At 35.0% G+C, this 144,179-nt stretch overlaps 4 protein-coding genes across 22 annotated transcripts in view; all 4 read right to left on the bottom strand.

Annotated features, from left to right (window-relative positions):
* Nucleotides 1-5,942, bottom strand: part of LOC18442136 (phosphoenolpyruvate carboxylase 2) — an 8,058-nt gene extending 2,116 nt beyond the window's left edge. Inside the window, exons 1-9 of the mRNA XM_006852360.4 lie at nt 5,877-5,942; nt 5,137-5,395; nt 4,344-4,735; nt 3,731-3,815; nt 2,867-3,089; nt 2,367-2,470; nt 2,121-2,208; nt 1,674-1,828; nt 382-1,380 (exon numbers count right to left, since the gene is read on the bottom strand). Coding sequence (XP_006852422.1) covers nt 382-1,380; nt 1,674-1,828; nt 2,121-2,208; nt 2,367-2,470; nt 2,867-3,089; nt 3,731-3,815; nt 4,344-4,735; nt 5,137-5,304 — 2,214 coding nt within the window. The 5' untranslated portion in view covers nt 5,305-5,395; nt 5,877-5,942. The remainder of the gene's footprint in view (nt 1-381; nt 1,381-1,673; nt 1,829-2,120; nt 2,209-2,366; nt 2,471-2,866; nt 3,090-3,730; nt 3,816-4,343; nt 4,736-5,136; nt 5,396-5,876) is intronic.
* Nucleotides 5,943-21,997: 16,055 nt separating this feature from the next.
* Nucleotides 21,998-34,792, bottom strand: WAVE2 (SCAR family protein). Of its 12 annotated transcripts, none has more exons than XM_088866507.1 (10): nt 34,394-34,758; nt 34,093-34,285; nt 31,960-32,123; nt 28,006-28,129; nt 27,789-27,921; nt 26,502-26,566; nt 23,342-25,808; nt 23,132-23,218; nt 22,651-22,758; nt 21,998-22,414 (listed from the first exon to the last, which is right to left on the bottom strand). In XM_088866507.1, exons 2-10 carry the CDS (start codon nt 34,143-34,145, stop codon nt 22,361-22,363), a joined length of 3,255 nt encoding a protein of 1,084 aa, XP_088722633.1. In that variant the 5' UTR covers nt 34,146-34,285; nt 34,394-34,758; the 3' UTR covers nt 21,998-22,360. The 12 variants fall into 12 exon arrangements, with proteins under 12 accessions (XP_088722633.1, XP_020527891.1, XP_088722639.1 ...); XM_020672232.2 differs by having other exon boundaries at nt 26,502-26,569; XM_088866513.1 differs by having other exon boundaries at nt 26,502-26,569; nt 28,006-28,140.
* A 12,056-nt stretch (nt 34,793-46,848) lies between these two features.
* LOC18442138 (trihelix transcription factor ENAP2) lies at nt 46,849-75,310 on the bottom strand. The gene is made up of 2 exons (XM_006852362.4): nt 74,185-75,310; nt 46,849-47,094 (listed from the first exon to the last, which is right to left on the bottom strand). Exons 1-2 carry the CDS (start codon nt 74,966-74,968, stop codon nt 47,081-47,083), a joined length of 798 nt encoding a protein of 265 aa, XP_006852424.2. The 5' UTR covers nt 74,969-75,310; the 3' UTR covers nt 46,849-47,080.
* Nucleotides 75,311-86,306: 10,996 nt separating this feature from the next.
* On the bottom strand, nt 86,307-98,626 carry LOC18442139 (Hydrolase-like protein family). 8 transcript variants are annotated; one of them, XM_088866549.1, is made up of 11 exons: nt 98,408-98,626; nt 95,392-95,536; nt 91,849-91,916; nt 90,511-90,581; nt 90,105-90,374; nt 89,221-89,384; nt 89,074-89,129; nt 88,900-88,952; nt 87,088-87,256; nt 86,913-87,010; nt 86,307-86,603 (listed from the first exon to the last, which is right to left on the bottom strand). In XM_088866549.1, the coding sequence occupies exons 1-11, from the start codon at nt 98,472-98,474 to the stop codon at nt 86,499-86,501; spliced, it is 1,266 nt and encodes a 421-aa protein (XP_088722675.1). In that variant the 5' UTR covers nt 98,475-98,626; the 3' UTR covers nt 86,307-86,498. The 8 variants fall into 8 exon arrangements, with proteins under 8 accessions (XP_088722675.1, XP_020527948.1, XP_011626262.1 ...); XM_020672289.2 differs by lacking the exon at nt 98,408-98,626 and adding an exon at nt 96,926-97,464 and having other exon boundaries at nt 86,985-87,010; XM_011627960.3 differs by lacking the exon at nt 98,408-98,626 and adding an exon at nt 96,926-97,464.
* Between the last annotated feature and the right edge of the window lie 45,553 nt (nt 98,627-144,179).

Here is a 144,179-nt window from a genome sequence, read left to right on the forward strand (position 1 = left end):
CTCTCTGAAGGTAACCTGAATTTAAACCTATAGTGATTCATTTACAATACTTCAACCATCCAAATAGAAACTAAATCACTGAAAATTAGGAAAATATAATATAATACAATGGACTATGACGTACTAATAATTCATTCTGGTCATCGCCATCCGATGAAATGATGGATACTGATGGAGAGGTAGTGGGACTCACCAGAATGGTACACAAACCCAATCATGGGTTTCACTCCCCTTCCATTACTGTTCATCATTTTAATAAGAAGTTGATGACCACATGGACCAACAGTTTTCCGTAGTCCACTGAATAATAGTACACTTTCCCTAGAATCTAAAACTATTTAAAATATAGCCTTCAGATGATCAGTGATGGGGGCAACTTACAAGTCGGAAATATTCGACAAACCGAGGCTCCTTAAAAACAATGGACCGATACTCTTCTGTGGCCACAACAGCCATCTCGTCCATCAAGGCTCGCCACTCTGGCTTCGGTGAGATTGGAGGGCGCATACCATGCTCAAGCGTGGCCGCGGTGAACCTCTGCAAGGTCCTAAAGCATAGATGCTCCTCACCGAATGACTGCTCTATAACCTCTCCTTGCACCGTCACCCTTAGTGACCCATGAATTGTATCAGGTGGCTGAGACAATATAGCAAGATGAGTTGGGCCACCACCCCTTCCCACTGTGCCCCCTCGCCCATGAAACATAGTAAGCTTCACTCCATATTGCTTTGCTACATTTATAAGCTCAACCTGAGCCTTATAAAGCGCCCACGCAGCAGAGAGACGACCAGCATCCTTGCCTGAATCTGAATACCCAATCATAACCTCTTGCTTCCCATTTATTCGGTTAAGATACCAATCAATTGAGAAGAGCCTTGCAAGTGCAGCAGGGGCAGCCTCTAGATCATCTAGCTTCTCGAAAAGAGGCACAACTCTCAAAGGATTCTTTACTCGACACTCTCGTTGCAAGAGCTCAACTGCAAGCACATCTGATGGTGAAGTAGCCATTGAGATGATGTAGGCCCCAAAACTATCAGATGGGAGCTCAGATATGACATGGAATGTGTCCAAGACGTCGGTGATCTCCTCGGTCTTGGGGAGATCAGGACCGAATAGTGGGCGTTTTCCCCTCAGCTCCAACAAAAGCCACTCTTGGCGCTGTTCCTCGGACCATTCTCGGTATGACCCAATGCCGAGGTGCTGAGTGATCGCATCCATGACATCGGTGTGGCGATCCGACTCTTGCCTTATGTCGAGTCTCACAAGGGAGAGGCCAAACGTGGATACCTGGCGCATGAAGTCGAGGAGGCTTCCATCTGCAATGGGTCGGTCACCCACTGAACATAAAGATCGGTAACAGAGCTCAAGGGGTTCTAGGAACTGTGGATAAAACATCCATTAGTAATTTTCTTAACATTTAGCACATGAACAACACTAGGATTAAGGCATAGTTGATGTAAGCTATTCATTTGACAAGTAGCCTCCGATTCTTATTTATATTATGCAGAAATCATGAAGTGCACTTAATGGAAAAATCAAATAATAAGTAGTGGTTGTATTGGTTTGCACGTTGCAGAAAGACAAGGAGGATTTTTTATGGAATTCTAGTCTCTGCTATGAACTGCCTAGTGAAAAATTAAATAGACAAATAGATATGCAAGACAGAGAGTGACCTGTTCCAGGTTGGTATATGTTGCTTCCTCAGGAATATCGGATGTTCCACTTGCTAACAAGTGGCGTGAACGCTCACGAGTGTTATAGAGTTTGTCCCTTACATCTCCGAGTATAACACGGTAGGGCTCGTTAGGAGGAATTTGTTTCCAGAACTCTGCACTCAAAACATTTGCCAAATTGCATATCAGAGAAAACATTACCAGATGGCAAGTGACAGCTTAATTAGAACAAAAAGCCTCATAACATTCAAGGAACATTATACAAGCTTAGACAGACTACCAATGCCCACCCTCCCTCCCTCAAAGATGTGAGTTGGAATTGGAACCCCAGTGGCCTAAGAAAGGCAGGGATCTACTCCACAAGGCCACTTATTAGGTACTGGGTTAATGCCCATGCCCAAGAACACTATAGACCTTTACTATAATGGATGAATTCTCATGACTTACCGATATAATGCTTCGCATCTTTCCTCGAAGAACTATGCAGCTCATGAGCACGAACACGAAGCTCATCAGTGGAACGCCACATGGACAACTACAAGAGAGTAAGCATACATCATGTAACCATATGATCTCATCCAGCCATTTAAAATGTCCATTTTATCACTATCTTGTTATATACTATCAGATGCAGCAAAAATTTCAACATAATATTGAAGCAAAGAGACAGAAAACTTATGACGCTCTCAATACCTCGAACATAAGATCCTCAATTTGAGAAAAGTACAGATTAGCAGCCATCATTCGTGCCAGCAAGCACACATCCCTTGTAACCTCAGGAGTTACTCTGGGGTTTCCTGAAACGGAAAATACCTAAATGTCACAAAAATACCATGACAAAAATTGCCAGCTATTGTATCAAAGAAGCCTCAGTAGTGATCTGTTTATAACTCAGGAGGTGAACTTCTGAGCTCGTAGGAGATGGATTTTCAAGAACATAACGAAGCATGCCTTGAAATGAATAAAAACAACCACTCAAGGAAATTTCTATACCATAAATATATAATTTGCAGAAAATTGGAACAAAAAAATCCCCTTAAACTTAATTAAAGTCAAAGGACTTCAAGGAAAGATACATGATTCCTTCTCTTTGCATCATTTTCAAATAACTGGTCACTAAATAGTCAAATATGTTACATAAATATGTAAAGAGAGGACCAATTCATCAAGTATGCTGCCAAATAGTATATTACCATCACGGTCACCTCCCATCCAAGATGAAAATTGAATGAGAGGGGCATTATATGGCACGCGTTCATTAATCCCTATATTCTTCAAAGCAGTGTCAACCCGACGCAAAAACTTGGGGACACCTTTCCATATTGTTTCATGGAAATAACTCATCCCAGCACGCATTTCGTCTTGTGGAGTTGGAGGAGTTCGGCGGATTTCATCAGTTCGAAATGCAGCTTGAATCTAAAAACATGGAAAGAAATTTCACTCGAAGAATTCATCAAAAACCTTACAGACAATGTCATAGATGGGAACAGTAACATACAATATAAAAGAAGGAAATCCTCGGGGCCAATAGATGCAGGTTTTACCAATAAACATGCCAGCATGACAACATGGGGATTAGATATTATTTATTTATCTATTTATTTATTTGTTATTACTTCCCATATTATAGATCGGATCTAACAAGTCAGACAGGTTTGGACTGGAGCAAACTGGACTGGACTGGACGAAACTGGACTCCATTGTGGTTTGCCAACTGACCCAGTCCCAAAATACCATTGGTTCAAGCAACACCTACTACAGAGTTGAAATTTAACAACTAAAAGACCAGTAAGAAATCTAAATTGGAGATTCCATAAGGTATAATTAATCCTTGAGAAACTAACTGTAAGACAATTTGCATGACAAAAAGCTAGCACGACCAGATCCTTCTTTGTACACAGTAGCTGCAGAATCTAAGCACTGCAACTATGTAATGGATAGCAAAAACCACACGGAAAGACCTTAAACTTGATATAAAAATCACTGAAACTCGGTCAAATATCAGCTGCATGAGTAATATGATAGTTTGTGTATCTCGACCGTGAAGCTAAACATACCTCTCTCTGTAGAGCTTCATCAAGCTCCTGCTTCTCATCAGGAGTGATGTCCTTGGCATACAACTGGGTCAAACAATTCCGTATCCTGCAGATTAGTAAAGTCAGTCACTTCATTAGTTCATTTAACAATATGAATTAAAACAGGTTAGAAAGAATGGCAGAACACAACCAGAATATCATTTCTATCTAACCATTTTTTGAGATTATAATTCCAATACATGGAGCAAAGCATTTCCAACAGATTATAACCAGGACAGGTTGTAAACACAACCTGGCACACCAAACATAAAGAAAGAATACAAGACACAAACTATGAAGTGTGGATATCAGAAATCTTCATAAATATCAATTAAAACTTACAAGTAAAAGATTATAACATTTGACCCTCACTTTCCGATGGGTTCAATGCGATAAGAACTATTAATTATTTCAAAACCATATGAGAAAGGTCATATAAATTGTAGAGAAACATTACAATAAAAGTGAACAGAAAGCAAGAAAGAAAATCCGTTTGTTCAGCTCTTTCAATATAAAAAAGGATGACAAAGGTAGTTGACTTCCATAGCAAACTTACAGATAGGGTTCCAATAAGAAAAGACAGTATGAAACAAACCTCGCATGCTTCTGAAGCAGTGACCTTCGGATCGACTGAGTGGGGTGGGCTGTGAAGACCAGATCAACAGTCTGGTTCTTCAGCGCATCAAAAACTTCTTCAGGGGACTTCTTCAGCTGAACCACCAACCTCTTCAGAGTCTCCTCAATGTCAGATTCGGTTGTTGCAGAGTTCTCATCAGCAAAGTCTCCCTTCTTAAGCTTGATCCTCCTCCTATAAGCAATCTGAACCTCTTCGGCCAAGTTGGCCAAGTTAAGCATGTGTGAGAAGGAGCTAGCAACAACAATGGAATCCCCAGGATCCAAACTAGTCAACACACTCCCCAGCTCTTCCAACTTTCGAGGGTCATGCTTCCCCTCATACTCAGCAGAATGCTCATAGCACTCTTGAACCTAGAGAAACAAAAAAAACAAAAACATAAAAGATTAACTAACTCAACTGATCCATAATGGATAAATCGCATAGTTTCACATCCCAACTGATGAGGTTACCACCAAATAAAACACTCGACGTACAGTCTCTTTCATCGATTCGAAAATTATCTTTCCATAAAGAACATAGCTTCAATGTCTCAACCTACGGACCACTAACATAAGAGAAAAGAGACAACTGAGGGCAATTGCTGCCCAAAAATCAGAACAAGGCCAGTTCCATCAATAAAGAAGAATTATTCATTGCGGAAAGATGCCATATATATGCATTAATCAGCAAAGCATATGGGTTTCAGCCTCACTGAAAATAACAATTCAATCAGAATAATATGAAGAAGAAAACATGGGTTTCAAGAGCATACCGTCTCCCTTAGATCTTCTCCATGTAGATCCTGAAGGACGTCGAGAAATCGATCCAAGAGGAGAGCATCATATTCAACTAATTTGTCATCCTCAGAGACCTTTGCAGGTACAAGGAGCCTCAACTGCGCATCAATTGATGCAAGCTTTACTAACGAGTTCTTCGACATCTCCCTTCCAATCAACAAGGTGCAGACGCAAATTTGGATGCAATATATCCACACTCCCCCAAAGATTGACTATATATATATAAATAAAACCCTGCAAAAAATAAAAACAGAGTTTTTTTAAAAGAAAAAACAAACGAAAATAACAAAGAAAAGCTAACACACTAAAGGTTAGGTATCACGGACAGAGCTAAACATCCCCAATCATTACCACCCACCGATAAAGAAGCCACCGGTAAACACCCAAATATAGAGAATGGTAACCACAAGAAGGTCTATATATAATTAAAAATGCAATTTTAAAATAAATTAATTAATTAATTAAAAAAACCAGACCCACAAATTAAAAAAAAAAAAAAAGCCAGAGGAAAAATTAAAGAGGATCCATAACATGAACGCCATGTGAAATTTAATATGATATAAAGAAAAGAGAAAGAGACTAGAAATTTAAGTTGTGATACAGTCGATTCATAAGGAATCCGAGAATTATCAGAACTTTAGTACTGTCACGAGTGTAGTGGATGCCTAAAGAGATTGAAAAACCATTTGAAGATCACATTAACGGGGTTTTTTACCTGATGAAAAAGCTTTATAAAATACCACAATGCCGTTTCTCTTTATGATTCTTCACGCTGCAACCCAAGAGCTTTGAGCAGAGGGCAGACGTTAAATAGAGACTGTAAAGTCAGCAGCTATAGAGAATATCCCAAAACTTATACCATGTCCCTGTTGGCTTCTCGTAATTTTCCACCGCCCAAATTTTATAAGTTTAGTAAGGTAAATGTAATATAAATAAATAAATAAATAAATAAAACAAAAAAAATTTTATATAACGTTACAACTTTAAAATGTAGAATTATCGATGGGTTAAAAAATCCATAAGTTGTTTTAATATTGAAAAGTTGATCATCTCGACATTGAGATGTAGAAATAAAACTAAAAATAAAAAAAAATAAAAAGATTTTGAATCTTAAAAATAGTGCATCTTGCAACACATTATCTAAACGGTTCATTTTCAAGGTTTCAAAATATTTATATATCTACATGATTTTAACTATTTTTGAGATTTAAAATTTTATAATTAAATATAAAAATAGATTTTCAGATAATCTTAATAATTTTTTATATCAAAATTTTAGACGTGCACTTTAATTGGATTGTTTAAAATTACTACCTTATAAAACCCACATCCAAGAAACAATAATCCAATTCCTTAATATTATGCAAGTATGCAAGAGAGAACTTTACATGCTCCATCACCGACATATAAAATACATAGAACACATGTGAGCCCTGCTTTGAGCCATCTAATCTAAATAGATTATCAGGATAGCTTCAATGACAATATAATGTTTGCCCCCTTTGCATAGATGAATTTTGTATGAAATTTGGGTATGCCGTCACCTTATTGTGATATACCAAAAAAATATAATTAAAAATGACAAAAAATAATATTGTAAATTAATTTAAGGAAATTTGTTTCATGCATGTTGGACCGCATTTCTTTATATGCAGTCCAAATAGTATAAAACATCCATTTTAAAGATGGATGAAAGTAGGCGTTCCATCTAAAAACATTGGAAACTATCGGTTCAAATGTTTTTTTTATTAGAATTATTATTTTTAGTTCTTAAAATTTATTTATTTATTCATATTCATAATATCCATGCTAGAGATTACATGTCCTTAATAATCAAGTCTTAAAAACCATCTCAAAAATAAGTTTATTTTGAGGCCCGCATTACTACATATGCGGGCTTGGCTACATAAAAACCAAGTACTTATATTTGGGAATCAAAACAAGTTATTCTAATGAAATTTTTTAGTTGCACCCTAATTCGATTGTTTAGAGCCTCGCATTTTTATAAAAAAAAAATTATAAATTTATAGCTTATTACGATGAAAGTAAAAAAAAAAAATCTTTTTTTTTCTCTCATTTTTGTGATCTAATAAAAGGGTACATGATAAAATCAAATTTTCCTTCTGCTCAAACCACCCAAGCTCTCCTCTCACCACACACGTAAAGGTCCATCTCTCTCTCTCTCTCTCTCTCTCTCTGCATCTGATAACTGGGATATCTAGTGCTTGAACCTTCCATGCAATTTTGTGTCTAAAGTTCTGTACTTTTGATCTCCATTAATGGGAGGCCTGAGCTCTTTTTTTTTTTTTTTAGACAAACTTAAGAAATTAACCCTACTCAAGAACCTCTAAATAAACTTAAGAATTTTTCATTGGAAAATTGTTTCAGGCGGGCTGGACTGCATTCCTACTTATGTGGTCCAGAAATATAAAACATCCATCTTAAAGATGGATGCAAATATGTAGTCCATCTAAAAAAATTGAAATTAACTCTCTAAATGTTTTTTTAATAGAACTATTATTTCTAATTTAAAAATTTATTTATCTATTCATATTCATGATCTCCATGTTAGAGGTCACATATCCTTCAAAATTACGTCCAAAAATCCACCTCAAGAATAGAATTATTAAGCGGCCCGTATTTCCACATCCTGCATGCTAACCGCATCCTTTTTCATTTATTTTACTCAACAATTCTATTAAAAAATAAATAAATAAATGAGAACCACCTTTCAGGGAAGAAATTGAAAATAAACATAGTCTCAAATTCCAACAATTTTTCCCCAAAAAAGAATTAATAGAAACAACACATACCATAACAATTTCTATATTAAATGGTTTTTCACCATTAAAGAACAGAAACTTCAAGTCAGAGAGGTTGTTTTCAAAGATTCAACTTATCAAACTAAACCCTTAATTATCAAGTCGCTTCACAATGCCATCACCTCAATAATAACAATTTATAAAAGGATCAAGCACTGTTTTGTCTCCCATGAAGGTATTCAACCAATAGAGTTAGATGAGACGTACCTTTCTCTCTCTCTATCTCTCTCTCTCTCTCTCTCTTGATTTCCGTTGGAAATTGACGGTTTTTTAAAAGGCAGCCTCGATTTCGCTGCGCGTGCAGGATTTTTCAAACCCTGAGGGCTTATTATATAGGTGGTTCTGCAATTATTGGATCTTATCGTATTAGCTTATCGGAAACGCTGGAAACGTGGGACGGCATATCTAATGCTTTTTTGGTTTCGATCCAGAAAATGATGATAAGCTCCTTGACGTCTCAAATTGGGAACGTTATTTTTATTATTTAAGTAATAAAATTAGAGGAGAAACCGAGAAACGAAAGAAGAGTCAGTATTTGTGAGACAAACTATTATCCTCATTATTTGGATAAATGACTATGTGATCCTTGATATCTAACAGAGACCGGTTCTGACATGTGTCGCGATGGGTTTGGCCAGCCATGGATCCTAGTCCCTATACAGCGCCAGCCCGACTCTAGATTTACGCGGGCCGAAGACACCATAGCGTAGGACCCAACCATAGCTTTGTAGGGCTGGGCAATGCGAGGTTCAACCAGATACAACAAAAAGTAAACAAAATAAGAAATTAAGAAGAAAAAACTGAACCAAGTTGGTCGGGTTGTGAACCTACCGAGGCATGGCCAGCCCGATCCTTGGGCTTTGGTGGCCTAACCTTGACCTACCAGTCCATTAACCATGAAAAATGAGTAAGGGCCCACTAAATTACCCCAAAATAGATTTAATTAAACTAACTCAAGATCGTTCACTGGCCAATCCCGATCATGCCCGATTCCAGGGGTGGCCGATATGTGTATTGTCACAATGCAGAGTCTGCAAAACTATCTTTATAATATTTTTTTATATATTTCTTCTTCTTCTTTTATGTTCTTCTATGGATACGGTTTCCATGCTGTCAGCCCGCATATTATAGAAATGCGGGCTTGGGGTTATGAAGAACATGAATAGAACTCGGGGTTATGAAGAACATGAATATGAAAAATAATAATAATTTGAACACTAAAATGAAAATAATTATATTAAAAAAATATTTGGATAGTTAGTTACATTAGTTTTTTGATGGACTCCCTATTTGCATCCATCTTTCATATCGATGTTTTATACCTCTGGACCACCGTATTTGTAGAAATGTCATCCACCCATATGAGATAATTTTCCTTTTCCTATTTTTCTACTTAAAACTTTATATATTATTACAAATTTTTTATTTGCTAATTGCATGGTTTGCCACTTTCGGCAAGTAGACTCACACACCAGAGTTGGTCAGGCACAACCATAGGTAGCAAGTCACCTATTTAATAGTGACTTTTTCAAAAAATTAGCTTTTTTTGAAAAATGATTTAATTGGCAGCTTTTTCAATAGATCGGTAAAAATACGCGATCTTTTCAAGAAGAAGTTTAAAACGCGATTTCTTCAAAATTTGAAAAAATTGTTTCTATTAATATACTCTGTTTTTTTTTTTTTTGGAAAGTTCAATATCTTTTTCATGTTTTATAAAATTTCTATTTCTATTTTTATTTCTATTCTCCCAAAACTTTCTTTGGTTCTCTGCTATGGATATGTTATGTATTTTTTTGGGTGGTTATGGGTAGACCATAGTTAGCAAGTATGGGGTTAGACTATTTCTTTCTAAAAAGATGAAAATTCAATTCACCTAGCCCATACTTAACTTGATGAATAGAATATATAGCGATTTAGATATATATCACATTGAATATTTGAAATTTATATTTATAGGGAGGTCATTTTTATACAGAGTGATATATATATAGAGTGAAAGCATTACTCCTTACTACTATTAATTTTTTCTATACTGAGTGATATATATATATTTAGAGTTTCAAAATTTCTAATATTTTAAATATATCCAACTTTTTGACTCCGGTTTGAGCCTAGTCCGATATATTCGCAATCTCTATACATGGAGTATTTTTGCCAATCCATATTTTTTACACGATTTTTTTATCTGACTTTTTAAAATAAAAACAATTAGTTTCTGATTTCATGGTAAGCCAATTTATTGATAATCCTTGACTTGCTAACTATAAGCACAACAGAGTGCCAAGCCCGTAAGTTCCTCAAATCAGGGGTATAAAATTTATTTGGTGTTCATCTAATTTGATCTTAAATCTAATCTTACACCACCAACCCCCAAGAGGCACATAGACATACACATAGACACAAACATGAGAGAGAGAGATAGATGGAAATTTATCACAAAAAAAAAACAAATTTATATTTTACCTACATTTTTAATTGAATTCCAAAATACCCAGAAAAATAAATATGGTATTGAAATGAAATATTATAATATTTTATAATATTATATTATATCATATTATATTATATTATATATTATATATTATATATTTATTTTATTAATATAATTTATATTATATAGTACATATTGATTACATATTATATAATATATTGATCACTGGAAAAGTATTGTTTCAAGTGCCTAATCATTTTCTCTAAAACCCAATTATGCTTATAATATTTTTTTATTTTATTGTTTATGTTACAATATAAAAAAACAATACATGTAAATTTTAAACATTTTTTACAATTTTTATGAGATTTTTTGAGTTTTTTGGGATTTGTTTTTACCAAAATTACATTTTTCATAAAAAAAATCAGGGCACTAATCTCTCGATCTAGTCGGAATCAGTCGGACTAACCAGATCAGGGCAGGATCAACTAGAGTAAACCTTCCGAATACCGGCCGCTATAATGAATAGTAACATAGGTGAAATCTCAACCGTCAGATCATTATTGAGTGGTTCAAAATATATATCACCATATTAATTTTAATTTTTTTCTGTAAATTTAATTAAGATGAAATTTGGGTGTATATAACTAACACTATTGCACACCATATAAAAATATAAAAACTTACTTTTAATAATTTAAAATAACCAAATTACCCCTGTCATTTTTCAGTGGGTATTTCGATCATTTTATATTTTAAGAAATATTTTTTTATGTATTTTTAATTGTGCGTCCTATTTTTTAATATACACGTCAAAAATTTTATTATGATCAGATTTCTAGAAAAAAAATATTAAAATTCATATAGCGATATGCATTCTGAAACACATGATGAAGATCCGACGACTCCCATTCCACCTATATTACTATTCAGTATAGTTGCCAAACTATTGAAAAAATTGCTCTCTCTCTTTCTCTTTCTCTCTCTCATGTGCATTTCACTAAGGCGTAAACACCTACAAAATTTCAGATCACTATGATTTGTAAAAAAAATGTTAAAATTCAAACACTATCAAACATCGGTGACTGTGTGATAAACTTTGAACGGTGATAAAACCGTACGTGAAGTAGTGTAAAACTTCACCTATCGGCATTTGATAGTGTTTTCCACACACACACTCACACACACACACACACATATATATATATATATATATATATATATATATATATATATATATAAAATCTTAACAATAATATTTACCACTAAAGATTTTTTGTTATTACCACTCTACATGTTTTATATCCGCTATTACAATATTTTGTTGGTATTTATAAAAAAAAAAGATGGAATTGTCCATTTCGGTTTTCCAAGATCCGAAATTTACGCCAACTGATGGCAATTGAACATTCTCGTCTCTAAATATCCAAAAATCTAATAATTTTGAATTTTCAAATCGCTTTAAAACTCTTAGAAGTTTGGCATCCGAAAAAGTTCGTTTTAGAGTCTCTCAACATTTTTGGATTTTGAAAATTCAAAATTTGTTTGAGAAATAAAATTTTTGGATTTTGAAAATCCAAAAATTTAAACTTTTCTGAATTTTCAAAATCTGAAAATTGCAAAATCCAAAAATTACAATTTTGTATTTTCAAAATCCAAAAACTGTAATTTTCGGATTTTCAAAATCCAAAATTTACTTTAAATTTTCAGATTTTTAGAATCTGAAAATTGCATTGAAGGTTCAAAATTCTTTTCTTTCGGATCCTAAAGATCCGAAATAAGGGCAACTTTGGAAATGTTTTTGGGCCTCCTAAGGATGGCTATACATGTAATATAAAAAAATGAATGTAACGAGTGAACTTTGGGTGATATTGTACTAACGGTAAAAATCACACATATATGCGTAATTTTCTCATAAAATTACAGTGCGAGCTTTGGTTTAATGCTACTATGAACCACATTAGTTAAAAAGAAAATTTATCAAACCACACATAAAATGTCAGCTATTTAATGTTTCATAATGTTTCACCTGTTCATCCAAATATATCTAAAATATCATCTATTTTTAATAGATGATATTTTGCGATATATCAAAATAGATGATATTTTTTAAAAAAGTTATAAGTTATTTTTATCTAATGACTCTCCGTTTTTATGCGCATTTTTAAAATTAAATAAAAAAGTGAAATGTTAAATAGTTTACCCTCGAGTGTTTTTTATAAGGACTCGGTTTCTATGAGGCCAACACATACATTGTAGAAATGAGGGCTTGGCAATAAATATAATTTGACCCTAATTTTTAGAGAATATATTGTTTTTAATATGGAGATCATGAATATGAAAAAAAAAAATTAAAAACTAGAAATAATAATTATATTTAAAAAAACGCTTGGACTGTTAGTTACACTTGTTTTTAGATGGACTCCTTATTTGCAACCATCTTTAAGATGGATGCCTTATACCTCTAGACCACATATTGTAAAGATGTGGTCCAGCCCGCATGAAACTATTTTCCTTTTGATAAAACTAAAATTGATCAACTACTTTAGTCCAAAAGCATATGAAAAAGGATATAGATAAATTGATATTAAACTAACCAAGAAAGCAGTATTAAAAGTTGGGTGCGGTTTGTATGGAGCCAAGGCTCTAAACAATCAAAGTAAAGCGCACCTTCAAATAATATCGAAAAATGTGGTTTCAATACTGAAAATCTTTGTGATAGTCTTAAAAAATATTTTTATTTTTAACTATAAAATATAACACTTAAAAAATAGTGTAGATCGAGCAGATTTATAAAAACTTGAAAATCTTGAAAATTGACAGTCCAAAAATACGTTACAAGATGCACTATTTTCAAAACTTAAAATCCATTTTTTTTCTTATGTTCATGCATCTTGATGGGTGTCGAGATGCTCAATTTGAGTATATTTGAGCACAAACAACACATTCTAAACTTTTGATGGCTTTATATAAACCTTTTCCTTAAAAGTTTAGTATTTAAGGAAGCAGTTCAGAATCTTGTCATAAAAAATGTATAAAAAAAACAGAGCATAGATAACCCAATTTGTACTTTCTAAAAATACCTCTCACTGATGCCAAAATATTAATCCAACATTATTATTATTATTATAAATTAACAACCCCCAAATACAAAAGTTGACTTTGCTTTAAGCCGGTCCGACTTGAATTGAGCCAAACTAACACAATTTGTATACAACCAGTCCGGTATATTTTTTTTTTTGTATCAGAGCGGCTCTGTATTCAACTTACATAGGTTTTAGCACATTTTTTACTCTAGACCGACACAATATAGTGCCGCACATATTTGTACCCTACAAATATTTGGTGCCTTGGTATTAGAAGTGATAGGGAGAGGATGCCTATAAAGATTGGGGGTATCTATGCTTTCCAAAACAAACAAAAAGCAACGAAAAGGTCCCACTGAAAGGCGTCCAGGTACATCAAGGGCCTGATGTGCACATGTGTCCACCTGCGATATAGGAGACTTTCGTATAGGCCGGTTAGAAAATGCTAAAATTTTATATAATATAAATAAATATGGACTCCTCCTTTTGACCTTTGAATCGTGTAGGACCCCTATGCTCCCTGTACCCTATCGGAGGACAAACCAAGCTCTAACCCTTTACACGCTGAGATGGGTGCTTAACCACGGTTAGACTTTAACTAGGGTTATTACTTTGTGGACGGCTAAGATTAGGCCGTCGTTTTTTTTATGGAAAAGCTTTATATAAGGGTGAGGCCCTAAAAAATCAAATTAAGGCGTAGCTCAAAAATTCATTAAAAGAGAATTTTTTTTTTTAATATTAAAAAATCTTCAAATCGATCATTTCGGCCTTAAGATGTATGTACGTAAGAAAAAATAGATTTTAAGTATTGAAAATAGTGAATCTTGTAATGTATTTTTTGGACTACCAAATTTCAAGATTATCAGGCGTTATATATTTGAAAATAATTTTTGAGGCCATCACTAAGATTTTAAATAAGGAGATAACATCTTTAGATACTATTTCAAGGTGCGCCATATTTTGATATTATTTGAAAAATACGAACTACACCCTTTTTTATTTTTTTGGAAAAGGAAAAAGTTTATATAGAGTCGAGGCTCTAAACAATCAAATTAGAGCCCACCTCACAACTCTCATTAGAAGAGATTGTTTTGATGCCCAAATATTCTCAAATTGATCATCTTGACATCAAGGTGCATGGACATGAGAAAAAAATAAATTTCAAGTTTTGAAAATAGTGCATCTTGTAGAGCATTCTTGGACCGCCGATTTTCAAGTTTCATAGATCTGCTCAATTCATACTATTTTTTAAGCTTTAAATTTTATATTTAAAGATGAAAATATATTTTAAGGCGATCATAATGATTTTCAATATTGAAACCACATTTCTTGATACTATTTGAAAGTATGCTTTACTTTGATTGTTTAGAGCCTCGGCTCTTTACAAACTACGCCCTTTGGAAAATTTACATTCCATAAAGGTGATGATTATATAAGGGATGCTCTTTGTACTGTCCAAATAAGGCATACCTCTAAGTTTTACTTAGAGATATAGTCTTGATATTAAAATTTTACGATGGCTTGAAAATTTACTTTCATCTCTAGTTGTAAAATTTAAAATTTCAAAAATAATAAAGCGGAGCAGATATGTCAATACTTAAACATTTTGAAAACAGATGATTTACATAACTTGTTACAAAATGCATTATTTTTAAGAATAGAATTTCTTTTTTCTATACGCCCATGCATCTTGAGCTTTGAGATAACCAATTAGATGGATTTTCCAGTGTCAGAACACTATTGTCTAGAGGATATTTTAGGTGCACCTTACTGCAATAGTATAAGGTTGACACCTTACATAAACTTTTTCCATTCCATAATTATAGGCTGCCTTTCATGGAAAAACTCACTATTTGCGCTATTTATAAGAAGAAAAATATTTTAAGGACATAGATTTCCCTTAAAAAAAATAACAAAATATTTCCAGAGATATAAGACTTTCCTTAAAAAAGGTAACACATTTTTCTTCTCGTTTTAAAACATTTCTAAATTTCTCTTGAAATATTTGTGGCATGTTTTCACAACGTTGAAAACATGTCTTATTCTTTTTTTCCGCTTAAAAAAAGAAAAAAAAAAAACAAAACAAAACAAGAGAGAGAGAGTGTCTTGATGTTCTTTCCATCTAATTTATGAGAAAGATATTTTGGAAAAAACACTTCACAAATTTTGAGGTAAAATTTTGTGTACGCCTTTGAGTATCCCGTTGAAACATGCGTATTTGTGCCAAAGAAGTTCTGGAAAATCAAACTGTTACACATTTGTTTTAGATTTGTGTTGCAGCAAAATAATACCAAAAACTGTGCAGCCTCAATCAATATGGGGTTTATGGAACTTCAAGTTGATGCAATATAATAAACACATTGGGTAATATATTATCATCATCATCAAAGTTTTTTTTTAATTATTTAGAGTCGATTAAAAGATGATACATCATGCTATCATAAGACTTTGTACAATCCCATTTTCAAGCTAACTCCGTCTTCAAAAAGAAGGATTACATCATGTTATTGTGAATATGAGATTGTACAATCCTATTTTAACCAATCTCCTTTTAGCCTGTCTGGAATCCTTGAATAACAAAACATACAGCAAACAATCAAACTAAAATGGTTAAAGGGTGTGGTTAGGTTGCAACTATAAACAATCCAATTAAAACGCACCTCTAAATTTTATCATAAATGTAATTTTGATATTAAAAATTCTTAGGATGGTTTGAGAATTTATTTTCATATATAATTATAAAAGTTTAAATTCTAAAAATGGTTCAAATCAAATACATCTATAAACACAGAAAATCTTGAAAATATACGGTCCAAATAAAGTGTTGCAAGATATACTATTTTGCGGACTCAAAATCTTTTTCTCTTTTCATATTCATACATCTTGATGTCGATATGATCAATTAGAGGGCTTTCCAACATCCAAATGATGGATTTTTGAGGTGCACATTTAATTCTACATTTTAAGTTTGCAATTTTATATAAATTTTTTTCATGGAAAAATATCCTAAAAGTGTCCTTCAGAAATAGAAGACCCCAAAAATAAATAAATCAGGTAATCAATAAAAGTCCATTTTGATGTGGAGTTCCAACTGCCGGGTCATGACATTTACCGGAAAAAAGAAAAAGAAAGAAAGGAAGAAACTACGTTCACATTATTAAGGTTAATTTAAATGAAAAACACACACTAGGCCCCTTTTTTCTTAACTAAAGAAATTATTATAAGGAAAGAAAGAAACTACATTCACATTATTAATGTTAATTTAAATGAAAAACACACTGCCCCTTTTTTCTTAAATAAAGAAATTATTATATGGTTCCTTTTTCCCTTACATACATTTTCTCCTTAGGTCCAAAAATCACTTCGTGTCAAGGTCATGTCCTCTTGTCACTAGAATATACTAAAATTATATTTCTAGAAATCCATATTTGTAGTAGTCATATGATTTCACATGCACTCCTCTGAACCCAACAATCAAACCCTCAAAAAATAAAATTAATTTACTACCCTAGATACAATCAAAACGGGTTTCTCTCCAAAAATGAATTCAAATTGTCTATTTGCTGAACTTTGAGATCTAGACATTTATGAATTCAAGATCATATTTTTTTTCCAGCAGTATTCATCTAAAGACAATAAGGTCATCTTTGAAATTGGGAAAAGATAAAAAACAGTCAATCCTTCTAAAGCTTAGATCTAAGTGCCTCGTTAAATGAACGGCCTATGTTAGTTAGGTTAAAAAGATATTTTTTGAAGTACATTATCAAATTTTGTCTTTTTGCAATTGTTCATTAGAATAAAAATAGTGTTTATATAAAAATTATGATCAAAGGATGATCCTAGCACAATATTTTTTTATTATTTCATTACTTTACAATAAATCGTTGTATGAAATCGATCCCCAAATTAAATATATAAAACTAACAATGAGACTTAATTAAAAAAAATATAGAAATAAAATCAATAGCTAACAACCTCAGACCCGAATGTATTCGGGTCTAGGTTTTAGACCCCGACTCGACCTGTTTGGTCCAAAAGTCGGACCCCATACCCGTACTTGTCGGGTTCAAAAGTTGGACCCCATACCCGTGCTTGCCGGGTCTCGGGTCTGGTCACGTCTATTGCCACCCTCACTATAAAGTTCTTTTTTTTTGCTCTTTCTTTACCATCATATGCCCAAATTATTGGCAACAAGATTACGACCCGCCATTAGATTTCAAGCCGTCTTATATGTCGTTTAATAGGTAAAGATGATTATGAATTCTTATGTACACGATCCTTAATACACACAAACGAATAGGGCTTGAAGTATTTTATCTCCAACAATTTAAAGGTGGTCAGGTACGGGTCGCGTTCAACCGAACCCAGACCCGACCCACCGGGTCCCGGGTCCCGGATCGGGTTCAGGGATACCCGGTGGGTCCCTGGTCGGGTCCAGGTCCGGGTCCATTGCCAACCCTATACATGTGTACTTTTTAAAACTATAAGTATGGGCCTTTCTCATGATCCTACAAGACAATAGAAATAAAAAATAAAAAGAAAATTGACTAAAGAAGCATGAGACATGAGCCGTGTCAATTTCTAACTACAAAAAGTTAAATATCCTTTCTATGATGGAAAAACGAAAAAGTCGTGCTAGAATCACACAATGCACGCTCAACGCTTGATCCTCTTCAAATTTGGTGGGACCCAACTCTTAATTTCTTTATTGTTTCTACTGGATTTTTATTGCCTTTGGTCCATGCTACATTTTCATGCCTAGATTAATAAAATGTAGGAGCGTTCTCATGTATATGACATACATCATCATCATCCAAGTTTCATCTCACATATGTGGGGTCGGCTTCCTGTCATTTATAAGTTCAAGATTCATAAAAAGATGCAGTAAAATTTTGTGCTGGCATGGGACTGGCATGAGATCCGCCACGGGAGAGTTTGTATAAAGTGAAGCACAAATTAGGAAAGTCACGGTTAATTTTTTTTTTTTTTACTTTTTTCTCTTAGCATGGAGGAACTTTGTCCAAATTCCACAGGTGAAATTAATTAAAATTATTCAATATATGGAAATCCTCAAAGATTTTTGCTTTTTTCATTGGCTCTTTTTGAAGCTTTACACTTAAAATTGGTCTTAGTTATTGACTTTCCATTTCTAAAATAAAATATGGTTCAAAGAAAGAACAAATGACATGGTCAACTCCAACTTACTTAGGATGTGTTTGTTTGTTGGAAGATAAACGTTCTTTGAAAAGGGCAAGTTTTTCTTTGTTGAGAAGTGGAATATTATCCTTCTAGAAATTAAGGAAGATCCGATGCAAATTTTGTAGGCAAGTGATTTTTTCAAGTCACATTTCCATTTTGTGTTCCAGATGAACACCACCATTTTGTTATTTTACTGAAGTAAGAAACATGCTCATTACATTCTCTTTCCTTTTATCCATATTCTGCATTTATATTTTGAGTAATATTTGTACATAAACTGAGTGTAAACATTGATTGTACATTGCTAGCTTGTGAAAGGCCTAAAACAGAACCTAGTTTGTGATGTGCAGAGTGTCAGCTAGTGTTGAAAATAGCTTGATGTGTTCTTTTTTTTTGGGGGGAAGAATAGTTGCTTGAAATGTTAATCTTGACAATATAATGTTCATTTGGATTTGATAGCTTTTATGTAACCAAAACTTTATTATTCATGCTAGTCAGTATTTGTTTTTTTGCTGAAGAAAAAGAATCAAATGAAAATATGCCTTCTGAGAATCAGTCTATGAGAAGGCCCTCTTTTTGTTTTGGATGAAAATTTGCTCCTCTTTTTTGGATACTTGTTGATGGACCCCTTATATATTTGACTGCAGGTTAGACCGTCAATATTGATCCATCAAAATTATATGACATCTATGGTAGGATATTAGGTTGCATATGTAAACGTCTTGTGTTGTGTCTGATACTACTATACATACTTGATACCAACGAATCTAGTTCACGCTAGTTACTTTACCGGTACTACATTTGTTTCATATTTATTGGAGTCCCATCAAAATAATTATTTCAATTTATTGCGTATAGAAACGGTTGCCTTTTTAGGCTTGTGGGGAATTTTAAAATAACACTGACTAATTCATAATTCTCGATACATGTTGGTAGAACAACAAGTTGTTGTATTTCTAACACAATTGCACATAATAAGCATAATAGGATGATGTAGATTCAATTTCAGCATTTTTGAGCAAACTATTAGCTATTACTTTAATAAAGTCATAAATGCATTATTGCGACTAGCCCATATTTTATCATCTTTCCCTCAAGGAAACACAACACAATTAGAAAAAAGAAGATATTGTTCCTATTTGTCAAGGTGAACATTGTGTATATCATTCTTTTAATAACATGATAATAAAATTGTTCATAATTGCTTAGTGCGAATGTCTTTTTAGAATTGTGTTGGATTGTTGGACAGGACCCACATTCCTACTTGGGTTCCCAAATCCTTACAAAAAGAAATACCATAACTGAAAGAGGGAGCTATTTCAGAATCTTTTGGTTGCAGTTAACTTAGAAATGTGCTTCACATATATGCTAACGAGTTGGGAAGATTCTTCAGTAAACCCTAGAATTCTATATGATGCAATCGAGAAGGACATGCATCCATTAACAGTGCCTCAAGGAAAAAATGATTGAGCTATTATTCATTACAAGTAGCGTATGATAGATATTGATATGTCTATAGCATTACCTTGTGGATGCAGACTACCCCACTATACATGGATTTATTATCTCACATCATGGTCCAAGGAAAAATCTGAAGATGCCATTACGAAATGTCGTGGAGTGGATCTTAAGAATTTGGAAAGCATGGTTTCCCATCTTGAGCTCTCAAGTTCAATACCCAATTTCAACAGAGGTCAAGATTGTAAATGCCACTTATATTTTGCACAACTACATCCGATTGAGAACATTCCGGAGCTCTGTTGATGTGATATCTCTCCAATGTTGAGTTCTTAGACAAGTGAGCAGAGATATCGAGATGCATGCAAGAGATGAAGAAGACGACAATGAAAGGAACTTGAGCAGCTAATTATCAAAATAGAGCTGACCTTAATTTTGGGGTTATTTTAGCACAAATGTGGGTAGAATGCGGAAGACATTGCAATCATTTGTGTATTTATATATGCAGGTGTGCTATAAGTTTGTCTTCTCTCCATTCATCTGTATTTCATAAGACATTCGTGGTGAACTTTAGATATGGATATGTGTTTATCTTTTCCTGTGTACTCGTGTGGTTGAAATTTGATTTGTTGTTTAATGCCATCATATCTTATGTTACATAGATATAAAAACAAATTTCAACCTTAACCATACAATTTAAAAAATGCATTAGATGGGTTGTAGCAAAAAAATCTAATTCAAAATATGCATTTTGAGCATCAAATTAACGAAATACATAATAAATCAAGCAGTTTCCAACTTTCCCCTTATCAAATAGGTGAAAATAGCTGCACTACAATTTATCAAATAAGGTTCCCAATTTTCATGCATTCAATTTTCACTTTACTCTTAGATTGACTCCTAAATTCTAGAGAAGTCAGTTGGGACTTTCTCAACAAAACTGTAAAGAAAGTTATCAAACGCACCCCCACAATGTGAAGAGTGGGGGCCCCACATGTGGCATTTGGCCATGGGCCCCATGTGGACCCATACATCGCAAGTGTATTGACTCCCCTTTTTCTCTAATTAACCTTTGTCACAATATTTTTGCAAAAATATTTCTTAAAATAAATTATTTTTTACAATAATATTTTTTATAAAATAAAAAAATTTATTTAATCAAAAACAAATTTCTAAATTTAAAAATAAAAACAATCACGAGATAGGTATTACGGGCCTGGCTCCCTGCCAAGGTTTTTTATGACCTACGCCCATCAGTTTAGGTCTGGTTCACAACCGGTACTGTTATAATTCACCGTGCCTTTTGATCGTTTTTGGTGCATCCTGTTCTTGTACAATATTGTGGTTATGTTGATATCTCGTCTAGAAGCTGCAAGGAAGGATGGCCATTGGCCATTGATTACTATTTTGAGTAGGAGCCATCAATGGGCCGCCGTGCTAGCTTGCATCCATTTTATTGTTTACATTCGTTGGTTTGCTTTTTTACCCTGCAGTTTTTTCTCACTCACATGCATCGCATCATCCTGTTATCCTCGCTTGCCTTGCGAAAAATTGGTGCCACATTATATTATTTTTTCTGATCCGTTTGGGCCACTTCACATCTCCTTTCAGCCACAAAACAATGCTTACCGCTTCGTGAGTCGCATGAAAACTGAAAATACTTGATCAGTTTCTTCATCAAACTTTGACCGCGGCCCAGCCCGATCCCCATGTGGACATCCAACCTCGTGGTAATTTGTTAACCAGATTGTAACAATTGAAAACCACTAATGCAAAAATCAAGATCAAAGGAAGATCAACCATCTCAAAGATAAATGAAACTCAAAGCCTATTGGAACTCTTTTGTCGGCAACAAAAATTATGGCGATACAAATTGTGGAAGCCAAAATCCATACATATTTTCTTACAGACCTCTTTTAAAGAACTGTGAACCAAACCTTTCTTAAATACAAGTGGGTTGGACATGTCAATCTTCACAGGAGGTGGAACCAGCCCAATTGGCACCATCAATAACTCAATTGAAAACCTATGAAAATACAACGCATCTTGAAAAGCACGGACTGTACATGATTAACTCATTTTTCTCTTAATTCACATGGTAAAACAGAATAATCCTGAGCTGATCCTTCCCCATGGCCATCTTGCATGGATACAAGTTGTTGGTCATGTCCCGAATGAATGTCACATGCTCACAATAGCACATTCAAGCATCACTCCAATTGTCATCATCGCCTCCATCATCACTTCCAGCAAAGGCCTGTGTTATTCTTTGTATTAAATGAAATGCACTCATGAAACTATGGAATCACAAACTAAAATAAACAAAAGGGAAGGGAATAATGAGTTTCAAGTATATTGTATAGGACAGGTCCACAATGGTTGGATCCCATCCAATCTGGAGATGAGGGTACTTTGATATTTGTCACTTGATGCCCTATACATCGCAAGGTCGGAGAGGGATCCAACTGTAGGAAAGCAAAAGACGGCACCCACCTGGCGGATTGCATTAGCCTTCTCCAAAATAGCGGCTACATTGATGTTGGTTGTGGGGCCAGGTGACAGGTTGGGCCTTGCAGTGGTCGTGCGTCTTAAGCTGAATGACTGTCCATTTCAATTGCAGTTAAATAAGGGAATCAGCATTGCAAACAATCAATATTGGATGATATTGGATGGAATAATTAAAAACATAGACTCCAACTCAGCTAGCAAGCACTTTGTGACCAAGCTGATCCAAACATGGACAATTAAGCTTTCATGGTCATAGTAATAATCATAATATAACAAAAAGACAAAAGGGGAACAAAATTGAAAGAGAAATTATGCTTGTTTGGGAGAGCGCCCTATTAAGGACGTACTCTTCCCTTTCTCTTTTTGGCCTGGTTTTGCTCAACTTAACACAGAAACCAGTTCATTACAAAAGGAATCCTCAGCATTGACATGGAACGTGCTCAATGAAAAAGAAAATAAACCCAACCTTTGTTCTGATTTGCTCTAGCAACATAGTCCTTTCATCCAGTGGCTCACTCCTTGGAGGCTGAACTGAAGCCTCGTGCTTTTTCAGCTGTTGTGATACAAAACATGTGGAAACAGGAAGCACACAATTACCGATCCAAAATCTTTCCAATTCTATTGACTTCACATCAAAAAGAAAAGAAATGTGAAATACATAAACAGAGAGACTTACCGTGCTCTTTCCATTTGAATTTAAGGCAGCCATCAGGGCTCCTTTGGCTATGCCTTCCTCAGATTGTGGAACAGTTTTAATATCTGGAGTGTGCATACTTGCGATTGTGGAAGCATGAATAGCAGTTTCTTGTTTGTTTTCCAGCCCTGGAAGAGGCGTTTTCATAGTCCTCCATTCAACAGGAGGAAGGGGGGGAGGTGGTGGCATCTCATATGTCTCAGTTTCATAACCAATACTTTCTGGGGCAGCCAAGTTTAGTGATATTTCTTGTAGAGATGCTAAATTTACTGATGATTCTGGTTCTGAGTATCTCAGATCCTTACTTTCAGGAACCAATGTAGAATTTACAGTACCCAAATTTGCAAGAAGTTCCACTGATGATGATGACATTGAGAATGGAGACCTATTTCCATTCCCTCCATATGGACCACCAAATTCACAGTCTTCAGGGAAAGGAAGACTACTAGTACCATCTAGCCCTAGAGAACTAGATATCGATGTGTCTGATGAAACTCTACACAATCCATCATACCTCTCATCCTTACTCCCATTTGTGTCATCGCAAATCCAGCTCTCAGATTCAGACTCTTGACTAATAAGATTTACTGAGAATCCAGGGGATCGCTTGTGGAATTCCTCGGTGCTGTAGTCTTCAGAATCATATTCACTGTCTGCATGTTTTAGCACCTCTGAATCTCCATGGAAAATCTTGGATTGGGTTTCCTGATCCTTCAAAGAGAGAACCCCAAGGTCTAGGGCAGACTCTGTTTCACTAGCATCATGCAGAGGAACTGCTGGGTCAGAGAGAGAAAGGGAAGGGCATAGAGAGAGGTCTTTGATCCTCCCACCAAAACGATGCCCATCAGGAAATGACAGTTTGAATTGAGAAGTGGAAGAGCCATTCATGGGATGGAAAGAGATCTTCATGTGTTCTAATGGGGGTGAAGGCGGCCCATTATAACCAGCCTTGGATGAGAATGAATGCTGCAGTGACCAAAATTTGTCATTAGCAAGAACTTTTGAATTTGTATTTCCAGAGGAAGTCGCTGGATCAATTCGAAGAGATCCCCCCTGAAACTTCACAAGGTTGGTTTTTACATGGGCTTTAGAGACCAAATCATCAGATTGTTCGGTATGGTCAGCTGATGATTTACCTTCGAAACTGCTAGAATTTTGTAATTCAGCTTTAGAAGATACAACTGAAGCATCTACAAAATTCTCTTCACTACCATTGCTTAGTTGATTGTTAGATGGTTTGAAGCTTTTACCTTGTTTAAGCTCTAACTGCAATGCCAAATCTTCCTGACACTTTTGTTTAATTACAAAATCCTCACGGTTACCTCGGTTCTCCATGTTGGGTCTAAAGTTATAAGGGCATTCGATGAGTCGACCAGGGTTCCTTGTTTGCTCTTCCAAAGGTGCTCGTGTTGAATGTGCCATAGAGGTTGAATCTGTGTCTTGACTGCTGCATTCTGCATTATTTGTTGTTACCATGGCAGAAGCATTCGGCGCCTGATTGCCTGCATTCCCAATATTCATAGGTTTTGCAGGTTCAAGACCTAAAAGACCACCATTTGTCCATAACCTCACCGAAACAATATCAGAAAAAGATTCAGAAATACAGTTCTCTGAAAAACCAGATGCGGAAGTTTGAGTGGGCCCTTCACATGCCAAATACTGCGAGTTGCTAGTATCATGATTAGAGGGGGTATGACTACATGCCGAACCAGTCCCTAAGGGAACTTCATGGTCATCAGGTGGAGTTCTCATGGGCGATCCTAGGCTTCTAAAACTATCACCATTAGGAGAAAACCCCTGAATCAGAGATGACAGGAGCTTCATCTCCCCTTCCTTTTTGCAAGGAGGATCCATCTCGGTATCAGAATCCATAGTAGCACGTGCATCCATGTAAGTATCTGTCTCGCAGGCAGTGCCATCAGATTGGCCTTGACTTCCACTCCCTTCTTCATGTCCAGATGGTGACATAACCTGATCAACTCCATTCCCATAATTTGAAGGCCTTTCTTCCAATCCAGATAATAATAATGACTCTGAAGCATCAATCGAACTAATAGCTAGCTCAACTTCAGGTATTAAAACTTCAGTTTTCTCCTCCCACATTACAGAATCGTGGATGCTTTCCTGGTGCACTGATTCATGTGATGATCTGTTATCCTCTGCAACCATTTGGTTCAGTTCAAGAGAGAGAGTTGATGGAGTTGATGTGCTTATACGACCAAAAGACCTAATCTTTAAGGAAGGAGTAGCAGACAAGTTGGTTTCCGGTTCTTCAAGTCCAGGAGGTGAATTTGCACCAAAAATAGGTCTCACTGAGCCTGTGCCCTTAATCAGTTCAACGGACCGTGACCCATTCACCTGTTGAGGTTTCAACTTCATATCAGGAGTGGACATCCTCTCAGTCCTCGCGATCTTCTCATTGGTCTCCAAAGATGAGAAGCATCTACTGCTGCAATAGTCAAACAACAAATCATTTTGGTATCAGAGGTTAAAGCTTCATTTCCAGTATGAGATATCAACTCAATTAATGCAAATATTTTTCCAGTTGTGACTGTTGCAGTAGAACAGAATGAAATGTAGTAGGATTCAAAATTCAGAAAGCTACATTGGAAAAACAAAAATGATCGAGGCAGCTGGTTCCTGCAAATTCCTAGCTACTTGGCCCAAGGCAGGGAAGAGCTGTATTAGCTTCAGCTCACAGGGGTGTCTCATTATCTCTGACAGCAAACAGAGTGCTAGAAATCTAAAGCCTATGCGAGAGAGGGGGGTGGAAGAGGGGTACGGGGGGGGGGGGGAGGGAGGGGAGAGAGAGAGAGAGAGAGAGAGAGAGAGAGAGAGAGAGAGAGAGAGAGAGGAAGAAGGGAGAGGGAGGGGCCGCTGCCCATTGCCCTACAAGGACAGTGGATTCATTAATTGTAAAGTGGAAAAAAGAAAAAATATGAGGTTCAGAGGTGTTTATGAGTACATATAGAGATTTGCTCTAATTTATGTCAAAAGTAATTGGGGAACATTCAACATTTTGCTTAAACTGGATGTCATTTTTGCATTTTTTTTCATAAAACAGTGCTTTCCCGAAATTAGTTTTTGAACTCCGAGACATCCTTGCACTTTCCTGTTAGTAGTGTCATATGCTCAGACATACCTGGCATTGTGCTGAGAAATCGAGCCAACATCTCGGTCTTCTCCATTCCTTTCATGTTGTGCCTTCTTCTATTCACAGAGGGCAAGCAGATAAAATGCTAAAGAGCTCAATTCTCTCACACCATGAACAAATGTTGAGACCAATCAGAAAAAGAGAGAAGCAGAAGATTTTAGAAGCACTGTTTTATAACTTATAAATTGGTGAAGAAATGTTCTAATCTCTACGACTATCATTTGGTTGACTTTAATATCAGAAACTAAACTAAATAATTCAGACAATCATCACATCAAGACTTGGGTGGAAGTAGTGAAAAAGTATATGGGGACTTGTAGCCTCATTGAGGGTATGACCCTTAATAGAGCAGAATGGCAGACCAGGATTCATGTAGCCGCCCCCAAATAGTTGGGAAAAGGCTCTGATGATTATGATGATGCTTGGGTTGAAGATACAGAGAATGCTTCAACAAAGAAAACCATTAAATTGATATATAACCACTGGAAAAGTTAAACAATTATACTTCCAATATTAAATGCTAACACACTTAAGGAGTATCAAGGGTTGACCATTATATATCAAAAAAAATTAAACTTTAAAAATCTACAATAGATCATTTTTCACAAAGGTCAAAATTCAGGAAAAAACATTTGACAAGATCTTTGTGCATTTTGTGTGAGTGAAAGCCGAGGGACTTAGGAAAAGAGCCCGGGCTTAATTGGTTAGTGCTTGATGATTTGCAATGCTACGTCCTAAACTCAATTCCTACCAGGGTAGGGGCCCTCTCCCCATTGACCCACCCAAAAGAAAAAAAGCCGAGGGACTTCTAAGAAAATTTCCCATCACTTAGGCAGGAAGCCCAACTGCCAAACAAATCATCTTTTTGCCTTTATTCGCTTTCTTGGGCCTCTTTATTGCTCTAAAAGCATTCTTTATTGTATATATTCTTTGTGCAAATCTTATGTAAAACAAACTTCACTGAGCATCTTGTGCAAGTTCATTTCTATGAGAGCATTTGGACTTCAGATATTCTTTCGCTAGGATGCAGGATGAGATTAGTTAGATATTATCAGAAACTTAGATAAGCAATTTGCTCATAGATCCAAATTTATGAAACCAGAGAATCCTCAAACAGATAATCCCTTAAGTTCACATGAGAATTTCAAGTAGCCCTAGATTTGCTATCGTTCTAACCATCCCAGAACATTAAACATACGATATCCTATCCACTTATATCTGCAGATAATAATATTCAATACTAGGTTGTACCTGATCAACTGCATTTTATTTTACCTTGTTCCTATGGGCTTTCTTTTCCTTTTGGAATTTCTCTGCTTTCATAAGTTCCGAACCCACCCATTTCTTCTTAAAAAAAGATGGATCTGAATATCGCTTCAAACATGCACCAGAACCACCCGTATCAAACCTGAAACAACGACCATAATTCAGTACATATATAGAATACAACTAGCTATAATATAATGGGAAACGTAAACACAAAATACATTACCTATCTAGCAAGTATAATCTGGGAGGACCACGACACTCTTCATAGGCATCCATAATGAATCGAGGTAAGTCACCTCGAGTGAGGTGATTTTGGTCTATTTGAATTTGAGTATGCCATTCAGAACCTGCAAAAAACCTGTGTTCCGTCAAGATGATGAAACACTAAAGCACAACAAACAAAGAAAATTTCTTCCAGCAAAGCTCCGACAATGGGCATTTTTAGTCAAATTAAAGGTCATAATTTTTGTTTCTGTAACATCATTTGAACAAGAGAAGTTCTCTCACAATGTAACAATGTAAATATGAAGTAATAACTAAAACCCCAGTAACCCAAAGCATTGAAGATTGTAACAGTCAAGGTAAAGACCACGACAAGCACAAGAATCTAGAGTTCCAGATTACTTGTTGGTCTTTCATTTCAGTAATTTACAGAGAACATGAAAACTACTCTTGAAATAGAATATTTAAAGTATTTTTTTCTGGCATATCATTCATGAAACATCAAAAACACAGAGACCTTAGTCTAGAATAACACGTTATAGAGAGTTAAAAGTATCCCAGGACAGAGTCTCCATCTATGGCTTCATACTTCATAGATGCCATTGCTTATTTCTCTGAAAGGTCCATAGATACCATGGATGATGACTTCTGACAGTATCATTCTGTTTGAAGTTTAAACGAAAAACTTTCACCACAACAAAAGCAGTGAGCTTCTAAATCTAGACAGGCAAAATCTGCCCCGGAATTTGATGATTTTAATACCACCCTTCATGGCACCACAGCTTGCAGTGGCTCCAGATTTCCAAAGCCCCATCCTCCACATCAATGTATCAAACTCAGTGACTTGGGTTGGACTCGCCTGAGTCACTTGGACATGGCAGGATGCCAGCTCTGGTTGCAAAACTAGAGTCTGACGGCGTCATGGACCTTCCATATCAAATCGGCTGGTTGAGCCTCTGACCAGGCCGAGTCAGATTGCTGACTTGGGCTTGGGGACCCTGGGGAGCCCAAGCTTGAGTACATGTTTTTTATCACTGCTCTGTGTCAATTGACCAAACCACCAAGTCAAACATAAGGAGACGATGCAGGGCACAATCAGATTGGCCTACCAATATTGACAGCTAACAATAATCACTACATGCCTAAGTGATCCAGATCAGTTGAAATAACTAGGTGTATGAATGATAAATAGAATCACTAAAACTAACAGCTAAGTTCTTGCATTTTTTTGTAATCCAGTCTATTTTACCCACATGTACATTTTAGTCAATTTTTATCATAAACACCACATTTCAGATATTCACATTCTCCATTTCGACAATGGAAAGTTATTAGCATTGCTGGCTCAGATCCCCCTAAAGGATCCCAGATATTCATATTCTCCATTTCCAAACATGCTGAAATTGTACCAAATGTTATCCATATGGTTTTCCAGACATCCCAGAAAACAGAAGTCAACTTCATGGTTTTCCTAAGTAGCTTTACAAGACAATAATAACTCAAATGAATAGATATGAGCAACACATAGTTCCCAATATTGATCATACAAAGAGACCTTGGCATTCTGAATGAATTACAGCTACAAAGTAATTCCAACTAAACTATGACCAACCCACATCCAGCTGCCTGACAGAAGCAGAAAGTTATAAGATAATAAACAAAACCTAAAAGTCTTGGTAGGTTAGGCAGGTCATGGCTTTCCAAGTCCCCAACAATATATGATTATTGCAAAATCTCAGTTTAACTTCCGAAACACTTCTTTCATATCCAGGTTGCATGGTAATGAATTAATGATAACAGTGTCCATGGCAGAAGGTAAATGAACGACTAACTACCATTACACTTAGGGATGTCTTTTAGGGCATGTTTGACAACAGGAACTTCCTGCTCAAAAGCTGGCAGTTTCAGTTCACTGTAGCACTTCCTTGTTTGATAACAGGAAGTGCTACAGAAAACTTACTTTATGAAGTGTTGGGTTCTCAAAAAATCTGAATATAAGGCTTCCATCCCCCATAAGTCTACTCCTGCTATTTTTTAGTAAGCATGGCTCTCGCCTTCTTTTTCCCTTCCCATGTACTTTATCTAACTCCCCTTACTCCTTCTCTCTAACTATGCCCTTTTTTCAAATCCTCTCTCTAACCATGCCATTCCTCTCTCCAACTTTTTCTCTAACCGTTCCCTTTATCTAAGATTCTAACTCCTTTCTCTCTCTAAGTGTATCCTTTCTCTCCAATACATTTTTCTCTCTAACTCCTCCCTCTTAAACCATGCATGGCTCTCCCTAATTTACACCAACCATGCCTTATTTTTTCTAGCCGTTCTCTTTCTCTCTCTGAATCCTTTTTCTAGTCATGCCTCTTCTCTAACACTCCAACTCCTTTATTTCTCTAATCATGCCATTTCTCTAACTCTCCTTTAACTCTTATTCTCTCTCTAACCCTGTCCCTTCTCTCTCTAAGCTCTCTCTCTCTAATCATGTCCTTTTTCTCTCTAACTCCATTTTCTCTCTTAATTTTCTAACTCTCTCTAACTCCATTTTCTCTCTTAATTTTCCAACTCTCTCTAACTCCTGCCATTTTCTAACCATGTCCTTTTTCACTAAGTCCTCTGGCCCTTTGTTTCCCCTTTCACTCTCTAAATGTGCCATTTCTCTCTCTAACTGTGTCTCTATCTAAATGTGCCATTTCTCTCTCAAACTGTGTCTCTCTCTAAATGCTATTTCTCTAACTGTGCCCTTTCTCTTCTATAGTATCTCTTTCTGAAGCCTAATCGCTGTTGAACTTTGTTTGATCACTATGAGGTCTGATTTCTATATTTGAGAACTTCCAAACAAGTTATCCAACAAGTATTCCAGAAATTCCAGATATCAGCAGTTCCAACTTCCATGAAACTAGAACTTCCCGGTTCAGCTACACAACACGCACTTAGGATACCAGTTTTTCCAATCACGACACCCAATCCTCTACCATCATAAGTTAAACCAGTGCAATAAGGCCCTAATGCCGCACACAATCAATACTATACATCAGTTAAAAAGCACCAGTGGAGCAAATCCCACAAAATTCCAAAGTTACATGCCCAAGTGCAAGAACAATATTGGGATGCGAGGCCACTAGGAAGGGCTTGTGCTTGACCCACACTTACCAATCCAGAACAAAGAAAAAGATAAAATAACAAAAAAGGAAATCCTATATCTAGGTTGCAAACACATGAAGAACAATGAAAACAATTGATGACATGAAACGCCTATTGTATATTTGGCGACAATGAATGTCTCTAATATAAGATTTAGGACTTGGGACTCACTAAGTCATCTTGGTTCAGGCATCCCTGACTCATAAAACATGAAGACTCCCCAGTAGCTAGAAACAGGTCAGTCTTATAAAACTTGTCGAGATTTTCACCAAACACGAGAGTCCCAACTCATATCCAATTTTTTAAAAAATATCAACTATGTTAAGAATAATGAAATTTTAACTAGATAACACTTACCTTGTCAATCCAGATTGTGACTAAGCTGAGTCCCAAGAGTCAGCCCAAGTTTTTCAACATTGACAATTCATATAAGACAAGCATGCTAAGTCTCTAATTAACCATAGTTCACAGTCAATACGGAATGATAAAGTTCAGAATTTGCAGCATTTCCCACATAAGAAAAATCTCACTACGTAAAGAAACAGAACTCTGCTCATATTGCATCGCTTATCACAATGGCAAGGAATTAAATTGGGGCCTAATGTGACATGAAAAAATGGAAAGGCTAAATAACCAGAAAATGTCCAATTTATTAGCTGCCAAAAAAGAAAAAACAAATCCACACACCAAATCAGTTGAAACAAAACTTCCAAATTAAAAAAGAAAAGAAAAGAAAAGTTCTTGTGCAAAAGATATAAGGAGTCATGCAAGAAATGGAAATCTCTAAAAATTGGCCTTTTTCCCATCCCAAGAGAGTTACCTTTTGAATAAGCACACTGTATATGGGTTTTTTTACTCAAAATGGATTTCTCAACAGATGGAATCTCCGCCTCTAAGTATTCTAAACGAATCATCATGTTATGGCCCCTTGCAGCTACAGCCATCACTTGCTCATGTAAGTCATGGAAAATCTCTACAGCAAACCTAAAGCAAGGCAAATTATCAGTTCCAGGGTAGATTTATGCATGATATCATGAAAGAAAAAAATAGAAAACTATGCTAAAATTGCATAGGAATGGCTATTATTCAGGGGATTGTATACTATAAGACCATTATCTTTCTTACAACGAGGTCACAATTACTCCCAACCATTAGATGTCAAATTTAATGGCTTGGGATGTGTCACGATGTTCAAATTTTTTTTTTGAACTTTGATTCTAGTCCATGACATTTTTACGTTCACCAGATTTAAAATCTGACAGACAAGAGTGACTGTCAAAAAAGAAGTATATGGTCTCTTTGTATACTTTTCCATTTTTAATAATTAAAATCGCTAGAAACAATAAGCAATGAAGCATCAGCAGAGATAGAGTTGCTCCTGCCATTATAGGTTTTGTATTCGAGGATGAGAAAAAATACAGATTGATCATGGCAGGTGAAAAATGTGAAGAACTAGTATTTTTTATTATTTATTCTGATTTATTTATCTCTTTCGAGGTAGCTTAGCCACGATGAATGTTTTGAAGAGGCATTCAATGCCCTAGTCACCAAGTCAGCAGTCCAAAAGCTAAAATGAGATTGTGTTTACTCATTAGTAGTTTAAAGTAGAAAAATGTGGGAAATGAAATGAGTGCCTAAATATTTTCCCATAATTTGAATGAGAATATAATAAAAGCACCTACAAAACACCATATCTAAGAAATTCAAATAAAAAATTCACTGTTCTTCACACTATTGAGATCTTGGATCCTAATCAAAGGAGAGGCCTCACTAAGAAGGATCAGACTACATGCAGGAATAAGACCCAGATAGTGATAACCCATAGTCATATAAACAATCATAACAATGCAAATACAACTATAACATCATGTAAGCCAACTTAATAATGTAAATACAACCATAACTATGGCGATCAAATTGATGTTGTGGACCCTATTATATAAATTATCATATTTTTCTCCTCAATTGATTTCAAGGACATTCACATTGTCCTTGGGAATGGGCTTGGGGCATCCGAGGTTTGGGGGGCAGCTGCCTCAATCTAACGTCCCAAGTTCCATTTCCATGGTTAATAATTCAAAAAAGAAAAAGAAAAAAGGGAACGATAGATTCACATTGTCCTCAAGCCCCTATAATTGCCTGGCTCATGGGAATATTTAGGCTGTCCTATTAGTAAAAACTTTCTTGACGAGTAAAATTGTAAAGAAACATATTTTAACATTATGTTCCATTGATAAAGCATGCAATCATTAGGCCCTTGTACATACTTAGCAAGGGGGGTTTGGGGTTGGTGGTGGTTGGTTTAAGGAGGAGGGGAGATGGGTGTGTGAAGGAGAGGAATGCTTCACGAATGATACTTTAGACAATTAGACAACATTACATTCCCATCTATTGTATTACTTGCAAGCCCAAGATTTAAGTCTAGTGAGAGGTCATTGTTGGCCAATGTGACAATCAGGAGGCTACTTTTGGCTTCTTTTCGGAGTGAGTTTTTCGAATTTTCTTCAACAACTAGCCCTCAACACAAAAGGATAAGTGGTTTGGTGCAACTTTTCCTTTGGTCACCATCCTACAAGTTACAGCCATCTTTCTCAGGTTCGAAAACATCACTAAAATGGAACCATAGCCCATTTACGACCAACAAATTTAACATAACGCTTCTCAAACATAAAATATCATGCAAACTACAATCGCCAAAAAAAAAAGAACTGCATCTTTTTACTAAGTTGCAATATCCATATGATCGATTTCTATAATGGAATTTCACAAAAGTGTGCTAACAATTACCAAAATTGAAAATGTCAATCAAATCTGCTAAACTCTTATTAAACCAACACATTTGTTGTTTTTAGAATCATACATCAAAACCAAAATTCTTAGCACGGGAGAAAAAGCTCAAGTAATACGACATGAAAAAGGGCAATTCCAAGCCATTATTCAACCTTAGATTTACCGTTTCATTTGTGACCACCATTTGTAAACTAATCCAAAAGGAAAATTCTTCATAAACGAGCCAAAATAGGGATATCATCCTGATTTGGAGCTTGCAGACTCCATCAAACCAACAGGAAAGTAAAATTCTAACCGTAAATTCTATGAAGTTCTCAAATCTCACAAATCGAACTGAGATTTCCACATGGGTCATCCTACATTGGAGTTGACAGACCAAATTAAGAAAAACCGAAAACGAAATCAACCAAGTTCGCCAATAATAACAACACAAAGAACAAAAAGGGTGAAAACAGCGAACTCACTCGGCAAGATCACCGAGCTGGCGCAATATACCAACCAGACCTGCAACCGCAACGCCTTCGAGCAGAGCAGGGGAATCATCTTTCTTTGCAGACCTGTAAATTTCTGGATCCCCCAATCCATACTCGTTTCTCACTTGATACCTAACTAAAGGCATTTCTTCTTCTTCTAATTCCTCCTTTATGGCAAGAAGAGAATGGAAATTACAAGCTCTCTAAGCATTCGCATATTACATGAACTGAAGCATGAAAATTGAAGCTCCAAACCAGTAACACAGATAGAGAGAGAGAGAGAGAGATTTGTTGAAGAAGAGATAAGGTTGATGAGAGAGAGTGTGTGTGTGGGCTTTGAACTGCCTGAGTGCACAAGGCTAGACATTGCCAACTCTGCAAGAAATACTCAGAGATATCATAATGAAAGGCAAAACTTAGTGTAAAATTCCAATTTTAGCCTCAACCAACTGCCGTAAGGACAGTATGGCTGGGCATCTTTCCTCCCTCATTCCAGACGTAAAATTAATTCACAATATAATAATAAAGCAAGGTTAGTTGTATTTTGCAGACGTAAAATTAATTCCCAAAATAATAATAAAGCAAGGTTAGTTGTATTTTGTAGATTATTTTTAAGGAAGCAGTTTCTATGCGGCCAAGCCCGTATTTGTAGAAATGCTGGCCACCTAATACATCTATTTTTCATATGGATTTTAAGACTTAATTTTTAAAGACACGTAATCTCTAACATGGAGATCATAAATACAAAAAAAAATAAATGAAAAAACTAAAAATAATAATTTTTAATAATAAAACATTTGGACCGTTAATTTCCATTGTTTTTAAATGGAACACCTACTTGCATCCATCTTTAAGATAGATGCTTTATACTTGTTAGACCGATGCGGTCCAGCCCGCATGAAATAATTTTTTTTATTTTAATTCATCATATACCTTGGAGATAAACATTTGATGCGGCTTTTGACAAAAAGTGCAGTTTGTATAGAGTCAAGGCTCTAAACAATCAAAGTAAATCTCACATTCAAATGCTGTCGAGAAATGTAGTTTAAATATTGAAAATCTTTGTGATGGCCCTAAAATATATTTTCATCTTCTAATTATAAAATTTAAAACTTCAAAAAAGTGTAGATCAAGCATATCTATGAAAACTTTAAAATTGACGGTCCAAAAATACGTTACAAGATGCACTATTTCCAAAACTTGAAATCCATGTTTTTCTCATGTCCATGCATCTTGATGTCGAGATAATCAACTTGAGGATATTTGGGTATCAAAAGAACCTCTTCTAGTTAAATTTTTTAGGTGGGTTCTAATTTGATTGTTTAGAGCCTCGGCTCTATATAAATGTTTTCTTTTGACAAAATGTACCAAACCGACATCTATATTCAAGTTATGCCAGTCCGACACATTTTGTGTCAGGCTGACTTAGAGAAAGAAAGTGGAACCGTGATAAAAAAAGATAAAGGTAAATTAAAAAATGGGTATTTTGATAAAAAAAAATCACTTTTTTTTAATTTGGAAGTAGATAAAAAATAAACAATAATAGGGTTAATAGTGTGGTGTAAACAATATTGAGAAAAACAATACCTAAAAGGTACAGGGGTGTCCATAATTTTTTTCTATTTTAGACCCTCTATGCCCTTAAACTTTTTTTTTTCAAAAAGAGCAAACCCATCATTTGGTTACTATTATTTTAATAACTACACCTTTCCTAACATTTATTTTAACATGAAAGGGGTAGTCGTGGAAGAAAGTAAAAGAAAAGACATTAGAAAAATAAGGTGGTTGTTACTTTAAATAAATAAATAAAATAAGATGATATGTCAAGTTGAAAGAGTTACATATTGCAAAAATAAAATACTCCAATAAATTTCATTTTTGTGAATAAATTTCATGTGTTCTTGTTTTTTAGCTGGACTTTTGAGAGGGTGGGTACTCTACTAGAGAAAAGGTCGACATCATAGACAATGTGTTTGGTATGTAGATAAAGACCCTAAGTCAAATGCATTTCTAATCCCCCTCAAAAAGCTCTTGTGAGAGCAATAGGAGTCCTTTTAGGGCATCATTTTTTAGGTCATAATATCGTCAATCTAGCCACTAACTCGAGGGAAAAAAATTTAATCACATTTTACTTTATGTTGAAAAAATAACATTTTTCAGGTTTCAAGAAAGAAAAAGTTTATATAAGGTCTGAACCTTATTCATGTAAGGTGCACTTGAAAAATCTTCTAGAAAACATATTTGGACATTAGAAAAACTTTCCAATTAATCTTCTGGATCTCATGATGTATGGCTATGAAGAAAATAAAAAATTTAAATATTAAAATAATGTATTTTGTAACAAGTTATATAGATCGTCTATTTTTAATATTATCTAGTATTTGTGGATTTTCTGGATTTATACTATTTTTGAAAGTTTAAATTTCATAACTAGTGATGAAAATAAATTTTCAAGCTATAATAAGGTTTCCAACGCCAAAGCTAAATCTCGAGACGAATTTTCGAGGTGCACCTTACATCTATAGACTATAGCATAACGACGGCACCTTATATAAACCTCATACTTTATTTAAAATCTCAAAATTAGTTTTTTCTAAATAACAATCCAACTTTATTAAATACACCCCAAATTTTAAGACCAAAATTCTCCTAAATAGCTCTTTTGCTCTCCCCCCCCCCCCCCCCCCCCCTCCCCCTCTTGTTGTGCTCTAATACTACTTGTTGTGCGCAGAAGCTCTTTAAACTGATGGGTTAATATTTGACAAATAAAGTATGAGAAATAAAACATGAAACGCATACAACACGAACACAAATATTTATGTGGTTCACCCCAAAAGGGCTACATCCACGGGCACGACAAACTGAAATCTACTATTTTAATGAAAGTTAGATCAAATATTTTGGAACAAACCTCGATAAAATATCCAAGTCGAGCAAACCCTTTTCATCCACTCTTTCCCCTTCAGACAACCATTACCAACAATACCAGATAGAGACGTGATAGCAATGAGAGACTTACTTTTTTTGTAACTAAAAGAGGAACAACCCTAAATCTCTATGGGAACCACTTCTCTAAAATAAACAAATAAACATCTCAATCTTCGGGGGGTCAAAAAGAGATGCCATCACAAGGCTCTACCTCCCTCCCTCTCTCTCTTTAGAGGAACCACCATTCCCATATGGTGATTCAAATTGGGCACACAAAATCTCTACACTTTCATCCCATATATAATATTAAGAGTCCACACAAAATAAGAAATTTCCTATTGATATAACATATATCTCAAAAGACCAACACATATCCATCATAGTGTTTTAATTTTATCACATTTCTATTTCTTTTAGGAAACTTATCAATATCAATCCCACAAATTATGAAAATATCGCAATTCCACATAATATGGATCAATCTTAATCGATCTCACAAAATATAGGATTTCTTTATGTGGGTCATTTTGGATAGCACCAAATCAAACACTCCCAAAAAAAACCAAAAAAAAATATGTTATTTTTGGATTTTAATATGTTTCCAAATCGTAGATTCAACCAATCTGGATTGACGATCCAACATGGATCTGTCAAATGAATGATCCATCCCCCCATTCCATGTTTCGAACCAGTGCTTTTGAGTGATAACTATGATCTAATTAAATTGATGTACAACCACAAAGATGTACAATGAACAACGAAATTGCAAAATGAAGCATATCTAGCCATGTCATTTAAAAGTTGCAAACTCCACATCAACGAATTGTACGCAATTCTATTCATCACTTGATAAAATTGGCTGAATCCCCCTCTCTATGATCACTCTATTGTGAGATTGAGCAAGCACAATGCACCATTTTTTAGTTCCTGAAGCTCAACTTAATTAGCTGAGCAAGGGGCTTGCATAAGAAACTATCTTTTTGCCATGGTGATCTCTCATAAGAGCATTCACTCTACCTGGCTGATGATCGCCTATAGAACTTTCATCAAAATTTAGTTTCATTCAAATCAGAGATGGAGACTGCCACTAATATGATTTCACTATCCTTTCGGCCCTAATCACTACAACCTCATATAAGTTATTAACGCCATCATCATTTGAAATCTGAGGTAACTCCTTCAAATAGAGGCCACTATTTTGGATTTCTGCATCAAACACAAACACATCTCTCTCAATTTACTTCCACTCCGGCGAGCAGCTCGCGTTGTGTATGCGTAGTGATGTTGCTTATGCGTGTGCTAGTTATCCTTCAATCCATTTATAGGGATGGCAATAGGTCGGGTAAATACGGTCCAGCTCTGCCCCAACTTAGTCCTAACCAGATTAGGTAACACCCAGACCCAGATCAAGAAATTATAAAAAAAAAAAAAATTTGTTTTATATTATTTAATATACATATTTTAAAATTTTAAATATTTTAGACTAGGCCTAGACCCTATCCAACCCAATAGGTCCATACCAAAACCCAGACCCGAACACAATCCCTTGGGTCCAAGTTTTGGACCCAGACCCAATGAGGGTTGACCCGCTGGGTCTGTCCATTTAATGATTATGCCAGGAAAAAGGGCACCTTAGGTTTTGCAGCCTTTCATTTTCTTGGAAGCTTCATGTATGAGGAATCACACGAGACTTTAGTTTTGACCCTTTTTGATTGATTGATTGAACTTTACCTTTGGTTGTTATAGTGGGCGAGCTCCGTTGCAGAGATCCCCACTTGTCTTTGATGTTTCAACTGTCCCTTTTTAACCTATGTCCACCATTTTATTTCAAGGAAAATTGTTTCATGACTCCGGGGACGCATTTTTACATCTGCACCCCCAAGTCATAAGGCATGCATCTTAAAGATGGATGCAAATGGGTGTATCTTTTAAAAACAGTTGAAATTAACGGTCCACGTGATATTTCATATAATTATATTTTTATTCTTAAAAATTTTATTTATTTTGTTCCTGCTCATGATCTCTATGTTAGAGATCACATGTCTTTAACAATTGGGTCCAAAAATCCATCTCAAAAATGAACTATTAAAAGGGCACTCATTTTTATGCGGACTCACATAAAACTTGCCCTTAGTTCAATCAAATAGCGGGTGTGCATTATAATACGGCCGCAGCTTTGTACTCGAAATCTCATATAGAAATTAAATCCTTATAATGGCTTTCAAGACTATTTCTGTCCTTGAAATTTGAAGCTTCGAAAAGTACAAATATGGTGGAGCCATGATACCTAATGTCCAAAACATATGTTACAAAAAGGTTATTTGATGGACTTAAAATTTAATTTAATTTTTTTTTAATTCATAATTATCGAGATCGAAATAATATATTTATGTATTTACACGAATTTTCCAACAAGATTTGAGGTGGCACTTAAGAATAAGGCTCTAAACAATTAAATTAAAGTGCAACTAAAAAATCACATTGTTTCAATGCTAAAAAATGCTCAATTTGATCATCTCGACATCAAGATATATTGACATGAAAAAAAATAGATTTCAAGTCTTACAAATAGTATATTATCTAGACCGTCAATTTCGAAGATTTTCAAGCGTTCATAGATTTGCTCAAACCGCACTATTTTTTAACCTTTAAATTTTATAATTAGAGATAAAAATAAATTTTTTGGCAGTAAAAAAATATTTTTTATATTAAAACAATATGTTCCGATACTATTTGAAAGTACACCTTACTTTAATTGGTTAGGGCCTCAGCCTTATACAACCCACACCCATAAATAAAGGAACTGTTTTATCCACCAATATTATTTTTTAATTTTTTACCACCTAAAACATGGTTGGCAAAACCATGTTAAGCAGTTTGCCTATGGTAGTCAACATTTCCAAAAAGAATCGTGCGTTTAAAACATGGAGGAGGGACCACCGCCAACCATATGAATGGACTGTCACTGAGCAACGCGACAAGAGCGTGCAAATATAACCATTTGATGATAAATGGGTCTCACATAGGCATTTGTTGCCCCCAAGTTTTATAAATAATGAAATATATACTTTGCAAAATTTTAAAATTATATATATCCACAAGAGGAGCGCATCATCGTGCATTCACTCCCTCCTCTTAAAATCCATTTAAAAGTATTTTTAAGACTTCAAATTTTAGTTCATCAAAATAAATAAATAAAAATAAATAAGAAATAGGAAAAAGTTTATATAAAGTGTAAATTTTAGGGAAATTTTCGTATAGAACCCTAATTTCTTATATTATTTCATGATAAACACTCATTCCGTTTTTTTTTCAACTGACATAATAAAGTCCTTAAAGATTCCACCATACCCTGTCATCTCTTATCTCCCTCTTTTATTGACTTTTGATCATAAAAAATTAGTCCCAACAAATTTTTTATACCATTTCAACCAAAAAACTTTTTTTAATAGGTGAAAAGGAAAAAATAGGCTTAAAAGACTTTTTGGGATAAAATGGTACAAAAGATTTGTTGGAGCTAATTTTTATGGTCAAAAGTCAATAAAAGAGGGAGATAATGCATGACGGTTATGGTGAAAGCCTTAGAGATTTTTTTATGCCGCTTGAAAAAAAAACGAAACAAAGGCCTACCATGAAATAATATGAAGAATTAAGATTCTATACGAAATTTTCCCTAAATTTTATCCTATTTGAGTAAGGTGCACTTCAAACCCTCTAGAAGAATATCTGGATATTAAAAGACCCTCTAATTGACCACCTCAAGCTCGAGATGTATGGAAATGAAAAAAAAAAAAAATTCAAGTTCTAAAAGTTTATAACAAGTTTTCTTAATTGTTTATTTTCAAAATTTTCAAGTGTTTATAGATATGCTTGACCTGTACAATTTTAAAATTTTAAATTTCATAACTAAGGATGGAAATAGATTTTCAAGGCATCATAAAGTTTCCAAGAGCTACATCTCCCGCCAAAATTTAGAGGTGCGCATAACTTCATATAAACTTCATGCAAAGAAATATTATATGCACCCTATATCTACCTGAAAATAAATGTTTTAAGATTGAACAAAACCAGTTTAAGTTTTGTACTCTGAGATCTAAGTATTTAGGAAAACAATCCTTTTTTTCTCAAAAATACTCTTTCAATTATGAAATGCTTTAGATAAAAAAGATCCTCCTAAATAAGGTTTGTTTGCAGTTGAACAGGGTACTCTTATAAACGCTAAGCATATATTTTAAAAAAATAATTTGGTTTTCAAGTCTTAATTAGCTAGACCTAGCTGCCCATGAAATAGACACCTTTAACTCTCCAAACCCACCCCCCCCCCCCCCCCCCCCCTCCCCAAAAAAAAACAAAAAAACAAAAAAACAAAAAAAAAAAAAAAAGAAAAAAAAAAAGAGGGAAAACAACCATCTTGCAAGGACAATTTTAAATTTGAAAAAAATTTATATAAGGTTGCAACCTTAAAATGTAGGATTATAGATGCGCTTAAAAAATCCATCGAAAAAGTTGTTTTAATGTTAAAAACCATCTAATTGATCATCTCGACATCGAGATATATGAATATGCAAGAAAAAAACAAAAAACAATTTTGTGCCATAAAAAAAATGCATCTCACAACCCATTATCTAGACCGTCCATTTTCAAAAAATTTCTATATTTATAGATCTACTTGATTTTAACCATTTATAGAATTTAAAATTTTATAATTGGATATAAAAATAAATTTTCAGATAATCCTAAGAATTTTTTATACCTAATTACTTGTTATGATAAAATTTGGAGGTACACCTTAATTGGATTGTTTAAAGTTGCAACCTTATAGAAACCATACCTTTTTTTTGTGGCTTCTTTACCGTGCCAAAGAGATGTGCCAAAAATTCTGAAAATTGGGGAAAAGCCCAAGGCCCCAAAAATAGGATGAGCAAAGCATTTCCTTGGAAAAAGTGCCAATTGAGTCGCATCTACATGACTCGGGTCTAGGTCTAAATTAAAAAATGGACTATATACAGATCGAACAGGGAAAGCTCAAAATGACTCTCTGACTCTCTCTCTTCGGTCCATTCATATTATATTATTATTATTATTTTATTGAAATTGTTTACAAGGAGACAATTTATTTTTTTAATCAAAACGAGTAGTTGTAAGAGTATCGTCGGATCCTTCCTGAAACATAACCTAGAACCAGGTCTCCATAATCTAAGCGAACTTGAAACATGCCATTGGGAAGTGATTAAGTAATTAAACCTTCATGAATTAATTTTTGTTCTTTCATTCCAAGTAACCCCCTTCCTTGATGTATCAACTAATAGAGGATAAGCGGCATTAGCCAACTTGTCTCTCCTCTCTTTTTTAATAAAATAAATAGGAGGTTACGGATAAAATTCGTATACTAGAAGGATCACCATATATAACATAAAATATCTCCTCCAATTCCTTCTTGTCGAGCCTCTCGATCTGTCATTATACCTCGAGAAGTAGAAAGAATTACAACCCTTATTCCACCTGAAATCCTAGGAACTCGTTGATAGTTGGAATAGATTCGTAGACCGGATCTGCTTATATGTTTTAAAGTCTTTCTATATGTTACACAAAGTTCAAAAAAAACATTATAGATTTCATGATTCACCCAAGCCATGCAATTTGACATTTAATAAATGAGAATAATTGTGACCTCCATGTACAAAAGATAAAGAAAAAATTTTATATAAGTATGCACAACCTTTAACCTTATATCGTTTCAGATGTTTGGGGGGAATGATGCAACCTTATACTGTAGAACTACGAATGCACCTCAAAAATCCATCGGAAAAAGTAGTTTTAATGTTGAAAAACCCTTTGATTGATCATCTCGATATCGAGATGTATGACCATGAAAAATAAAAAGATTCTAAGTCTCAAAAATAGTGCATTTTACAACATACACCGTCCATTTTCAATATTTTCATACGTTTATAGATCTACTTGATTTAACCATTTTTTAAATTTAAAAATCTATAATTAGACATAAAAATAGATTTTGAGATAATACTAAAAACATTTTACATCAAAATTATATATCATGATAAAATTTGGAGGTGCACCTTACCTTTACAGCTACGGATGCATATGAATGCCAACTGCACCCAAAGATAAATAGTATATTTATAGATAATCCCTATTTTATTTTATATATGGGTGAGGTTTGCATAACTTAGCAATTTTAAACAATCAAAGCAAGGCATACCTCCAAATTTTATCATAAGATGCAATTTTGGTGGAAATTTTTTTAGGATACCCCGAGTATCTGTTTTTATCTCTAATTATAAAATTTTACACACAAAGTAGATTTGTAAACACATGGAAATTTTGAAAATGTGCGGTCTAGGTAATATGTAGTAAAACCAGTGCTCACAAAACCGGCCGATCTAACCGTTAACCTAACCGCCTGGTTAGATCGGAATCGGTTACTAGCGGCTTTCGGTTTTAGGCGGTTTTAGTGATCAACCGGTATTTAAAAAAACAAATTCAAAAAAATGTATATATATTCTCAAAAATAAGGAATTTGATTTGTAATGCATTTTTAAATGTTCTTTACATTATGGTAAAAATTAAAAATTGTTTTGGTCATTAATACTCACTTTTATATTTTCCCATTTTTTTTAGAAAATTTAAAAAATAGCCCCTGAAAAATATAAAATGGGTTAAAATCCATTTTTTTCATTAATTTTCAATTTCATTTGGATGTGTTTTGTTTTAATTATTCCTTATATGCTTTTCGTATCTTAGTAGATTTTTTTTGTATATTTTTTATTTTTCTCTACACTTTTTTGACCGCCCGGGACTTGTCCGGTTAGAGGAGTTGAATCAGCCGGTTTACGGGTTAGGCCAGTTAAACCACTTCCAGACCCATGTCCGGTTCACCTTCCGATTCAATTTTACGAACATTGAGTAAAATGTACTATGTTTTGGACTTGAAATCATTTTTTCTTTTCTTTATATCCATATATCTCGATGTCTTTTCCAATGGAATTTTGAAGTGCACCTTAATTTTACATTTTAATATGTCAAACCTCCTATAAACTTGTTTTTTATACATAAGAGAGAGATAGAGTGTGCCTCTTAAAGGCATTTAAGAGAAAAAGATAGCGTGCCTCATGAGGGAAAGGTTTTTATACTTCCTCTACAACATAGAAGAACTATCCTCCCCTTACCATCCAGCCGTCTAATTTTGATCAAGAGAGCCACTCACCTTAAGTCCGACGTCTTAAAGTAATTTTTTTTTAGTTTTTTTTATACAAATTGTATGAATATGAAATTTGGTACGTTCCATCTTCTCATTGGGGCGCACCTATAAAAAGTATTAAAAATAATTTTTCAATAAAATATAATGATCAAAATACCCCTTGAATCTTTCAAGGGTATTTTGATCATTTTATTTTATTAGAAATATGATTTTTATATTTTTTGCTAGTGCGAGTATAATAGAGGATTGGATATCCAAAATTTGGTGTCAAAATAAATGATAGAAAAAAATTAAAAATAAAATAGTGTAAAGAAGTGACATTGTGATTGAGACAATCTTAACCCTCTATTCAGAATGGATGGGATAAGGGGAAGTATATAAGTTTTATAATGTAGGAGAAACAAAAACTTGCCTGCCTTATAAATGCATCCAAAAGAGACTGCATTTAGAGTGGTTTTAGGCATGGTGAATGAGGTTGGGAGGAAGACAAAACATGCCCATTATAAAAGAGAGAGATAGAGAATGCCTGACCATAAGGGCGAGGAAAGAAGCAAAACAAAAAGAGTATCAATCAAATTGAAAAAGATTGGAAAGAAGACTAGAAAGATAAAACTGATACAATCATGTTTTTATTTTTAATATTGTGATTGGAAAGAAGACTAGAAAAATAAAACTGGTACAGTCATGTTTTTATTTTTAATAATTTGTTTTTCATTCACGATTTCTTACTATGATATGTAGTTTTTCGATGGAAGACTACAACCTAGGCTGTTTTATGGTTGGGGGATTGCAAAGATAGAAATTATTTTGTTAGATGTACCCTATGTTTATCGAATATGTTTTCTTTTATTTACAGATTTTTTAATTGACTCTGAAAATCAGCTTTGAAGCAAATTACAATGTTGGTTTGTGATAGAAATTGACAATCAAGTATTTTTTTAAAAAAATGTGTTTATCATTTATGGAATTTTATTATAACATGTAGTTTTTAGATAAAAGAATAGTTGAACCATCGATAAAACAATGATTCAAATCAGCATTTTGCCCGTATTATATAATGGACCCTATGGGATCAAGTCCAATTACTTGGTCGGGTTCAGGCCCGCATAGTGCAGTCCAAGCAAAAGAATCAGATGGGACCACACGCCGGCGGGGCGGGGCGGGGCAGGTAGGGTGGGGTGGGGTGTGACCACGCCCTGGGTTACACCATTGAGAAACAGTTTGGTTACCTTTGAGAAACAGTTTGGTTCCAATAAAAGGAGAAACAGTTTGGTTACACCATTGAGAAACAGTTTGGTTCCAATAAAAGGAGAAACAGTTTGGTTACCTTTCCCCACGAAAGAAATAGACGTTCTGATAAACAAAGAAATGGTTTGGTGAATTGTCCATTTGAGCTACCAAATGATGCTCTTGGACAAGAGATGCAAACAAAAAGGAAAAACACAAAGATGATAATCGACAAAAGCAATGAATAGATTCCCCCACGTTGGGTATTACACTAACACCCCACCTTCAATCACAATATCAGATGATATGGGTCAGGTATTTCCTCACAGAAACAAATAACCAAGAAAAATACATCTCTTTCTGATGAAAACTATACCAAGAAAAGGCATCTCCTCACATACACTAAACAGCCACCAACAATCACAATATCAGATGATATGGGTCAGGCATTTCCTCACACAAACAATTAACCAAGAAAGAGACGTCTCTTCTGGTGAAAACTTAACCAAGAAAAAGGCATCTCCTCATATAAACTAAACCACAATACATTCATGAGTGCAGTTTGTATAGAGCCTAGGCTCTAAACAATCAAATTAGAGCCCACCTTCAAATAGTGTCAAGAAATGATGTTTCAACATTGGAAACCTTTATGATAGCCTTAAAATATATTTACATCTTTAATTATAAGATTCAAAGCTTCAAAAATAGGTAGATTGAGCCTATCTATGAAAACTTGAAAATCTTGAAAATTGACAATCCAAAAATGCGCTACAAGATGCACTATTTTCAAAACTTGAAATCCATTTTTTTTTTTTCATGCCCATGCATCTTGATATGGAGATGATCAATTTGAGAATATTTGGGCATCAAAACAACCTCTTCTGAAAATTTTGAGGTGGGCTCTAATTTAATTGTTTAGAGCCTCGGCTCTATATAAGCTTTTTCCTACGTTTTATTCCCTCTCCTATTTGTTATGCAACCAGAAAACTTTCCCAAGCTTACATTGTCCCTAACCCACCACCATATTTGAGTAAAAAGCAAGCCAATATCCAAGTGGACACACCTGCAATTTAATTCAATGATTTTGGCAGCATTTTATATGAAGGCTTAGAAGACAAGCGAGCTCATGGGAGCAAGGGACATGAAATTTGTGGGTTTACACAAATAACTTGAAATATACAGAGTATGATAATTTTACTGTCATAAGATGCCAGATCCATTAAATTGGGTCCTAGACTCGATTTTGGCACACTGACGCTTGCAATATCTTCATCATCTAAGCTTCCAAAAGTTGTTGCTAGCTAGGAGTAACTATCTGCAGACACAAAACAGGACCATATATTAAACACCCGAAAGTTAATTTAAGAAGGGAAAGACTTATTTTATAACATTATATTATCACAAAATCCCACATGGAGTTATCAACTATGCCTCAGCACAAGTACAAAATGATGGACTTGCGGGGAGAAGGGCTTATTTCTCCTATTTTGTTTCCACAAATGGACCAGTTGAGACCACACGACACACAGTATAGTACTGGTATACTCCATGAATGCCGTATGCTCTCGTTTAGGATAAAACTGTCCCAATCAACTTTAGCCCAAGTGCTGTAAATATTGAAAGACCCATATATGCAACATAAATTTTCATTTCTTAATCAACTTATGGGGTTATGGTATTCACTTTTTCCTTTCTCTATTTTTTTATTTAGCAAGTATGAAATTCAAACCCCTGACCAAATGTTGACATGCACAGCTTCAAGGCCAAACACAAGTGAATCTAAAGCTCCTATACTCCCCCCCCCTGAAAGTGGATACAAAGACGACAGCAAATTTTCAAGCCAAAAAACAAGGCAAAATGGACACCTTCAACAAGCCACTTGCTAAAAACCAATCTAAGTGAATAAGTTACAATCTTTTTACATAACAATTACAATAATTTCTAGCCTTGTATAATCACTGTAAATAAACTCAAATACCAACCCCTTATGGAGCAATTACAAACAAAGCAAGACTAACTTATGAATTACACTTTCATAGCACAAATTACATAAACTATGTCCCAAAGCTTAAATACATCATGCAACTAATCTAAACAAAATTCTAAAGAATAAAATCAACTTAACAGGGAATAAGAATGCCAAATTGAAATAGGGGAGCCATGTTTCGAACCCTTTGTGCCGGGCCCACGCAATCGGGTCCTATAAGGACTTATTTTGTCCCTTCGAATTGTACAAAAGTGGTTCAATCTCACAAGAGTGTCTAATCCAAATGGGAAGAAATTACATACCTTAAAATCACTTCTTAAGATCTCGACACACTGGCATTATCATCTAAAACAAAATGCAAAAGATTTGAATCGAATCGGATAAAGAACAAGAGAGTTATGGCCAAACTACACACGATGGTCCCTCGGACCACCAAAACAATCTTGTATGGAAAGATTATGAACTCCCATAGGTAAAAACGTAATGAAAAAGTTTTGAAAGTGGAGTGACACTCTGAGACTAAATTATTTGATGGGTTTGAAGCAAAGTAATTAATGGATACTATGCACGATCACGGATTCTCAAGTATATAGGTTATAACTCATGAAGGGCCACACTATGAATAAGCCTGATGAAAAAGATGATCAAATGAGGATTCTAAGATCAATGAAACTTTTCTAAATTAAAAACCCCCGCAACTATAGATGCCAAGGATATGATCTTATGAGAAAACAAAATTCAATAGAGTTTACCCCCACACTATGGACTTAAGCATAAGAAAGGAGGACCACCATTAATGGAACTCTAAAATATCTCTCTTCAATTTTCTCTCACAAAACCTTAGAAGAAGGGGAGCAACAATTTTCCAAAATGGTTAAAGAGTTGAGATTGTTAGGGTTTGAAATTTCATGATGTGCTTTTATAACATGGGTGTAACTTTGGATTCAATCAACACCCTTGATGCACTAATCCAAAGGCACATGAAAGGCTAATGTACCTAGCCACCCATCCCCATCCAACCACTAGGATGAAGGCATGGGAATTCACACCATTATCACTCACCCTAACCCTAAGTTATGTCACTTTACCATTTTGTCCTTGGCCCATGTTTTTGTTCCAATTGTATCCAATATGGCCTTACAAAAATACCCGTAGTTTTTTTTAATAATGTATTAAAGTAGATAACCACAAAAGCTAAAAGGCAAAGAAGTAATTGGCAAAGCTCACATGTGGAGATATTCTTCTTTATCAAAACCAATCACTTTGTAGATCTAAAATTTCAAACCAATCAATTTAAAGATAATATCCCCTTCACACATGCGTGTGAAAATATTTTTCAACTCAAATTTGAAAATGCATTTTCTCTTTAATATCAAATATATTAATTAATTAAAATTCACACATGCCATGCATGACCCATGTGTGAGTTAATTAAGACATGTGACAAAAAGGAGGCCTTAATTTATAACATTATATAACAAAATATAACAAGACACCATAACACAACCCCTTATAAACAAACAACCAAATGCCAATCTAGTCCCCTACATAGGGATCAGTGCCCAGCTGGGCGGTGATCCTAAAGTGAGGTGTGGAGTGCCATGTGGCAGCCCTATGGCCACTCGGACGCCACATGGCACTACCAGGTCAGGACTAAAGTGGAATTTGAGCAAAATAATATAAAAACCCTTATTTTTTAGCAAATAAAATTCCGAAAAAGTCTCTACAATTCACAATAAATATTTAAAGTATTTTTGAGCAATTATTAGGTTTTTCGCATCATTATAAAATTGGACAAAAAGTATAGTGAGATCTCGGGCTAATAACTATAGGTATCGGAGTACTCCATTAAGCTAGTCCCGAATGATGTTCTGCCTAGTCTCAGATCGACCCAATAGACCTATGTTCCACAATCTAAAGCAGGGACACATAATTGGCCATATCAAAGCCGTTGAGCCAGAACTTCCGATCATTCCACTCTCGATGGATTACAGGTGTACCCCTGTGGGACCTGATCCAACTCAATTACAGGGGTCCTCTCAAAGCACATGTACACTGGATCTTCCAAACTCGGATAATGCATTTGGAAGAGTGGCTTCCCATACGAAATGAAAATACACACGCCATGCAATGGTCTCGTGTCAGGATATGGACTTGTGTCCCATAAGTCTTGACCATTCCATACAGGACGAATACTCAATAAGTACTCGGGTTCTATTTTTCTCATTTGGATTCTCCAAGCCCTGGCCGATTGCAGCTAAACATGAGGCTAACCTATAAAATCCTGACTAGGAGACCCTCACACCTCCTTGAGAAATTGCTTTCTCAACACGTGAACTCTCGATGCCTCATGCGTACTCGGGATAAAAGAATCTGGGCTCTATTTCGCAAGATACCAAGATTTCAATCTCTTAATCGCTCCCACTGAATGAGAGACAATTGGAATTTAGGCTATATTTCCAACATTCTCCCACTTGGCTTTTGAGGCTTGAAGTCGTATATATCTCTCTCTCATTATCGTTCACAATAAATCAAAGCATGCATACTTATCCATGGATTTATCATTCATAAGCAATAGACAAAGTAATAACAACTATGTCAACCTCCTTAAACCCATCCCAAGCACATGCCTCATAAAATCATTTGCCCCCAATCCTTTAGTTAATGGATATGCATGCACAGCGTCAGATGGAATGTAACCAACTTCTACTTCACCAGCTGCTATCTCTTCTCTTACTCTATGATATTGAGCTTTAATGTACCTTAACTTGCGGTGGAACCTTGGTTCAACTGCCATTGCTATTGCAGCTTGATTGTCACACATGATTCTAATAGTTCCATCTTTTAGAGGGTTGAAGTTAAGATGATTCAAGAACTTCTTAATCCAAATGGCTTCTAAAGTTGCGGAACTTAAAACCATATACTCGGCTTCCATTGTAGATAGGGCTACAATGTCTTGCTTCTTGGTGCGCCAAGAAATGGCACCACCCCCAAAAAGAAATAGATAACCCGAAGTGGATCTCGAGTCATCCGGGTCTCCTTGATAGTCGGAGTCTGCGTATCCCAAAACTTTAAGCTCACTCACAATGCCATAGGTTAATCCATAATCAAATGTTCCTTTCAAATATCATGATTCTTTTCACGGTTTTCCAATGTTCTAATCCAGGATCACTTTGGAATCGACCAATCAAGCTTTGAGCAAAAGCTAGATCGGGTCTAGTTCCCATGGTTAAATACATTAGTGATCCTACGACACTCCGATACAGGATCCTTTCCATCTCATTTCTCTCATGATCATTGTTTGGTTTCATATTGATATTTAATTTTTCTCTCCTTTCCACAAGTGTATCTATAGGCTTAGATTCACTCATACCAAATCTCTTAAGAACTTTCTTGCAATATGCAGATTGAGATAATTGAATAGTACGGGCTGCTCTATCTCTTATAATATGAATCCCTAACACATATGAAGCCTCTCCCATATCTTTCATATCAAAATTACTTGATAGCATTGCCTTTGTGTCCCTTATATGGTCTAGGGTGCTACTAGCTATTAGAATGTCATCCACATATAAAGTCATGAAAGTAATGTCAGTCCCATTGGTCTTATGGTGTACACAATGGTCATCCTCATTTGATTTGAATCCATATCTAATCAGGGTTTGGTAGAACTTGAAGAACCATCTTCTTGAAGCTTGTTTGCGACCATAAAGTGATTTGTTAAGTTTGTACACGATCTTTTCCTTTCCTTTCATAACAAAACCCTCGGGTTGGTTTATGTATATATCATCTTCTAGGTCACCATTTAAGAAGGCGGTTTTCACATCCATTTGATGCAATTCTAGGTCAAGGTAGGCTGCTATGGATATGATCATCGAAATTGAAGACATTTTGGCAACAGGTGAGTAGGTGTCAAAAAAATCTACCCCTTCCTTTTGAGTAAAACCTTTTGCTACAAGTCTTGCCTTATATTTTTAAATATGCCCTTCGGAGTTAAGTTTCTTTTTTAATATCCACTTACATCCAATGGGATCTAAGGTTACGTGGTAATCGGACTAACTCCCATATATGGTTCTTTATGATTGAATTTATCTCATCTCGCATGGCTTCCTTCCATAACTTATTATCCGGACAGGACATAGCATGTAGGAAATAATAAGGTTCATCATCGGGTTCTTCACTAATCCTCTCATAGTCCTCCCCAAGGTAAGTGAAAACAGGTAGGTGGTCTCTTTATTCTCTCACTTCACCTATTCTCTCACTTCACCTAAGTGGGATGGTTTCAATTTCTTTGTTAGGCTGAAGCTCATGGAAGTCTACTCTCTTTTGGGTTGATTCTCTCTCAAGGAATTCATCTTCAAGGAAATGGGTATCAAGGCTTTCAATCACATTACGATTCAAGAGGTTATAAAACCTAAAACCCTTCCCATGACTTGGGTATCCTATGAAAACACATTTTATGGTTTTAGGATCAAGTTTGGACCGATTTTGGGATGGTATGAGAACATGGCCTGAACATCCCCAAACCTTGAGGTGCTTTATTGAGGGAGGTCGGCCCATGAAGAGTTGGTAAGGAGTTGATTGAATTGCTTTGGTGGGAGTCCGATTAAGGACATATGTGGCAGTTCGAATCGCCTCCCCCCAAAACTCTAATCCAAGACAAGAGATACTCATTATACTTCGCACCATCTCAACTAGGGTCCTATTCCTTCTCTTATAAACCCCATTTTGTTCGGGTAAGTAAGGCATGGTGGTTTGGTAGACAATCCCCGATTGGACACAAAGATCTTGAAAGGCTTATGAGGTGTATTCCCCACCCCTATCTGATCTAAGGTTTTTGATAGTTCGACCTAGTTCGTTTTTAACTTCCACTTTATAATGTTGAAATTTGGTTATGGCCTCACTTTTGTTTATCATGAGATAGGTGTGACCAAAACGGGAATGGTCATCAATGAATGTTATGAAGTACCTCATGTGCCCCATGGTAGGCACACTCGTAGGTCCACACACAAATGAGTGGATTAGTTCTAAAAGACTACCTTTCAACCTTTTGGTGGGATTTCTTTACCATCTTTCTGTTAAGGCAAGCCTCGCATCTATTATGAGAATCGATATTCATTTTATGAAGCAATCCTTCTTTCATCATAATATGCATTCTCGATGGATTAATGTGACCTAACCTTAAATGTCATAAAGTAAAATTTTGTAAATCATCACCCATGTAAACAAACTCCTTTTTCATTTTGATTTCATAAAGCCTTTGAACCAAGTGGCCTACAAAAACAAGGTCTCCATTAATAGAGCCATCGTGCACATAGACCTTTTCCTCCTTGAACAAGAGCACAAACCCGGCTTTACTCATCTTGGAAACCGAGATGAGATTCTTCCTCATCCCGGGTGCATAGAGAGTGTCCTTAAGCATGAAAGTCTCACCATTAGTGCGCTCTAACACATAGTCCCTTTTTCCTAAGACCCTTTCCATTTGATTTCCATCCATATAAAGATTATGGGTACCGGGTTTGACATCATAAAACCTTCTAAAGCCCTTCATAGAATTTGTCACATGGATAGTAGCCCCTGAGTCGAGAACCCACACATCCGCCTCCTCATTGACAATCAAAGTCTCAGGGACCATGCAAACTCTCTCTTTCCTTGGTCCTCCACCGGTATTAGCTTGAGGCTTACCGGTATTGGGCTTAGGAGCAAAATAAGGGTTTTGTGGAGGAGGATACCCACAAATTTTTTGGGTATGCCCGTATTTCTTACATTTAAAGCATTGCACCTTCGAATAATCTTGGCTTGAGGGCCAAACCGACCTCCCACCTACCATCATGGGTGTGGGTGGTGGTTTAGGCCTAAAAGGCATGGGGCTAGCATAGTTTGATGGGTAGGCATGGGTTTTAGGAGGGTAAGGGCTAAATGGATAAGGGGAGTAGGCCCTTTTGCTTCCCCTTCCCTTTCCATTTGCCTTTTCCCTTTCTTTTCTTATTCTTAGCATTATCACTGCCACTCACTCTTACATTACATGTATTCACCGTAGAAGAGTTAGGAAGAGACGAAGAGATAGGAGTAATGAGTAAGGGAGTAGAAGAAGATGAGGGTTGGTGAGATTTTACCATATCGACCAAGGAAGATGGTCCATCCATTGCCATCCTTCTTTGCTCTTCCCCTTTCATGAAAAATGCAATCTCCTCCACTGTTGTAGGCGCATCTTTTGGCCATCAAATTGGCCACAAAGGTCTCCCATAAGGGACAGATCGAAAGCACAAATATCGTCTTTTGTGTCACCTCGTCATATAAGTGACCGGCTCTCTCACTCTTTCTTATACAACTCTTGAACTTTCTTAGATGATCACCCACTTTGGTGTGATCATCCATTTTGCAATACATGAAATTCCTCATTCTAATGATCCTTTGAACTTCATTCAATGTGTCGTATTTCTTTTTCATGCTCTCCATAATATCTTTGACACATATGGAATTCTCATACTCCATAACAAAAGAATCACTCATGGTTGCAAAAATAATATTCATGGCACTTTGGTTTTTGCTATGCCATGTCTCATATGCAACCTTAACAACTTAAGGAGCATTTATTGCAGGCGGATTAGGTGGTCTAGAAGTCAATACTGGCAATAGACCATCTTCATGAAACACAACCAATTTTCCTTCTCCATTCGGAGAAGTTAGTTCCATTGAACCTCTACTCCTTTAGCAATTCGGTGAGTATTGAACGGGCTGCCATGGGTTCCTATTTGACACTCTATAATCCCTCTAAAGACCTTAAAAGAAGAGGCTGTAAATGAGACTAGCTCTGATACCAATTGAATATGGATACAAAGACTAGAGGAAATTTTCAAGCCGAAAAACAAGGCAAAATGGACACCTTCAACAAGCCACTTGCTAAAAACTAAGCTAAGTGAATAAGTTACAATCCTTTTACATAACAATTACAACCATTTTTAGCCTTGTATAACCACTGTAAATAAACTTAAATACCAACCCCTTATGGAGCAATTACATATAAAGCAAGACTAGCTTAGGAATTACACTTTCATAGCACAAATTACATAAACTATGTCCCAAAGCTCAAATACATCACACAACTAATCTAAACAAAATTCTAAAGAATAAAATCAACTAAACAAGGAATTAGAATGCCAAATTAAAATAAGGAAGACATGTTTCGACCCCTTGTGTTGGGGCCGCGCAATCGGGTCATATAAGGACTTAATTTTGTTCTTTCAGATTGTACAAAAGTGATTCAATCTCACAAGAGTGTCTAATCCAAATGGGAAAAAATTGCACACCTTAAAATCACTTCTTAAGACCTTAACACACTGGCATTATCATCCAAAAAAGAATGCAAAAAGTTTGAATCGAATCGAATAAAGAACAAGAGAGTTATGGCCAAACTACACACGGTGGTCCCTCATACCACCAAAACAGTCTTGTATGGAAAGATTATGAACCCCCATAGGTAAAAACGTGATGAAAAAGTTTTGAAAATGGAGTGACACTCTGAGACTAAATTATTTGATGGGTTTGAAGCAAAATAATCAATGGATACTATGCATGATCATGGATTCTCATGCCTATAAGCTATAACTCATGAAGGACAACACTATGAATAAGCATGATGAAAAAGATGATCAAATGGGGATTCTAAGATCAATGAAACGTTTCTAAATTCAAAACCCCAGCAATTATAGATGCCAAGGATAAGATCTTATGAGAAAACAAAATTCAATGGAGTTTACCTTGATAAATGTACACTATGGACTTAAGCATAAGAAAGGAGGACCACCATTAATGGAACTCTAAAAGCTCTCTCTCTTCAATTTTCTCTCACAAAACCTTAAAAGAAGGAGGGGAGCAACAATTTTCCAAAAGGGTTCAACAGTTGAGATTGTTAGGGTTTGAAATTTCATGATGTGCTCTTATAACATGGGTGTAACTTTGGATTCAATCAACACCCTTGATGCACCAATCCAAAGGCACATGAGAGGCTAATGTACTTAGCCACCCATACCCATCCAACCAATAGAATGAAATGATGGGATTTCACACCATTATCACCCACCCTAACCCTAAATTATGCCACTTTACCATTTTGTCCTTGGCCCATGTTTTTGTTCCAATTGTATCCAATATGGCCTTACAAAAATACCCTTAGTTTTTTTCAATAATGTATTAAAATAGATAACCACAAAGGCTAAAGGGCAAAGAAGTAATTGGCAAAGCTCACACATGTGGAGATATTCTTCTTTATCAAAGTCAATCACTTTGTAGATCTAAAATTTCAAACCAATTAATTTAAAGATAATGTCCCCTTCACACATGTATGTGAAGATATTTTTCAACTCAAATTTGAAAATGCATTTTCTCTTTAGTATCAAATAAATAAATTAATTAAACTTCACATATGCCATGCATGACCCATGTGTGAGTTAATTAAGACATGTGATAAAAAAAGGGCCTTAATTTATAACATTATATAACAATATATAACAAAACACTATAACACAACCACTTATAACAAGCAACCAAATGGCAATCGAGTCCCTCGCCTAGGGATCAGTGCCCAACTGGGCGGTGATCCTAGAGTGAGGTGTGGGGTGCCATGTGGCAGCCCTATGGCAACTCAAACGCCACATGGCACTACCAGGTCGGGACTAAAGTGGAATTTGAGCCCTTATTTTTTGAGCAAATAAAATTCCAAAAAATTCTCTAAAATTCACGATAAATATTTAAAGTATTTTTGAGCAATTATTAGGTTTTTCTCATCATTATAAAATCGAACAAAAAGTATAGTGAAATCTCAGGTTAATAACTATATGTACTCCATTGGACTAGTCCCGAATGATGTTCCGCCGAGTTGCAGATTGACCCAATAGACCTATGTTCCACAGTCTAAAGCAGGGACACATAATTGGCCATATCAAAGCCGTTGAGCCAGAACTTCCGATCACGCTCTCAATGGATTACAGGTGTACCCTTGTGGGACATGATCCAACTCAATTACAAGGGTCCTCTCAAAGCACATGTGCACTGGCTCTTCCAAACTCGGATAATGCATTTGGAAGAGTGGCTTCCCGTACGAAATGAAAATGCACATGTCATGCAATGGTCTCGTGTCAGGATACGGACTTATGTCCATCTAGGGCAAATACTCAATAAGTACTCGGGTTCTATTTTTCTCATTTGGATTCTCCAAGCCCTGGCCGATTGCAGCTAAACATGAGGCTAACCTATAAAATCTTGACTAGGAGACCTCACACCTCCTTGAGAAATTGCTTTCTTAACACATGAACTCTTGATTCCTCATGCGTACTCGAGATAAACTTCATTTTGCAAGACGTCAAGATTTCAATCTCTCAATCGCTCCCACTGAATGAGAAACTACGGTATTTGAAGCTATTGTCATTCATGCTTTGATAAGCAAATCAGTTAGCCCACAACTGGAATGTTCAACGACATGACCAAAATGATAGCCATAGATTAAAAAAATTGGACTAGAAACACCTATGGACACAATGAATGAAAGAACTTCAAGTCCTAAAACTAGTCTTGTAACAACTTATCTAGACAATCTATTTTCAAGACTTTCAAGTATTTATATGTCTACTCTGTCTATACCACTTCTGGAATTTTAAGTTTTGTAACTAGGGATGACAATAGATTTTCAAGCCATCATAAGGTTTCCAACACCAGAGCTACATCTCCAAGCAAAATTTAGAGGCGCTCCTTACTTCTGTAGTATAAGGAGGGTGCCTTATAAAAACATCACCTATTTTTAAAAGTATAGTAATCAAAAAACAAGAATAAATAGAGAATCCTGATATCAATCCCATCCTCCAAACCATCCTTGTAGGCTGTAGATTGTGAAATCAATGCCCGCTCTCGAAACCAACCTTGAGAACTGTAACGCTGCAGCTATTGGTGGGATATATAGAATACCTATGGGTTCTGATCACTACCAACATGCAGTATTGACCTCTCAAGTAGTTTACATCATGTACAGCACGACAGATTTAAACTGCTATCTAGAAAGCACTTTCATGGGACTGTATAGCGCTGACACTTGGCAACACTAATGCAGAGGCTTTATTCTGAGTGCACTTGCTGGTTTTCAACCACTAATGCAAACTATGACCACGAAAACAGAGACAAAAAATCATCGACAGGTGGTCGTTAGCTAGAAACTAGTGAGCAAGCAAAAATATCAACACAATATCAAAGATGCTAAGTTCAAAATCAAAAATTTTTTGAAACTCCTCCTGGGATTGAGATCCCTTCAACAAGGATCATGCACCTATTTTCAATGGGGCCACGATCCCCCTTCCATAGGAATCAAGATCCCTTTTAGTCAAGGTTTGAGATCCCTATAAGATAGGGATCATGATCCCTTGATGGAGGGAGTGGCTCTAAGATCACCAGAGATTCCATGTGGGGATTGCCACCCCCCAAGAAAGCTCCCAACACCAATGGATCTTAATGCCTAAAAAGAGTGCACAAGCTTCCACCAGGAAGAGCCAGCATCCTAGGGAACTTGAGTAAGCTATACTCAAAGGATTAGAAATATAATGGGCATTATAATGGTATGAAGAATAACAGTGTTACTTCAAACTTTACCGCTCAATCCAAAAACAATCATTATGTCCATGATAATGGTAATGGCTCTTGGACACTATAACAGTCAATAGATGAAAATTCTGCCACCTTGCTACCTAGGCAGCCTGCCGACAAACTGCCTAGGCATAGCCTAGGTGGTGGGGTCTGGGCAAGCATCCTAAGGCCTGTGCCAAGGCAGTCTGGGCATCCACCTAATGCCATCCCTTAAATAAATATAAATAAAAAGGACATTCAAAAATAAGTCTTTGTATTGCCCTTCTCTCTCTCTCTGTGTGTCTCTCGGGTCCATGTGCTCCCTACAAACATGAGAAGAAGGAGAAGAAGATGGACTCCAAGTGTTCAATGCACAGCCTCTCTCTCTCTCTCTCTCTCTCTCTCTCTCTCTCTCTCTCTCTCTCTCACATACACACACACACACATACACAGAGATACAAATCGCCCCAAATGCTCCCTCTTCACATGTAAGAAAAAGAAAAAGAAGAATACGACTTCTAAGTGCTCGATGTGAGGTGCCTCTCTCACACACACTCTCTCTCTCACAAGATATCCTCCAAGTATTCGAGACTTCTCCCTCACAAATATAGATCCAAAAGGAAGAAAAAAGAAAAAAAGAGGATGAGCTTTAAGAATTTCATATGAGACCTCACACACACACACATGTGCACATGCATACACACACTAAACACACACACACACACACACACACACACACACACACACACACACACACAAACACACACACACACACACATTCACAAAACACACACATACACACAACATATGGCCGCCCCAACCCCAACCCCTTCCCTTAGGGCTGCCTATGTATCTAGGTGCCTGACTAGGCAGCCCGGATCCTCGGCCGCCTAGGTGACCACCTCTGCCTTCGTAAACAAATAATAGTGTAATATCATCTTTAAACCTTGGATATAATGTGCCCTTTTGTTCCTTCAATCATTCTCTAGCTTATTATCCATTTAGAATCCCGAAGACCCAAGAACTCCTTACTGCCGAAACAACCAACTATGATGTCGCTGTTAATATTCCCAAGGATGTCAATACAAGCGGCTTCCATTCCCAAGGATGTCAATACAAGCGGCCGGAAGCCACTTCAGCAAGAAAGAGGACCCCAACCCACTTTCATTAACAAATCCAAATATAACACAGACTAAACCTGAAACACCACTTCATTTTCTTCTTTTACTCTGCATAGATTTCCTATGAGATTGCCGTAGTTCTTAAGCTAACAGAATGCAATCTCTAGGAGGGAAGTGACAGGAGAAACAGTTATCTAGCAGTGTATTTGCTGAGGTTGGGAAAACAAAGGACGCCCATTAAGTGGATAGACGCCTTCTTCGACAATTAAGGGCCGAAATTCTTGGACTTTGATGTGTTTCAGGCAAAATAGAATGGCTAGGCCATATAGAGCATTCTGGGTATGAAACGGCTCCAAACAACAAAATCACTCTCATAGCACTTATATATACCTAGCTTCACAAGTACACAACCAACCTAACAGAAAAGGGAAAACAAGCTCCATCTTCTTTTTTGTAAGTTCAACAAGCACCTTACTTAGGGGACACTCCTGCTGTTGGAACATGGCTCCTGATCGCATGGGATCTCAATCCTATTTAACATGGGATCATGATCCATAGTCGTTAGGTACAAGAATAGATGAATTTTTTTTTTTCCTTACTTACCAACCATCATATTGTGATATTGTCGTTAATATTGACTAGAATGTCACTACAAGTGGTCTGGAAGCCTCACTTGTTCTTGGGATAAGTCAGCAAGAAAGAGGTCCCCCAACTATTTTAAACCATAGTTGTTGAAAACGCCTGGGAACCCGAATCGTCTCAGGAATCACAATCGCAGCCGCCTAAAAGATTCATGTTTTAGGAATCAAAGTCCGTACAATGGGAATCGTGGGGAACAAGATTCCTAAATTCCTGGAATCGCATCTCAAAAAAAATAGATTTGAGATTCATCAACATCTGGAATCAAGATTCTAGCCTCCTTAGAATCGAGATTCCCATCCCCTGGAATCGACACTCAAGGAGTCAAAATTTTTTTTTTTTTTGAGTAAATTGAAGGAGTCAAGATTCATTGATATGTGGAATCAAGATTCCAACATCTATGGAATCAAGTTTTGACATATGTAGAACATATCTATGTTGCAGTTTAGAATCGTGATTCCAACATCTTTGGAATCGTGATCCAAGATCCATACCAGTTTTAAATCGCAAATTACATTAGTATGAAATGAATGTCTGTCACCCTTAATCGAGATTTCAATTATATGGAGTAGGAAACCCCATACACATCTTGAGCCTTATCAACTTTAGAACCTACATTACATGTCTCTTATTAGACTCGTAGAGAAAATTTTAAAATGATTGTGTTGACTATTGGACTTAGTGTCGAACAATCTACTAAGAAAATTATCTATAGAAGACATATTTATAAATTGTGATTTTGACTTCATTATTATATAGACAATAGGATTATGTAGACAAAATAGGATTATGTATCTCTAAAAGATATGGAAGCAAGATTCCATATTGATTAAATTGCACTTCCCTACTCCTATGAACTGATGTACTATACATTGTAGATTCTAGATTCAAAACCCTAACAAAAAGAGAATCATTACATGTACAATCATGTATCACTCGACATGGAGTCCAGATTCAATCTTTGTTGGAGTCACAATTCGATGTATTTGGGAACAACATTCCACAAATAATGGTCTAAAGATGTATTGAAATGAGATCCCTAAATTAAGGAATCGAGATTCAGTGATTCCAAGAAACGGTTTGGGTGAAGATTCCTTAACGTAATTGCCGAATCGGGTTCTCGAACTGGAATTGCGGGGTCGGCAAAGAGATTCCAATAACTATGTTTTAAACCCAAAAATAATACATATTAAGCCAAAATCCTCGCTTCATTCTCTTGGTTTTATGTTGTGTTGATAGACCCATTAGAAGGCCAAAGTTCTCAACCTACACAGTACTTGATCTATAGGGAAGTGGAAAGGAGGAACAACTAACGCATTTGTTGAGAATAACATAATCAATGAGGCCCACTAAATGGATAAATGCCTCCTTGGACAATTGTTGTTAAAGACACCGACCAGTGACCAAACCAGTGAGGTCACCAATCCAATCGGTCCAGCTGGACCAGAACAGTTCACTAGCCAGACCTTTCATGAAATAATAATATAAAAATTGGAAAACTACATGAACGACAAGGGCCAAACTCTCATCATCATAGACCATCACACAACATGTACACATGATAGTCGCATTAGGAAGTAAAGCACCATTGAAGGTGTTGCGTGTACATGTGCGAGAGATAGCCTCATGCACCATATTGTAATGTGTGTCCATAGTTATGTGTGACCTACGCTTGTCCCTAGGGGGATCCTATAGTTTATAGACTAGAATTAAGTTTATAATAGACCACATGTCCTCCAAAATTCCATATCTCTTGATACACTCCAATAACCCATCAAGCATAAAAGTAATGAACTGTTGAAATTTGAAGGCACATAAATTCATACGAACTAAAAAACCGAAAATCTTCTCATTTTTTGGTTACTTTTTATAATTCAAAACAAAGAAAACAAAAAATAAATCAAATGCACTTACTTGAGGGTTGAAAACTGCATATTGTTTTGCTAGAGTTTTCTAGGAGAAGTCGTAAAAAGTTTACCCAAATCTTAGGGTTTTCTTGGTTGAGAGCGAGAGAATCACCAAATCCTCTTCTGTCTCTAAAAAAGTGATTTTTATACCCCAAAGCCCACTCAAATGTTATTTTACCACAACACCCCTCACCAAACTCAGAAGTACAAGGGCCCGAATTCTTAGGCTTTTAAAGTGTTTACTGGCTGAATACAAAAAGCGAAGCCATACAGCCCATTCTGGATATGAAAGGGCCCTAAACAATACAATCACTATCATAGCACAAATACAATCACTATGTCTTATGTCTCTATCCTCATCACTCGACTCCCCATGCAGAGCACAAAAGTGAAAAGGCTTGTACTCGAGATCCTCTTGGGGTGAAAGATCACCTTCTCTTGCCCATTATTGAGACTCGTGAACTGTTGCGCCAGCTGCTATACTTGTCTTTCAAATTCCTCAATTTTGTCAAGGGATCACATAGTGGATCTATGAAAATCCCCCTTCTACGGCCTCTTCTCGTTGCCATGGATTCGTCGAAATCACAAATCCTAAACAAATAATCAATGAAAAACTGCTGAAATCAGCAAGATCTACGTTGTTTTGGTAAAACCTTAGCCAAAGTCAGCAAACCCTCGACCCCTACTATAACTTCCCCGTTTTGTTGTTGACCTAGGGCACCAAAAAAAAAAAAAGGTGCTACAGTAACTCCGTCAGTGCTACAGTACTTTCTTCTCCATACCCCAAGCTAGGGTTCCAAAATCCTACGCTTTTTTCTCTTTCAATTTTAAAAGTCATGTGGAATTAACCCCCTCAAGGCCCCACACACCTCTTATACATTATAATTTAATGTTCTAAGTACAGAAAGCGTCCAAACAAATAATACATTGACCCCATATATCCTAACTTAAATTTAAAATTTTGTATTGACAATTTTGCCCCTATGAACAGTATTTGTGAGTAGTACTAATGAAATAAATAAAAAATATATAAAAACCCTAGAACTCTTAAAAAACTAAAACCCCTAGAAATAAACCCTAAAACTAAAATGAGAATATGCATCCTTTAAAATTAAATAAAAAAAAGTAAGCATAATTTTTTCCTCCTTCACAACCATATGAGACAGTGGGACCAAGTTCTCTGCATACACATGCACAAGAGGGTTTTTACTAGGGTTAAAGAGACCAAATGGAAGGTTTGAACTTTATCAAAAGAGCATCTAATTCTCAACACTTACCATATGGAACCCATAACAATTGAGCTAGACACAACAAATTCACATGAAATGTCACTAATGCCATACTAATTTGCCGATAGGAAAATTTCAGTAGTGCCCCTTCCTGAGCTTCCATTTGTGAATGGAAGAGGAATCACAATTGACATACTAGTGGCATCTCCAATGGACATGGACAAACACTTCAAATCATATTCCATTATAGTTGCATAAACCAATTCATCCCAACACATAAAATATGCAGAATATGGAGAAAATTGCGGTCCACAAGTTTCTATTCATAAAAACACTAGCTTGCAGTTCACGAAGTGCAATATTTGACAATCTATTGTCATTATTCATGATTACGTGACCTAGGGACATCAAAGTATCCAGAACACCAAGGGGGTATCATGTTTTAACTAGTTTGAAGTATCACAGGCCATAAGAAAGATGCCCGCATGAGATTCTCCTCTTATTTGTAACAGGAAAAAGTATGTATCCTTGAAAGTTGACGCATGCTAGAATGCGACAGAAAACAAACTACAAACCAGTCCAAGCATGACGAAGTTGAGTTCAAAGATCTAAGTTTCATCGATGTGGATGCTAAACTCCCCCTAGATTCCATGTTTTCCATCCAATATTTGCCTCTTGGAAACATGTAGCTCTATTTGACTTACCAAATCACTAATTTGTTAATGAAAGCACCTTGCCCACGCCGCATATCAAGATTGCTGAGAGTTTATTTTGATTTTAGTAAAATTTTTGTTGACTATCAAAAAAAAACGAAAGATCAGGAAGCCCAATTTTTCAAGCATCTAAAGTTACAATCCATCACCAATGCCATACAATCCAATACAACAGGAGCATTTGTAAAGAGCCGTGCAAATGGTCTAGTTGTATATTTGGCGACAAACCACGACTGATTTTAAATTAAGAATAACTTGTCTGTGGAAAGAATGACAAGGCAGACATTGGATACTTAAGACAACTTAATATATTTCCCTTTTTCTGATAAGACAGTTTAGTATGTTAAAAATATGATCTTGTGAAAAAAACCCAAGCATGGGTAACAGACCCTAGACTACAGCAGTGTTATACTGAGCAAATATCTGGTCAAGCACAAGAAGTGTTCTATTCATACTGAACATACTAAACTTCGGAAGACCAAAATGACAATCAATAGTAATGTAATACTTTGGGACAAGCACAACCCAATAAAAGAAACAAGGCTTCAGACTGGATGTGTAGATAGCTTTTCAAAATTACAAATCATGCACAAAAAAGACCATACACTAACAAAAAAATGAAGGTTGACTAATAAAAACAGTCAAAATATAGATGCACTAAATCCAAGATATGCTATAACCTTTAGAAGTGTGTACTCTATGGATGAGCATTTTCTAGTTTTAGCATGTAACTTAAATCTCTCATGGCTCGGGGTAAGAACATGAGTATCACAACCCCAAATTTTTAAATGATCCAATCCTGGTTTATGTCCAGTCCTTAACTCATAAGGTGTTCTCTCTACAGCTTTTGAGGGAACTCGATTTAAAATATACATAGCACTATGCAATGCTTCACCCCTTGTGCTAGCCCTCATCAGGGAACCTTAGTGTAAACCGTTCAGCTTTTGAGGGAACTCGATTTAAAATATACATAGCACTATGCAATGCTTCACCCCAAAAGATTGAGGACATGTTAGCATGACTCATCATTGAGCACACCATGTCCATAAGTGTTCGGTTACGCCTTTCGGCGGCGCCATTTTGTTGGGGTGTGGGTGTGTGGAGCATGGTCTTAGAGTGTATTATCCAATTTTCTTTACAAAAAATATCATAGAACAATATTCCCATCAGTTCGTTTGAAGGATTTTAATTCTTTTATCTAATTGGTTTTCAACTTCTAATTTAAATTCTTTGAACATATCAAATGCGTCAAATTTCTATTAATTAAATAAATGTAACCAAATCCTGAATAATCATCAATGAATGAAATAAAATATTCCATACCCCTATGTGTTTTTACATTAAGTGGTTCACAAATATCAAAATGAACAATTGACAATAAATCACAAGATCTAATTGCCTTACCAAAGCGTTTTCTACTCATTTTTCAAGATAGACATAGTTCACAATTTTTAAAATCTAAGTTTGTCATTTTAGGAATCAAGACATCATTAACAAGTTTAAAAAATACCAAAGGGTTGTCCACTCATTTTTCCAGATAGACATGGTATACAATTTTTAAAACCTAAATTTGTCATTTTAGGAATCAAGCCATCATTGAAGTTGCATGACGAGAGATACACAAAGGACTCTTGCATCAAGTAGAACATCTATCCCACTTCCTACTCCTAGTATTAATGACTTGGGTGGGATTAAGGAAAGGGAAGGAGAGAGTAGGTTAGAGAAGGCCTTCAGCACTGTGACTAGAAGTGCACTTGACCAATTGATTGCCTGGAGTCTCATTCAACTTGATAAGGTCCCATTACTTTGGGAAATAAATATGTACATGATAATGTTTCAAAATGATATGTCCCCCAAGAAATGATCGGCTTAGGATTCCCCTCCTAGGTGCCAAGAAAGCAAACATAGAGAAATGTTTGAAGTCCATTGAAGCTTCTTGGGCATCTAGGGGTGTGTCATTAGTGAGTCATGGGTGGACTGACATCACAAAGAAGAACCTTATAAATTTTATGGCGGCATGTAATGCTAGTCTATTATTTTTTAAAGTTATTGATGCTTCAGGGAGGTAAAGAATGAAAATGATATGGCTTGTCTTTTTCTGGAAAATAATTTCAGAGATGGGACTAACAAATGTGATGCAAATAATTATTGATAATGCCTAAATTTGTCATCATGTTGGGCTAAAGGTGTTAAGTGTCCATCCATCTATTTTTTGGACTCCTTGTGTGGTCTACAGGCTAAACTTGGCATTGAAAAACAGGTGCGGACCAGATAAGTTGAAAAATATCCTCTTTGTCAATGTATGAGGGATTTAGATACACATTTGAGAATAAAAAGGAACTGTCTTGTGAACCATAGTGTTTCCCTTGCAATCCATAATAATTATGTAATCCTTCGTCTTATTCGTGTTAAACAGACACTTTGCATCGACTATAATCATGGTTAAGAGAGTAAAACAAGCACAATCTTCTCCATAACTTATGGTGGTTGATTCTGATTGGAGGCTTTATATAGATGGACGATGCAGAAAAGGTGCAAAGGATTTAAAATTGTCTTCTAGATGATATGTGGTGGGAGAAAATTGATCTTCTGCTTGGTAGTACTGGACAAATTTTGAGGATGAGGAAATTTGATATAGATGAATATGACAAGTTAGATACAATGATTAAGTAAGTTCGTAATATTATTTTTTAAAATGAGGGAAAGAGCACATTTTCGGATGTGAATACTTTTTATCAAGAGATTCATGGAATCCTACATGCTCTTTTGGGAAATTAGCAACACGTCATTACATTGTTTGGTCCATTCTCTAAATCCTAAGTTTTACATTAATCAGTGGTTTGTAGAGTCTTCTGACAGTCTTCCCCCTTACTGACACACAATCAAAATTCTTGTTTCTCTCGCCTTTATTCAGTGTTATCTGAGTTGCAAAAGGTTAATGACTAGTATGCTACATCCTTTTCAGGTACTGGTTGTCATAGTAATTGGGAAAATTGCATGGTAGATATTCAGAAAGTCCTAGATCTTGGAGGGGGATTCATGGATCATGACCTCGAAGATCAGCTAAGTTAGCAGACAGGTATCTACTTTTGAATCAATTAGTTGTTATTATTGTTATTTAATTTCATTTATGTAGATCTTTTAAAATCATGTAAAAAATAAATTATTTCATAATGTAGCTCGCTTAGTCAATATTTAATCAAGGGTGTGGTTTGCAAAAGGTTGCAACTTTAAACAATTAAAGTAAGGCGCACCTTCAAATTTTATCCTAAGATGTAATTTTGGTGTAAAAAATTCTTAGGATGGACTGAGAATCCATTTTCATTTCCAATTATAAAATTTTAAACTCCAAAAATGGTTCAAGTCAAGTAGATCTAAAACACATGAAGATCTTGAAAAAGGACAGTCTAGATAATTTGTTGCAAGATGCACTATTTTTAGGACTCAAAATATTTTTTTGTTTTTATTTTTTCCATACATCTCGATGTTGAGATGATCAATTAGAGGGTTTTCCAACATCAAAACAGCCTTTTCCAATGGATTCTTGAGGTGCACCTTATTCCAACATTTTAATCATGGGACAAGGTCTCCCTTCCCAAACTTTAGGGAGGGCTGGGGAATAGGATCCTCAGAAAACACAACCTCGCTCTACTAGGGAAATGGTGGTGGAGGTTAGCCACTCAGACTAACTCCCTCTGGGCTCAGGTCCTCCGCAGCAAATATAGGATTCCGAAGATGCTTGGGTGCCTGAGAGAAGATCCTCAAATAGGACCTTAGGTGCGTGGAAGTCCTTCGCGTCTTCTATCTCCTTGTTCAAACAATTCATTCGCTTGCATCCTAGGGAAGGTTCTAGAGTTAGATTCTTGTCAGATCTCTGGCTAGGCCACAGTCCTCTAAGGGACCTATTCCCATCCCTTTACACTCTTGCCTCCAATAAAGCTTCCACCATTGCAGATGAAATGCTCCTTTCAGGGGATAGAAGAGTCTGGAACCCCTCATTCAAAAGAAATCTCACAGTGGAGGAAACTGCCCATTTCCTTTCTCTCTCTGCAACTATGCATTTCAACTTCATTGACCCTTTTGGGAGGGATTCTCTTGTTTGGAATGTCTCCTTCTAGCATTTTTTAGGTGGCCTTGTTTTACAAAAAACCTATCCAACCTCACCTTCCCACCAACCACATCTCTCTCCTCTCCAAGGTTTGGTCGACTATTGCCCCTCCTAAAGTGTAGACCTTCAACTGGATTGTATGTTCCCAAAGGGCTCTCACAGTTGACCAGCTCCAAAAGAAAGGGATTCCTATCCCTAACAGATGCCTACTATGTCTAAGCGTGGAGGAATCGAACCTGCACCTTGTCATCCACTGTAACATAGCACACGATCTGTGGGACCTCTTAATCCAGCTGTTTGGACTCCAATGGGTCACCCCACCTTCAGTCACTGTTCTAATCTCCTCGTACCTCCCCTCGCATTGGCTAAAGGCTGGAAGAACCTTATGGAAGGCTGTTGTTGCAACAACTTTATGGGTCATTTGGTTAGAAAGGAAAGTCAAGATCTTTCAAGGCCACAAAATTGAAGTTCTAGCACTTTCCCACAAGATTACTTCTTTAGTAATCTTTTGGGCCTCCAACCATAGGGCCTTCTATGGGATATCGGCAAACACCTTCCTCAGCCAATGGGAAACATCCTCCACCTCCAACCACAAAAGATTCAAAGACCCAACAACTGGTTGGCCCCTGCAGAAGGAACCATCATCAAACTTAACTTCGATGGTTGATCTCTAGGGAACCCTGGCCCAACAGGAGCCGGTGGAGTCTTTTGCAACCATCAACACAACATTCTGCTCACTTATTCCGAGCAATTAGGCCATGAAGACTCTCAGTTCGCTGAAGCCATGGCTCTGTTTTTGGGGATTAAACATTTCAACCGTACTTGGGGATCACACCTTTGTGTGGAAGGAGACGCTCAAAATATTATTTCCTGGGCAGCCAGAACCACACCACCTATGTGGTACTTATTCTCTATAATTGATGAGATTGCTTACACTTGCAAGGATATGGTCGTCTCCTGGAAGCATATTTGGCAGATGTCCAATGAGTTTGCCGATCTTCTAGCGAAAGATGGAGCTAGGACTCTAACAGAAGAACTCGCCTAGATGAGTATTTTTTTGGGTTGCAGTTGTTCATTAGAAGCCGCCGATCCTTGCTCTGGACCACTGTGAGCGTACCTTTGCTTATTCACACTTGATGTAGTTCTATAGTAGCCACCGGTCCATCTCCTTTTTTGGTTTGGACCACAGTAGGCGCACACTTCTTTACTCACAATCCAGTACATCCCTTGTAATCGGGCAATTCTATTCGACCTATTTTTTGACAGAGAGACCCGACTTGTGGGTACTCTCGAACACCCTTTCTGTATCATGTTTTACTCTCACAGCAATACAAAAGTTAACTTTATCACAAAAAAAAAGGTTGCAACCTTATATAAACTGTTCCTTTAATCAATTAGTTGATATTTTAGTTAATTTAGATTCAATTTGTATAGATGCTACTTTAATCAAGTTAAAATTTCATAATGTAGGTCGCTTGGTCAACCGAGTTCATCATCATGTTATGACAGGAATTGAGTACCTTTTCACACATAAAAGCCTTAAACAAAGAGAGTCTAAGTGATTACTTTTTACAAATCTTATCACCATGATAGCAATATGGGATGAAAGGATTTACAAAAGATGAATTGCCAAGGAATGCATACTTGCACAGTGATCATGGAATTGATTTTGAAGTTATTTGTATATTAGAAATTTGGGATGAACTCTTTGGCCTTTGTTATTTTTCTTCCATGAATGTTGGCTCCTTATGTTTTTCTATCATGTCTATTGGGGGCTGTTGTGTCCTTATGATCTTTGGTTTTATTTAGTAGAAACCTTAGCTTTTTTAATACTAAATGGTTTTAAGAGAAACCTTGACCAGTTTAGTACTAAATGATAAGCAATACTAAAGAGATGGCACTTTTGAGTATTTTGTATGGTTTTATTAAGAGAATGATTCTTACTGTTAAAATAATAAAACGCAGTTTAATGGCTATATCCTAACAAAAAGAAAGGATGGGCTAATGAACAAACATTAGCCCATATAGTCATTAAGATGTGTTTTTTTGTTTCGGAAAAAAGTTTATAAGGTTGCAACCTTATAATTGGAAGTAAGGTGCACCTCAAAAATCTAGTAGAAAAGAGCATTCCAAAGTTATAAAACGTTCAATTGATCATCTTGATCTTGAGATGTATGGATATAAAGAAAAAAAAGAATTTCAAGTTTTTCTCATTAACCCATATAGTCATTAAGATGTGTTTTTTTGTTTAGAAAAAAAGTTTATAAAGTTGCAACCTTATAATAGGAAGTCAGGTGCACCTCAGCAGTCCAGTAGAAGAGTATTCCAAAGTTGGAAAACCTTCCAATTGATCATCTCGACCTCGAGATGTATGGATATAAAGCAAAAGAAGAATTTCAAGTCCAAAACTAGCGCATCTTGTAGCAAGTTATCTAGATCGTCTATTTTGAAGATTTCCAAGAGTTCATAAATCAGCTCGATCTGCACCATTTTTGGAATTGTCAATTTCATAATTAGGGTCAAACATAGATTTTCAAGCTATAGTAAGGTTTGCAAAACTACATCTTCCAACAAAATTTAGAGGTGCGCCTTATTAGTATAGTATAAGTTGGGCAACTTATACAAAACTCGCCGTGTTTTTATAAGCTCATCATATCTTTTAGTACAGTTTCTTTTCTCCTTAGCCCATCCTTGCCGTTAGAATCTATTTTCATACTACCAGATATTTGTGCAATTCTATAATTTCTATATTCTTTAACTTCTGCCTTGTTTATTATTAGTAGTGCCATATTGTTAATTTTTTTATGTTCTAACCTGTTAATGATTATTTCGTGCTAGCTGCAATTTTGAATGAAATTATCTTAACATCCCTCATTTTTGGGTATTCTTCAAAAAAACGTTATTGCTATTTTTCAAAAAACAATTATTGCTATTTTTCAAATTTTATATTTTATTATTTTATAGAAAATAAAGCATTTATAATTAATAAATGTATGGATATGTCAAGGAAGTATTAGGATTTTTTCCCACATAGTAAACTCCAACACGTACTGGACACTAACACAGGTGTCGGTGTCCAGTAACACTGGTTCTACCACCCTGCTAAAGGTGATTTACTATGGGTTTGGCTGGAAAATAATCCAAGATATTCAATCTCAACAATCTTGCAACAACACATACATGAGGAATAACTAGCTTTGCTAGGCACCCGATAAGATACAAGTTAATCTAAAAGTCATTAACTAAAGTGCATTGAGAGATGAATCTGGACTAACTGTATGAGGGAACCCACTCTTCAGGATTTCTTCCCCATGTAACTTATCTAACTAAACTTTCAACTAATTTTTTTACATAACATCTTAGCCCATCTCCAATCCTAAACTTCATCCCTTTACTAAGGTCTCTTTCACAGACAAATACCTGCCATGCTCCCAGATTATGTTGTACCACCTCGATCTCAATTCCCCAAGCATTACATCCACACTCATACCACCCTTCTGACAACTTATGCATAATATCTTGGGCCTTGTTTTGACATGTTTAATAGTAGTATCAAAAAAAAAAGATGTGGTTGTTACTTTTATGAGCAATCCTGAAAAACTGTAGTCTTCATAGACCAGAGAAGTCCCATCTTTTGGGAATAGAGCAAAAACTTTTTTTTTTTTTTTTTCCTATTGTGGGAGGGACATTTCAGTATAATTTTGGGGATAAGAGGGGGTTACATAAAATAGGCCCCCAGGAATAGCAGCATACCAAGCTGGGATGCCAAAACTCCTAAATTGGTGTAGAAAAAGGGGCGGCACTGCCAAATTTTCCCGTATCCAACCCAAACCTTAGGTTCTTTCCCGATTTGTGAATGACACTTACTCTAGTAATTAGCCCCCATGTTTCTGGATTCCAATCATCCAATACATTCAGTTTACACCTATCCTCCCATTTGAGCAGAGATGTAATTTGTGACTCCCCTTTACCTCGTTTTCTTTATAATTTTTTATAATGTTAACTTAGTATCGTCTCTAATTTATCAGTCATCCTGACCAAATCTGGAAAGTGGACCAATAATTGAAAGGATAATGCTATGAGTGGTCTTAATGACAGCAGCTCAACTAGCTAAAAGAGAAACTGGTTCTTCCAAAGTATCAACCTTTCTGAAAATATATTGGTTTATGCCTGAAATGTGTCTCAAAGCTCCGGGACACTTGCAAAAAAATGAATAGGCTGACAAAGTCATTATTGTACTCACTCCATCCTAAACCACCCAGTTAATGCAATTATACAAAAAATGGGTCAAGCTTGTTGGGATTTCTAAGTACCTTGACCAGATATCTTACAATTTCTTCACTTGTTCTTCAAAAGAAATATTAATTACATTCAGTGATCTATCATTCAAATTTTGCAGAAATATCCAACCATGTTTCCATATAACAATCTACAGATTTCAAAGAAACATTCTCCTAGTTCCCAATACAATAAGGAAGAAAGCTCATAACACCTTTTGCATAAAGGAACATTCTCCTAGTTCTCAATGCAATGAGAAAGAAAGCTCATAACACCTCTGCAAAAGTTTGTTGAATAAAATAAATTGCATAGAAGGAACAGATATAGTGGTGTGAAAGAAAGAAAAAAAGGCAACCAACTTCTCTCCAGAGCTCAATACAACCTCACCACTACAATCCAAAGCGACAACATGTATCTTGTCAAATGTTTAGGCCACTGTGAAGTTATTTCCAAAACCAGACAGCTCAAATTATGAATTATGCAATAATGCCATGAAAAGATTACTTGACATCTTCAAGTTCAATCTCAATGCATGTTTAAAGGGTCTAGAGTAATACAAGATTGATAACATATTTTTCTTTCTTAGAAAGGTTTAAGCGGTTCAAGAATTTTAAGAGCAATATATCCCCAAACAAAATCGGAAAATCCCATGATTTCCCTAGTTGCATATTTCAACACATTCTCTGACTATAACTGAGGGAGCTAAAATGCTTCCAAATTGCCCCTAAATTATAATATAAATAAAAAGCGACAGGTTGTTCTTTAAAGAGGATCATAGAAAGAAAAATAAGAAACACTCAAATCATTTAACAGAGACAATCCCAAAAAACAACACTAACGCCCTGAACTTTAAGCCATTCCAAGGAAAAACCAAGGAAATGAAGTTAGAAGAAGGATCAAATACAAAGGTCATGAGCAAACTGTAAAATCAACAGTTTCCCTGCCTCATTTTGCAGCCAAAAAGATCAGTTATCAAGTTCTTTGACATTGTTCATGTCACCAACAAATTGGACCGAAAACTACTTAGCACATACAAAACCAATCAACGATTCAGAATGCCTGAGACGAGCAATAACTAAAGATGACTAAAAAAGAAGACCATGTGTTGACTACAACTAGCAACAACAGTAACTTTTATCAATCTTTTGACAATCCCGAAAGAGTATAAGCTCAAATAGAAAGAAGGAGATAAATATGATAAAGTACACATTCAGTTAAGGTAAGCAAATCAAGAATAAACAGCCTGAACGAACAGCACTCCACGCAAATATGAGCCACAGCGAAGCAATGCATATTACAAGTATATTGGAAATTCTACATCACTCCTAACAAGAGCATCCCATCTCAAATTTTCTTGAGAAAACGTTAACTCATCCCAACTCAAATTTCACAAACAAAAGCCAAAAACACATCAAAAATAAAAAAAAAACAAGACATTAACAACTGGTTTCTCCAACACTACCTCACCATCTATCAACAACTGGTTTCTCCAACACTACCTCACCATCTACCACGGAAACTATTAACAGTTGAAATCAAGAAACAAAACAGAACTAGAAGAAAAAATTTGAAAACCCATAATAATCTAAAACACACCCCAAAGGCCAAAACCAACCCTAAAGTCCATAAACCAGAGAGGAAAAGAAAAAAAGAAAAGAAAAGAGAAGAGAACATACATAAATCTAGATCAATAACAAACAAAAAAAAAAGACAAAATAAATAAAAGAAAAAAAAAGTCCCATAAACACGGAGAAAAACCAATAAAAAAAAAAAAACAGGAAAAAGGAAAAAAGACAGGCAATCAACTTTACGTACCACTAGCCCCTTGGCGTTTCGCCTTTTTCATCTTAGGCAGTTTAAGCTGAACCTCCATGAAAGTCTGCATCCTCTGATACTCCACAGCCTTCGAGAACTCCATTCTCTGCTTCTCCAACTCCATCATCTGCCTCTGCTTCTGCATCTCCACTCTCTCATAAATCTCACCAAACCTCGCAATCGCTTTCGCTAACTCTTTCACACCATCCTCAACCCCAATATCTCCGCTCTCTGAAGAACCTGAATCTCCATTAACCAGGTTAGAATCCTCTGGAACTCCTCCTCCAGCGCTACATGGCAATGGCCTCTTCTCCTTGACGGGCCTTATAACCAGAGGAACAGCTTGCGGGATCTGATGGTAAGGGTGGACAACTGCTAAAGGAGGAGGCGAAGCCTTCTTCGAAGGACCTAAGAGATTATGGAGGCGATCAAAGAACGGCCACTTGCTCTGGAATGATCCATCCGACTCTGACGCCCTGGCTTTCTCGAGTTTGTACTTCTTCTTCAAGGTGTCGAGCCTGTTCTTACATTGAACATCCGTTCGTCTCGGTCGAGACACGGACCCATGGCGTGAGTTCACTGCATCAGCCACCTCTTGCCAGTGCTTCTGCTTAAGGTTCCCTCTGTTCAGCTCGAGGTATCGTTCGCCCCAGGCGTCAATCAGGGTTACCGTTGCACCCTCGCTCCAGCAATCTTCACGTGTGGACGTGGAAGAAGGGGAGGGCCTGTAAACCGTGGCTGTCATGACTGTATGAGTTGCAGAGGCCGGTTCTGGTTCTTCCATGACCGGAATTAGTGTTAGGATTTGGAGATCGAGAGGCGATCTTCTTCTGGTTAGGGCTAGGGCTTGGATGTGGCAGCAACTATTCTCTTCTGGTTAGGGTTATGGTTACGAAATGGTGGTATTGGCCATTGTCTTCTTCTGGTTAGGGCTAGGGCTGAGAAGCGGTGGCGCTGGTGGCGTCGAGATTAGGGTTAGAGAGGGGAAGGCCACCGGATTTGAGGCCGGGAGTTGAAAAGGGTATGGGGGGGAATCCGGTCAGTCGGCGATGTGGGCGCCGACGGGCACCGTTGACGGGCTGCCATGGCCCCCCGGGTGTCGCAGCGCAGCTGGCGACGCAAGGCCGTTGTTTCGGGTGGTTTCGGCCGGGTTATGGTGCCGAATAACCGGAAACTTTCGCCAATGTTTCGTAGGTGTAAGGGAATTTTGTATACTGAGAAGCATCGATCCGTCCACACGCGACAATGCACGGAATTTTAACGAAGAAATCTCGTATGGCTAGGTTTGGACGTGTACAAATATTTGAGAACAATTTTGAGATAATTATTTTCAAAAAAAAAAAAAATTGAAATTGTGAGTTTTTTAAAACTTAGATTTTACGATCTAAAAATTAGATACTAATTTTTTTCAAGTGTATAGAGGGTACAATTAAGAATTTATTTTATTTATTGAGGTTAATCTATAAGTTGAAAAGGTTATATCGGATAGGAAAATCAGGTTGTACCCAAGAGAGTAAATAGACATTGGAGTAGAATAGCTTTTGCCTTTTTGGATTGTCTCCTTTTGGGATTATCAACACAAAATATTGAGATGCACTTTAAGTTGATTGGACAACAACAGTAGGTTCTTAATATGGAGAGAGTTTATATTAAATTTTTGGTAACTTCAGTCAAAAAAAAAAAACTATATTAAGATTGTAACTTTTTTCATAATATAGATATAAGGTGTACCTCAAAATCTAATACAAAAAAGTGTTTTAAAACCTTCCCATTTAATCATCTCAACTTGGCGATGTATGGATATTAAGAAAAAATAATTAAGTATTGAAAATAATAAATCTTCCAACTTTTAATACTAAAAATATAAAAAAAATTTATATCAAGATTGTAACTTTTTTTATAATATAGATATAAGGTGTACCTCAAAATCTGGTACAAAAAAGTGTTTTAAAACCTTCCCATTTAATCATCTCAACGTGGAGATGTATGAATATTAAGAAAAAATAATTAAGTGTTGAAAGTAATACATCTTCCAACTTTTAATACTAAAAATATGAAAATTAATCTTTTTAAGGGCAAAAACTCCATTCTAAAATATGGAAAAAGTTTAGACAATTCTATATTAAACTGTATAATCTACCTGAAATGTAGTTCCCATGTTGCATTTAAATACTACCCAAACAGTAATAATAAATACTACCCAAACCATTTGCATGTAATATATTACGCAGTAATATATTACGCCAGTAATATATTTCACAGACAATATATTTCATATCCAAATGACCCCTAATAGAAGATGTTTTGTTTTTGATATCCAATCAGCCACTTCCTCCTCCTACTAAAGAAGTGACAAACGTCGAGAAACAACCAATGAGGGTTATGTCCCTACTAACCCTCATCGGTTGCTTGTAATCATTATTTTATATAATAAAAAAAAAACTCAGTGGGAGTATGGTCCAGAGCGACCGAGATAAGCAAATATTATTTGTCCAGACTTTGACTAGGTTTAATGCGGTAGGCCAGACGAGTTGGAAAACTCTTAATTACCTGGGCATAGAACACAACCGCTAAGGGTTAGCAGGGATATTCCTTGATGCGGTTGGAATTACATAGGGTTGGGAGTCAAGGGACTTTGTGGCCCTTGTATGTGATGATAGTCAGTAGAGATGGCCAAATTCTCATCTTGAACCACAATATGATATGTACATATCACAGTTGTGTCGAGAAAAAAATCACCATGAATTTCCCAATAAAAGTATTGAACACTTGTTCAACACCCTCATAAAAGTACTGAGCATATTGGAGAGGCCAAATGGCATCACCAACCACTCATAAAGGCCCTTTTGAATTTTGAATGCAGCCTTGCACTCATCTCGAGGTCAAATACGGAATTGATGGTACCCAATTCTTAAATAGAGCTTTGAAAACACAGTAGCACGAGTCAATATATCTAACATATCATCTAGGTGCAGAATTGGGAGTGGTACTTGATTGTTATCTTGTTAATGACCCTAATATAGGCAACATAAGCTAAGTCTCATACTTTTTAGGCCTCAACAAGGGTGGGACAGCGCAAGGGCTCATGCTATATCGAATGAACCCCTTATGTAGAAACTGTGTAATATGTCTTTGCAACTTGTCGTGCTCCATTGGGTTCATTCTATATGTAGTATTGTTCAGTAGGCTAGACTCAAGAACGAGGTCTATGTGACGTTGGATGTCCCTCATGGGTGGTAACCTCTCTAGTAGCTCATCCGAAATGACATCACTGTAGTCCCTAATTAAGTACTCTAACTGTGGTAGAACCAAACTAATAGGCTGGTCGTCTACTTTGGCCACTGCAAACAACATCCTCAACTCCTCCAATCCCTCCATAAACTCTGCTAAAGAAAGATTGCCAGCACACCCTTCATTTGATTTGGAGGCACTTTCCTTCTTAGATGGACTGAAAACTACTTTTATCTCATCTTTGATAAATGAATAAGTGTTTTTAAATCCATCATGTATGATGTGTTTATCATACTACCATGGTCTAGCCAATAATAAATGATACACATCCGTAGGCGCAACATCGTGCCATACCTCATCTTTATAATGCTTTCCTCTAGAAAAAGAAACTAGACAACGCTTAGAAATTGTTACCTCATTTCTCTCTTTGAACCAAGCTATCTGGTATGGTTTTGGATGGATCTTTGTCTTCAACTTCAGCTTGTCTACTATCTTCTGAGAAATATATTTTCACATCTGCCCCCATCAATGATAAGATTGCAAACCTTCTCGTCGGTTGTGCATCGAGTGTGAAAAATATTTGTGCGCAACCAATCTGCCTCATCTACTACCTTGGGTGTCATATGCTGCACCGAATCACCAAAGCCTCCCCATGGTCACTGAAGGTTACTTCATACTCTTCCCTCTAAAGCTTCTTTATCATAAACAGGGTCCCCAACAAGAGATAGTTTATTGTCCTCCTCAACAATGGGCACAAATTTTTTATTCGGGCATTGAGAAGAGACATGACCAATCCCCAAACACTTAAAGTATTTTATGGTGCTATTGTTTGGGCGATTTTGGCAATTAGAATTAACCCTAACACCCACATTTTCTTGTTGTTTGGATGGACAAGCAGGCCATGAGGACTGTCCAGCCACTAAATTTCTATTATTTCCCTTAAATTCGCTTCCACGATTACATGAGCTACCCTAACCTACGACCAACCTTGATGATGGACGTCTCAGCTGAGCTTCAACCTTAATAGTGAGGTTGTAAGCCTCATCTGAGATCCAATATAGCTGTAAAACCACCACATCTTGTATAGACGATCTTAGCCCACAAATATAGCGAGCTAGAGACTGTTTTTCCCTTTCAACCACATCACTGCTAGCCATCAACTCATAAAATTCATCGGTATACTGCCCTAAACTATTTTCTACTTGATGAAGATTATTCATCGTATGATAAAGGGACTGCAAATAATTTTCAAGCAGGTATTTTTCTTTTAATTTCTTTTTCATCTTCTCCGGTGTATTAAGTTTGGGCTTTCCCATCGTCTCTCTTCTAACCTTAAGTTTTTCCCACCATACCTAGGCTCCCCTTTTTAATTTTACAGTAATAATTTTACCTTTTTATTTTCAGGTATCTCCTTATAATAAAAAACCCTTTCTATTGTATTTAACCAAAATATAAATTCCTCGTGCTATAGCTTATTGTCAAAATTAGGTATATCTACCTTTAAATCAACATCCTTAGAGTGACGCACCCCATGTCTAGGTCTCTGGTCACTATCCACATCACTTCACTCCACATGCGAAGCATGATAGTTAAAAGGGTTATTCAAAATCCTCTTGGGTTGAAAGATCATCGACTTGCCCATTATTGAGGCTCACGAACTGTTATGTCAGCTGCTGAACTTGTCATTCAACTTCCTCAATTCTCTCATCTTTGGGATAATGGAGCGGGTCCACAAAAATCCTCCTTTTATAGCCCTTCTCGCTGCCATGAGTTCATCAAATCATAAACCCTAGATAAATAATCAATAAATTTTTTTAAAAATCAACAAGATCAATGTTGTTTTGGAAAAACTTTGGCAAAATATTAGCAAATCTTAGACTCCAGTGTAACTTACCATCTTTGTTGTTGATCCAAGGCACCAAAAACTGACACTACAATAACATCTATACATTGCTATAGTAGTTTTCGTACTATGCTACAGTAACTTTCGTATAGATCACGGCCTTTGATACCAATTTGATGTAGAGAATTTGAAGCAACATTAGAAAGTCAGCAAGAAAGTACCCTGACATATGCAATTTTGGAAAAACTATAAGGCTTTCTCTCACTTAGGGCTCAAGCCTTTGGCTTTTCTTCTAAAACAAAGTCTTTTTTTTTCTTAAAAGATGAATACGTGACTGAATGTCCAGTCATTTACGCCCTTCTTTATATTGAAAATTCATTGTTTTGGATAATACAATTAACTTTTGACCAAAAGGTCATAACTTAAGTAAAACTTCAAACTAAACTCCCTAACTTTAATTAAAATATCTAAAAAGTTCCTAGCTAGTCCAACAATGAAATAAATAAATAAAAACATCTTAAATAACCTTAAAAACTTAAAAAAATTCAAATTATTTATTGGTTTTCTTGTTCTTCTTGAAATCCCTCCTAGGGTTTTTGTTGTTCTTAAAAAAATTGCTCGTGGCTACTTCTTGTGCTTTAACCATGATCATCGGAAGGCTTCATACTAATAGAATCTACATCCTTTTCTCTAATGTTGACTTGAGATCTCCCAGAGGAACATGCTATGGCACCCTGCCATCATGACAAAGTCTAGAGGAGTCATTCTGAGTACACTACACTTCCTGTTGCAAAATAAAGATTTTGAGGGCGGACACACAAGGGATATAGTTAGCACACCATACATAAAATGGGTGGTTATCATACACATCATGTGCATCCACTGTCCGCCCTCTATGATGGATTGTAGTTGAGTGAATGTTATCAGGAACTACGCATGACTGATCTAAGATCATCCATTGTTGGATATGAATGGTATATGCCATGCGACAAATTGGCGCATATCGCCTGCCATTGCTTTTGGACTCGGCCAAGTTACTCAGCCTCAGCCTACGGGTAAGGTCGAGTACCATGTACCGATTTTATCTATATCTTATATATCTCCTTTCTAATCATATGCACTTGATTATTTTTTTATATTTCTAATCATTTTGAAAATACAAAATAAAATTGAAAAAAAAAAGAAAAAAACATTTACTACCATAAAGGGAAGAAAAATAAGTAATATAGGCATTATGATTAATTTTGATTGCAATCGATACAACTTTATTATGAATTTATTATATGTATCATATGATATATTTTTTGTATTTTCATATTATGTAATTTTGTAATAATATTTACTTATTCTTATATAAGTAAAAATAGTTTTAATTATGCATCTTTCTGTCTCTCTATCTCTCTCTCTCTCTCTCTCTCTCTCTCTCTATATATATATATATATATATATATATATATATATATATATATATATAATCAAATGTCCTTTTAAAATATCGCTTCAAGATAAAAAAATTTATTTAGATAATTAACAATTAATTTCATGTGCATATCACTAGTATATATAAAAAGAAAGAAGTGGGGATTTGGACCGTAACTATCGTATCATCATCAGCAATACTGATTGATTAATATGGGTGTGGTTTGTAGAAGGTTGAGGCCCTAAACAATCAAAGTAAGATGCACTTTAAAATCGTATCGAAATAGGAATATGTAATTTCAGTACTGTAAATTTTTTTGATGACCAAAAAATTTATTTTTATCTCTAATTATAAAATTTAAAGCTTCAAAAATAGTATAGATTGGGCAGATCTATGAAAACTCGATAATCTTAAAAATTGACGCTCTGGAAAATGCATCACAGAATGTACTATTTCCAAGACTTGAAATCCACTTTTCTCATGTTCATACATATTGAGGTTGAGATGATCGATTTGAGGATTTTTGCGCCTCGAAACCTCTTCTAATAAAATTTTGAGGTGTGCCTTAATTTGATTATTTAGAGCCTCGCCATTATAAAATAAATTTCCCTCAATTGTTACGTATGCGTTATTATTATTATGAGAAAATACCTTATGAGGTTTATTACATCTGCAATACAGGGCTAGCTGGCTATGGTGTACTCATCAGAAATAATTTGGGTCACATTATATTTTCTTATTCGGGTCCTTGTGGTATCATAACAGCAAACGAGGCAGAAGCACGAGGTTTATTAGAAGGTTTGAAATTGCTATGCACTTTGGAAGGGGGCACGATTATCGAAGGAGACTCGGCAAATGTCATTGCCTGGAGTAAGAAAAAGGCCCATATAACTTGGAGATTAAGAACTATTTTTCATCTAATATCAGATATTTTGTCAACTTTTATGGCAATGGTCCAACATTATTATAGAGAAGTGAATGAAGATGCCGGCGTTCTTGCCAAAGGAGGAGTCCATACTCCTTCTCTGTTGGTTACTTCGTTTATGAAATCTTATTTCTTTGTTTGAACATCTTGTATTTTATATATGAATTAATGATAAATCGTATTATCGTTCAAAAAAAAAAAGAAGAAGAAAATACCTGACGATAAATGTCTACATTGTTTATATCCTCTTTAGATTTTTTTTTCATCTCTTTTTTCTTTGCCTGTATTGGCACAACAAGTAAATTCATCGAACTGCACATGATCAAGATTCAAGAACCTCTTTTAGAAAGTTTAAGGGGTCCTGGCCTAGTGCTTATCTGTTTTAATAATATATGTTGCACTTAAGTTCCCTATAGTTTATTAGCAGCACCCCAACCATCTTATGTGAACAGAGATAGTTGTTGTGATACTTGCAAACCGTAGGGGATTGAATACTAACATTAACTGTTTCCCCTTGATTTTGAAGGGACTTGTATATTGGACACAAAAGGTCCATTCCATTAATATATGAACCAAAACAAACTGTATATTAAATATGTATTACTTAGGAATATATATATATATATATATATATATATATATATATATATATATATATATATATATATGGAAAAAGATCCTATCAGCCCAAGCGCATACTGCTACTGTAAACGTAAACAGCCCAGAATATCCAGTAGTATTTAAATTTTAATTTTTTTTCTACAAATCGGATTGATCTGAAATTTGAAACGTGAGTACATAAAAAATAGGTGAATCTTCTAAAAATATAAAAAAATGTATTTACATGAAAATATTGACCAAAATACCCTTATAAAATTTCAGGGGTATTTTGATCATTTATTTTCCAGATTATTTTTTTTATGTTTTTATTAGGTGCGCCTTGATGAGATAAATATACACGTAAAATTTTAAGTGATTTGGATTTATAAAAAAAAAAATTTAATTCAAACACGAAAAGAAGTCGTGATCGTCAGAGCTGCCCAAATTCAATCTAGGTCATTGGCGTTTACTGTAGCAGTCAGCTAGTGGGTGTACAGTGAACATTAACACGTGAATTTTATTAACTATAAACAAATGAAGTTACAAGGGAAACGAGATACATAAAGGTACATCACACAAAATTGGCAATCACTGATGAGAATTAAAAGGCACCTCCCTTGGCTAAAGAATAAGCTTTGAGCGTTTGCTTCACGGTAACAATGGAGTATGTCAACCTCAAAGAGATTGAAGAATATCACCAATTTCATGAAAAATGGAAGAGTCACCAAGGAACTCTCGCTTCTCTTTTATACCATGCTATAATATTCGTTCAATCCCTTTTAATAATAACCTTTCCTCCATCAAATTTTGAAAGCAAATTAATTCCCTCCAATAGGCCCCTAACTTTTGCTTCATTGATTGTTGTATACTTTCGCATTATGAAATCTGAATTTATAGGTACTTTGAAGCACAAGTTTGGCTGCACACATTCAATGCATATAAAAAAGCTAGCACAAAATGAGTGTACCTTACAAATTTGGAGTGAAATAAATGTCCTTGAGACCCTAAAAATGGGGGAGGGTGGATACTGTTCCAGTTACAAGGCCTTGAACCATGGCTATAGACCCCTAGCTTCTGAGTGTTGTATTTGCATTATGAAATCTGAATTTATAGGTACTCTGAAGCACAAGTTTGGCTGCACACATTTAATGCATATAAAAAAGCTAGCACAAAATGGGTGTACCTTACAAATTTGGAGTGAAATAAAAGTCCTTGAGACCTTAAAAATGGGGGAGGGTGGATACTGTTCCAGTTACAAGGCCCTGAACCATGGCTATAGCAGTCGGGAAATCCTCAACTTCTTGCCTCCTCAAATCTTCCTGCAAGAAGCTGAGACCGGGCATAAAGTTGGATATCTTGTTCACCTTGAATGTATATTTTTATGTCAGCATAATAAAGAAACTTCTCATAGTGTTTCCCCCCTGCAATACTTAAACTTCAAAATTGCTTACCAAACAAGACAAAGTAGTAACTCCTAAGCTCCTTCTTCAAGGCCACTCATATACATAACAATGGTCGAGAAATGGAATCGCTCTTCATTCTCCTGCAGATTTTCTTAACAGCAAATCATTTTAGCATTCTCCCCTCAAGCACAAACTACTACTCCATGTCCAAAACATCATAACGCTCTGCTTGCTCTGCAAACGAAATTCTCTCTCTCTCTCTCTCTCTCTCTCTCTCTCTCTCTTTGCTAGAAGCCATGGATCTCTGCAACTGAAAACGAGCAGGGATGAAAATAAGAGGCTAGAGAGAGAAAGTGTTTGCGGCGGGCGCTGAGTTAGTCTTTTTTTCAAAAAACAGACCAATGAGGGGAATTCGAAAAGGTAGAAGTTCATAAAAAGTTGAGGCTCACCTAAAAAATCTAAAAATTCTTCTAAATGATCATACGATCTATAGATTGTAAAAGGATTTTTTTTTTTTTTCAAATCTTAAAAAAAATGTTTTTTTGTAATTAGGTATGTAGACCTTCTATTTTCAATATTTTTATGTGTTTATAGATTAATCTACTCGATCCGCATCATTTTTTAAATTTAAATTTCATAATATGGTTAAACATGAATTTTCAAACCATAATAAGATTTTCAACTCTGGAACTATATTTTCTAGCAAAATTTAGAGGTACACCTTATTTGTACAGTATAAAGTGGGCATTTTAGGAAGAGAGATTGGGCTTAGCGCTTGACGATTTGCAACGTTAAGTCCTACGCTCAATTCCTACGATGGTTAGCGCTTGACGATTTGGAACACTAAGTCCTACGCTCAATTCCTACGAGGGTAGAGGCCCTCTCCCCAGTGACTCGCCCAAAACAATAAGATTGGCATTTTATAGGAAACTCACCGACTAGAAAAAGGGTGAGGTTTGTATAAGATGCCCACCTTGTACTATGAAAGTAATGCGTACCTCTAAATTGTGTTAGAAAGGTTTGTATAAGCCCACCTTGTACTATAAAAGCAATGCATAACTCTAAATTGTGCTAGAAGATATAGTACCGGTGTCAAAAACATTACGATGATTTGATAATACATGTCCAACTTTAATTGTAAAATTTAAAATTACAGATTTAATAGATCGATATATACTTAAAAACGATAACATTTTGCAAGATGCATTATTTTAGGATTTGAAATTCTTTTTTTTTTTTTTCATATCCATATATCTCTAGGTCGAGATGAACATCTAAATGGTTTTCCAACTTCAAAACACTCATTTTTCACTAGAAAACAATGCATACTTCCTCTATAATTGCAATCCCAAATAAACTTTCCGATACAAAAAAAGCCCATGGATCGGAAAAACCCGATTAACTCCAGCCCTACTTTTTTCGCTGTCCAAATTATAAACATTATTTTTATTGACCCCATCATCCAAATAGAATTTGGGAAGCTCTATTTAACCTACTTGTGAGGTTCACAAGGTGAGTGTGTATGTATGTGTATATGAGAGAGAGAGAGAGAGAGAGATGTGTTCAAGGCAGGCAGTGAAAAAGAGGAAGGAATTCATGGGCGGAAAGAGAGACGGGAGGAGCTTTTGATTGGATCATTAAAAAAAAGGCAAAAAAATATTATCAATTGGACTATAACAAAAGTAGTGAAGGGTCTAATGTTGTTTTCTTTTAACTTGGAGGAACTCCATGAGCTTTTCATAGACCTAAGAGCTTATCTAGATTTATAACCACAGATAAGGGATAAGGGGTTGGTGCTCGTTTTTTTTTTTTTTTTGACGATATTTTTTTTTTTTGGACAGGGGGAGGGGGGGGGGGGGGGAGTGGCGGACACACACAGAGAATGCATCTTGGCCATTCCTAGAAATTGCATTTCAGTAACTTAAAGGCGTATTGAACATTTTAATAATGTAAAAGAAGCATGAAAGATACAAGATAGAAAAAATGCAAGGTACTCGCATCAATCAGATGTGCCGCCTCAAATACCAAGTTTATGGGCTGTTATTAGAGGAATCACATTCATCCAAAACATTACCACCATATTGATTTTAGCAATAATAAAGAGAGAAATTGGAGAGTTAGTCGGTCTTTGGTGCTCCTGCATGTGATAATAACATCGCAATCTTAAATCTATGCTCCATCTTCATCATGCAGTCAAATACAAGAGGCCACGTTTTGAACCATTTGAAGTTTAAATATAAAAAAAAGTGCGGATTGTATAAAGCCGAGGCTCTAAACAATCAAATTAGAGCCCACCTCCAAATAGTGTCGAGAAATATGGTTTCAATACTGAAATCTTTGACTAGCCTTAAAATATATTTTCATTTTTAATTATAAAATTAAAAGCTTAAAAAATAGTATAGATCGAGCGGATCTATGAAAACTTCAATAGCTTAAAAATTGATGGTCAAAAAATGCATTTACAAAATGCACTATTTTCAAAACTTGAAATCCATTTTTTTACTCAAGTCCATGCATCTTAATGTCGAGATGATCAATTTGAGGATATTTGGGCATCAAAACAACCTCTTGTAATGAAATTTTTGAGGTAGGCTCTAATTTGATTGTTTAGAGCCTAGGCGCTATACAAACTTTTCCCTATAAAATATGGAACCTTCGTTTTGGGAGAAAAGGAATGTTCACCAAACATACTAGAGATGGTTGAGTGAAAATTTTCATTTCTTCATTGAGTGGCTTGAATATTTCAATATTCTATGGCACAACATACAATGCATTATTGCATTCATTTATTATACGCCAAAATGTATGTACCAATTGATTTATTCACTTGCTGCTAACACATTCAATTTACATTATGTTACATCAGAAAACAGCCCAGATGAAATGCATGCTTTAGAGGCTCGCGGTGATGAAGGTGCAAGACTCTTGGTGCTTGAGGCTGTCAGCAACATGAGCAACCACACCCGCGCCGGTTTTATGTAGCCACTCTTGCTTCACCTGTTCATAAAAGTAATATCAATGTAGAATCATGAAAACATAACCGACTCTGAGCATACATTTATATCGCTGCATATACAATAATTCAATGAATTGTGGTATACAGTACTCCATGGGCATCGACTTTCCACTCCCGTTGATGGACATCGGAGATGAACAGAAGTGAGACACGTGCAAATTCACTTATACAGGTGATCCACAACATCTCTCATCAGGAATGGACGGTGAATGGCCCATTGGAATAATACACCATTGGATTATGGTATAGTTTCCCATGTTTTTAAATGGGAGAGGTATATAGTTGTTTACATGTATATTGTTATGTGCAAAGAATGGCCAAAAAGCCGAATGGAAGCTAACGTCCACTTTCTTCCAGCTGACCTGTTGTAGCCCACGGATCATCTCCTCTGTTCGACCATTAAAAACCACCATGAGAACCTCAAAATGAAAGCTCACATTACAAACACATTATCATCATATATACCTTCCATTATGTCGTGGTATTCTGATGTATTTTGGATATTGGGTGCAGCTTGTGCCACTTCCTTGGCCTTGGCAGCTTCAGGGGGAAAGTGCGAACCGCCAGATAGGATGGGGGGACAGTATTGGACATCTACAACATGCTTGTAACCATCCAAGGACCTTTTAGGAGGCTGCCATGATCATCATTCCAATGATGAGAGAGAATCTTCACCAGTACTATCACTGCTAATACATACTCGTACACTTGCTAAGATTTTGAAGGTTTTTAACAGGGACTGAAAACTGAAAAGAAGGGTGCCGTTAGCAAGACTGTTCCTTTTGCTGTGTGAACAGAATGAAATTAACACTTCAATTGTGGTTGACTCTGTTCTCATCTTTGAGGTAATCACCAATTTCCATTGATATGTACCCTGAGTCATCATTGCTTGCTCCTCTTCTGCCAATGCCTACAGTTTATCTGGCATATTCTCACGACTCCTCAGTACTCTTCCTCTTAGACATTTTTGACATTTTGAGTTCTTCAGTAGAACCACTGAATCTCTGATATAGGAGGCATGGACCACAAGACTGGTAGCAATAAACTGTTCTACAAAAAAGTCTTTCCTTCGTACCTTTGAGACATCTTACAGATTATGGAACGATTTCTTTTTTAAACCTATTTCAAGATTCTTATTCTTACTCTAACCAGAGTCCTTGTCATTGCAATACTGTTTATGAATCTAATTTCCATATTGCAAATTACTGAAGGAAATCGTATGCTTATTTTACAAATTCAAGAAGTCTATTAATAAATTGGACAGGGAAGTTTTTTGGGTAGATCACCTTGGTTCAAGAGAGGTAGGTTCAATACTGAGTTCTCCCTCCAAACCAAGTTTCATACCATTACAAAAAAGGCCTGGATCAAAAGTGAAAAGTGTTCTATATGAATATTTGTTCCATTCCATTGAATTACAGCAAGTGTTGCAACTCCAACAGCATCTAAAATTTTTCAAGGAAACATTTTTGGGAAATGGAGCATTCTCAATCATAAATTGAGTATTTTATCCAAGCCAGTATTGCCCTATGGCACTTTTCTCTCTCTCCTTGGGGTGGTCGATTTGTGTGTTTCTGGCTCTTCTTCTGATCTAGATATTAACCTATGTTTTCTCACTCCTGAAGTAAATCACACCAAGCATCAATCAAATTGCATTAAATTCCTTGTCTCATGCAAGTAGAACTGTTCAACAAGATGAAGAGTATTAATCCTCCCTCACATTCTTGATAGAGAAGTGCTTATTTGATGCATTATTCTATATTGTGCAGCTTACTTATAGCCTCAAGTTATTGATTACGAGCATTTAATTCACTCTCATGTAAGGTCATGTTTGCTATTTGTATCCACACTGTACGTAGCACACTTTTAAGGAAAATATTATCAATATTATCAGTTACAACCCCTATGATATATGAGCAGCAATATTTTCCAGGGAGCAGGCTTGGAAGCAATATCCTACCTAAAGCTCACTGCTGGAATATCTTGACCACCAATATGTTACCCATTCACAAAATCCATGTTTTTCGAGTTTTTATAATGCACAGAATCCATGTCTATACATACAGTCTACAAGGTCGTAGTATTCTGTTTCTTAGGAAGCATACCTATAAAACTCATTTCAAAACTATAACAACATTACAGTTATATTTTGGCATGTGCAAATTCCCAACATGATAAATTCATTTATTCTACCATTTGCATAAGCTTCATCTCATACAGTATACCAACATAATTACTGCATGCCATATTGCTGCTGCATTAGACCAACAAGATAATTACCTTTACAAGCTCTGTTTCTCTTCTTATAGAGGATGTCCGCCAGCCAACCATATCTAGAAAATACTCAAGGAACATCATGGAGAAAAAAAGAACTAACAGCATTTGACAAAAAAAGGCGAAGGGATTGAGCTTCCAGTGAACTAACTTAAAACTGAAGGAGTTAATTCTGGATACGGTCATAGGACACATTAGCATAGAGGATTCGGCATTTGAATGCATGAAGAGCCGATCTACAACACAAACCATAAACGCGATAAGATTCAATAACTTATACAAACTTTCACTCATAATAAAACCAAAAAAAGGAAAAGAGAAACTAACACAAATTTCCCATCGTCACAATCAGAGGCCATCCTGAGAAGAAGCGGTGGTTTACTGGGCCTGCCATCAGCAAGGAAAAGCTGGCAACCCGTTCGGCGTATCAGAATAGGTGCAATAGGAGGGGCAAGCTTTTCCAGCAAAGGGACCCCAAGGAGAAACGGAAGCTAATAATACGGACAAAAACAATGTTACTACTTCATACAAAATTACAAATAAGTACAAGATTGTGAACTTTATACAGAGAATAACCACGGATTACACCACCGATTTGGATGCTGCAGACTATGTAAATATTTAATGACAGGGTTAGCAATGTGCCCAGTGAATAAACTAACAGTGTCAGAAGATCTCCCAAGAAAAATCTAATGAAGCAAGCAAACACAACTAAGATTTCAAATATTTCATATTCATTTTTTGAATTATATAACAGCAAGGCATATGTTTTTTACTTTGTTTTTCTCTTGGAACATTCCATGGATGCTTTTCACTTTTCAAAGCTTGACAGCATAATGCAAAGTACGAACAGCATAGACCACAACAAATTTGATCATAAACAGGAAAATTGGCTGGTCAGCTTGGTTTGATTGACAAACTACAAAGGTTTGAATGGTTTGACCTTCCTCAAACAAGCTGGGTGTCATGAGACCAATACTCAAACTTACAACACAACCATAAACAAATCACACCATTACTATGGTCAGGTACTGTAATGTAACCAAGGAAACCTAGACGCATCTAAACGTTCCAAAAGTAGTGGAAGAATTAAAACATTCACAAACTCTAGGTTGCAGGTTCCAGTCCCACATTTACCTAGGACCTTCAGTATGTGACAAACAACACTGAAAATAGAAGAGCAAATATGTATCATCAAAAAGAAAAAATACCTGCCCTCTACCTCTCACACCAAGATGTGGAGTGGCCAATGTAATGAAATTTATGGGTTCCAAACCAGCAATCCTATTTTGTTCGGTGGAAATTGGTGATTTCACCGAATTTTCTTCTCTTAATTTGGGAAGCTTGTCAGGCTGAGTAGTAGTTGGTGTATCTGGTGAGTAAAGAGCAGCAATTGCATATCTTGTAAACAAGCCACCCAGTGAATGTGCAAGAAAAGATATCCGTTTTAAGCCTTCTGTCTTCTGGACAATTTGTATGACCTGTTCGCAATGTGCAAGTTCATCATAGGATTTAAAGCAAAGAAGTTCAACAAAATCAATACAACAAGAAGGAAATTATCATACTTCTTTTATTATTAACGATAGTAAACATCTTTAACAGATAAACTCGACTCACTTCATTTGCTAATTGCTTCCCAGCTCTATCAATTCCACCAAAGGTCTTAGTATAGCTGTTTGCTGAACTTGCTGGTGGAAGCACCCAAAGATTTCCATGAGCAAATTTCTCCAGATTCTTTATCTATATCTATCTATTCTTACTGTTTAAAAAAACCATAAAGCTATCTGTCCATCCATTTTTCTTTTGCTATTGTTTATGTGTACATCTATTCATATGTGTAAGCATGAGTATTACGTATAATGTAAGTGCACATTTTAAGTAAAAAATGTGTACCAATACATGTGTGCACACAGATATCCTAGTGCACAGGAGGAGAAATCAAATCTAATTGTAATTTAAGCTCATGAAGAATATATAGGTTTGTCAAAACGGGGAATTAATGGTCACAGAATGCCTGATACTCCTCCATCAACATTTTCAATGATTCCCTTGCTTCAAATATACTATTTATATATGGTGATTGGTGAATTGGATTTCTCATTTCAGGCATGATTAAAATAATGATTCCAACAGAGTAACATGGGAGCTTTCGGAGAATCACACAGGAAAGCAACTCATAACAGATGTTTAACAACTGCATAGTTTCAAATGAGATTGTAGCAAGAGAAAACGGCAAAACAATAACACCAAAATTATAGTTTATCACTTCTCCTGGACAATTGCAAAGAAGCCCTTGGTGTAATTTCTGTGAAAGAACAATGCAAAGGGAGTATATGTAAAACAGTGAGGCCCCATGTCATTTCAAATTCATGGAGGCTGGATTAGATATTGTTCAGATGGCATCGGGTATCATCAATAAAGAGAATGGCACTAACAGCAGCTCAGTCTACTCTGTACAAGTTAAAAGTTCCACACGTCCCTTAAATGTTGTAGATATTAAACAAATATATTTTTATTGTGGAAAAAGCAGAAATTCCTTTGTATGTCCTCTAAGAGTTGGTTAGTAAAGTTTAACACATGCCAAAGTATCAGTACGAAATTTATTATTCCAAAATCCAAATCAGCGATGCATTTGTTTTCTCTGAATCAGTCTTTGGAAATGTCTTTACATTATTAATCTTACTCAAAGGGCAACTATTATGCTGTTGACACACATGAGAAAAGCTTATTTTTCCTTGTTGGTTGTATTCACAGAAAACAGATCAATATCAAGTGACCAGAAAGTTTTCAAAGTACATGCGTCATATTTTATACCGAAAACATCTAAATAGGCTATTGTTAAAACTGCATAAACGTGAGATTATAGAATAAGGCACAAGAGACTGATCAAACAATCATTACTTGACGAAAACAGAAAATTGGAGATGAACATCAACAAGAAGCACTTGGCCGTACCATAGATAAGAAATTTGCTTCCCAGTCGCCTTTTCAATTCTGCTTCTACATATGTCCAATCACTAGGGCTGCAATTTTCCAGATGATCCTTACATTTTAAAATGTATTCAAATAAATGAAAAATGACACAGTTAATGCAACTGTAGGAAGTCAGCTTGGAAGCATTCATGATAAACAATTCTGCGAGGAACAACAAGTTCATAGGTACAGTACCAATTTTAACATATTAAAAATAATAAACGTCATGCGCTTGAGTTATCAAAAGGATAGGTCGATAACACAATCTTTTCAAATTAAACCTCTACCAAGAACTTTAAGATTATATACTTAAAATTCAATTGTAAATTAACAGATGGATGCACTCATTAGAAAATAAACACAAGATGGATGAGTGTCCTTAGTCCTAAACCCATGAACAGACTTAACACGCATACAGACCAGAACTTCAATGAGAACTAATGAACGCTACAAATAGTTCCAAAAACATTTTTGGAAAAAATAGAATGATCATGAGCTACTCCTTTACCATTTCGAAATGCTGATTTCACCAAAATATTAATCAAAGTAAAAAGAATTGTGAAAAAATACAACCATGAATAATATAAAAAAGATCACTTCTATGGAAAATTGACAAACATCCAGGGAGAAGTGATGTAGTTACCCGAAAAACCAAAGCAAGGAATAACTGTGATAAAGGCCATCAATAACCCATAGAAGATACAACAAAATGTGGAAGAACTATGACTAAAGCCATGAATTTTTTCACAATAAACCTCGATGAAAGACACAAAATAGGCAACGCCTAAAATTCTATGGTCAAGTGTCAGTTGTCTTAATGATTTATGTAATGTGAATTGGATGAAACTATTCGACAATAATTGATAATGGAAATTTTTGCAAAAACTAATAAAATAGTGAGACAATTATTTGCAAAAAAAGTAAATCATGGGCATGAAATACCAGAACACACTAAGGAAGTTTGATTGTGTGTGATAGTTGTTCATGCTTTGTGTTTAGATATTGAAACATAATCATGTCTAGATACTTTATAGAATCCAAAGCAGGTGAATTAATTTTGTAATCAATAGATGATTACGAGCATAGTGCGAGAACTTGGTTGTCTTGAAATTGCTGGTCAATTCAATGCAACAATTTCAAATCAAGTATCACAAGTCTCAACTTGACACAAACTTGACCCAAGAACAGACAAACTAGATCAAGTTTGTGAGGTTGATTGACTTGATTGATCATGTGACTTGGTGAGTCCATGCTTCCTTCTTTCCTGTGACTAAAATTTGAATGTGGTTCCTTGTTCTTGAAGACGAATTTGCACACTTTGGAGGTGACTTATGCTCCTCTCACTATAATTATGGTTAACTTACAATCCTTTCATATCCCATTATGGTAAAGGGAAACTCCTTAAATATCATTGGAAAGGCCCAACATGAGTCAATGGCAAGGACGCTTTCCGGTTATTTTTGAGGTCCTTAAGAGATGCCAGTCACTGCTGAATGCTGATAAGGAGGACAACTACGTAAATATCATCAGATGGGCTCGACATGAAATTATGGCCATGGTGCTTGCTGGGTATTTTTTAGGTCTGTATGAGATACCAGTCCATAATGAAAATTGATAACCTTCTCTGACATTCTATATGAGGCCAATAGAGTAGCAGAACTGCTAGGTAATAAGGTATTAATCAGACCACACACTAGTTAGAGGATCACTATTCTCTCCCCTCCCATCCCTCTCTCCTTTTTTTTTCATCTATCCCCAATCTACAAGCCTGACGATATGTCTTTAACTACTGCAATGATAGGGCGTACAAATTCATTGTCATCCATGTTGTCTACCTCTCTTTGAATATTTTATTGCACATTTTTCTCAAGTTTGTTATTGTTTGTTGTTTACTTATTTTCACATTGTCCTTCAAGCTCTGTATTGATGAAGTCAGTTGCTATTACCAAAAACATGAGGGAGTAAAAGCATGTTATAAAATTGCAACTTTTGGTGAATTGCAGGAACTAGATTGGGCTTTAAGATTCATCATATTAGTCTTACAATCCACAGGATTTAACTAAAAGGTATGGATATAAGAAACCATTTTGCTTATGACTTGATTCCTGACCATAGGTTTCTGTGTTTCAGGATTAGATTTAAATAACATTGCTTGCATGTGGCTTCTGCTTCTGTTTCATTGAATAAAACAAGAGGTTGAAGCAATTTCGCATAGTTGTATTCCTCATGGTTTTGGAATGTTTGAAGCAAAAGATGATTACCCAGGAAAGTTTTTGGATGAAGTTCAGAATATTTTGCAGTTTTGAACTTTGCATCAAATAGCCAAGATGGTTTCTGACATGCTCATTTGCTTGTATGAGGCTTCTGCTTCTGTTTCATTAAATAAAACAAGTGGTTGAAGCAATTTTTCATAGTTGTATTCCTCATGGTTTTGGACTGTTTGAAGCAAAAGATGACTACCCAGTAAAATTTTTGGATGAAGTTCCAAGATTTTCAGAATATTTTGCAGTTTTGAACTTTTCATAAAATAGCCAATATGGTTTTCTGACATGCTCATAATGTAATCATCTTCTATGGCCATTTCCTATCCTTAAATATTCCTTCTTACGTATGGCTCATCCAGTTACCAATAAAAAGCCCAAGTGTATGTCAGGGAACCTTATTTTTTGGTTATAATTTCAATGTCAAACTATCAAGTTGAGCACCAATGAGTAAGCAGGAAGCGGTCCTCTCATAAAGGCCAACTGAGTTGCTAGGTCATGTAAGGAACTCGAAAAGAAGTTACTAGTCCATCAAGTTAACCAAAAAATATTACTTTATTCCCCGGGAAACTTATTAAAATACCCATAATAGATGAACTATTTAATATTAAATATACCCAGTTGCAACTATTCCAACTCAAGATCATGCATTTTTTATGGGCATTAGGAAATTAAATCAAAAGATATGGGTAAGGTATTAAATTGTTCATTTCTCATGGGTAATTTGATAAATTTCCTCATTCTGGTGATCCTATCCTAACCTGGGGGGTTGTTATCTGATCGCTCGATTTCCAATGTTGAAATCCCTAAAACAGCAACTGGTAAAAATAGCTTTGAATTACTCTTCAGACTCCAAAATGGATCTACAGTTTTAATCTTCCTTATAATCAACTAATATGATCCACCAGGTTCTTCAGGATTATACGAATGGGAAAGCAACTTAACAGAGAATATCTCCCAATCCATAAGGAAGTTCATGGAATCATTCTAGATAAACAATTTTTAAAAGATTTTCAATTTGAAAATAGAGATTTGGACCTATTTTCACCGAAACAACATAGCGACATAAGTAAATCCAGGATGGGACGACACTTGTTGCATGGCTACAATACTTGTATACAACTAATAAAGGGAAAAGTAGAAATACATAAAACAATTAAAAGTTTGATTCAACTAATACTTTGATCCCATTCCAAAGTTACAGATGCTCATTATTGGTAGTCTAAACCACGAGAATTCCAATTTCTCAATCTGATATCAGTACCTTGCAAAGATGCCATGAACAAGTACAAGAAGATGATCAGGATCTTCACTAAACTTCGCGTCTCCACTGGGTGTCAAAACATTTATGTCTGTTGTACCAAGCGCATTAGCTTCAAAGCTTGAACTATTCGACATATTATTCAGACCTGACAACGTTAAGTTATATCAGTCCATAAAATTTAATTAATATGTGCACGAAATGCTTAATATCAGTGTGCTAGGACTCGGCCTAACCGTATGGGCAAGGCCGAATTTCCCCCAGTTGTGTGTACAAATCAGGGATATAAAAAATATTCAAAATTCCCAATAAACCACAAAAAATCTGGGATTGATCTATAATTTTCGTTGCGTATGATTTATATGTTTTTGACAAGATTGGTGAGTGTATTTTCCATAAATTCCTAGTTTTATATTTTTCCTGTTTTTTTGGATTTTTTAAAATGCCGCCAACTATAAATCGGTTTTCTTTCTAAATCCACTTTTTCAATACCTTTTTAAGCTTATTTGGACTCCTTAAAGTTGTTTTTTTGTTTAATTTTGCTTTTAATACATTTTTTTTTTTTTTTCTGTTTTCAATTTATTGAGGGGTTTTCAGCAATGTGCAGGACTTGACCGAGCAACTCGCCTTGGACAGAGGGCGAGTTCCCTTGTCGAGGCAAGTCCCGACACAGTTTAATACTCATATGTGGCAATGGTTGAAACATGAGACATGAAAAACACCAAGCAGAGGAAATGCGCACAAAGATGCAAGCACAAAGCTTTCTCTATACTATGAGCAAAATACATTCATAAAAAAAGAAAAAGGGGCAGGATATGAGACACAATGGATCATCACTCATGTCCTTGGGTACAGCTCAAAGCAGAGAAAGGACAGACCTTCGTGACAGGGTTCACCCAAAGTTCACAACAATCACCAATTTTCCATTTACCATCCCAGTACAAATGACATTCTACTGCACAATGACAATCTACAGATGCAAGGACTCTTACTATTCACAATGGACGAGGATGAGGATGATGACGAATAAACCTGAAGAAATTCATTTAATTTACTCATTCAATAAGGAAAGAACATTACTGATTTAAAAAAAGAAAGAAAGATACCTCAATTTGCAACACGAGAAAACTTCAAATTGTATCAAATCATTTTAGAAACTTTTAGCAATAAAAAAAAAGAAACACAGAAAAACAGGCACAATATACATACAGTTAATCATCCATGCGAATAATATCCAACCAATCAATAGAAAAAAACCACAGAAATCAAGCAAATATATAAAAATAAATAAACCATTAATTCAAGTCCTTTAACAACCCAGTTCTTTCCAATTCCACGTTCTTTAGTAAATTACACACGAACTTCATAGAAACAATCGAAAACACCAAACAAACACACAATAACAAAATAGACCAAGAAACAAACAAACAAATAAATAAAGCCACAGGATTAAACTTAGGAACAGGGAAAATCCTACAAATTGCAGAAAGCTCACACAATTATGAAGAATTTAGCAACCGAGAAGTCAATCACCCACCAGTGAAACAAAAGAGATTATGAGGGATCCCTCGATAACCTAACGACAGCAATCGATAAGAAGGCGGCAAAGAAGAATGAGAAGAAGTGAATTGGGGCTTGATATTAGGGTTGTTGTTGTAGAAAGAACAGGGGCAAATGTGGCCATATATAGCCACGGTAGCCATGGCTGAGAGCTCCGCCTCTTTACTCTCTGTCTCTCTAATGGAAGCCCATGCTATGTCGGAGCGTGCAATCAATCCTTACGTCACACGCATCGGTATCAGCTCTGATCCCATTTCCTATTTTTAGGAATGGGATAAGAGTGAGAGAGAAGCAGAAGACGTTAAGTTCCCTCTTTAGGGAGAGACACAGAGGTGGCGTTTTGCCTTTTCAAAGTTTTGGGCGCAAGAGATTTCCACCGTATTTGTCGGTGTTTGGAAATCCGGTTTGGCCGAGTGGATGGGTAAATGAGTCACTGGACCATTGTGGATAGGCCAATTTGCGGTTTGGATGGACATATTAGTTATTTGGATTGGAGAATTGGCGATTCGGATCGACAGCCTAGCCGGTCAGATACTTTGAGATAAAAATGAAAAATCAGATGGACAGATTAGTTATTTGGATTGGAGAATTGGCGATCTGGATCGACAACTTACCCGATTGGGTACTTTGAGATAAAAATGAAAAATAATGGTCTCATTGCATCTAATTTTTAAGATAAATATGATTATATACAATGAGACCATTTACCTTTGATACAAGGTGATCACAATTACTCAACCATCTGATGTGAAATTTGATAGCTTGGATGTGTCACAAAAGTTTGAGAAAATTTCTTTTGAAGTTTGAGCTTGGTCAATGGAATAATTGCAACCACCCAATTTCACATTTAATGGTCAAGATTAATGTGACCACCTTATATCAAAGTAAATGATCTCATTCTATACTTTCCTTTTGTCTTATTAACAAAAAGACTTAGTTTCTATTCGGCCAAACCGGCATATGTAGAAATACGGGCCTCTTAATAAATTTATTTTTGATGGATTTTAAGACTTAATTTTTTAGGACATGTAATCTCTGACATGGAGATCATGAATATGAAAAAATAAATTAATTTGAAAATTAAAAATAATTAATTTAGCAATAAAACATTTGGATTGTTAGTTTCCATTGTTTTTAGATGGAACGCTTACTTGCATCCATCTTTAAGATGGATGCTTTACGCTTTCTTGACCGCACATGTAGGAATGCGGTTTGAAATATTTTTATTTTAAAAATATGTAAATACTAAGTCTTGTTTGTACTTGAGTATCACATATTCATTTCACAATTCTAAAAGAAATCTAAATGCAAAAGATTACACGAATGCGGATCGATAGGAACATAAAATTATCAAGATTATGTGTACATCGTTCAAAAGATACCGCCTAATACCCAAACGAAAGACGAGTCATTTGCATCCTTATTTACTATTGCAAAACCATTGAGATAAAGTATTGACCTGATCGATGTATTGTCTGGGGGTTTAGACCCTTAAGAAATATGCGGACTACACTTGGCCCATTCATTCATGAACATATCATGCATGGTCCGACTCTCTCCTAACCCGGATTCTCTAAAAGGGGATCAAAGATGCTTAAAAAGTAGTTCATGGGAGAGATGGCATGGCTCATGCCCATGCAAGTGGTCTTCAACAAGGGAAGTGGGCTTTGCTGGCTTTGATGTTTAATTACTCTGCATCAAACCATTAAGATGGATCAACCCCTTCTTAATCAAATTTTGGATAATATCTTTAATCACAAAATAATCTTTTACCACATGGCCCAACATCTTATGGTAGATGCAATTGTTGTGGTGATCATGGAGTTCCACTTGCTCAGATCTCTTCGGCTACGGAAGAGGCATCATCTCTTTATCAAACAACATCAGAAGGATAATCACAGTGTATTCCCTATCAAAAGAATATCTTCGACTGAGTCTCCAATTTAGAAAAGGTTTGTTATAAATCTAGGTTGGTGACACTTGATTTATTGGTTTTGGTTCCTGCTGTGCTCGAATCCCCTGAGATGCATTTTTTGCGGTTGGCAACCTTTTTGAAAACCTTGATTGTGACTCAGGTTGGCATTAAAGGTAGTTGTCATGGACGTCTTTGCTGGTTACGACGGCCTAAACGTTCTCGTGTTCTGGTTCCCAGACCTCTTTGGAGTTTCAAGATAACCATTTCCCCATGATGCTTTTATAAGTTTTCGATATTAACTGCTTTCGTGTCGTACCGACAAAGATGTATGGACATGAAGCCTCAACCGATACCGGTATCTCTTTGTGCATAATCCTTATGCTGGTCCGCATCGTGCCAGGCTCAAGAATGGGTTTCGTTTGATCGATTGCCATGCATATCCGCCTTTGAATTAACTTCTCAGCTGGCTCCTCAAACTTTTGTGTCATTTTTAAGATTTCTACGGCTAGGACCTCCCTCTAGACCTTATAAAAGCGCTAATTGATTCTCTCTCCATCTCGACCACGTCTGAATTGAATTTGGTGAAATTCGAGAGTACCACTTAAATGTCGTCTGGAACATGTCTCCATAAACTACGTTAATGGCAAACACTTATCGGTTGTCGTCTCTTGACGGGCACAAATGAAATGGGCAATGGGTTGCTATGGACAACCTATTCCTATTCAACGTGGGAACTTCCATTTGGAAATAGAAGTTTGTTGGCGTCGCATCCCATGAGGGAGGGGTACCAGTGAAAATGGTCTTTTTAAAAAGGGCAGTTTTGAAAAGATGAAAATATGATTGGTTGACCGAGCCATGACCCTTTAGTATTTCCTCTTATCTCGGGTAACCTTTTAAGAAAAGCAATCACACGAGGGATTTTGTGGTTGCTTTTGGGTTTTAACCAAAGGCATCTCTTTTTAGCCCATTTTTTTAGGATGTAGGTTAATCAAATATAAAAATAACGTTCTCTATCTTCTTTTGTAAAGAAGAAGACAAAAAAAAGTTATCATTCTCTTGAAGAAAAAAAAAAAGGAGAGAAAATTATCATTATTTGAGAAAGAAATAAAAGAGAAAGTTACACTTCTTTTTAAAGAGAAAGAAAATGAAAACAAACCAGTATCATCTTCTTAAGCTTTTTTTTTTGTTGGGAAAGAAAAAGAGAGAGAATAGAAAAAAAAAATAACATTTTTTTTTAGAGAGAAACAATTACTAAAAAGAAAAAGAATTTTTGAGAGAAAAAAGAACCTCAAAAAAAAAAAACCTAGAGTGAGAAGTCTCCAGAAGAAATTAGTGATTTTAAAAAAATTTGTTTTTTGAAATACTATTGTGACTATTGAGTTAATAGTAGATTTATCTTTTTCTCATGTACATGTAGCCTGAAATGGCCAACCAAGTAAAATTTTGATGCATACATACTTTAGCATATTTTTGTATCTCATATATCCACATTCCAGTACACGCATCCGCATTCGTATGAAAAGGCTCTAATTGAGTGAATCCAACAAAGATGACCAATTTTTGATGGCATGCCCAAAGGCTATCCAGCTAAAAAGACTATATTGTAGTGGTTCTTCAATAGAGGGCATAATATGTAAAGTGGGATTTACTTCACCTTGGAGTTTTGATAATATCTCCTAAATGTCAAATGCAAACATGTTGAAATTTTGATATGTTATTCTTGAATTTTAAAAAATAATATATATATATATATATATATATATATATATATATATATATATATATATATATATATAAAAGAAATAATCTTATAGAACCCTCCAATATCCATGTGTGCAGGATCCACAAGATCAACATTAAAATTAATACGAATCTCTAAAAAAAATATCACATGAATGTAAGATTTGATTTTTAAAGTCAATGAAGGTTTTACGGGATCAGTTATTTATTTATTTATATATATATATATATACATCGAGCGATGAATGGCTCAGATGAGTATGTCACAATTGAACGATTAGATGATCGAGAGAGCATTATTAAATTTTGAAATGGTGTTGTCAGTGAATACGGACACCTGCATGCAGGGTTGTCTTTCGCTCTCATCTCAACGAGGCAACCTCTCTCTCTCATCTCAACAAGGCAACCTATCCCTCTCTCATCTCACCCTCTCTCCTTCACGCTCCGCTCACTATAAACGAAACCTGAGGCAACCTCTCTCTCTACTGAGCAAGGGAGATTATAACCCTTCTCTCTCTACTGAGAAGTCTCGATCTCTTCTTCAGAGCACAAGGCAACCTCTCTCTACCGAGAGCGAAATAAAACCCCTCTCTCTCTCTAGTGACAAATCTCTCTCTTTCTCATAGCACAACTAAGCACATTTCAAAATTGGCCCGGTTGTACTATTAAGGCACCTTTATCTCTCTACATAGCACAACAAAGGTACGGAATAATGCATAAATGGTTTCATTTTAAGGCTTTCAGTTTAGGGCTTGTTCTTCATTGTAGTTTTTAAGGGGAAGTTTACTTCTATTCTCAAGAGATTAGTTTACATGAGGAAGTTCACTTGGTGTTCATAAGGTTTAGTTTTTTATTAGAGGGGAGTCATTTATCTCCCTTTGTAATTTTCTAGTGGAGGGCAGCGATTTCTCCCTTTCCTAGCTTTCTCCACTCTTTCCTGGTTCTGCATTGTATTATCAGTACTTTCACTCACAGTTGGGGCTTCAATACCCCAAACCCTCAGCTCTCTGTAGCAACCTCACTCCCGCTCTCCCATCTCACCCTAAGCTCTCTGCAGCACCCATCACATAAGGGTAAGTGACGGCTCTCCTTGATTCCCACATCTATAAAGTTTACTTCCTTTGGCCTTATCAGTATTGATCCTGCAATCGTTTTTCTAATTGTAAAATCTGCGTAAAGGAGAAAACATATCAAGTGTACAGTAAGTCAGTAAAAGGTAATGGAAATATTGTATTCCAAACACCCTCACCATCCTCAACCCGCTGATAATAATTTTTGGGTCCAAAAACGGCCAACTTAACTCAATAATCATCTAAAAACAAAAAAAAAGTAGGCTCCATAGCCAAATGTAGCAGTATACCAGACATCAGGCTCCCATGAAACATATGTTAAGAGTGTTTGACAAAATTGTAAGGCTCTCAAATTACATTATCAAATAATTATATTTATTGTGCTTCACTTAAAATGTCTCGTTCATAGCATAAATCATCTCGGAGCAGAAGATGCACAAAAAGAGTTGTATCAGAACAAAAACATATATAAACATCAAAACCATAATGAAATTATTAGCAGAATTTTTATACGAAACAAGAAAATATATGAATGAATAACAAGAAAATGCGGTATAATACCATACGCTGGGGAGTATCTATGTTCCATTACTAATATATAATGCAAAATATGTAAGTTGAGGAAAAAAACAGTGCCCATAGGTTTATCAACAGTGCCCCGAAGATGTACATCTATATACACTTCTATGTGCATTAAACAGAACCAGTCTAACCAAAATACAATGAAGAGTATATACACAGCAGCACAAGTGTATTAGCAGAATTTTTATACGAAACAAGAAAATATACGAATGAACAACAAGAAATACGTAGCTGCCTTTATCTGTATGTGACAGTACTGATAATACAATGAAGAATTAGGAAAGAGTGGAGAAAGCCAGGAAAGAGAGAAATTGCTGCCCTCCACTAGAAAACTACAAAGGGAGAGATAAATGACTCCCCTCTGATAAAAAACTAAACCCTATGAACACGAAGTGAACTTCCTCTCAGAAACTAAATCTCATGAGAATACAAGTAAACTTCCCCTCAAAAACTACAATGAAGAAAAAGCCCCAAACCACAATGAAGAAAAAGCCCTAAACTGAAAGCCCTAAAATGAAACCAGTAATGCATTATTCCAGACCTTCGTTGTGCTATGTAGAGAGAGAGAGATGCCCTAATGGTACAACCAGGGCAACTTTGAAATGTGCTTCTTTGTGCCCTGTCTTTGTGCTCTGAGAAAGAGATAGAGATTTCTCAGCATAGAGAGAGGGGTTTTATTTCGCTATCTCAGCAGAGAGAGAGGTTGCCTCGTTGTGCTTCGTTGTGCTCTGAGGAAGAGATGGAGCGTTCTCAGTAGAGAGAGAGGGGGGTTATAATCTCCCTTGCTCAGTAGAGAGAGAGGGGGGGTCTAATCTCCCTTGCTCAGTAGAGAGAGAGAGATTGCCTCAGGTTTCATTTACAGAGAGCAGAGCGCGAATGAGAGAGGGTGAGATGAGAGAGAGACAACCCTGAGTACTCACTGCCAACACCATTCCAAATTTTAATAACGCTCTCTCGCTCATCTAACCGTTCAATTGCGACATGCTCATCGAGCTGTTCGGCGCACCGGCGCGACCCGTTGAGCAAACCATTATATATATATACATATATTTATTTATTGGGAAATATGGGATTAGCTTAATAGCTTATACGAACAGATGTGTAAATATTCAGATTGAATTTGGATCGATCTGATGATCATAGATGTTCAGTAGTATTTGAATTTTGTTGTTTTTTTTACATATCCAAATTATTTGAAAATTTTAAGTGTGTGTTCTTCTCATCAAGACGCATTTAATAAAAATATAAAAAAATTATTCATGAAGAACAAAATGACTAAAATACCTCCCGAAACTGTTCAGGGGTATTTTGGTCTATTTATTTCATGCAAAATATTTTTTTGATATTTTTTGAAGATTTACCTATTTTTTATGAACACACGCCTAAAATTTCAAGTGATTTGGATTTGTAGAAAAAAAAACTAAAATTCAAACACTATCGGACATCTGTGATCGTCAGATCGGTTCAAAATCAATTTGGACCGTTGAGCTCATAAGTTCCTATGAGCTAGTGGGCTAATCTCATCTTTTCCATATATATATATATATATATATATAGGATATTCTAAACTTCACAACCCTTCAAATTACCAAAGTTAAAGATAAGGCACTTATGAATAATGGATTTATTAATTTTGTTATCTATTTTTTTAAAAAAGTTATTTTTATAAGCAAATTTGTAAATATTACTTCAAGACAAATGATATTTTTATCATCTCTATAAGGGGTAAAATTGAAATTTTAACTAAAAGATAAGGGCACTATACAATTAAAGTTTCAAGGACAAACTGCCAAAATGTCAATGTACTTTATGAAAATTTCAAATTTGCCATTGCTAAATAGTAAAGTTACCTATTTAAATAATTTTTTAATGAAAAATTAATAATTGTTTTGACAAATACACCGATTACAAGCCCTTCTAACTTGAGCCTTTGTATTTTTAGGGGTTGTTAACTCTAGACAAACCTTATATATATATATATATATATATATATATATATATATGGGCAATGATTTCCTGCAATGGTTGTTGTATCATAGTATAATGCAACACACTTCTAGAAAACCATGTTTGTGGTATTTGTATGACCCAAAATATTGTAAACACACACTCTTCATCTCAATAATCAATCCTAAAAAAAAAAATTCAATTTGAACCCTAGATATGGTCAAAATGAGTCCCCTCCAAAAACGAATTCAGACCATTTATTTGGTGAATTTCAAGATCTTAGCCTTTATAAACTCAAAATCGCTCTTTTTTCTCTTTTAATATTGTTCATCTAATGATAATAAAGCTATCCAAAAAATTGGAAATAAAAAAATTATTCTAAGACCTAGATCTAAGCATCTCACCAAATGAACGGCCTATGTTAATTGGGCTAAAAAAATATTTTTTTCGGTTGTGTTTTCAAATTTTTATTTTTTGTGATTGTTCATTAGAATGAAAAGAGTATATATTTCAAAATTTGGATCAAACAAATGGCCATAACATGGTTTTTGAAGGTTGCTGCATTATACTACTATATAACCGTACGCTAGGGTGAGCCTACTAGCTCATAAGAAAAAATGAGCCCAACGGTTAAGATTGAATTTGGGCCGATTTGACGATCACGGATGCTAGGTAGTATTTGAATTTTAATATTTTTTCAACAAATCCAAATCACTTGAAATTTGAAGCTTGTGTACATAAAAAATAGGTGAACCTTCGAAAAATATCAAAAAAATATTTTACATAAAATAAATTGACCAAAATATCCCCAAAAAGTTTCAAAGGTATTTTAGTCTTATTGTTTTCGTGAAATTTTTTTTTTATATTTTTATTAGGTGCTGCTTAATGAGAAAAACATACGCCTAAAATTTCAAGTGATTTGGATTTGTAGAAAAAAAATTAAAATTAAAATACTACCTGACATCAGTGTTTATCAGATCGTCCTAGATTCAATCTAGGTCGTTGGGCTTATATATATATATATATATATATCCCAAAATTTTGCATACACACTCTCTTCATCTCAATAATCAATCTAAAAAAAAAAACCCAATTTGCACCTTATATATTGTAAAAATGAGTCTCCTCCAATAATGAATCAAGACCGTCCATTTGATGAATTTCAAGATCTAGGCCTTTATAAATTCAAATTTTTTTTTTTTAATATTGTTAATTTAATGATAATAAAATTATCTAAAAAATTTAGAAAGAAAAAAAGTCATTCTAATGCCTTGATCTAAGTGTCTCACTAAAATGGATAGCTAAAAAGATACTTTCTAAGTTGCGTTATCAAAGTTTTCTTTTTTGTGATTATTCATTAGAATGAAAAGAGTGTATATGTTAAAATTTGGATTAAACAAATGGGCTTAACATAATTTTGAAGGTTGTTGCACAATATTACTATACAACCATTGTATGAAATCATTCCCTATATAAGTAATGATCCTATGAGACCCTCCCATACCCAAGGGTGTAGGACTCTAAAGGATCACCATTAAATTTGACACAGATCTCTAGAAAAATTATCTATTGAGTGTGAGACTTGACTTTTTTAGAGATTTGTGGCAAATTTAATGGTGATCCCTTGGGGTCCTGCTCACATGGGTGTGTGAGGGTCTCGTAGGATCATTAATAATATATATATATATATATATATGATCTGTTGCAACGATTGCAATATGATGCGATGATGTGTTGGCATAATTTAAGCCATTAGATCAACTACAATCCAATGGCTGAGATTGAAGTCAATTTTAGAATGTTTTAAACAACTTTTCCCGTTCCAGCCTTTTCCAATTCAAATTTATAATATTTTAATATCCCACCTGACAGTATAATGATAGCCTGACACATTGTCAGGCCTATCTCTCTCTATTTTGAAGTTTATCTCTCTCTGCGAACATGTCTCTCTTTATCAATTTCATGTTTATTTCTCTCTCTGCGAAGTGCTTTTCTCATGTCGAAACACTAGGAAGCTCTCTCTAATACTTACTAATACCAGGAAGGTTGCTCGATGAGGGAGCGCCATCATCAAAGGTCGCTCAAGGAGGAAGTCCATACCTCTCTCTTCTATTTTTGGGTTTATTTCTCTCTTTGCCAAATTGCTCTCTCTCTCTGGGGAACACTAGGAAGCTTTCTCTATACTGCCCAATACCAGGAAGCTCGCTTGAGGAAGAAGCGAAGGTCGCTCAAGGAAGAAGCGACGGTCGCTCAAGGAAGAAGCTCACACAAGCCCCCTTCTCTCTCTATCGTTGATTTTGGGGTCTTTCTCTCTCTTCGATTTTGGTCTCTTTTTTTTATTTGATTTTGGGTTGCTTTTTGTGAAGCTACATCTCTTTCTTTCTCTTCGATTTTGGGTCTCGCTCGGTAAAATGTCTCTCTTCTATTTTGGGTTTCTTTTTCTCTGTTTTTGCGGAGCAGTCTCTCCCTCTCTCTCTTTTCGATTCTAGGTTTCTTTCTCTCTCTGTTGGAACTCCCCATTGTAGAAACCTGATGATCTCGTTCGTATTACAATGGTTATATTTTGTTTCTATTTTGTCAATGTAATAAAAATGTGAATCTCTCTCTCTCTCATGGTTCCAAATTGGAGTTTGGTTCACTTGGATCATCTGAAATCATCACAATCACAGCATGATGATCTCTTTTACATTATAATGGATGAAATTTGTTTCTACTTTGCATTATAATATAACAAAAATGTGAATCTCTCCCTTTCTCTCTCTCTCGTTTGGTTTTTCATTTTGGTGAACTCCAAATGGGTATTTGGTTCACTCTGATCACTAAAATTATCACAATCAAAACCCGATGATCTCGTTTTCAATACTTTATTTGTTCTAAAATTATGTGAGACTTGTAAAAAAATTTTGCAGCAAGATCAAGACTCAAATTAATACAAAATCAAAACAATTGGTGTTGATTTCTCTAGATTTTTTTTACTAAAATTTTCAGCAGAAAAATAGCATCAATAGATGAGATCATGTTTGTGATAAAATTCAATGATGAGAATTTATTTTTTATCGTCTTGTCATCAAGCAAACTTATATTCATGTTTTTTGATGAGTTTTATTGTCATCAAGCAAGCTTGATTTGATCTAAAATTATTTGAGACTTGTAAAAATATTTTGCAATAAGATCAAGGCTCAAGACTCAAATTGATACAAAATAAAATCAATTGGTGTTGATTTTCTACAACATTTTTGTGCTGAATTTTTTTGTGAGATCCATGCTCCAGTTTGTGAGAAAATTTAATGATGGTAAATTCCTTTTAATCATCTTGTTATTTGCAGCAGATTTCAATGTGTTTTATTCATTTTTGTTAATCAAAAGCAATCAAATTTGATCACAAAAGTATATATCTGAACTGCCCGCTACATTTTTTTGGTTAGTTGATTTTTGTTTGTATAAAAAAGTGGCAGCAAAGAAGATCTATTGACCTAAAAAATGACTGAAGAACAATCTCGATAAAGATCTAAATTTTTTAGTATCAAATGCAAATACTGCACAAGAGCAACTCAAAATATTGTACTACCAAAATAAAAATAACCCCAAAATACTGGGTTTCTAAAATACATGCTTTTAATCCATGGTGCCCAAAGAGAAAAGCATACCAAGCTGATGTAACCAACTTTAATCAAGAGAAATACATGCTCTTAATCCATTCATTCAACCCAATACCCCCATTGAACAACGTAGTTCAGATTGAGAAAACTAATGTAACCAACTTTAATCAAGCCCAAGAGACCCTGATTCTTTAATCCTATTCCAAGTTTCCAATCAATAAACTATCCTATAAGAAAAATCCACAATAATCCAATGCTTGGATTCAAACAAAAACCAGGAGAACATAAAATGCCCAAGAAGCCAAAACTTTTAATATGCAACATAAATTACACAGTACACATTCATAGTCCTGGCATTCTAATTCACCATCATAATTCTAACTAATCCCCACCAAACAAGATGTTTGAGAACCAAACAGATCAAATATTAATAATACATGAAGAACCCATGATCAAAATTTGGTAGAGATATAGAAATGAGGGATTTTGGGTGGTTTTCTCAGTACCCCAAATGGCAAAACTCCATGTTTTATAACCTGTAACGGCCAATTAAGCTCCCCAAGAATGGAACTGGAACCATTTTTACCATATCCATACCCATGAGGAGAGATTGTTGAGAGATTTGAATAGATAAAAAAAAGGACCTTTCTTTTATCCTCTACAACTTCGCAAACTGTAGCTCCATTTTCTTTTTATCCTCTCCAGCACGAACCAAAGCGCATTGAAGGGTGACTTCTACCATCTACATCAATTATTGCATTGGACCCATTCTTCGTATCCTCTGCAATTTGAAATTCAGAATTGTATGTGCAAAGTATTAAACACCTAGTCACAATTGTATGTGCAAAGTATTAAACATGAATCCTCTCTATCAATAAATGATGAGAAAAAAATCAATGGCTTGAGACTTCTAGAGAATACATAAAAATACCTTAAATAATGCTAAAAGACATGGCACTTCCCTTTAGATTCATAAAATCTAAATACCAACACACCTACAGGAGAATGCATCAAAATGCATCAAATTATGGATTCTGAAGCATACACAATTACAATATTTTCAAACTTGGTTTCTGAAGAATACATCAAATTCTGAGAAAAATTTTCAATACCCAAAAATGTATATAACCTCCCACAAAATGATGTGGCATTCTATCAATTGAGCATTTTGCAAATATAAATTGTCCAAACTTCTCCTGCGAGCTAGAGAGAGACTTCTCAAAAAAACTTGAGAGACAGAGAGACGGAGGTAGAGATTTTTGAGAGAGAAACACTTGCAGATAAAATCTACATGAACTCTCATAGGTATATGAAAGGAGGAGAGAGAAAGCATACCTTGAGTGATAGAGGCTTCTACGACCCTCTGTAGTGGGGATTTTCACCAGAGAAAGAGAAAGAAACCCCAAATTCGAAGAGAGAGAAGCAATTTTGCCAAGAGAGAAAGAAACCTAGAATCAAAGAGAGAGAAAGGTAATTCTACAGTGTGATAAAGAAATCCAAAATCGAATGGAGAGTGGGCAGTTTCGCAGCGAGAGAAAGAAACCCAAAATCCATGAGAGAGAGAGGCAGAAGAGAAATATACCTAAATCAAAGAGAGAAACTCCAAAATAGAAGAGAGAGTGAGGCTTCCTCCTTGAGCAACCTTATGTGATGATGACGCTCCTTCCTCGAGTGACCTTCTTGGTATTGTGAAGTATTAGAGAGAGCTTCATGGTGTTTCCACATAGAGAGATGGAGAGAGCACTTTAGCAGAGACAGAAATAAACATAATATTATTGAGAGAGGGGCATGGTCGTAGAGAGAGAGAGACCCCAAAATAGATAGAGAGAGAGAGAGAGAGAGAGAAAGATGGGCTGACAATGTGTCGTGATATCACTAATATTGTCAGGTGGGATATTAAAATATTGTAAATTTGAATTGGCAAAGGCCGAAATGGAGAAAGTCTCGTAAAAAATTTAAATTTGACTTCAACCTCAACCATTGGATTGTAATTTATCTAATGGCTTAAATTTTGCCAATACGTCGGTGCATCACATTATAATGCAACCGTTGCATTAGATCACTTCTTTTATATATATATATATATATATATATATATATATATATATATATATATATATATATATATATATATATATATATATATATAGAGCGCTGATCTAATGCAACGGTTGTATCATAGTATAATGAAACGACACTTCTAGAAAATCATGTTTGTGGTATTTGTATGACCTCAAATTTTGCACACACACTCTCTTCATCTCAATAACAAAAAAGTTGGAAATGTAAAAATCCTTCTAAGGCCTAGATCTAAGCATCTTACCAAAATGAACGGCCTAGTTAATCGAGCTAAAAAAATATTTTCTAAGTTGTGTCTTCAAATTTTTCTTTCAAATTGTTCATTAGAATAAAAAGAGTATATATTTCAAATTTTGGATCAAACAAATGGCCATAAGATGGTTTTTTAAGGCTGTAGCATCATATTACTATACAACGGTTGCATGAAATCATTGCTCATATATATATATATATATACAGGGAAAAGTTTATATAGAGCCGAGGCTCTAGACAATCAAATTTGAGCCTACATAAAAAATTTCACTAGAAGAGGTTGTTTTGATGCCGAAATATCTTTAAATCAATAATCTCGACATCAATATGCATGGACATAAGAAAAAAATGGATTTCAAGTTTTGGAAATAATGTATTTTGTAATACATTTTTGGACCGTCAATTTTCAAGATTTTCAAGTTTACACAGATATGTTGATTTATACTATTTTTGAAGCTTTAAACTTTATAAATAAATATGAATATATATTTTAAGGCTATCACAAAGATTTTCAATATTAAAACCACCTTTTCCGACACTATTTGAAGGTAGGCTCTAATTTGATTGTTTAGAGCCTAGGCTCTATACAAACCGTACCCATATATAGAGGGAATGATTTCATGCAACAGTTATATAGTAGTATAATGCAAGTATCTTCAAAAACTATGTTAGAGACATTTGTTTGATACGAATTTTTAAATGTACACTATTTTCATTCTGAAGAACAATAAAAAAAAAAGAAAATTTTGAAAAAATGCTCTAGAAAGTTTTAAATCTAGCCCAATTAATATAAGCCGTCTATTTTATTGAGATGGTTAGATATAGGCCTCATAAGCATTTTTTTATTCTCAAAGTTTTTATATAGAGTTATCATCATTAGGTTAATAATGCTTGAAAAGAAAAAAGTGATTTTAAATTTGTTAAGGCCTAGATCTTGAAATTTACCAAATGGATGGTTGAGATTTATTGTTGGATGGGTACTAATTTTGACCATATCTAGGGCCCAAATTGAATTTTTTTTTCTTTGTAGGATTGATTATGAGGATGAAGAGAATGTGTGTACAAGATGGGTACTGATTTCGACCATATCTAGGGCACAAATTGAAATTTTTTTTCTTTGTAGGATTGATTATGAGGATGAAGAGAATGTGTGTACAAAATTTGGGATCATACAAATGTCAAAAATATGGTTTTCTAGACGTGTGGTTGCATTATACTACTATATAATTGTTGCATTGGATCATTTCCATATATATATATATATATATATATATATATATATATATATATATATATATATATATGTGGAAAACTTTACGCAACGCCTATAGGAAAAATAAACAGTGATTTCATCTACCCCCATCACCGTCCAAATTTACCGTGCGGTTCGAATTCAAAAGAGGATATCTTTTGCGAATTCAAAAGAGGATAATATTGCGAATTCAAAAGATGATATCTTTTTCGAATTCAAAAGAGGATAATATTGCTTGCCATCGTGCAAAAATCTGTTTTGACACTAGATTCTTTACATATTTATTAAGGATATCTTTTGCGGCTTTACAATCAGTTCGTATAAGAAATTTTTGGTTGAGAAGATCACTTTAGAACTTGGTGAAACAATAGACAATAGCCAAAACTTCCTTTTTACCCGTAGAATAATTTTGCTGTATTTGGTTCCAAGCTCGTGAGGTGAATCTAACTAATTGTTCTTTTTCTGAAATCTTTTGTTTTAAAATTCCTCCTAATCATATTTCAGAAGCATCACATTCAATTATTTTAAATGCATTAGGATTAGAGAGTGTAAGGCAAGGCAATTCCTTAGCTTTTATTTTTATTTTCTTAACAGCCAAGGTATGTTCATTCGTCTACTTTGGTAGATTCTTTTTCAACCTTTGAAATAAAGGTTTAGCATCTATGGCCAGTTCTTTATAAAAATCGACAATGTAGTTAAGACATCTTAGAAATCTTTGAAGTTCGGTTTTGTCCAAAATTATATCTGGGAATTTATCAGCAAACTCAATTGCCCTATCAATTGGAACTATTTTTCCTTGGAAAATATTATGCCCTATAAATCTTATTTTTGTTTGGCAGAGGCTAATTTTCTTAGCCGATACTACAAGTCCTGCATCCTTTATAGCTTTAATGAAAACATTTATATGTTTGAAATGTTGTTCAATGTTTTCAGAAAATATTAGGACCTCATCTATATAAACAATCATAAATTTCATTTAAGGATTAAAGATATCATTCATAATATTTTGAAATTCAGAAGGAGAATTTTTTAGTCCAAAAGATATGACGTTCCATTCAAATTGTGCAAAAGGAACGTTGAAGGAAGTTTTATATCTATCTTGTTCAGCAATCTGGATCTGCCAATATCCTGATTTTAAATCGAATTTGGAAAAAATACAAGCATTGACCAACCTATCAAGCAAATCCTTTTTATTGGGGATAAGATACCTTATCCATATAAGAACCTTATTAAGGGGTTTATAATTTATTACCAATCGTGGAGCCCCTCTTTCTTTTTCAGAGGCCTTTTCAACGTAGAATGCTGAGCAGTTCCATGGGGAAGAACTTTTCCTGATAAGCTGTTTCTGTAACAAATCATCAATTTCATTTTTACATATTTTTAAAAGTCGAGAATTCATTTGTATTGGTCTTGCTTTTGTAGGTATTTTGCCTTTATAGAAATCTGTCTCATATGGCAATCTTACAATATGCTTTTGCCTATTCCAAAAGGTATTTGGCAATTCTGCACAAATTTCACTTTCTATTTTTCTTTTAATTTCCTCAATAAGTTTTATATTCTCAGGTATAGAAAGTTTTTCTTCAATTATTTTGTATTTTAATTATTCTTTTAAATGACACATAAATTTTTTTTTATTGGATATAATTTCTTTAGCACTATTAATTTCTCTAATTTTTGGTTTATCAATAAATTCAAATTTTACATTGTGGCCCTCTATATTAGCCTCAATTCCTGAACTATCTATTTTGAGTGGGTATAATAGATTGAAAAATGGTGTTTCAAGAATTACTGCCTGACTTAATCCTTTTACCATTATAAAAGGCATTTCGAAACAATTTCCATCGTTACAAACTGCAGTATTAGACAGTTTATAATTTATGATTAATTTACTTCCATCTGCTGTATTCAATATTTGAGTTGTTTTACTAAAATATTTTGTAGGGACTAATCCCTCATTTATACAATTTAGGTCTGCACCTTAATCTATTAATGCTAAGGTTTGAAAACTGTATTATTTATGAACTATTATTTTTACTAATGTAAACCATTTTGTGTGATTATTTTATCGAGTAAATTTACATAATTATCATATTGTATAGTATTAGAGGATTCTAGTTTCTCACTTATAGGGGATAGAGGCCTTTTATAATTGTTTATAATATTATCAAATTCTAACTCCTCATCTATATTTTCAGGAGTATTTTGTAGGTTAGATGTTAATTCTAAAACCTGTATTCTGTTTTTTAAGGTTATCAATTCATTTCGGACCTCGTTTATTTCATATTTTAATTCGGCGATTGATGGTTCCCTTTGATTATTATGTTTATTATCAATTCTTCTAAGAATCCTTGCAAAACTATAATCCTCTTGTTCTCTAATAAGAGAACGGGGTTTTTTTATTTGTTTTAGCTATTTGAATATATTGGATTAAGGCTTCTTTCTTTGTTTCTGGATCTGTTATTTTGTCTATTATTTATATGATCAAATTCACTTCTTTGGAGAATGTATTGTAGAAGCAATTATTATTTTCTTCTTCAGAGTCAGAACTATTGAATATTAGATTTTCATCCTCTATTTTTCTCCAACAAGTGGTTCAGTATTAGAACTGGAAGAACTTCCATCAGATTCTTCTTCTATTTGTAATATTTGATAGAGCTGACTTTTGATATTTTCCTCAACTTGTAAGGCATTAATTTTCTTTTTTATTCTGCACTTATTTTTATAATGTCCTACCTTACCACAGTTATAACAAACAGGTATCCTTCTTTTTCCTTTATATTTCTTAAAATTATTTTTAGGAGCAAATTTTCTAGTAAACTTTTCTTTAGTATTCCTCATATGATTAGATTTGTATTGTTTATTTTTATACTTTTTTCTATCAGTTTTGTGGGTCATAGACAGGGTGTTATATCCAAACTGTTAATAAAAGTCACCCTATTCTTTTTTGCCTGTCATTTTTTGTTTATCTAGTTGTCTCTTTAATTTTAGGTCTGTACACAGAGCTAATCCTTCTGCGCATATTTCAGCAGACAGTTCTCCTAGTGTATAAAGAGAGTATGGGATTATTCCTCCATTTTTATTTTTCAATCTTGTCTTAACTTTTTAGGTAAAGAGATGAGGTAATCCAGCAATAAATTTTTCTTTCCAATGATCGGATTTACCATCTTCTCTGGAAAGGAGCCGAGAAAAAATTCGTCTTTATACTATTTATAATGGGACAACATTGGGCACCTAAGATTGGACAAAAGATCTTCTGATCTGGCATCAAGCAAAGTAATACTCCGTACAAATTGGAGAGTTATCGTATATATTAGAGTATTTACTGCATCACTTTCACTATTTGGTATATCTTGTCCAAATTCATTTTTTACTGTCCACTGTGTAGTGGCAGCAAGTATTTCTCCTCTGGTGGTTTCGTCTATGTGAAAGTCCCACCATCCTCTTAACCATCCAGTAAAACCACATACGATGGCCTTAGCTATTTCATGATCATGATTCCCACTTATCTTACACGTCGTCGCGTACATGGTCATATGTTTCATGGTATCTAGTATTCGATGATCAGACATTCCATCTATATTCCAATTAACTATGGTGCTCCCTGAGTAGGATGCGATACTTGAAATTAAGTCTTCTTCGAACTGGATATCCACAGGGGTTGGTCTTGGGTGATACATCCTAGTCTACAATGTTGGTCTAAATTTTCTCCCATAATCTATCCTATTAATTTCAAGATTTTCTTCTTTGAAGGCATCCTCCATTTCTTGAATTTCATTATTGGTTAATTCTTTTTCTTGCAGAACCATAGCTTCTTGTTCCATGACAACTCCTTTTCCTTTTATACTTAGTTTGGCTAGCTGTTTTACTAACTCATCAATTAGATCTTTATTTTCTTCTTTCGTTTTTATTCCATCCAAGCTAAACTATTCCTTGTTGAGTTCTGGAGGTGGTTTGAGTAAGACAGCCTTCTTTGTATCCATTACCTTATCTTTAGGTACATTTTGGGATTTATTTATTATTATATTTTCAATTTTAGTGGTCTGTTTTCCAATAGTTTGTAGGCAAAGATTAATATAATTATTTTTTTTCAAATATGTGTGGTATGACATCTATTTTATGAGTATGATGAACAGTTTCCTTTGGGATTATTTTATAAAGAGAAGCTTTCGTTTTCGGGTTTTTCTTTCAATGCTCCTTTTAATTGAAGACTTTTTTCAGGAGGGTGTATGCTATATACTTATTCTCCTTCAGTAGTATGAAAGGCTTGATATTGATTTTCTATGGCGTTAAGGCCAAAGTCTGTGATTGGGATATCCTTATCTCTTAATGTAGATCTAGGCCAATAAAAAAATCCTATATATTGTTTGTTTTTCTTTATAAACTTATTAAATCTTTTGTGAAGAGCGTCTAGTAATTCCTGAGGGAATTCAGCTAGATACCAGTCACGAATTTCTTTAATTTTCATCAGACAGATAATCATTCTTAAGTGCTTCTATATCTATTTTAAATCTTTCTTCTTTCTGAAGGGTTAGAATATTGAAATCCATATATGAAGGTGTTGGTTCATTATCAGATGAACTTGGTTCATATATTTTATAGACTGGTCTATGAATATTACTATTTGTTCTAGTCAATCCATCTAGAATGGGTCTTTGAGGTATAGATGATGTGGAATGCCTAGGGGGTATAGAGATCCTAGATGGGGTTCGTATAGAGCCTTCTGACAGGTTTATCCTAGTCTTTCTATTGGAATTGAATTGTATTTCTATATCTCCATCAGGATATTCAATTATTTGATCTGGTTCTCTATTGATTGAAATTCTAGATTGTTGGTTTTTATCATGTAAAGACCAATTTTCAGGAAGAATTATTGGGGACCAACTTATGGATTTGGGTATGACTGTATTAGATTTTTCTATGTTGGTCTGGAAAAATGTTGTCCGTCCTTTAGTATCCATCTGTAGGGCATTTGGACATAAGGTATTCATGACTTTATAGCATATTCTATATACTAATGCTATGTTTTGTGATCCAGGGTTCATATCAAACCCTTGGGTTTTTATATTTAAGGTAAGAACCTTTAAAAGATTAGGATCTGTAAGGGAGACAGAAAAATTTGGGAAACAGTTAAAGTATATGGGTCAATTACAAAAGCTGAATTCCATTATTCCTAATAGAGAATCTAAGAATTTATTATGACGGCTATCTCTTAAGCATAACAAAACAAAATTATTTAATCCTAGTCGGGTTAAGGGTTTTACTGCTATTTGTATAAGTTCTATATGTAAATATTTATATTCTTTAGATTTATGATTCTGAATCATTCGTTCAGATAAAAGTTAGAAACTCTCATGTTCATTTGTAATAGATATATTTGTTCTACTGTTTTAATAGCATAACTAGACTTAAACTCAAATGGACCTTTCTTATAGATGTCAGTTATAGGCACTTTTGGTATATTCCAATTTTGTATTTATTTTTCAATATTATCTATAATTATTTCTTCCTTATTTTTTACTCGTAATATACTGTTTGATGAAGATGTTGTTCTATTGGATAGCGTCCTAATGAAGTTTGTCATTTCAAGATAACGGTTGAATACTTGAGTCAATCGGAAATAGTCCCTGTGCCTTTTCAACGGCTCTTCCTGGCCTTTTTCGGCAGTATGGGTCACGACGACTTTTAGTTTCAATTCTCGGACTTGTCTTGAAGGGTAAATTTGATTAAGGTTTTAGCCTTTAGAACAATATTTAAAGCAACTTTGATCTTATTAACGCAACTATTGATCTAATTAACTATCAAATATTAGTATGCAAACCTAACGAGTAAATAAACAATTAAACATATAAAAATAAGGAAAGGAGATATATCAATAACAAACCAATTAACATATGTAGTAGTCCTAACTTTTAAGCAAAATATTACTTTAAGTTGCATAAGATTATACAAGATACTTACATAACACACTTGCAATAACTAGAGAGTATTTTCCACTCTTCAGGGCAGTAACTCGGTAGAGTGTCCAAATTACAGTCACACATATATTTTTCCTCACAATTACAGACTCGGTGTGGCTAGATACACTACCCGATATACAATGTAGAAAGAAAAGAGAAAAAGTAACAATATAGTAAATAGTAGATAGAGAGTGAGAGAGGAATTGTAAGAATGCAATAGAAAAGTAGATAGGAGAGAGAGTGAGAAACGAATAACAGAGTGCAACAGAAAAGCAATATAGGTTTAGAAAGATTTCTGCACAGTGACGACAAAGTTATAGACGGAGTGATGATAGTTGCGCAGGGAGGTGGCATGAGGTTACTGAGAGTAACTGAGAGCACTGAGTGGATGAGAACACAGAGTATGGCTGAGTGGCTAAGAGCACGAAGAGTGTGAGCAGAGAGACAGAGAGAGTAAACAGCTTCGAGGAGAGCGAAGAGAGAACAGAGAGCTTCGGAGCAGGGTGAAACAGAGAAAGAGCTTGAAGAGCTGAGAAGATTAGAGCAAAGGGAAGAAAGCTCTGAAGAGTAGAGTAGAGCAGAGAGAAGAGAGAACTCTGAGGAGCAGAGCAGAGCAAAGGGAGAGAAGAGAGAACTCTTGAGGAGTAGAGAGAGAGCAGAGAGAACTCTGAGGAACAGAGCATGGAGAGAAGAGAGCTATATGTAGTTCACCTATAGGCGTTTTATAGTATATTCTATATGTACATGCGCTACAAATATCAAATCATTCCGACTAGTAAAAAAAATGAAAAATGAAACACTACCGGACAACTATGACCGTGCGATGAAGTTTGGATGGTAATGAGGGTAGGTGAAATCACTTCATCGCACGGTCACATTTGTCACGTAGTGTTTCAATTTTCATTTGTTTTTTACTAATTGGAATGATCTAAAATTTGAAACGCGTTTACATCTTAGTAAGGCACACCTAATAAAAATATGAAAAAAAATAATTTGTAAAATATAAATTGATCAAAATACCCCCGTAAATTTTTAGGCTTATTTTGGTTAATTGATATTTTACGAATTATTTTTTTCATATATTTATTAGGTGCGACTCACTAAGATGTACACACGCTTCAAATTGCAAGTAATTTGGATTTGCAGAAAACAAAGGAAAATTGAAATACTACTGGACAACTGTGACCTTAAAATGAAGTTTAGATGGTGATGAAGGTAGGCAAAATCACTGTTCATTCTCTTCCCAATGCCTATTGGCAAAAATGAACAGTGATTTCGCCTGCCTTCATCACCATCCAAACTTTATCGCACGATTATAGTTGTCTGGTAGTGTTTCAATTTTTATTTTTTTTACTAATCGAAATGATCTGAAATTTGGAGCGTGCATAGATCTTAGTGAGGCGTACTTAATGAAAATATGAAAAAAAAAAATCACAAAAATATAAATTGACCAAAATACCCCTGTAAATTTATGAGGGTATTTTTATCAATTTATATTTTGAGAATTATTTTTTCGTATTTTTATTAGGTGTGCCTCACTAAAATATACACAGGTACCAAATTTTAAAAAATTCAAATTTGTAAATAAAAAATAAAAAATAAAAAATAAAACACTACCAGACAACTGTGACCGTGCGATAAAGTTTGGATGGTGATTAGGGTAGGTGATATCACTATTCAATTTCGCCAATAGGTGTTGGGAAGAGTTTGCCCCTCTCTGTCTCTCTCTCGATATATATATATATATATATATATATATATATATATATATATATATATATATATATATATATATATATAAAGATGCTAGGGTGAGCCCACTAGCTCACAGGAAAGATGAACCCAAAGGCCCAGATTGAACTGGGCCAATCTGACGATCACGGATGTTTGGTAGTGTTTGAATTTTATTTTATTTTCTATAAGTCCAAATTACTTGAAATTTGGAGCGTGTATATATAAAAAATAGATGAATCTTTGAAAAATATCAAAAAAGTATTTTACATGAAATAAATTGACTAAAATACCTCCAAAACAGTTTGAGGGTATTTTGATCAAATGTTTTCATGAATTGTTTTTTTTATATTTTTATTAGGCGCGGCTTGATGAGAAGAACATACGCCTAAATTTTCAAGTGATTTGGATTTGTAGAAAAAAAAATTAAAATTTGAACACTACCAAACATTTGTGGTCGTCAGATTGGCCCAGATTCAATCTAGGCCATTGGGCTTATACTATTCCATGAGCTAGTGGGCTATATATATATATATATATATATATATATATATATATATATATATATATATATATATATATATATATATCGCTAGTCTCAGAATAGGGATGTAAAAAAAAAAAAATTAAAGATTTTTCTTTTTTGTCCAGATCGTAAATACTAATTTTTTTTTCTCATTCAATTCAATAGTGGGTCGGTTGATTACAAATAATATCTCGAATAAGTTAAAATAAGATGTGTTACCATGCCATTTCTTTGAAGAATAGATCCAATTGAAAAGGAAAATAATATAAAAGGCAATCATTTTCACATTGAATTCTTTGTTAGTACATTTATTCTATAATGAATGGCTGGTGAATCAAAACTTTCAAGTTGAACGGATCTTGTCAATTAGGATTGTTTCTTATCATCGTATCTCAATTCAAACTTAGGCAAATATATATATATATATATATATATATATATATGAAAAAAGTTGCGGTTTGCCCACTGGCTCATATAAACATATGAGCCCAATGACCCCGATTGAATCTGGGCCGATCTGACGATTACATATGTCCGATAGTGCTTGAATTTTATTGATTTTTATATAAATCCAAATTACTTGAAATTTTAGGTGTGTGTTCTTCTCATCAAGGCGCACCTAATAAAAATTTTAAAAAAAATTATTTACGAAACAAAAACCAAAATACCTCCCGAAACTTTTTGGGGGTGTTTTAGTCAATTTATTTTATGTAAAATATGTTTTTGATATTTTTCAAAGATTCACCTATTTTTGATGAATAGACTCCTAAAATTTCAAGTGATTTGGATTTGTAGAAAAAAAATAAATTCAAACGCTACTGGACATCCGTGATCGTCATATCGGCTATGAACATATGAGCTAGTGGGCTAACCCCAGTTTTTTCATATATATATATATATATATATATATATATATATATATATATATATATATATATATATATATATATATATATATATATATATATATATATATAGATAAAAGATACTACAAAACACATATTGGCTAAAATGAATAGGGATTTCGCCTACCCTCATCACCATCCAAACTTCATTGCACGGTCACGACTTTTCGGTATTGTTTTATTTTTCATTTGCTTTCTACAAATTGGAATGACTTGAAATGTTGAGTGCATGTTCATCAAATATAGGCGAATCTACGAAAAATGTCAAAAAAATATTTTACATGAAAAATATTGACCAAAATACCCTTAAAAAGTTTGGAAAGTATTTTGGTTCTTTTTTTTTTGTAAATTGCTATTTTTTATATTTTTATTAGGTGCGCCTCATTAAGATGTAGACATGCTCCAAATTTCAGGTCATTTTGAGGCATAAAAAAATAATAAAAAATAAAATACTACCAAATAATTGTAACCGTACGCTGAACTTTGAATGGTGATGAGGGTAGGCGAATCTTCATTTTTGCATATAGGCGTTAGGAAGACTTATATATATATATATATATATATATATATATATATATATATATTGGGAAATGCTGTTGTTGGCCCACCAGCCTACGACTACATATGGGCCTAACAAATATGGGCTGATCCAATAATCACGATTATATTTTGTATTTGAATTTGAATTTTTTTTTATATAAATCCAAATCATTTGAAATTTTGGTAGTTTCTTCTTTAAAAATAGCAAAATCCAATAAAAATATCAAAAAAATATTTTGTGAAAAATAAATTAATCAAAATACTCCCGAAATAGTACATGGGTATTTTGGTCAATTTATATTTTGAGAATTATTTTTTAATATTTTTATTATGTGCGCGTTGATGATAAGAACAGACGCGTAAAATTTTACATGATTTGTATTTATAAAACATAATTAAAATTAAAATACAAAATGATTTTGTGCCCGTCAAATTGGCCCCAATTCGTTGAGCTTATATATATGGGTGTAGTTTTTATAAGGTTGCAACCTTAAACAATCCAATTAAGGCGTACCTCCAAAATTTATCATAATATATAATTTTGGTGTAAAAAGTTATTAGGATTATCTAAAAATCTATTTTCACATCTACTTGTAAAATTCTAAATTCCAAAAATACTTTAAATCAAGTAGTATCTATAAACATATGAAAATCTTGAAAACAAACGGTCAAGATTATGTGTTGCAAGATACACTATTTTTGGGACTCAAAATCTTTTTGTTTTTCATATTCATACATCTCGATGTCGAGATGATCAGTTAGAATGTTTCCAACATCAAGGGGCCGATGTTGAGATGATCAATTAGAAGGTTTTCCAACATTAAGGGCGGTTTAGGTACCTGAAAATCTATTACAAAAAAATATATTACAAGGAAATATGAGATTTACCATGTTTGAGTACACTCCAACGGTAAGAAAAAATGGAAATAGATTACACAAGATTCCCCAAAATATTACAACAAAATATGAGATTTAAGGTACACTTCAACAATAACAAAATGGAAATAAATTACATAAGATTCCTCCAAAAATATGTGCGCTTAATGACTAATCTAACTACGCAGCATCCTCTCCTGTGCCCATCCATTCTCATGTGATTCTCTCTCCACGTACATCCATTTATACTTACTCTCTCTAAACTCCATTCTCCTGCCATTCTCTCTCATATCTATTTCTACTTACTTTTTCTAAACTCTATTCATAAGTATTTGCATAGACTGGACACATCCATTTCTTCCATTTCTCTCTTGAGCACATCCATTTTTTCTTTCTTTCTAAACTCCACTTATAAGTGTTTGCACATACTGCGCATATCCATTTCTTCTATTTCTACACTCGTGCGCACATCCATTTTTACATCCCTCTATCCCCAATTTGAGTGGTAGCCCTAATCTGACGCCATGAGCTCTCACATAAAAACAAAAAAAATAAAAAATTATAATTGGTAATCAATGAAAAATTACACAACACAATCATAATAAAAAATTTCACACAACGTAATCCTCATAAGAGATTAGTAAAAGCTTAATTGAATCCTCATAAGAAATTAGTAAAAGCTCAATTGAAATAAGATACATCTTTAGTCTCCTCTAATGCCTCAAAATTATCTAATGTAATTATCAAACCTTCTAGTTTACTCATCAAACTTCTTCCCATTTTTTAACTTGTACTATAAAGATTTTGAATTTGATATCATAAATTTATTATTTATTTAAAATTATATAGATAGACATTTGAAAGACACATATAAAAAATAAATAAAAATGAGGCTTATCACAATAAAATCATGTTATTTCAATTATATTATTCCAATGACTTATCATGTTGAAACCAAAGTTTAATCACGTTAGAAGACATGTGATTCCACGTAAGTGCCAAAGGCATGCAAAATAAATGGGAAATGGTGTCATGATGACTTTGAAATAGTACAAATTACTATTAGAAAATCATTTTGAGAAGGTGATGATGTTAGTATTAGAAAATCTTTTTGGAATGGTGTGATGATGACTTTAATTCCGCATTTCAGTGAAGTTTTGTGACAACAAAGAAATAAATAATAATTTATAGGCAAGTGCAGGTAAAATGTTGGTAATGCATTTCCCATATTTCTTTCAGACAGAGCCAACCAGTAGCAATATATTTCCCAGGTTACATCTAAATACTACCCAAACAGTAACAATCTATTTGCAGGTAATGTATTACGCCAGTAATATATTTCACAAACAATATATTTCTAGGCATCCAAACGACCTATTAAATAACATTTTCCGATGATTTTCGAGGTGCATGTGTAATTCTACTTACTTATTTTTCTCTCTATACACACGCGCCGAAAATCAACTTGCTTGACGTTGGTTCGGGGCATGTAAAAAGTATTAGCCATATGGTTCATATGCACTGAATTTGCAAGATCTTCAGTAGATCATGTACAATGAACATGCAAAATAAGTGGCCGATCTTTTGTTTACAATTATGCATGCTAATCATCATTATGCAATATTAGTGTCATCTTTATGCACACTAATTATTACTAGTAGAAGGCAAATATTGCGATTGCGCATTGACATGTAAGTGAATAAAAATATATGTTCTCAAGAATTTTCGATTCTTAAGTTAAACATATTTTTCACTACCCCTGCTTTACTAGTACTCAATTATCCAACACTAAGTGGTCCTGAGCTTACTATGTTCCATTTTTTAGTAGGCTCGACGACTTTTATAAATGGCTAAGGGAGAAGAAGAAGAACAAGGGGGAAAGAAGGGCACATGAGGAAGTGAAGGGGTGATGAGAGAGAGTGAAACCTAATTTATGAGTGAATGGGGGTTATATAAGCATGTAGCGCTTGTAGGTAAGGGCATCTATTATGTATGGGGGATACAATAATAGGGGCGGAAGCATGCATGTGCCACATAACACTCAAGTGATTATGCATGAGGAGAGAGAAGACATGCATGAGGAATATAATGATGGTGGTAGAAACATGCATGTGGGAAATTATGTGCATTGGGATGAGTGTATTTATGGGGATTTGTGCACATAAGAGTATGTGCATGATTAGGGATGCATGCACGATGCATTGGGACGCGAATGGAAAAATATTCAGGGTACAGATCATGGCTTTTTGACGGTAGCTTGGATTTGAGCGATTTTCGTACTGTCGGAAAGCCCGTGATCCCTACAATAACACGGTACCACCCAAAACTTAAGACGTATGTTATCCAGCAAATCGAAAAAGAAATTTGAGGTAAGCATTAGTAGGAAACAATTCATGATGTAAACATGATCAACGACCTGAAAAGTCCCAGACCTTATATCATCCCCCATTTGAAATGGATTTAGTCATCTAAATCATTCATTTGCTTATCAAATAAGTGGGGGTACTTTTTCACTATTAGGATCTCCTTTAGCTTAGATTGCACGTCCCGATTATCTACCACATAAGTTAAATACCCGACGCATCTTCCAGCCAGAAGACTATAAGCCTGAAGAGTTTAAATAAAGTGTATAGGGGAAGCATTCTTGATATCAAGAAAGCGCAACTCAAGTTGGGTAGGGGGTCTAAATGTCACATTCTTATGATAACAGTCAACAATGGCATGATGCGTGAACAACCAGTCCATGCCCAAAATAACTTCAAAGTCCTAGCTAAGAGTATCAAGTTTATAGGCAGGACATACCCCTCAAGCAATACCCCACACCGCTTGTACACCGTATCAGCCATCACAGAGTCCCCCAAAGGCGTGCACACTTCTAAAGTATAGTCGAGAGGTGAAGGTTCAACATTCAAATGACATGCAAAAAAAATGAGATGCAACAAAAGAATGAGAAGAACTAGGTTCTATCATAATCTTGGCCTCTCTACCACAAACAAAAAGTATACCTCAGATCACTGAAGTAGAAGCCTTAGCCTCCTGCTTCGTGAGTGTGAACAACCATTCCTGAGTCTTCGGTCTGTTCTCCGGCTTCATCTAATGGCAGTATTTGATCAGGTGGCCAGGCTTGCCACATTTGAAACATGAACTCGTCTTCTTGTAGCACTCAGTTGCAGAGTGGTTGCTCATCCCACAGTACGAGCATGCCGGGCAATGGTTCTCCCTTACATCAACTAGGAACGTCTTCTAGGTTTTTACATTTCCAGATGGTGGAGACCTTACTCTCCTTTCCTTCTTTAGCCGGTGCTCCTCACAGTCTTTCTCAAGCTTCATGGCTAGCTCCATCAATGGGGAGAACGCTTTAAGATTACCTGACATCACTCTCCCCTGGATAACTGGTCTGAGGCCCCCTTCAAATTTATTAGCCTTACGAGCCTCTGTGTTGATAATATGCGACGTATTCCGGGAGAGCTCCGCAAACTTGGCCGCATACTGTTGTATTGACATTGTCCGTTGTTGCAGCTCGATTTGTTGCATACCAAGAGAGCTATGCAGACTTGGCCGCATAAGCTAAACGAGGATGGGATTTTTGTCAATGTGTTAACATTAAACATTGAATATAATATAATAAATGGAGAAAGAATCATGGAGTTTCCCATGATCTTGAGCTACGGCAATATCGAAGGGAGAAGGGGGGGACGTGGTGGTGGCGCACGTGTAGGTTACAGTACATGAATTTTAGATGTTCATAGTTCTCAAAGAGAGAAGGGTGGGTCGGTGGTGGTGGGCACACGTGTAGGTTTCACGAAAGTACACGAATGTTATATTTATATGTTTTTAAACAGTGACAAAGTTGTCATGGAGAGAATAAAGTACAGAGTAAAAGATGGAACAACATAAAATAAAAGAACGGAAAAAGGGATTGTATAACTATTTATCTTTGGCATAAGGAGGTAACAATAACGTACATGGTGTGGTTTATATGAGGTTGCAACTTTAAACAATTCAATTAAAACTAACTTTTAAATTATCATAATATGTAATATTGGTATAAAAAAACATTCGGATTATCTTAAAATCTATTTGCATATCTAATTATAAAATTTTAAATTAAAAAAATAATTAAAATCAAGTAGATCTATAAACATATAAAATCTTGAAAATGGACGGTCTAGATAATGTGTTGCAAGATGCACTATTTTTAGGGCTCAAAATCTTTTTTCTTTTCATATTCATACATCTCGATATCAAGATGATCAATCAGAGGGTTTTTCAACATTAAAACAACATTTCAAATGGATTTTTGAGGCGCATATGAATTCTACATTTCAAGGTTGCAACCTTGTATAAACTTTTTCTTTTAGATTTGAAAAACATTTACATAAGTGCGAGGCTCTAAACCAATGGTTTAAAAAGCGGATCGGTGACCCGGATCGGGCACCTCAAAAACCGATTCGGATCGGCCAATCGGCGATTCGGATCGGGAATCGGTCAGATTGAAGCTTCAAAAATATCCGAAAAAATTATTAAAATTCATTATAAATATTTTTTTTTAAGAATCCAATAAGAAATGAGGGTCTTACATTATTAACTTTCATTTTTTTTATCAATTTGTGAATATTGAGATGTTCTTTCCCTGTACAAACTTAAGTATTAAATTTGCATCACATAAACGAAAAATCATAGAATTATCATGGATAAAATATATAATTATACATGGACTATAATAAAGAGTAGACTAAATCAATGAAAGAATGACCATTAAAATCTCGTTTTGGCGAAAAACCCTAATCCGCTAAAAAAATCCAAATTATTACAGCCTAACTAACTATAGTCCAAAATTATTACAACGTAACTAATTATAATATTATATACTGAAATTATAATTATTAGTTTACATTTTATAATTATTTTATTAGATAAATAATAATAAATTTAAAATATTTTATAATATTATCTAATTTAAAATGTATTATTGACAACTGTAAGAAAAATAGTGCATTACATGATTTATAATGTAAAAATTAATAAATAAAATAAAAGATTTTGTTATCAATGTAAAAATTAATAAAATACGTACAAATTTTGGAAATAACACTTTATTTATTATATGCCCAAGGGGGAACAAAAATTAACTCAAGAAGGGATAAACAATTATATGGCCCAAAGGGGGATTCGAACTTGAGAAGTCAAGGCAAATAACATTAGTGATAACCATCATGCCTCCTTATCATATGTTTTTAAAATTACCTATTAATAGCATATATTTACATTTTGTTTTCATTTAATGATGTTTGAGAATTATCCCACATCGAAGGATGAGTATTCAAATATGCTATATAAATAACTATGTAATTGAAAGATAAACACAAATGTGAAAACACTAGGGCATCTGTGCACATGCACATGCACGTGTGCATGTACGTGTCACACGTGTGGCACATGTGGGAGTGGTGTGTGTTGCACGTATGGCACGTGTGAGAGTGTGTGTGGCACATACAAGTGGTTTGTGTTGCACGTATGGCATGTGTGGGAGTGTGTGTGGCACGTACACACGTGTGAAGCAGTTAGAATCGGTGCACGTATGTGTGGCACGTGTGGGAGTGTGTACCGCTCGTGTCACACGTGTGTATGGTGCGTGTCGCATACACACTTGTGAAGGTGCTTTTGAAGCTTGAACCGGGAGGAAACTGCTAGAACCGGTGCACGCGTGCACGTGTGTGTGGCACGTGTGGGAGTGTGTTCCGCTCGTGTCACACGTGTGTATGGTGTGTGTCGCATACACATGTGTGAAGGTGCTTTTGAGGATAGAACCGAGAGGGAACCGCTAGAACCGGACAGAACCGAGGTTCCGCTCTAGAACTGGTGTTTTTGAGGCCTGAACCGACTAGAATCGGTGCACACGTGTGTGGCACATGTGGGAGTGTATACCATTCCTGTCACACGTGTGTATGGTGCGTGTTGCTTGTCGTATACATACGTGTGAAGGTGCTTTTGAGGCTTGAACCGTGAGGGAACGGCTAGAACCGATGCACATGTGCACATGTGTGTGGCACGTGTGGGAGTGTGTACCACTCGTGTCACACGTGTGTATGATGTGTGTCGCATACACACGTGTGAAGGTGCTTTTGAGGCTAGAACCGGGAGGGAACTGCTAGAACCGGGGTTCCGCTCTAGAACTGGTGTTTTTGAGGCCTGAATCGGTGCACATGTGTGTGGCACATATGGAAGTGTGTACCGCTCGTGTCACACGTGTGTATGATGAGTAGTGCTTTTCGCATACACACGTGTGAAGGTGCTTTTAAGGCTAGAACCGAGAGGGAACTGCTAGAACCGATGCACGCGTGCACGTGTGTGTGACACGTGTGGGAGTGTGTACTGCTCGTGTCACATGTGTGTATTGTGCGTGTCGTATACACACGTGTGAAGGCGCTTTTGAGGCTAGAATTAGGAGGAAATCGCTAGAACAGGATAGAACCGGGTGGAAACCGACGGTTCCTCTCTAGAACCGGTGTTTTTGAGGCCTAAACCGGCTAGAATCGGGAGGGAACTGTTAGAACCGGCGTTTTTGAGGCCTGAACCGGCTAGAATCGGGAGGGAACTGCTAGAACCGGTGCATGCGTGCACGTGTGTGTGGCATGTGTAGGAGTGTGTATCGCTCGTGTCACACGTGTGTATGGTGCGTGTCGTATACACACATGTGAAGGTGCTTTTGAGGCTAGAACCGGGAGGGAACCGCTAAAACCAGACAGAACCGGGTGGGAACCGACGGTTTCGATCTAAAACTGGTGGTTTTGAGGCCTGAACCAGCTAGAACAGGTGTACACGTGTGTGGCACAAGTGGGAGTGTGTACCGCTCGTGTCACACGTGTGTATGGTGCGTATTGCGTGTCGCATACACACGTGTGAAGGTGCTTTTGAGGCCAAAACCGAGAGGGAACTGCTAGAATCGGTGCACGCGTGCACGTGTATGTGGCATGTGTGGGAGTGTGTACCGCTCGTGTCACACGTGTGTATGGTGCGTGTCGCATACACACGCGTGAAGGTGCTTTTGAGGCTAGCATCGGGAGGGAACCGCTAGAACCGGACAGAACCGGGTGGGAACCAACGGTTCCGCTCTAAAACTGCTGTTTTTGAGGCCTGAACGGCTAGAACCAGTGCACATGTGTGTGGCATATGTCGGAGTGTGAACCGCTCGTATCACACGTGTGTATGGTGCGTGTTGCGTGTCGCATACACACGTGTGAAGGTGCTTCTGAGGCTAGAACCGGGAGGGAACTGCTAGAACTGGATAGAATCGAGTGGGAATCGGTGGTTCCGCTCTAGAATCGGGTGGTTCTCGGTTTTGTGCTGGAACCGGCACGGGCTGTGCCGATTCCCGACTCGAACCGAGCGAGTCCGGTTTGACTCGCCAATTTTTAAATCATTGCTCTAAACAATCAAATTAGGGAATTTCAGTAGAAGAGGTTGTTTTGATGCCCAAATATCCTCAAATTGATCATCTGGACCTCAAGATGCATGGACATGTCAAAACAATAGATTTCAAGTTTTGGAAATAGTGTATCATGTAATGCATTTACATACTGTCAATTTTCAAGATTTTTAAGTTTTCTTATAGCTCTACACTATGGACCGTCAATTTTCAAGATTTTCAAGTTTTCTTAGATCTACTCGCTCTACATTATTTTTGAACCTTTAAATTTTTTAATTAAGGATGAAAATATATTTTAAGGCTATCACGAAGATTTCCAATATTGAAATCACATTTTTCGATACTATTTAAATATGTGCTTTACTGTAATTGTTTAGAGCCTCGGCTCTATACAAACCGCACCCTTTGGATTTTGCTAAAATTTCCTATTTCTGGCCTTTTTCCTTTGCTATATGTTCTTCTGTTTTTCTCTCTCGTCGTGCTGATTTTTCCAATGGAATGGCCCAGCGTTTTAAAAAACGCCGAGTCGAACCGGACTCGCCCGGTTCGACTCGGAAATCGTGAAAGGGGATCGGATCTCCTAAAAAATCGGAAATCGTCCGGTTCTAGAGAGAACCGGACGATTTTGTACAGTGAATCGCCGATTCACTATACGGAATCGGCGAGTCCGAACAGTGAATCAGCGAGTCCGTACGGATTTTTTTTTTTTTGTATTTGTAATTCATGATAGATTTTTTTGTAATACTTGATTGATTTTTTTGTAATCCATGATCGAATTGTTTTTGTTCTTTTGTAATCCATGATCGAATTTTTTGGTTTTTTGTAACCCATTATAGAATTTTTTGTAATCCATGATCGAAATGTTTGTTTTCTTTTCTTGTAATCCATGATCGATTTTTTTGTTTCTTTTTTTTTTTTTGTAACCCATCATAGAATTTTTTGTAATCCATGATCGAATGTTTTGTAATACATGATTGAAATGTTTGTTTTTTTTTTGTAATCCATGATCGAAATGTTTGTTTTTTTTTTGTAATCCATGATTGAATTTTTTGTTTTTTGCTTTTTTTGTAACCCATGATAGAGTTTTTTGTAATCCATGATTGAATTTTTTGTAATCCATGATCGAACTGTTTTTTTCTTTTTTTGTAATCCACGATTGAATTTTTTGTTTTTTTTTGTAATCCATGATCGAATTTTATGTAATCCATGATCAAATTTTATGTAATCCATGATTGAATTTTTTGAAAATTTGTGATTTTTTTTTTTTAATCCATGATCGAATTTTTTTTTGTAATCCATGATAGAATTTTTTGAAAATTTGTGATTTTTTTTTTAATCCATGATCGATTTTTTTGAAAATTTGTTTTTTTTTTTTTTAATCCATATTATTCAAAGAGAAAATGAGAGAGATGTTGATTCTGAGGCCACCCTATCCCAGCCATGTTATTCACATATCGAGTCCCAACAGCAACAGTGTAGGGATGAGCACGAAATACTGTAAATTAAATGCTAAATGGCGGTTCTTGCAGGGAAAGAACATATCAATATTCACATATTCATTCAAAAACATGAAAATTCTTAATGGAGTACCCTCATTTTTTATTGAATTCCTAAAAAACAATATTTATAATGAATTTTAATAATTTTTTCGAATTTTTTTTAAATTTTATTCTGACCGATTCACCCGATTCTCGATCCGAATCGCCGATTCGTCGATCCGGATCAATTTTTTGGAAGCCCGATCCGAGTCACCGATCCGTTTTTTAAACCATTGGAATGGCCGTTACCGGTGTAACGTTTGCGATGAAAATACACAGATTTATTACATTATTCATGAGCACGTACATCACGTGCTACTTTTCCCATTTTATTACATTATTGAGGAGCACAACATGCCACTTTTTGCATAGGTGTCTCAACCATGGTAAGCAAATTGGCATTTAAAACGCGTCTTTTAAAAAAAACGGCTCTTTTTTATGGAAACGTTTAAAACGGTGAAACGTTAAAAACGGTGCCTTTTTTTAAAAAACGTTTAAAACATGATTTTAAGAAAAATGAATTAAACTCCGCCAAAAAAATCGTATCTTTTTTTTACCTGTTAATTTTTTTTTGAAAGATAAAAACTTTTTTCCTGATTTGTATACTGTTATTTTCATACTTTCTAAAAAAATTATTATTTCAAAAAAAATCTAAAATAGATTTATGTGATTATTATGGATACTGTTTATGGCATAAAACCATCGAGATTGTCATAAATTAAGGCTCAACTATCCAGATTATTATAAATTAGGGCTCAAACCATCCAGATTATCACAAATTATAATCAAATTAGAATAAACAAACATGAAAACAATTGACTAAAAAATTCTCAAATTTTGGCTTGACAAAATTCCACCCAAAATTCATTCCAAAATAGGGTACAAAGAACCTCCAAATTCTAGATTACAAAATCAATACAAAATCTTCAAAAAAAAAAAAAAACCATATTAGGGGTTTTTTTATATCCCCAAACTTGTACATGTTGTTGCTTTCTACATGCATTCCGCTTCTCTCTCACTCAATCCCCAAACAAGTTTTTTCATTTTCTCAAACCCATAGTTCTTCTGTGTGTGCTGCTTCCTCTGTACATGCTGCTTCTCTCTCTGTATGTGTTGCTTTTCCAGTTCTCCTTCTGCGTGCTGCTCCAATTGGGGTTTTATTCTTCTTCCTCTCTATCCAGAACTCCAGATGCTTCTTGGTGCTGTTTGAACTTTGAAGTAATGGGTCACCAACTCACCATAACGTAGTTGTTATATCTCCGGATGCTTCCAACTCACCATATCGTAGTTATAATGTGGCATATCCAAATGGTGTATTTATCATGGTATATCCATATTGTGTATTTATAATGTATTCATATGGTGTATTTTTTTGATACCTACTAAATATGTGTATTTCAAAGTTTCTAATATTTTTAAACTTAACCGATTTTTTGACTCCGATTTGTTGAGCCTAGTCCGATATATTTTCGATATCTTTACATGAAGTATTTTTGTCGTACTGTATTTTTGACCTGATATTTTCATCAGAATTTTTTAAATAAAAATGATTTATTTCAGATTTTAACGTGAGCCGAATTATTGATAGTCCCCGTCTTGCTGACTATGGTCTCAACAAAGTCGCTTCTCAACTGACAAAGGTACGAGCGGTTGTTGGTCAGTGTATTCAAGTACGGGTTCTGTGAGTTTACAACTCACATGTAGAGTTTGATACTAATTTTTGAAATAGAGTTTGATACTAATTTTTGTTGGGAATATATACTTTTTAACATGGGGATTATTATTAATTTGTAAAAATAAATAAATTTTAAAAACTAAAAATGATATTTTTGACAAATATTCCTTACTTTATTAAACAAATCTACTCAAAAGAAAGTACATAAGAAGAAATAGCTAAAGCGGGCAATGAAGCTCCTCCTTTAGCAAGAGAGTCAGCCAAAGAATTCACCTCCCGATAAATAGAACAAAACGAAACTGATTGGAGCCACTAGATCCATAATCTGCAGCCACCTAGACCTTAGTTTCCAAGGAGTATGCAACATCTAAGTGCATTTAAAGAGTCTCCTTCAATAATATAGCTACTCCCAAGGTTTCTAGAGATAAAAATTGTAATTCTTTAGAGCAAAGCCAATAACTCCAATTGGTTAGCCGTGGTTAAACCAATAGGGCCAGTGAGAAGATGACCTTTCCAAAACAGTCACACAACACACCCCCAATGCCCACCAAACTTGGATTACTAAAACAACTCCCATCAAAATTTAAAACCCCTACTCTCTTGTGCCACTCAAATACTCTTGGGTCTCATCTTTAATCTACCCATCGAAAACAGATTTGGTAAATTTAAAAACAGATTTAAAAATGATATTTTTTGGGTCATATATAGGTTGGGTATTGCTACAAAGTTCAACTTGAAGATTTCTATAGCTTGGGTATCGCTACCATGTCATATATAACCTTATACTATAGCTTGGGTATTGCTACAAAGTTCGAGAAGATTTCTTTTGAGATTTGAGCTTGGTTAATGGAATAAATATAACCACATAATTTCACATTCAATGATCAATATATTATATTAAAAGTAAATGATCTCATTGTATACTTTTCCAAAGAAAAAACATCCAAACAAAAAAAAACAGTAAATAAAGAACAAAATGGAGGTAACAATAGAGGACGAGAGGAATCCTCTCTCCCGTTGAAGGTCTAGATAATGGGTTACAAAAAAGCACTTTTTTAGGATTTGATTTTTTTATATTTTTATATCCATATATCCGGTGGCAGAGATGATAAATTGCAAGATTTTTCAGTATTGGAACATCCTTCTCTCGTGGTTCATTAAGGTCTTCCTTGCTTATAGTACAAGGTTAATGTCATATATAAACGTTTTCCTAACCCTCAACTTTTTAAGATTTCTCGAATCCCAATGTGTCCAACGAAACACAGATGAAGTATTTTTTCATGGGCAACTTGAAATATAACCAAAAAATAATACGCTTTCAAAAATTAAAGGAAAAAATTTATATAGAGGCGGAGCTCTAAAGAATTAAATCAGAGTGCACCTCACAACAAAACACATATGAAGTATCTTTTCATGGGCAACTTGAAGTATAACCAAAAAATAATAGGCTTCCAAAAGTTAAAGGAAAAAGTTTACGTAGAGGCGGGCCTCTAAACAATCAAATTAGAGTGCACCTCAAAATTTTTATTAGAAGATGTTGTTTTGATATTCAAATGTCCTCAAATTAATCATCTCCACATCAAGATACATTGACATGAGAAAAATAAAGATTTCAAGTTTTGAAAATAGTATATTTTGTAATGTATTCTGGACCAATACATTACCTGTAAATGGATTGTTATTGTTTGGGTCGTATTTAGATACAACCTGGGAAATATATTGCTATTGTTTGGCTATGTCTGGAAGAACTATGGGAAATACATTACCAACATTTTTCCAGTACTTGCCTATAAACTATCATTTTTTTTTTTTTGTCACAAAATTCGACTAAAATGAAGAATTAAAGTCATCATTACACCATTCCAAAAAGATTTTCTAATAATAATATCATCACCATTCCAAAAAGATTTTTTAATAATAACTTATACAATTCTAAAGTCATCATCGCACAATTTTCTACTTATTTTGTATGCCTCACACCATTTCCTACTTATTTTGCATGCCTTTGGCACTTACATGGAATCATATGTCTTCTAACATGATTAGACTGTGGTTTCAACATGATAAGTCATTAGAATAATATGATTGGAATAACATATTTTTATTGTGATAAGCCTTATTTTTATTTATTTTTTCTAGAAGCCTTTCAAATGTATCTATATAATTTTAAATAAGCAATAAATTTATGATACCAAATTCAAAATCTTTTGATAATTGCAGTAGAAAATTTTGAGGTGTTGGAGGAGATTAAAGAGGTAGGGCTTATCCACATCCAAATAACTAGTTAGAGAGAGAGAGGGAGCACGTTGTGTTAGTAGGGCTCAAGAGAGAGGGGGTGGGTTTAGAGGGAGAGTACTTTATGTTATTAGGGCTTGAGTGTAGTTATTAGGGCTAGAGAGAAAGGCAGCAGGCTTAGAGAGAGAGGGAGCACCTATGCAAACTACTTATTATGGCTCAAGAAGAGAGATAATAGGGTTTACCAGGTATTGCTTTGGTACGTTCTTGAGACAAGTTTGAGAAAGAGAAAATGACGGGTTGGCATTTTTTAAATGGGGATAGGGTACCAAGATTTTCGTCAAGGCGCCTAATAGATTTTTCACTCCTCATCGTACGTAATCCGGTTTAGTGATTTTTGGGAAAATCTCGACCAATCTCACGTAATCTCCTTCCATTTCTTTGCTATTATAGTGTACCCAAACAGTAGAAATGTCATATTTCATTGTAATATATTGCCATGTAATAGATTTATGTCATATTTCATTGTAATATATTGTCATGTAATAGATTTTCTAGTACCCAAACGGCCTCTTAAATGTTAAAAGTCGTATAAATTTGTTAGATCCACATTAAGAGCTTCATATTTAATAATCATGAGCGGAAATCGATTATGAGTCTTTCTATAGATTTTTGATGCCGTAACTACTCTTTCTAGAGGAGTTTCTGGGTGAGGGTTTATGTTTTAAGCGTCAATCTCACCATAATTGCATCTGAAATATAATAAATTTTTAATTAAGAAATGGGAATGCTTTCAATGATTCAGCCATCTCATCCGCCAGCCATTGTCTTCTAAGGTTTGGAACTCGAAACAAGTTGCGAATAACTTCAAACATCACAAGTCATTGAAAATCTATTCCTGCTTCGAATCCATGCATTTGAAGAGTGCAGATTTGTTTATCTTCGATGATCTAAGTTGAACGGTCCAAAAAAACGAGATGAGATACTTTTAAGGCTTAAGCTTCATTTTCTTTTTCAGATTCGTGCAGGTTGACATGGTAGAGCTGTACATTTTGCTAAAAAAAAAAGGCTTTGGCTTAATTGGTTAGTGCTTGATGATTTACAACACTATGTTTTTGGCTCAATTCATGCCCTCTGTCCACTGACTTACCTAAAAAAACAAAATAAAAAAGAGTTGTACACTTTGGATCCAAGATCTATCTATTTGTGGTTGAGATAGTAGAGTTTTGGATTCAAAATCCAATATTCTATTTGTGGTTGAGATAGTAGAATTGTAAAAATTTTGGATTCAAAATCCAATCTAGATTTAAATTGGGTTGTTGTTAATCAATTTTTTTCAAAAATCCTCTTTGATCTATTAAATCCAACAAATTAGTTTCAAAGATAAGCTTTCTTTATTGTGAACAATGCTCCTTATGATCCACATCCTTCCAAAAATTATCTATCAAAATTTGATATGTTTAGAGCAGCGTTTTAAAAAACGCCGAGTCGAACCGGACTCGCCCGGTTCAACTCGGAAATCATGAAAAAGGACCGGATCGCCCAAAAAATCGGAAATCGTCCGGTTCTAGAGAGAACCGGACGATTCTGTACAGTGAATCGCCGATTTACTGTACGGAATCGGCGAGTCCGAACAGTGAATCGGCGATTCCGTACGGATTTTTTTTATTTTTTATTTTTTTTTATTTTTTTTTATTTTTTATTTTTTTATTTTGTAATCCATGATAGATTTTTTTATAATACTTGATCGATTTTTTTGTAATCCATGATCGAATTTTTTGGTTTTTTGTAACCCATAATAGAATTTTTTGTAATCCATGATCGAAATGTTTGTTTTCTTTTCTTGTAATCCATGATCGATTTTTTTGTTTTTTTTTTTTTTTTTGTAACCCATGATAGAATTTTTTGTAATCCATGATCGAATGTTTTGTAATACATGATCGAAATGTTTGTTTTTTTTTTGTAATCCATGATCGAAATGTTTGTTTTTTTTTTTGTAATCCATGATTGAATTTTTTGTTTTTTGCTTTTTTTGTAACCCATGATAGAGTTTTTTGTAATTCATGATTGAATTTTTTGTAATCCATGATCGAACTATGTTTTTCTTTTTTTGTAATCCACGATTGAATTTTTTGTTTTTTTTTGTTTGTTTTTTTTGTTTGTTTTTCTTGTTTGTTTTTTTTTGTAATCCATGATCGAATTTTATGTAATCCATGATCGAATTTTATGTAATCCACGATCGAATTTTATGTAATCCATGATTGAATTTTTTGAAAATTTTTGATTTTTTTTGTTTAATCCATGATCGAATTTTTTTTTGTAATCCATGATAGAATTTTTTGAAAATTTGTGATTTTTTTTTTAATCCATGATCGATTTTTTTGAAAATTTGTTTTTTTTTTTTTTTTTAATCCATATTGTTCAAAGAGAAAACGAGAGAGATGATGATTCTGAGGCCACCCTATTCCAGCCATATTATTCACATATCGAGTCCCAACAGCAACAGTGTAGGGATGAGCATGAAATACTGTAAATTAAATGCTGAATGGCGGTTCATGCAGGGAAAGAACATATCAATATTCGCATATTCATTCAAAAACATGAAAATTCTTAATGGAATACCCTCATTTTTTATTGAATTCCTAAAAAACAATATTTATAATGAATTTTAATAATTTTTTTGAATTTTTTTTAAGCTTTATTCTGACCGATTCACCTGATTCCCGATTCGGATCGTCGATTCGCTGATCTGCCGATCCGGATCTGTTTTTTGGAAACCCGATCCGGGTCATCGATCCGTTTTTTAAACCATTGGTTTAGAGTGATTCTCTCTCTCTCTTTAAACTTAGGATAACTCTCTCTTACATTGTGCTCCGTTCTCTTTCTTAAAAGTGTATATTTTATCTATCTCCATTCCCTTCTTTTATCTCAATTCCCTTAAAAGAAGGGAATGTGACACAATGGTGGGAATGCGCGTCGCAATCTCTCAATAATTATAGCCCATTTTAATATTTGCGACATTTGTCCACTTCTGAACTCCACCTTAAAAGTATTATTATTTTATTTCCCATAAAATTACGCGAAAGCGTTACAACTGTGAAAATGGATCACAAACTATTTTGGGAACATTTTAAAAATAAAAGAGTTCTAAAGTTTTTTTCTACTTTTTTAGTAATCAAGACAATGTATTTAAGTTTAAATATTTGTAAATTTTTAATAAAATTAAAATTTATTGTAAATATAGACAACATGAAAATACAAAAAGCAAACTTATTTTAAAGGAAATTAAAATGATTAATTGTAAAAATAAAGCTACTTTCTAAAGAGATAAATTATTTTTATCGCTTTTAATTTGAAAGAGATAATGAGTTTTCATTTTGTATTTTGTATTTATCATCTTAAAATTTTTATTATTTGAAATAAAAATATAGAAGCATATAAAGATTCATTTTAGTGATATTATCTTTAGACTCAAATTAGGTGGTTGTTGAAATCTCATTTTCATCTATCTTTTTTTTTTTCAAAATCGTCCTTGATTTATTGAATCCCAACAATTTAGGTTCAAAGATAAGTTTTCTTCATTGAAAACAATGCTCCATACATCTTTCCAAAAAAATTTGTCTATCAAAATATAGCATGTTTAGGCAATGATTGATTTTCTCTCTCTATCAAATTGTGTTATACACACACTCTCTCTCTAAACTTAAGATAACTCTCTCTCCCTTTAAAGAATGGAATGTGTCTCACAAAGATGGAAATGTACCTAATCGTTTTTTGAAGAATTAATGGTTTTTTTTATTTTCGTGACAAGTGTCCACCCCTGAACACTGGTTTAATGTAGTATATATAATATATAACTAATGAGGGGCACATGTGAGATGTTCTTATTTTTATTTGTGCTTAAAAAAATATTTGAAGGAAAAGTTTTGGGAATTAATTTTTTCTGAATTTTTTACATAAATTTTAGGTTTTTTGATTTAAGATGTCTTTATGTTGTTGAACTACCAAAATAAAAACGAGATTCGTTATTAGCCCTTGGATAGGCATGGTTACCATCAAAAGGCGGTTGTTGGTGTGGGCGCAATACCAACCCTAATTACTATTCTCGGCCGTATCAGTTTTTTATTGCCGTCTTTGTAAAATTTGAATTCGTGCAATTTCGAACCAACCTCAAAACAATTTCTTGAAAACCATGTGGTGACAAACCTGGTGGCATATGTGTTGTTCTTTTCTCTAAATAAAGTTTTAGTTTAGTTTTGTTGTGTTCGATCAAATAAAGTTTGCTCTCTTTAAAAAGGTAAGAGTCTCTTTCCCATAATGGCGTGCTTGGTTTAGTTCATTGTGATCCGGGAGTGCATCATGACAGTGACTTTCCTCTACCGAAAATCAACTATCTTTATTTCGTTTGTTGAACAACTTTAAATAGCCTCGGTACCGCATGTTATCGTCGTAGACCAAGCGACTTACCATTTTTTTTTTTGTTCATCTGAATAGACTCGGTACCACATGATTTCGTCATAGACCAAACGACTCACAAATTTTTTTTTTTTTTTGTATGTGTTCAATGCCAGTCTTATAACCACCAATTTTTAAATTCAAGAGACATGTTCAATGCCACTGTTACAACCACCAATTTTAAAATTCAAGAGACACAAACGATTGTGACCTCCATTCACAAAAGACAAATTTGCAAGTTTTCAATACTTTGCCTAGAGTATAAAAGCTTCTATACTTCCCCGTATGCAACCGTCTTAGATGGCCCTTTCACCCACTACACTATTTTATGATTTCATTTTTTTACAAAACATTTCGACACCAAAATTTGGGTTTCCAATCCTCTCTTGAACTAGCACCTATAAAAACAATATTCCCAATAAAATAAAATAACTAAAATTCCCTTGAAAGTTTCAAGAGTATTTTGGTCGTTGTATTTTATCAAAAATATTTTTTAATATTTTATTTAAGTGCGACCCATTGAGGTGATGGCATGTACCAAACTTCATATTCATATAGTTAGTTGAAAACAAATTAAAAATAAAATACTCCAAGACGTCGAATCTAGATTAAATGGTTAGTGGCTCACTTGATCTAAATTGGACGGCTGAATGAATGGAAAGTATATATCTTTTATGTTGTAGGGGAACCATACAAACCTTTCTCAAGACAAAATGATCTCTTTGTAGACAATCCTTATTTTTAAACACAACTTTAGAAAAAGTGGTACAATACCAGAGGTTAAGTTACTATAGAAACTCGCCTAAATACTTTAGCAATTCTGCCAAGTTTTTGCTTGGTTTCTCTCTATAAAATTTTGAGATAGTTTTTTTTTTTCTAAATATTTTCTCTCTCTAAAATATGATATAATTTCTCTCTTTAAAATGTTAAGGTACTTTTTGTATCTAAAATTAAAAATTTGAGATAATTTCTTTCTAAATTTGAGATATTTTCTCTCTCTAAGAAATTTTAGGTACTTTTTCACTCTAAAGTTTATATAGTTGCTCTCTCTAAAATTTTAAAATGCTTCTCTCTAAAACTTAAATTTTGAGATAGTTTCTCCCTGTAAAATTTCAGGTAGTTCATTTCTCTAAAATTTTAATATGCTTTCTCTCTTTAAAATTTAAAATTTAAGATAGTTTCTCTATCTAAAATTTTTGAAATAATTTCTCTTTAAAAATTTCAAGTATTTTCTCTATCTAAAATTTGATATAGTTTCTCTCTCTAAAGTTTTATAATATGTTCTCTCTCTCTAAAACTTAATATTTGATATAGTTTCACTATCTAAAAATTTTGAGGTAGTTTTTCTATCTAACTTCATATAGTTTCTATTTCTAAAATTTTAATAAACTCCCTCTCTAAAACTTAAAAATTTGAAATAATTTCTCTCTCTAAAAATTTGATACAGTTTCTTGGTCTAAAAGTTTAAAATAATTTATCTATCTAAATTTTAAAATTTGAGATGGTTTCTCTTTATAAAATTTTTGAGATAGTTTCTCTCTCTAAAAAATTTCAAGTAGTTTCTCTCAAAAATATGGTTTAGTTTCTCTCTCTAAAATTTTAAGGTACTTAATTTACTTAAAACTTAAAATTTGAGATAGTTTCTTTTTAAATTTGAGATAGTTTCTCTCTCTAAGAAAGTTTAGGTATGTTATCACTCTAAAATTTGATTTAGTTACTTTCTCTTAAGTTTTAAAAAGCTCTATCTCTAAAACTTAAATTTTGATATAGTTTATCTCTTTCAAATTTTCAGGTAGTTTCTTTCTTTAAAATTTTAATATACTTTCTCTCTCTAAAACTTAAAATTTGAAATAATTTCTCTATTTAAAAATTTTGAAATAATTTCTCTCTCTAAAGTTTTAAGATATTTTCTCTCTCTAAAACTTAAAATTTGGGATAGTTTCTCTCTCTAAAATTTTTCAGGTAATTTTTCTATCTAAAATTTGATATAGTTTCTATTTTTAAAATTTGAATAAACTCTCTCTCTCTCTCTCTAAAACTTAAAATTTGAGATAATTTCTCTTTCTAAAAGTTTGGAGATATTTTACTTTAAATTTTTTAAGTAATTCCTCTCTCTAACATTTAATGTAATTTCTCTATCTAAAATTTTAAGATACTTTCTCTCTCTAAAATTTAAGATTTGAGATAGTTTCTCTTTCTAAATTTTAAGATGCTTTCTCTAAAACTTAAGTTTGAGATAGTTTTTGTCACGACCCCATCCCCTATCCCCTGCCGTACACGCCAGAGCGTGAAAGGGTGCGAAACTACGACCACATGTAACAAATGCCACTCAAGTGGGAGTATGCGTGTGCTTTGAAAAGATGGAAATCAAAGCCAACCACAAAATAAAAACCAAACTAGCAAAACGTGAAGCGCACAACCTATAACAATACTGGACAATCTAAGTCCCAAAATTTCATAAGATAGATCCAAAATATTACAAGAGAGTTCAAGGCACCAATGGCCCAACAACAATACATAGTTCTAAAGCAAAAACAACTATATGGCCAAACTGCCATCTAACACATACAATCAAAACGAAGCTTCCTCAAGAAGTACAGGGCTCAAACCGCCAGCCGCGATCACCAGAATGCCCTTCCACAAACCCGACAGCTATCGCTCTGCATAAATGAAAGTTAAAGGGATGAACTGTAAAGTTCAGTAATTAGATCACGATTTCATGCTTTCTTGCCTATGAATAGCATCTCACAACAATGCTCAAGGTGCGATGCCATTCTTTTAAAACACGAGTCATGTGTCATAATCATATCTGTTAGTGTGCCGCACATGATTCATAATGGAGCAATAACAGATCAGATCAATCATATATGATAGGAAGCAGAGGTCAATCAAATCATTCAACCATACAAATCTTACCAAATCAACATATTAAGATAAACATCAACAATTAACAACTAACCCACTCCCTAATTCATCTACTCCCGAAGTAGAAGCCCTATCCATCAGACCAAGCCAATCCCATTGCTTAGGATTTCTTCTATCACTCAGGAGGAAAAACAATGACAAATGAGGAATCCATTTCGTAATGTTTTTACGCATACACACACACACAGAGTCCCCAACGCGCTTTGGAGCTTTTGATAAGCGATGGCCTTGCTAGACACTACCTTTTACGCCACCTTGGCCAGGAGTGTTATACTTATGGGTACCAATCACTATGAATGGGGGAGCGACCACCCAAACATCATCTATCTCTACTCCTGTCCTATCATTAGGTGAGCCAGAGAGGTCACAAGTTAGATAATGCAATACGCTCAAAGCATGCCGATCAATCACATATCACAGTATGGTCAAGTAATATACTTAAAGCATGCCAATCAATCATACATCACAGTATGGTTATGCAATACATTCAAAACATGCCAATAAATCACATATCACAGTATGGTCATGCAATACGCTCAAAGCATGTCAATCAATCACATATGACAACATGATCATGAAAATACGCTCAAAGCATGCCAATCAATCACATATCACAGCATGGTCATGCAATACGCTCAAAGTGTGCCAATAAATCACATATCACAATATGGTCATGCAATACGCTCAAACATGCCAATAAATCACATATCACATAGCTGGCCACACAAGTTTTTTTACATATCACATATCACATATCACATAGCATGTCTCAAAATCATGTGCACATGTCACCAAAGAACGTGTATCATAATATGTACACATATTATAACAGAGCATGTCTCACCACCTGCATTCATAACATAATAGAGCATGTCTTACTACATACATTCTTATCATAACAGAGTATATCTCATTATCATGCATGCATACAAAGCATATCTTACTACATGCATTCATATCATAGTTGAGCATGTCTTACTACATGCATTCACATCATAATAGAGCTTACTTTCATTTCATAACAAAATATGCCTCATTGTCATGCATTCATTTCATAATGGAACATGCATTCATTCCATAACAGAGTATGCCTCATTGTTATGCCTTTATTTCATAACAGAGCATGCTTTCATGAATACATATCATAACAGAGACAGGTTCATATGAAACAACAATATGTCCAAAGCATACTATATATCATCAGGCTCATAGGCTCAAAAGTCATCTTCCGATTATTTTTTTGATTTTTTCACAGTGAATAGAGTCCACTTATATAGGCATATCATGAGATAAGAATATCATTTGGACTTGAGACTACTTTTATAACAATTTAGGATCATAAAAACACAATTTTCATGAAGGGGGTAGCCCCAAAATTTTGGTTGAAGTTTGCCAAACTATTTGATGTTTTTGAACAAAGTTCTTGTTTTTACAGCAGAAAATCCAAGATAACATACTCAAAGGAAAAATGACATAACTTTCAAACCACAAGGAATTTTATCATGATTCCAAAACCATTTTCAAAATAAACTCATTTATATATAATTTAAAAATGGTTTGCCATCATTCTAATATGTTTTAATCATTGAAAAGCTCTACATAAAAATACGTTAAATCCCTGAAATTTCATTTCACAAATCTAGCATGCTTCAGAAAATGGTACATAACTTTTAAACCAAAAAAGATATTAACAAAATGTCTTTTCCATGATAAAATAAACTCAATGAGATATGATTTCACAAAATTTCATGATCTAAGGAGATATATAGGATACTCAAATAGTTTCTCAAACTGGAGCCACAGTTCTAGAAAACAGAGTACAATATATCAGGATTTCAGTAACATGCATCCATACCCATTTTCACAGTCATACTCATACTTAAATCTCATACTTTGATAAGCTAAGCAAACATGCATTAATCTAAAGCATGAAAATATGAAAACTAGATTTAGTTACAATACTAAATGAAACTCCAAAGTGCTCCACGTAGATTTCACTCCAA

Source organism: Amborella trichopoda, chromosome 1, assembly GCF_054954075.1.
Source record: "Amborella trichopoda isolate Santa Cruz 75 chromosome 1, AtrichopodaSantaCruz75HAP2 v2.0, whole genome shotgun sequence".
Lineage (NCBI taxonomy): Eukaryota > Viridiplantae > Streptophyta > Magnoliopsida > Amborellales > Amborellaceae > Amborella > Amborella trichopoda.

Coding starts and splice junctions, on each gene's coding strand:
- LOC18442139 (XM_011627960.3), bottom strand. CDS start 97,091: ATGGCTACCGTGGCTATATATGGCCACATTTGCCCCTGTTCTTTCTAC. Junction 91,917..95,391: donor GTTCATGGCATCTTTGCAAG/GTACTGATATCA, acceptor GGAAAATTGCAG/CCCTAGTGATTGGACATATG. Junction 88,953..89,073: donor TGCTAATGTGTCCTATGACC/GTATCCAGAATT, acceptor AGTATTTTCTAG/ATATGGTTGGCTGGCGGACA.
- LOC18442138 (XM_006852362.4), bottom strand. CDS start 74,968: ATGGAAGAACCAGAACCGGCCTCTGCAACTCATACAGTCATGACAGCC.
- WAVE2 (XM_006852361.4), bottom strand. CDS start 34,548: ATGCCTTTAGTTAGGTATCAAGTGAGAAACGAGTATGGATTGGGGGAT. Junction 26,570..27,788: donor AGAAAGCCCATAGGAACAAG/GTAAAATAAAAT, acceptor CTCTGTGAATAG/AAGAAGGCACAACATGAAAG. Junction 22,415..22,650: donor AGGCTAATGCAATCCGCCAG/GTGGGTGCCGTC, acceptor AGAATAACACAG/GCCTTTGCTGGAAGTGATGA.